Source organism: Microplitis demolitor, chromosome 4 (assembly GCF_026212275.2).
Source record: "Microplitis demolitor isolate Queensland-Clemson2020A chromosome 4, iyMicDemo2.1a, whole genome shotgun sequence".
In the NCBI taxonomy this organism is placed as follows: domain Eukaryota; kingdom Metazoa; phylum Arthropoda; class Insecta; order Hymenoptera; family Braconidae; genus Microplitis; species Microplitis demolitor.
The window spans coordinates 12,358,844-12,487,490 of NC_068548.1; the positions used below are offsets into that span (position 1 = coordinate 12,358,844).

The window sequence follows — 128,647 nt, forward strand, 5'->3', positions numbered from 1 at the left end:
TACATTGTTTTTTATTATTTATAACCTAAAATATAGATTTAAGTCTTACATAACCTGAAATATTTTTTCATTTCACATAACCTCAAATACATAATAAAGTATAGACATTTTTCTTAACCTAAAATATACATTTGGTTTTACATAACCTCAAATACATAATAAAGTATAGACATTTTTCTTAACCTAAAATATACATTTGGTTTTACATAACCCCAAATACATAATAAAGTATAGATATTTTTCTTAACCTAAAAATATACAGCTAGAGCAATCTTTTTTGAATGGATATGCAAAGCTATCAGGGATATCATCATGAAAAATATAATGATCCCGACACCTTTGATAGCCAATCAATTTTTCATTATTTTTTAATTCTTCTGGTAGTTTGTGCCAAACGAAATCAATCTGCTGAACTGCATTTTCAAGGATAAATGTATCATCAAAGCATGCGATGTCTCGATCATCCATACAAAGTAGATTCCCCAATTGATTGAAGATCTGAACTGACTTTTCGTATGTTGGTTGAATTCCATAGAAATGCCAGAACCATCTCTTGAACTCTTGGACATTTTGAAATGCGCATGAAGTATCCAATTTCTTCAAGTGATAAGCATAATATGGACATTGATATTTCAAGAAATCATTCTTTTGATAGAGTGAGAAAAATTCCATTTTTTCTAAATTAATAATTGGTACAGCAGCGTCAATTAGATCTTCAAGCCATTTCTTCTTTTGTTCACCTTGTACGTAAAAGTATCGTACATGTTTGACCATAATTTCAAGAATTTCTTTCAATAATTCATATGGTAGCAAACCAGCTAGCCATGATATTGAATGGTGATGCTTGTGGTGATCAACACTTTTCTGCATTACAGCAACATCAACTTGATCCAAAGGTGGTTCAAACAACCAATGTTCACATCGTGCAAGACCATATGTACCCACTTTATCATAAATATCAGTAGCACAAAGTTCTTTTATCACAAATCTGTCATCAGGCATCTCAAAACCCACAAAATCAATTATTAAGTCCATTATTATTGCGGTTTGTTAGCTTTAAACAATAACTTAGTTAATATAAATGTGATTTCATGACACGCTTGTTCGTAATCTTTGCGGTCTTTGAAGTTTAATAATATTTCCTTCCAATGAGACAATTGTAATTCGATTTCTTTCGTTCGAATTGCTAATTCTTTGTTTCTTTCTTCATTCGTTTTCCTAAAATAATAGGAATCTGGAAAAGCAGCAGCTTCGTCGTCAAAAATATCACTTTCGCTGCTTATATCCTCGAATTCGATTTGGGCATCGTGGTTACACTCATCAATGCATACATGAAGTCTATAAAAGTTAATAATTAAATATTTATAGTTAAATTAATTAAAAAATAATAATTTTTTTGTATTTTTTTTTTTTTTAATAATAATTCTTACATACTTTGAACCTTGAGGACCCATTTTTATGATTTTCTAAGTATACGTAATTGTAGTTTTTCCGTTTTTTGACTAATTTCAAATAGATTCTGTGCTAAATTTCTTTTTTCAGCACAGCCTGGACACGATACTTCTCGCGCACTTTCAATAATTTCAAGATTTTTAGCAAACGCAATTACATCATTGATAAATTTTCCAATATCCTCAGGAGGCACGTCACCAAATAACGATTCAATAATATCGTCGAGGTTATCGGTGTATGGCCGGTTATGTAAGAGAAAAATTCTTTCACTTTCACTGAATTTTTTATCCATTAGCACAAGCTGTTAACTAGAACGTTTATCGATGTAGACTGACTGCTGCGAGCTCGTGAGCTTAACGCTCAGCTCATTTCCCCTTCTCTAGCTCAAAAACAAGTTCAGACTTGTCGGATGACGTCATCATCTACGCAGTTAGAAATAGAACAAAGGAAAAAACCAGTTCAGACTTGTCGGATGACGTCATCTACTATGCAGTAGCCAAAAAAGAGGGGAGAGAAACTAAACCACTAGATGGCATGGCTTCTCGCAAGTGCTTGTACTACCCCGAGTTTGAATATATCAAACATTGATCAGAAAGTAAATTGGCCCCGTGATGACGCTCAAGGCTGATAGACTGAGAAAGTATCAGCCTTGAGCGCCATCATGGTGTCATTTTGTTTTCAAATTTTCCCATTAAAAATATACACACAAGGCGCCATCTATCACAACACGAGCTCAAAATGGCGGACACGAGCTCAAAAGGGTCCTAGATAAGCTCACAATGAGCTCAGACGGTAAAAACACTGCCAAATAATAACGCTAATTGGGACAGAACTCCCCTTGTCTATCTACTAACTACTTTCCAATTGAAACCGATTAAAACTGATTGAGAAAAATTCAATCAGATTCAATCGGAAAATAATAATTTATTTCTCGATTTTATCCCTATTGATCAATTTTTTATTTCTCCGTGTAGAATTTTCTACTTGATTTTAAACTATCTTCCTGATGAGCTAGATATAGCTAAAGTTCTTAGTAAAAATGAAACGAGGCACTGGCTAGCGTCTCGCTAGCGTCGCTAGAATCAATGCTAACGGTAGATAACAGACGAGGCGGCCCTCGTTTATTTTTAATAGGGGTATGCGTATTATCTATGAGATACGAGTAGTTTAACATTAGACAGTATAATAATTGTAAGCTTAATATAGTATATATCCTTTTTACTGTAGAATGTTCTACTGATTTTATCTTATAAACAGTGCACTTTAGCGATATCACGCTGTTTAGAAAATCTCATAGATTCTCATACATTCCCATAGAGATTTTATGAGAATGAATGAGTTCTATGAGAAGTGCTATATGGTTAAGTATAGGGCCTTATACATACAGCTATAAGAATCTCTCGGATTTTTTAGCAGGGAAGTATAATAAACAATTCTGTAGAGGACGAAATTTTCTAAAAGATGGGTGCTATGCATCTTTTTCGTAAGATGAGCCGTTTTTTTTTTCACTATTAACAAAATTATATGAAACAAGTAAAAAATAGACTTTCGGAGCAGATAGAATCGACATAGATCGAGTTAGAGCAATTTGTTTTATAGACTTTCAAATTCAACAAATTCTCTGCAAATTAAAACTGGTTTCAAAACGATAGCTTAAAATCTGGCTAAGTTATAGCAATTTAAAAAAAATGTTATTCAATTAACATACTTTTTAAATGGAAAAATTTGATACTCGAGAGAAAGTACTTTAAATTAAATTGAAGAGCTGAAATTAAAAATAAAAGGAAACATCAATAAAAAATTATATATATATTAAGATAGTTAAAAAAAAAAATTTTTTTTTTTTTTGGTATCCCAAAATTGACAGTCTACCTAAAAATAAAAATTTCGGTACCAATCCAAGCTCTTAATAATAATACTACAGTTTGCGTCAATCAATTTTTCTATTTTCTATTTAAATAACACGGGAAAAAAACTTTTTATTTTTTAGAATTTTCTAACTTACAAGCCAATCAACGAATTATTATGCACGATAGATATTTTTGTAGGATATTGAATGCTCTACAACAAAAGTCTCATCATTTTTTGATAAATCTAACTGTTCAAAAGTTGTTTGAGCTTAAAGTCAAATTTATAGAAAATTTTGAGATCTTCTTACTTTTCCGGCGAAACTATCAGTTTTATCAGAAAATCTCATAGAAACTTTTTTGTAGGTAATTTCATTTCTCAAAAATTATTATGAATAAAGTTTTTTAAAATTTCGCTTTTTTTTTCTAGTTATTTTCATTTCTATGTCAAGCTCTTAAAAAGTAGTTTTCTGATTGATTTTTTATAAATTCTAAAATAAATTTTTTGTATTTTAACTTATATTTTTTTAATAAATTTTTTTCGTGGGGGTCTTTAACGCAAGGATTTTCGTATGCTCCAACTAATAGAAAAAAAAGTTGCTTGAACCAAGAGAAAAATTTCTTAGGAGAAAAGATATATGTAGAGGAGAGGAAATTCACCAGTCCTAGGTAATAGCATTGGGAGTAGTTCGGTGCTCGCCACTAGATAGCGCCTACCACTTGTGAAGTGTCCCTGGTAAGAAACGTAGTTCAGACGTATTGTATTCCAGACTTGGAAGCAATTCTGACACGAGCACTCCTCTGTTCTTTGACAGAGTGACAAGTGCCATTTTTGGTGGTAATATAGTATATCCTATATTACTTCATGACATGAAATCTAATTGTTAATATAGATTCAACGTAGATTTTAATATATTTGATTTTTTAATTTTTTACCATTTAATAATATATAAAATTATTTTTTCCCGGGAATCGATAATTTTTGATTAATTTACAATCGAAACCTTCCGGTAATATCTGATTAAATCCGATTGAAACTAATTGAAAGTCAATCAGAAATTTCCGATTGACTTTTAATCAGTTTCAATCGGATTCAATCGGAAACTTCCGAATGATTCCGATTAAAACTGATTAAAAGTCAATCGGAAATTTCTGATTAACTTTCAATCAGAATCATTCGGAAGTTTCCGATTGAATCCGATTGAAACTGATTGAATGTCAATCAGAAATTTCCGATTAAATCTGATAGGACGTTTTCAATCAGTTTTAATCGGAGTTTTTAATCAGGGAATTCTTACGAAAAAAAGTGAGGGAACCTACATAGGTTATGTCATTTGAGAAATTAAGACCGAAATCTGGTGCAGTAAATTTTTTTATATTATGATAATTTTTAGGTCCCCGGAAATTTTTTTTTTATACCAGTGTAGTCCTCAATTATGTAAAATCACGCGTAATTACAACATTGATGCCTAAACCGGAATTACTTCCCACACGGTTCTCAATCCATAAAGTCGAACTTGACCCTCAAATACCTCACGTAGTATTTTTAGGTTCAAACTAGAATTTGTTTTTTGACTCGGGCATTTGAAAAATTTTTTTTTTGTTTTTTATATATGTAAGTATTTAAAAATTTTTTTTTCGAAAATCAAAGTGCGTGGTCTTGCAGAAAAATAAAATTCTCTACAGAAAAGCTCTTTAGTGTTTTTTTCTTCGTACAACTAACAGAATAAAAGTTATGAAGCTTGAAACAATAGTGAATTGACAAACTAAACGTAAAGATAATTTCCGGATTTCATTACGTGTACATGTTTATACGGTGAATCTATATTAGGGTGATTCAAAAAATAACAAATTTTTTTTTTCTCGTAAACAGATTCAAAAGTTTCATTTAGCTAAGAAAAGACGCCTGTGAAAATTAGAGCTCTTAATGTTAACATTAAGTGGTTCCGCATTGCACTTTTCTATTTTCCATAAGAATGGAAATCTCCCGGCAAACAGAGGTGGACTTAACCGTCCCGTTACATTAATTAATTAATTGTACATATATATATATATATACGGACCTACTCGTTCAAGAGATTATTGCGCTCGAATTACAAAGAATTTTGTATATATTCTTTTTCTTAAGAATAAACACAAAATTCTTGAGCGAGGTTTAAATATTTAAATTTTGGGATTAAATTTTCAGCATAGTTATGATTTCACAAATATAAACTATTGCTGCCACGAGAAAGAAAAAAATTTGAAATAAAAAATTCGAATTTCGATCATTTTTGATATTTTCAAAATTCGTGAGCGACCTCTTCATAATTTTTTATCCAGTTGATTTTTGGAGAGGCTTCTTAAAACGTCGTAAGCCAACAAATTTTCATAAGAGACTCGAAAAAAAAAATAGTCGGTTTTTTTGCGCCACCCTAATATGTATATATATATATATACATATTTTTATACCCAATTTAACACTCTACAAAAAAGGTGTCTTATAGTTTCTCGCTAAGTTGATTGGTTCAAAAGTTATTCGAGCTCAAAATTTAAGTTATAAAGAGTTTACATACACACACACGCGCGCACGCACACACACACGCACACACACACACGCACACACACACACACATACACACACTCGGACATCCTTCTGAAAATAGTCAGAATAGCTTCCTAGGGCCTCAAAACGTCAACACCTGATGAAAACTTGATTTTCGACAATTGAGGTGAAAACAATAACTTCCCGAATTTTTGAAAATTTACAATTTTCTTAGCGGGAAGTTCAAAATTATATTAAGATTAATTGATCATAAATAGAATAACTTAAAAAAAAAAGTAATAAATTTTATAGTACAAGTAGATATCTCATAAAAATACTTAATAATATTGACAATCATTCAAAAATTAAACTTTGAGCTGGAATAACTTTCGAACCAATAAACTTAGCGAGAAATCATTTGAGATCTTTTTTGTAGAGCGTTAAATTCTCTGTAAAAATATGTATGTTTCATTATTTTAGAATTAGCTGTCCCCAAGTTATAAGATTTTGAAGAACGAAAGAAATTTTACCCATGTTGTTTCCATAAGAAACTTTGGTTGGAATGCGGACTATCTTAGAGTTAATATTAAGAGCTTAAATTTTAAGGGAATTTTATTTTATCCATTTGGAAGCATTCGAGCCCCTGGGAGCAAAGAAATTCGAAAACATCCCTGCTAAGGACCACCCTTATATATATATATATATATATATATATATATATATATATTATTCACTAATTCAGAGTACGTTGAGGCTTGTAGAATGATGATATAGAAACAAATGACATTTTATTTACATTTTGTTGTTGGGTTTCGTCCGGAACGCGAATATTCCAATAAATAAGCAATTCGATTTTCGTGGGTATTCACGTTCTGCGTTATACCACTTATGTTTTTAGTACGTGATTGAATATTCATGTAATCACACTCTGATAGTCACAGGAAAATTGAAATATTTACAAAATATAATTACTAAGAGTGAAGTACAATTTATGTTTGTCATAAATCAATTGCCATGCATTTTTTTTTCTAATAATATTTCACTATTAGATTCTGGTAACACACTAATCAATCTAAGTGATTTAATATTATTTTTGTTTACTGTAAGTACACATTTATAATTAGCAACATCCAATTTAGTATTTATATTTTATCTGTGACTTCATATGAGATGCGAGTGTAATAAGTTAATTTTCTATCAACGCGATTTTCAGGACTTATCAGTAAGGCTTTTAAGTCGCGTTCTACGCTCTAATATTTTTTTAAATATCTTATCTACCTGTAAGTGGTAAAAAATTTAGTGAACGGTTGATTTTGGAGGGCAATCCTAAACAGTTCATTAAACGTAAAAATCATTTACCACGTTTTATATTAATTCTTACAGTGCATATATATTGGTTTTTGTAATTTTAGATAGCAACTGTTTTTATCTTGCATCGGTAGTATCTATAATACTAAAGTGATTATTTTCAATACTCGCTAAGATAACACAGGTAACTATTGTAGTATGAAAAAATTAAAATGAATTGACAGTTTTTACCAAGATAACATTTTAATTTTGTTCAGAAGAAGGGAATTGTACTAATTGCCTTGCAGAAATTCCCCGATAATACATGTGTTGCCGCATCACGGCTGCATTTTGTGAATAATCAAAAGCAGCTGAATCCCCTCCTAATGCAACTGTTGTGACGTATACAGTATATACTCCACCTGTACTACCATCAGGTTGATGAGTAACTTGCCTAAAAATTACTCGATTCTGTTTAACTTGTTTCGGATATCGTGTTTTTATATACTTTTTCTCAACCTCAGACATTTTGGAGAAATCTCCTAAATTCATATTGTCGTAAATTATAACAGTCTGCCCATCGAAGTATAAACAACATCAATGCTGGTTGCTTTGATGTCCACCAATGATTTGTAAATCATTGTTCGACCTTGATGGGTTAAGAGGATTCAAAATTGTGATTGAGAATTGAATAGAAAAACCTTTATCTTCAAGTAACAATAGAAATGAAGATATGGTGATATCATCCAAGTAATTGCCATTAGTCAAAATATCAACCATATATTCATAATCTGATCATCCCAAAACTATTTCACGATAGGATTCAATGAATTCTTCATCATATTCATGCATAGAAGAATTTCTAAATATTTTGGATTATTCCTGCTGTTGTTTTCATGACAATCGTTTTTGCTGTTGCTGCTCTTTTTGCTGTGGCTGCGACTGCTTTTGAGCTTTTCGCTCTAATTTGGCAGCACTTTTTTGAGCTTCATTATTTTTTGCTTCAATAGTAAATTGAGCTTCACGTATTTGCATACTCCGCTCTATTCTACTGTCAACAATCTCATCGATGAAAGCTTCGTAATAAAACCTCTCCAGCTTTTCTTTCATGTGAATATTCCAAAACACATTATCTTTCTCAATTAATTCAGCTTGTTTTAGACCTTTTGGTGTGTAAACAGCAAAATGACAAAATTGTTTGTCACAAACATGAAGCTGTCCTTGAATATTATAATACATTGAGTGAGTTGTATTAACCTGTCCAGGAAATTTCATTGATAATAAATTTTTTAAGTTTCTATTGCTGTTTAATGCTTCATCAACACTTGTTTCTTCGTTTTCTGAGATACTACAAACCACAACTATGGAATCATCTCCAATAGTCCCATCTGGTTTGGCATTTAAATAGAAGCATCTTTCATCATTAGACATAAAAATACCACAATGTGAAATTTTATTTTCAATTTCCAATTCCAAGTCTTTAAGAGCTTTTGCTCTAAGACTTATCATATATTCAAGTGTACTTTCAGGAAATACAAGTGGATTAATAATTTTTGTTACAACAGGTATACAAGATGATGTTTCTCCCATTCGGCAAATTTTACAAAACAGAAAAGAAGAAATCATATCTGTTTCGAAAGGGTGAGATTGGCCATAAATTATTTCATCCCTTGTTTTCATTTCAAGATTTAGACGATCGGTTTGTCGCTTACGAAGCTTTTCATGATGATCTTCTTTTCTTTGTTGATAAAGTCCCTGGTCGACATCAACTAAATCGGGTTGAGCTGCTTTAGGACCATAATCTCCATTAGCACCTTGAAAACGTCGTGGACGTTTATTTTTATTTTTGTTGAATTCACGACATTTTTTATTGCGAAGTCTTTGTAAGGTGTATTCTTTTTCTAATTTGATAATATTTTCAAGCACATAATTTTTACTATAAGTATAAGTTTAAGCCAAAGGCGTTCCTGAAATCTGATCAATAGCAGATACGTTTACTCTATCATGATATCCACTTCTGCTAAAATAGTTATTTCTTTTACCAGTAATGTACTTAGATACAAGTGCGAAGTATTGTTCTATAGGATTGTTATGTCCGACTATTATTTATTAATTATTTTGGTTGCGTGGATTAGGCGTTCGGACTAACCAATGCAATTTTCGGCCCAAATGTCTAGTTCAAGCCTTAATTTATTTAATTTTGGGATACGTTTCGATGCGGACTTTCTTTTATTTCTCTATTTTAACTAAACCAGAGTTATACCGACGGTAGATGGATATACAAATTTTTAATACTCAATACCTACGATTGGAAATTAACTGCGTCCTTATTTCCTCTTAAAATATTTGAGACTGATTGGAAAATTATCAAAGTTGGAGAAAGAAAGGCGGTCAGTTGAAACGGTCTTACCTTTGCACTGATGAGTAAATATATGTATGTATATGTTTTGTCCTTTCCTGGAGATATTACTAGCGATGTAGATCCGTGGATAGGCTGCTAACTCTCGATGGCTGCAGTCTCCGAATAAGGGATGAGGTGGTAAATTATTATTTAGCTTATGTTACGAATAATACGTCCAATGTTATTGTCACTTATGTCTTTTCTTTATTTTTAAATTCAAATTAAAGTTGATAATAAAGATTCCTTCATTTTTCTTTATAGAAAATAGAGATGATACTCTTTATGGGAATATCTTTATTCGTTTAATCATTAGTTAATTACACTCAAAATTTTTACACAAAGTTTACACTGCTTATTATCTTTGATATAAATTGAAGTTTTATAAATAAAAGAATGTTCACAAATTTTTAGTTACCACCTAACTTATCACTCACAACCAATAACACTTTTATTATTATTTATTATTTTTTTTTTTTATATATATTTTTTTTTTTCCTCTTTCGATACAGAAATTTTTATTTTATATTGAACTAAAGGAACAGTTCCTTTATTTTCCTTCGCAGGAAATAGATACAGTGCTCTTTAAAGGGAATTGGTTTTTTTTTTCTTCGAACATTTATTTAATATTTATTTTTGGTTATACTTGTTTCCGCGATGCGTGATTATTATTATTATTATTTTTTTTTTTATATATATATATGACTGTATAAATGTATACCTTGATATATTTTTTTCCTGTTATGATTTTCTTTCGCGATGCGATTTTTAATGATTTATTTTATGAATTTAATTGAATTATAAAAGCGACTTGATCGGTTTTATTTCTTTTTTTTTTATATATGAGAGATTTGAGGATACCGCTGTACCTAGTAATTGACTCTTTGCTGAGGGGTAACTCAGCTACAAACCGCAATGCAAACCGGTGCTCGGTAGAGTGATTTCCAACTTGAAAATTTTGAACACCACAACCATGGGGGTCCGAGTTTAGGGAAGGGAAAATTTTAAGTGAGTTGCATCTTGTGAGATGTCCGGTTGACGGAACTTAATTTAAGTCACTGCTAATTGTGCGCATTAGAGCAATCTTAGCTGACAGTAAGTGGGGACCGAAGAATAAGAGAATGAGAGACCGAAAGAAAGAAATCTGGTAAAATAGGTTTTGTCACACTCGATTGAACCCATCCTTGTTTCTCTCATGAGAAAATGGAATTGTATTCCTATGGAGAGTTCAATATGAATGACTGTAAGAAAGTCTGCGAAGTCGGACATAACAGGATTATTAGTACATTTATAAACTAATTGTCCAGCATTCAAGCTAAAAGTATCCATAACTTTTTCTACACCTGCAAGCATACCGTATTCCTCAATTTTTGGTATAAAATTTGGCTTTGAATGATCACATGGCCATTCTGAAGGACACTTTTCGTGATTACCAAAAACATGATAAGGGACAAGCTTAATAATTGTTTTTAATGCTTCAGTTTTTTGTTTAAACTGTTCGCATTCGTCTGTGCTCATTGACAGTTTGCTTAAATCAATATCTTTCGTTAGGCGACCTACTTGAGTACTAATAATTTTGCGCATTTTCATTCCACTAGCTTTAATTTTTTCTCGTATAGGTCCAACCCCCGATGTCTTTGTTGGTGTATTTTTAGAAGCTTTACGAATGTTTCTACCCAGCCTGCGGAACAAGTGGTTTGTACATTTGATCTTTTTTACAGTGATACCATAGTCACGATACGGATTAGCATCAAGAATAGCTTTGAATGAACTACTATCATCATCGGAAATCACTATTTTATAAATTAATCTATTTAACTTAATACTGCGGTTAAATATTATTTTAGTACCAGCAGCTGCCATACTTCCAGAGCTTAGATATCGACTATAGTTTTTATAGCATGGGTGTTTTGGAGGTATAAGGTTACGATTTTCATATAAAGTGCATACACCAAAATATTGGTTAAGCACTTCAACATCGATTAGTTTCTGTGTAGCTTGACCAATAACACCAACTACAGCACCAAGAGAATCGTACCTTCCTCCAGGATAGCTTCTCTTTCCATAAGCTCCATCTAAAATTACTCTAATAAAAGGAGTATCATCTGAGGTGACATCACCATTTTTTTAGCGATCTCTGCTTCTTTCGATGCATTTACCTTCATTTCAGCAGCAAGAGTAGCATCAATGGTAGATGTAAATTTTTCTCGGTATTTACTGTAAGTTTTGTGCGAAATATATGGTATATCAAATACTGCTAATGTACTTTGAAAAGCTGTAAATGTACTGCCAGTTCCTATGACTGCTAATACAGCAGTTTCATTGATACGAAAATCATTTTTAGGTTTTGGTGGGTTCGTATACACTTTACCAATGAGATTACATTCACGGCATTTGAAGTAGCACAAAACATTCAATCCTATATCTTGATAGTCAAACAAGTCTACGTTTTCCAGGCGTCTAGTACAATCAATGGCATGATTTTCGAGCTTACCGAATTTTTGCAACTCTTTTAAAAAGTAAGCTATATCAACTATTCGACGTCCAGAAATCGTAGAGGAAATATTTGTTTGACTATTAATAGGCACTGATTGATCTGAATTTCGAGCATTATTTTTTAAATCATTATCTGATGTTGAAAAACTTCCTTCTTGAGAAAGATTATTAAACTGTTCATTTCTATCTTGAGATAATGATTCAAAACTATTATGTTCAGAATTAAATGACATATCTAAACGAGCACGCATTTGACCATTACTAAAATGGTCAAACAAACTTTCATTGATATTGTCTAAATCCTGGTTATCTTCAGCTTGAAAAGGATCAAAGTATATGACATCATCACTGAAATCATGAAAATCATCACATGATAGATTTTCGATATCGTAAGTGTCTTGTGAAATATGACTAGACATTATTTCGTTTTTCGAACATACTGAAAAGCCTCTATGTTTGATAACATCTGAACTTCCAGTTTCAGATGTTGCAGGCTTACTTAAATTACAATTGCCTGGTTCCTCTAATATCTCGGAGGATATTCGACTGATACTACATTTCAAATCATTAGACTCAACAGATAGAAGGCTGTTACTTTTACTATTTCTTTCAATGACTTTAGTAGATCTTGTAAAATTATTATTAAACAGATGTTGATTTGTACTATGATTCAAATTACCAAGATCAGATATATCGAGCTTACTAGATTCTTGATTACTCCGTACCTCTGAATGCTCAGAGTAAACTTGGCAATTATCATGACCAAAGCAATTCAAATCAACCGGTGTGTTAATTATAATATTATTAAATATATTTTTATTATTACTTACGTTTCCTCCATGATTAGTACTTGCTGTCACTATCATTTCTTCTCAATGGGTCTCTTCTGTTACTTCAATGAGCGTTTCTTCTATCTCCATTTCTTCTGTTTTTTCTCGATTTTCTCCAACTTCATCCTTTGTTTCTTCTTCTTTTTTTTACATCTTCATCTATTTCTTCTTCTGCTTCATCTTCTTGTACTTCTTCTTCTACTTCAAATTTTTGGGCCGTCAAATCAGATGCATCACTATCACGTTTCTTTTTTCGTCTGTAAAAAATGGGAATTTCATGTGGACAAAGTGAAAATTGAAAAAAGTTAAACAAGTTTCTAAAAATATACAGCATACTTAGAAGTTACTAAACATTAATAATAGTACGTGATTCTGAAAAAAACTATTGTTTTACCTGATACACTAATAATTAATTACGTATAATACACCTTGTAATCTATTCTTAAACATCTGAGCTTTTATTTCAAGGATACGAAATTTTGAAAGAAAGTTAGAAATCAGAAACGCGCTTTAGTGAAAAAGCGGTGGTGGGACACGCCTCTTGCTGTTGTAGTTGCTCACCAGTATCTTTACATTACTCTTTCAGCTGAATCGGGCTTCTGATTGGTTAGTTTGTTGAAGCAAACACTTTTATAAAGAAATTAAAAATTTAACTTATTTTATAAAAAATTACATTGTTTGATGAGCGTCAATTGAAGTTAGCTTGAGGTTAATATATGTGGAGTGGACAGTAGTTAATGAATCTCATATTGGTGAAGACAAAAAATTGGAAAATTTGATGCTAAGGCTAAAGAGCAGATGGCAGACAGGAACTCTGATGGTGAAAGCCTTGCTGTCACAAGCAATAAAACACACTAGATGTTTAAGGCCTCGGTGTACCAAGCGAGACGAACTGAAATGCTAACGTACGATGCGAGTGGGTAAGTGATAAGGCATGTGTTAATCGCTAAGACATTTGGAGTTAACTTGATCAACCAAATAACAATTATAGTCTACTTCCCTTAGTACGAAACTTTGTGGCGAAAAATAGTCAAAGTCAAATACAAAAATTGAATAAAACAAAGAAAAATCTGGCGAATCTTCTAGTACAAAAAACTAGCAAAAAAAAGCTTTAATTTTTTTTTTTTGTTAACAAAAACGTTTTGCAAATAAATCCTCAGTCGACCTTAACGGATTACAGGAAACAGATTTTTCTCATGCAGTTACTTAAATTTACAAAATAAAATAATTCAATTTTTTCTGAAACGTTTGGTCACAAACTTTTTACGAAAATGTAAATTATTAATTATAAAAATAATTATTTAATTTAATCAACACCAAAAAATACTAGCCTCATAGCTGCTATTTGTACTGATGTGGTCTGCGCATATGGGTAGTGGGGAGAAGTTGCGCGCGTCGCCATGAGTTATTTAAAATTCCAAGCGCGTGAATTATTTTATTTCAGGCAATTATTTATTTTAATATTATAAATTCAATTAATTAATGAAAAATTTTTATTACAATTGACAAAATTTAAAATCTATAAAATAATATAAAATATCCGATAAAAATATTAAAAACTACGTTTTATCGATTTTTTTGTTGATAATATGATTTAAACTAAAAACCAAGTTCAATGACATTATATGATCAAAAGAAACCATAAAAAAGATGAGTTGGTATGATATCAGGCGCATTTTAGTACGTTATATTATGATTTATCCGGAAAAAATAACATAAAATGTTATTTTTTTAACTTTTCAACGCCGATATCTTTTGAACTAGTCAATCGATTTTGATAGTTGACGTGGCAATTGGCGGGTTTTATTGAATTCTAGAGCTGACTAAAATTTGAAATCGATTGCATGAGTCGTTTCACAAATATTTAGAAAAAACCGTTTTTTACCATTTCTTTCTCCCGCGATAACTCTCGAACGAATTATCTGATTTTGATGTTTGAGGTGGCAATCAACGCGTTTTATTGAGTACTGAAGCTGATTAGATTTTGAAGTCGATCGTATGAGTTGTTTCTGAGAAATCAATAAAAAACTAAAAAAAAAATTTTTTTTTTTTTCGTAATTCGCAAATATTTTCGAGTCTATTCGATCAAATGATCTGAAATTTAAAGGAAAGTTGAAAGCCAACAAGTTCTTTCGATTGCCACCTCAACCATCCGAATCGATTTATTAGTTCAAAAGTTACAAAGAGTTTACACACACACACACACACACACACACACACACACACACACACACACACACACACACACACACACACACACACACACACACACACACATACACTCGGACATCATTCTGAAAATAGTCAAAATAGCTTCCTAGGACCTCAAAACGTCGACATCTGATGAAAACTCGATTTTCGAAAATCGGGGTGAAAACAATAACTTCCCGAAATTTTTGAAAATCGTCGATTTTCTTAGCGGGAAGTTAAAAAAATGTAATCAAGACGATACGACAGAAATTCGTCTCGAAGAAAATGCTTTCGATTGGTCGTATCAACATTTGGTCGATTTTTTCGATCCAAAGCAGAGTTTGAAAAAGTCCATGTGTTCATAACATTAGTTAACAAAAAAAAAATTTCTCAGGACGAATCGACAGAAATTCGTCTCGAAGAGAATGCTGTCGATTGTTCGTTTCGGCATTTAATCGATTGTTATTATTTTTTCCTTGTTTTTCACCATAAAAAACTGAAATATTCCAGCTTATCGGGCGTCGAATGCGATTTGGCGGAGCGAGAGTGTGCGCACCAGGCAACCGACCGTGCAGGAGGGAGCGTTCCGAGTGCTCGCATAGATTTTCTGTTATATGTCGAAAAAGATTTGAGATAGGAATAAATATTATGTCCTATGATAATCATTTGCCAACAAAATGTTTATATGGACCATCTTCTCCAACTGAGAGACTATGCGCAATAATTCCCGCGCGGAGAGCAAAGATAGTGCGAATGAGTGATTGCAAGAAGGACCTTACGTTATTTGAGCCAGCTTTCGAGTTATTTGTCAGAATTAATTACTACATAAATTAAGTAACAAAAAAAAAAAAAAAATATATTATGATTGCAATGTAAATGCTATGAACTAACATATGTATCGATATTAAAGTCTTCGCGAGCCCATTATTGATTCGCCTGCTGTAGCGATTTAGATAATGAGAATGACGATGAAAATAAAATGTCGATTTAACACAAACATAATTGACACTTTCGAACTAATTTCTTGAAAAAAAAAAAAAAAAAAAATTCACTTAATAAATAAATAATGGCAATAATTGACGTTTCACTAACGTTCATCGACGACTGCTACAACGAAATCTATTAGCCTCGACAAAAGACGCAGTGAAAGAAATCTCAGTAGTTGCCATAACTAAAAAGAGACAACTATTTTAATTTAGTTAGTGTAACGAATTCAAATAGTTATTGTAACTATTTATTATTCAGATGACTTTAAAAAAATAGTTGAAGTAACTAAAATTATTTTGTTATTTATTTTTAGTTATCGCTATAATTAAAGTTTAGTAGTCACAACAAATACTAACTAGTTGAATCAAATATTATTTGGTACTCAATTTAACTAAAAAAAATCGTAGCAGTAATTATATACTTTTAACTATTTCGAAATAGTTGATTCAACGATTTTTTTTAAGTTGTATCCGTATATCACTATATTTTTGCTGTTGATGTAACAAGTTTCAGATAGTAGTGGTAAAACATTTTACATAGTTCTATCCAAGTATTTTTATTTAGTTGGTGTTACTAATTTAAATAGTTATGATAATTATTTATTGTTCAGATGCCTTAAAAAAAATAGTTGAAGTAGCTAAAATTAGTTTGTTATTTATTTTTAGTTATCGCTATAATAAAAGTTTAGTGGTTACAACACATACTAGTTAAATCAAATATTATTTGGTACTTAATCAAACTAAAATTGGGACTTAGAAAAAATTTCGGGGTTAAAATAATATATTATTTCGATATGATCTACATATAAATCGTTAAATTTGCGTTCGACAAGTATTATTATTATTTTTTTTTTTTTTTTTGAGCACCGAAATCTTTTCAGTCCCGAAACTTAAAATTTTTCTAAGTCTGAAAAGTCTAAATTGTTCTAAGTTTCTGAGCCCAAAATTTATAAGACAAAAAAATTTGGCCAAAATTTGTGTATGTCAGTCGATTTGGAGTTTCGTGACATGAACTTCTGTTTTATAATCAAAATATATTTTTTTTAGCGTGATATATGAATTTTTTTAAGTTCTGAAGGTTAATTTGTGAGCAAAAACAATGGTTGCCGTAACTAAATTAATTTTGTTGCTGTAACGAAGTGAGTACTTGTACGCTTAGCTTATAAGTTAAGTAACGTCTATGGCTACTCATCGGCCGTGTGGCGTACATCGTCGGTCTTGCGTGCGTAGGGCGCTAGGTTCGAATCCTTCTTAGGGCGACTGCGAAATAATTATTTAAGAAGCATAGGAAGGTTGTTCAAAATATAAGTTTAAGCGCGTGTGTCAGATAAATTTGACAAAAATATACATAAGCCATCTCCCATCACAAAAGAAAAAAAAAAAAAAATCATATAAAATGAAATAAACTTAAAAGCCTCGAAAAAAAAAAAAATAAATAAATAAATAACCTAACAAACCATTAAAATTAACATTGTAAACAAAAAATAATTTTTTTTTTCCTTAAAATCCACTAAATTTCCATGGAGACAACAACTAAGTTTTTTTTGTTAGATGAAATATAATTTCATCACACTGGTAAATAAAAATTAGTTGTTCTCATAACTACACATATATGGTTAGCCGTACTATCCTACTTTAATTACTGTAGCTAAATATTATTTGTGTAAGTGATTATGAAATAATGTTAATATTCACTATTATTTTATAGTTTTAGCAACTTTAAAAATTTCGTTATGTTTAGTAAAAAATCTCAGTTGATTTAACGATTAGGGTTTAGTTCTTTGAATGACTGCTTTAAATTAAATATAACTATTTTTAGTCAATTACATTAACAGTTAAAACGTTGAATTAACTACAAAATAGTAACTGCAACTAAATTTAATTGTTATATTAACTAAAATTGATTTGTTATCGTAACTAAGAAAATATATTTGTATCCGTATATCACTATTTTTTTGTAGTTGCAGTTACTGATTTTTTCTCTCAGTGCGAAAAGATCGTTTTTACGCGACTGCAAAAACAATCACATGTCAACAAATAACCTTCATCATCCATTATAAAAGTTTTTTAAATTTACATGCAAATACAAACAAATACCTATATGTATATATATATATATATATATATATATATATATATATATGTATATATATATATATATATATATATTGCTTATTAACTTCCCGCTAAGAAAATTGACGATTTTCAAAAATTTCGGGAAGTTATTGTTTTCACCCCGATTTTCGAACATCGAGTTTTCATCAGATGTCGACGTTTTGAGGTCCTAGGAAGCTATTCTGACTATTTTCAGAATGATGTCCGAGTGTGTGTATGTATGTCCGAGTGTGTGTATGTATGTCCGTGTGTGTGTGTGTGTATGTATGTCCGTGTGTGTGTGTGTGTGTGTGTGTGTGTGTGTGTGTGCGCGTATGTAAACTCTTTGTAACTTTTGAACTAATGAATCGATTTGAATGGTTGAGGTGGCAATCGAAAAAGCTTGTTGGCCATCAACTTTTTTGAAAATTTCGGATTATTTGATCGAATAGACTCGAAAATATTTGCGAATTACGAAAAAAAAAAAATTTTTTTTTTAGTTTTTTATTGATTTCTCAAAAACGACTTATAACATCGACTTCAAAATCTAATCAGCTTCAGTACTCAATAAAACGCGTCGATTGCCACCTCAAACATCAAAATCAGATAATTCTTTCGAGAGTTATCGCGAGAGAAAGAAATGATGAAAAACGGTTTTTTCTAAATATTTTCGAAACGACTGACGCGATCGATTTCAAATTTTACTCAGCTCTAGAATCCAATAAAACGCGCCGATTGCCACGTCAACTATCAAAATCGATTGATTAGTTCAAAAGATATCGGCGTTGAAATGTTAAAAAAATAACATTTTATGTTATTTTTTCCGGATAAATCATAATATAACGTAACAAAATGTGCCTGATATCATACCAACTCATCTTTTTTATGGTTTCTTTTGATCATATAATGTCATCGAACTTGGTTTTTAGTTTAAATCATATTATCAACAAAAAAATCGATAAAACGTAGTTTTTAATATTTTTATCGGATATTTTATAGTTTATTGTTTCTTACATGAGTCAAAATTTATTTAAATCTTGATTTTGATCCCCGACATTGATTTCTGCCTCAATACACTTATTTTACTGAACATAATCAGGAACTAAATTTTAAAAACCGCTTTATTGATGATTTTCGATTCTTAAATTTTCAAACTTCGGCATAACAGGTAACTTGTTAGAGCTTGAAAAGATCATAAAAAAACAATTGCATGTGATAGCATTTTCGAGCTCAAAGAGCTCGAAAATATATCTACACTAATGTTTTCGAGCTCTTTGAGGTCGAAAACAGCGGGAAGTTTTGGGGCTGGCCCGCAGGGTCAACCGACAGACCGATTTTTTAATTAAGTAAAGGCTTAATTTTTGTCTTGTTTAATTATTATCATTTATTATTATTATCCCCTAATAGCCACTTATCCCTACCTACTTACGCTTGCTGTCATCTAGCGGAACGATCGCTAATATACAGGTTAATATTTTTGTTGACAAATGTCATCAATAGTCATAACTTCGGTGGATTTAATTTTCAAACACGTTGATTGCCTTGATTAACTAATGAAATACATATGTAAAGTGCGAAAATTATTTATTAAATAAGTCTCTTGAACATGATGCTGTTTATTTTCTGGAAAAATTCTGTAAATAATTGAATTTCAAATTTTTTGACGTGCAGCCATAACCTTGCATTTGGTGCTTTAAATTTTTTAAATTTTCTGAATTTTTTCTTTTTTAATTTCGAGAAATAAAAAGTGTCACATCCTAGAAACTGATATTTTGAACATTTCCACAAAGTTTCATAATTTTCCATTCATTTAAATCGTCAAACAACGTGTTTGAAAAATTCAATTCTCAACCGGCAATTGACGAATATTCCACACTTTCTTCATTTCTAAAATAAATAAATTTGATAACTTTTAGAACTCTCTGGATATCTTTTAATTTTTGCAAGTAGTGTATTTCGATTTCGATATGTATTGAAATTACATTTTTACCCTAAACTATTATAAAAATTTATTATGTTTTATTGATAAAACTTGTTTGATGATTCGTCGAAAAAAAAAAAAAAAGACATATTTTTATTGAGGAAAAAATTAATCTTTTTTCAACAAACTGAATGTATCTGTATACTTATAATTTATTGTAGTTCATCGTTGTGTACCTGTATTAACAGCAGTTGTATCAAAACACATGGCTTTTATACGATTGGTAACGTTCCAATCATCAACGGTAGCTGCAATGGCCCTTTCTTAATTTATACCTGTTGCAACTTGAAGTTTTGGTACATTTAATATGTGATTTGTGTCAAATCCAGATAAAATTATTGGTAGGCGTTCAACTTTTTTTTTTAATACTACTAGAAATGTCAGGAAGTCATTTGCCATCCCAGTGAATTACAAGACATGGGGCAGTTCGTAAATGCTCTTTTAGATTTTGAGCAATCTGATTGCGTACTTTTATACGACTTTGGCGAATTAAACTGTAACTTAAATTATTATCATTTATATTAATTCCAACAGCAGATGAAAAAGCAGAAAAAATACGCATAGTATTTCTATTTGTAGTTTTAGTTCTATCAAGTACACCCGAGAAAAAATGTTTATATATAATCATACATAATTATAGATAACTATATATGATCATATATAATTATATATAATCTTGTATATATATATATATCCATATAGAATTATTTATAATTATATATGATGATATATGATTATATATAATACAATATTTAAACGGAGAAAGTCATATGTAGCGTCATATATAATTATATATGATTATATATAATACTATTCCGAGAAAATTTTCTTATATATAATCATATATAATTATATATAACCTTATACATATACCCATATTAAATTGTACCCGAGAAAAAATGTTTATATATAATCATACATAATTATATATAACTATACATGATCATATATAATTATATATAATCTTGTATATATATCCATATATAATTATATATGATTATATATGATCATACATAATACAACATTTAAACGGAGAAAGTCATATGTAGCTCCATATATATTATATATGATTATATATAATACTATTCCGAGAAATTTTTTTCATATAGAATCATATATAATTATATATAATCTTATATATATATATATCCATATATAATTGTATACAATCATTAGGGTGTTTAAAAAAAAAATAATTTTTTTTTTTCATGGTATTCAAAAATTAGAAGTACCCAGTTTTTCAATCGGTTGAATTTCATATAATTTTGTGAAATTATTCAATGTTTCCCAAAATTTTATGTAAGTTTTTTTAAATTTCACATCACAACAGAAAATCAAAAAATTTGAAGAAACTTAATAAAATTTTATATAATTATCATCGAGGCCGACAAAAATAAAATTTCATATAAGTTCATGGAGTTTTTTTACATTGTGTAAAAATTCATCACGAAAACTTATGAACTCGGTCTTTACCGGCATTTCACTCTAAATACATCAATTAAGCACATGACTTGAACTCTCGTGATGTGGGCCAGTGATCAACGTTCAGGGCTACCAGCCAAAAGGAGCCGTGTTCGAACCCAGCAGATGTTCCAGGATTTTTTCATCATTTACTGCTATCAATTCTTGTTTCTGAATTTGTAATGCGTTCGCGCGGTAATAACCAAATCAAAAATTGGTATTTAATTTTTTTTTTTTTTTCAAAAATATTTTTTAATTATATATAAATTGATTATATATAATCATATATGAAAAATGGCCAAATATAATTATATATAGTTATATATAATTATATACAGTTATATATAATTATATATGATTATATTTGACCATTTTTCATATATGATTATATATAATCGAGTTATATATAGTTATATATAATTTTATATGATTATATACAAAAAATTTTTCTCGGGCAGATACAACCACTGGAGTCATGATTTTACATTTTATAGGTTTTGGTTCTGAAGATAGCTCATAATTTAAATCTGAAGCCATGTCTTCGTAAGAGTCATTTGAAGAACTAGACATAGAACGTTGCAAAAGAGATTGCGACGAAAGTAAATCTAAAAAGTAGAAATTTTCAAAAACTAATTAAATAAAGGTATTCCCTGTGACATTAGGAAAAATATTACAAGTACGTTATAGCATTTATAACTCTTTATGACTTTTTCAATTGTTTCATGCACTTTAATTTTCTATCAAGTATGAAAAAAATACTACAACCCAAAAATTCAAGATTACTTTTTTTTTTTTTTAATCTTACCTAACTCGTCAACTTCATCAATATTTAACTGATTATTTATATTTTCTGTAGTAATTGAAGTTGATGTTAAATTTGAATTACATTGATTAACATTAAAAATGTTGATAACACCAGTTCTTAACTTTCCGCTAAGAAAATTGCAAATTTTCAAAAATTCAAGAAGTTATTGGTTTCAGTCCGATTTTCGAAAATTGAATTTCTAAGAGATCTTGACGTTTTGAGGTTCTAGGAAGCTATCCTGACTAATTTCACGATAATGTCCGAGTGTATGTATGTATGTATGTACGTACGTAGGTAAATATCTATAACTTTTGAACGGATGAACCGATTTTGATCATCAAGATGTTATTCAACGCGGCTTGCGAATATCTTGAAGCTGAAAAAAATTAAACTTTATCAGTACGGCTTGTTCAGAGATATTCCAAAAATAAACTTTTTTCAAAAATGTTTTTTTGAATAACTTTTTATGTTTTCAATGGATTGATTCCAAAATCAACTGGGCTCTGAAGCTTCATAAGCCGCGTCGAATGCCACCTCAAACATCAAAATCGGTTAATTCTTTCAAGAGAAACCGTTGTCGAAAGAATAAAAAAAAAAAATTTTTAGTATTTTGAAAATTTCTCAAAAACGACTCGATAAATCAATTCCAAAATCTGATCAGTTGTAGAACTCAATAAATTCAGGACTCAAAAATTTAAACGAATCACTACGCGATATGTCAAATAAGTTGTTCAACAATCTTTTGAAATTTTCTTCCTACGATTTTTGTGCCAAAGATTTTTTATATTTTTTGTGTTTCATTGTCTTTTGCCAAATTTGATATAAATTTTTAATTTTTGGAATAATATTTCTCTCAAAATTGGTTGGAATCATGAATTTATTCCAGATTTTAATAACTATTTTTGCTACCTCAGTAGCACTTTTGTGAATAGAGAGCTTTTTTGTGCAATGTTTATAAAAAAAAAAAAAACTCAAAACTTCATGAATTGTAGGTAAACTATTATTATTTATTGTTTGAGATTCGAATCCAACTAGATACATGTATTTTTTATGATTATTTTAAGAAGCCATTATTAAATTATAAGTTAGAAAGTAAAAAAGAATGTATGTATGATCAATGAATATGTAATTCAGAAGAGAATTAGCGGTAATTAGTGAATTACTGAAGAAAAAAAAAGTAATCCATGTAAGATGCGAGTCAAAGGTGTACAAACTTGCGAAGTGTATTCTAATGAGGATTCCACATATGTAATGTGATAGCGCTAATTGTAGATTCTGCATCACTTAAATTTGAATATTGAAGTGATTCGTCATTTCAATAAATAATAAAAGAATAATAGACTAATCAAATTTTATATTTAAAGATTAAGAACATGAAAATATGAATCTATTATGTGTTTATAAATTAAAAACGTATTCAAATGATTATAATACAGAAGCTTTAATGAATTATCAATAGAATAAAGTTACTAATTATAATAACTATTATGAAGATTATTATTATAATAAATTTCATAGTTATTAAATTAAGCTAAAAAAATGACTTTATTCATGTTTTAAATGGTTTCCATTGACAAAAAAGTAATATAAGTTGATATTAAAAATTCCACTGTACTCTTAACGCAGCTAGTGAAACTTTTTCTTCAAAGAATTTTTAAACTTAATCTTGTTTTTATTAATATTTTTAATTGAAATTTATATATAATAGCTCATAACTGTTGAGCTATTGATAACAGAACTAAGTCCTATGCAACAAATTTGTAAAGCTCAATGAGCTCTACACAATTGTCATTTGACTTTTTTCATCGAGTCAATAGTTAGCCCTCGAATACAATTAGAGATAAATTTTTATATAAATACACATTCAAGACTAATTACGTAATAACAATATTCGTCAGACAACTTTTTCGTGACAGACTTTTTTGTAGAGAATTTTATGCTCTGTAAGAATAAATTATGTTCTAAGTAGAAAAAAAAATCCTTCACAGGTTGCGGTGAAGAAAAGTGTAAAAAAATGATTTTTGTATGTTATTTCAATGGGAAAACTGGCAAGTGAATTAGCGACCTTTAAAAATGGTAGTTAAGGGCCTAAATTTGTGTTAATACCGTACGATGGACGGTGTGGCTCAATAAGTTATAGATGAAATTGAACGGAATATAGTATAGCGCCGGATAGCTCAACTGGTAGAGCACTCGGCGCGATACCGATATGGTCTGGGTTCGATTCCCAGTTCGGGCTGTCTACATTTTTCTCAATTTATCTATAAATTGTCTTATTGAGAAGGTTTGCATGTTTTGGGTTTCCACTATATTAAATTTGTATATATATATATATATATATATATATATATATATATATATATAAATTTTTTAACGAATGGTATTTTTGAACTCTTCTCAACTAATTATGATAGTTCATGACGAAATTCCTTTAAAAATCCACCATGAGGACAAATACAATAGTTAGATTTTTTAAAAAATCTACCTAAAAAGCCAAATTAAATCTATATTACTTTTCCAAACGACATATGCATTGGTTTAGTTGGAAAAATTTTTCCACGGTCCATTGACTCTTCGGAAAAAAAAAAAAAATTTAGAAATTTTTTGTCTCGTGGTATTTCTCATGTTTGCGCAATAACTGTAGTTCTTAAAAAATTTTGATGAAAATGCACCAAAACTAGAGATTTCAAGCTATAAAATGCTTATTTTTAAATCTCAATACGATTATTTTTCACAAAGTTATAGCTTTCCAAAAATCACTAAAAAATTTATAAAATTTTTCTGTTCCTTCAATTTTTTGCGTTAGTGTATTTCCCGGCAACCACTAAAGTTTCAGGGCTTAAGAGCAAGTAAAATTGAAATTTTGTTTTTTAACCTCTGTAATATAGATATTTAATGAGAATGCAGTAAATAAATAAATAAAAAAGGAATTAAAAAGAAAAAACTAGAAATATTAAATTATTTATTATTATTTAACCGCTAAAGATAGAATCATCTACATTTGTTTCATTGATTTTAACTTTATATTAAATAATGTAAAAAATACTTTTAAAAAGTGTCTAAGTTACACAAAAGTGAATGTCAAATTTAACACTCTTTAAGTGTTAAAAATAACATACGAGTCCATAGAAGTTGAAGGTTAAATCTTTGAGATTTTCAATACTCATATGTATTACTTTCAACCTACATGAGTGTAACTTTTTCTGCACAAACAACGTATGTTAAAACATTATATATAAATAAGTTTGCATTTTTCGCTAATTTGCAACGTTTCGAAAATCACCTAAGATTTATAATTTTTTCGATATCTTTTAATTTTCGTATTTAGTGCAGTTCACTCTTTCAGCAGCAATTGCAACTAATGGATTTCGAAAATTTTTTCTGTTTTTACAGCTATATTAAGTGATAATAAAATAGTTCATGGAATTCAGTAACAAATGATATCTGATTTATAACATTCATTGGAATTTAAGGGATATACGCTTGGCATTACAAATATTTGATTAATTAAAACAAATGTCTATCTAGTAAATATATTTTCTGAAATTCTTTGATATGTTTTTTCAGTATAAGTATAGGGGCATTTGTCTTTTGTGTGTTTTTCTCTTGTCTTTTTTGCACTACTTTTTTTTGCTAATGTTGTCTTTCGAATTGTGACTATTCAATAAACTAAATGCGCCTACTTTGAGGAACCATTCAATTGTAGGGTCATATACAGTAAGCATAACATACTTTTTTTTGACTTCTATTTTCATCTTACATCGAACATGTCTCACGGCTTACTCTGTCACTCATTTGGTTTCGTCTCCACCTAAAAAGGCCGATTTGTATACACAGTAACGAAAGACTGGATTGGTTAATAATACCAACCAATAAAGTGGTGTGTTACAAATTAGGATCACGTTGCACGTGCTTATATTGAGGTCTTGTATACGTTGCTCTGTCAGAACAGCTTTTAATAGTAAGTCCATTTGTATAATATGTTTTGTGATTTGATTTAATTTATGTGAAAATGTGTATTATTTCATGAATTAGCCATATCAAAGTGAAAAATATGTATTAGTTTTTTGATTACCCTCACATTAGAAAACACCAAATATTGTTGTATGTGACAGATGTTTTCATTATAAATTTTTTAAATTATTATCAACAGGAAAAATATAAATTTGAAGTGTCTATCTCCGATTTTTTTTTTCTAGTTTTACTCAATGTTATTCTGAGTGTCATGTGTGAATAGTTACCACAAAGTAATTGGATTTTTTGAATTTCATCTAATACAAAAAAGAAAGAAAAAACTCGTAGAACTGTCAATTAAATTTATGTTCAAAGGGTGTTGATAATAATATAGCTATTGACAAAATAATACTGGAAATATTTAAAAAGTTTTATTGAAACGCTTTTCGCATTCATGTGTGATTTTTTTGGTGTTATACGAAACATAATTTGGTTATAACTGTAGTTATTTTATTTTAGAAATCTAACATAATTTGAACTGACTTATGACTTATGACTATATGACTTAATAATTTCAATTTAATTTAATATAGATATGAATACATAATCATTATAGATATCAATACATAATTATTTAATTATTTTTTTTTTGTTTTTTGTTCTTACCAATAATTACAATATTTGGTTTTCTGTAGGGCCAAATAGAGCCGGATGAGTAACAAAACATTTACTTCAAATATTGTTGCTTAAACTTATTGGTCTTCTGGAATTGAGCGTAAAAACACAAATTTTTAATTTTTATCAAGAAATCGATTTATACACTAACGAAAAATGCCGAAGCCACCACCAAAACCAGAAGAAGATCCCGATCCAACTCCATACCTTTTTGTGTCTCTTGAGCAAAAGAGAATCGATCAGTCAAAACCTTATGATGCTAAAAAAGCTTGTTGGGTGCCAGATGAGAAAGAAGGGTATCTTCTTGGAGAAATTAAAGCTACTAAAGGCGATATTGTATCCGTTATACTACCGGGTGGTGAGGTATGTATATTTTTTAATTATTCACTATAAAAATCAATCAATGTCATCAAATTCATATAAAATCTCAATCAATTAGATTAATTTATTGTTCAGAGCAAATTCTTCCAAATTGAAAATTCTTCTAAAATTGCCTTATATAAAATAATTGCATTAAAGTTGAAATCGATGAGCAATTAGACTTTTGAAATTTATAAATGGAAAAAATGAGCCTCAAACATTTGAAAATATTTAACATATCCAAGTATTGGATACTAATGACAACCAATAATTACGGTTCATTTATTGCGTATTCCGAAAGATATAGTAAAAATGGAGATATTTCAATGAATACCACAAGATGCCCGGGTAAAAAAAGTTACATGTAATTATATCTAATTATATGCAATTCATATTTACATATATATAATCCACGTATAGAAATATATGTAATTACATGCAATTACATTTAATTATATCTGAAAAATGGCCTAATGTAATATGAAATTACATGTAAATATAAATAATGGTTTTTCATATATAATGATATATAAATTACATGTAATCATGTGTAATTACATGAAATTATATGCAATTGCATGTAATTACATGTAATAATCTTAGCGATGGATATACAATTGCATACAATTGCATATAATCACATATAATTGCATACAATTACATATAATAATTATATGTAATCATGCCATTTTACAAAAACTAATTGTATTGTTATGCAATAGATCAATAAAATTAATGTTCATTGAATCCCTTGCGGTTTTGCGGTAACGGTGCGGTAGATTTATGATGATTTTTTTTGAAAATTGACGGTCACAACTTAGTCTTCATCTAGAGTTTTGATAGTACACGGAGAAAAAAAAACAGTAACCATTACTGCGCAGAACAGTAATCCAGTCAATTGAATAAATATAAGTATAGTAAAATATGCTTTTAATATACCTAATATTTCGCCCAAACACGCTTATTGATTGGATCACTGTTCTACGCAGCAATCGTTACTGTTTTTTTTTCTCCGTGTAGTAAATTCGTGTGGTTCGTCCATTGTGGCACCGGCACTATGCAGTCAATATTGGATCATTATATCGTCGATTCATGATCTTGCTGCTATCCACTGTGCTGACTCGCGTATTTACATGATCGCGTAAGAATAAAAAGTATCTTGATAAAGATTCCAAAAAATAATTGAAGAAATTATGAGCCCGCGATGTTATGATTAATTATTATTTATATTCTTGGTCAGAAATATGATTGATCCTTACTCAAAAATTATATTATACATTTTAAAGATTTAACCTAATTATTTGTGCAAGGATAAAATATTATGCTATAGTTTTTCAAAATTGTTCTATATCTTGTTCGATTTTATTATTCTTGAATGGTTTCAGTTATTAGATTAATAAATACAGTCCATTTTCACTTTAAAAAAAACTTTTTTCAAAAAAATATCTCTCATATTCAAAATAAAAATTTTTGAAGCAAGTAAAATTTTTTTAATTTAAGCATAAAAATATGTTGACTTGACGAAAAAAAAAACCTATTTACGATGAAAATTTCTAGATAATTATTTACTTGGTGCAAGTGTTACGTTTTGAGAAATTACCCCAAATTAATTAAAAACAAAAATAATTTTTAATTATTTAATTTTATCCAGGTTTGGCCTCGTTAGAGTGTCTATGGACCCCTGGTGGGCCGTGGTCGTCGATTGTTTTATTAATTATGGTTTTTATTCTATTTTCGTGATTTTAAGTATTCTCGATGCCGGTTCCAATTCCATATTTTTATATTTATAGTAGCAGGTGAATGGTAGGAAACTTGAAAGAAACCCGAACTGCTGTTGAGCGCTCAGGGTTATAGAACAGGGTGGAACAGCTGATAAGCGCTCGCCCTTGGGTAGTAATAGGGCTATGGATAGGACATAGTGTAGGTGAAAATATTGGGGTGTCATTAATTATAATTTATTAATAATGGCTGGAGAGCAGAGGTTTGACCCGCGAGCCACGGTGATTCTCTTATCGTAACGGATTTCTGTTAGATTGCATAAAATTAATTTATTAAAAATAATTAATTTAATTTAATTTATAAAATATGACGGGAACGTAACACAAGAAGATTTTGATTTTCCGAATTGTTTACAGAAATTTTCTTGAATCAAACATTTTTTTCTTGATTCGAGTTAACTGTTTTTTCTATGTAGTTATAATTCGCAAAAACATCAGATAGTTTTGAAATACATTTAGAATCAATATTAATACCTAAAATTATTTTATGACATGAAAATATAAAACTGTTTTAATTTAAACATGTTTAAACACTGCTATGTTCATGAAGCATGGGTATTTTGTCAGACAAGTTTTTTAACTTCCCGCTAAGAAAATCGACGATTTTCGAAAATTTCGGGAAGTTATTGTTTTCACCCCGGTTTTTGAAAATCGAGTTTTCATCAGATGCCGACGTTTTGAGGTCCTAGGAAGCTATTCTGACTATTTTCAGAATGATGTCCGAGTGTGTGTATGTATGTGTGTGTGTGTGTGTGTGTGTGTGTGTGTGTGTGTGTGTGTGTGTGTGTGTGTGTGTGTGTGTGTGTATGTAAACTCTTTGTAACTTTTGAACTAATGAATCGATTTGGATGGTTGAGGTGGCAATCGAAAGAGCTTGTTGGCCTTCAACTTTTCTGAAAATTTCAGATTATTCAGACTCGAAAATATTGGCGAATTACGAAAAAAAAAAAAATTTTTTTTTTAGTTTTTTATTGATTTCTCAAAAACGACTTATACGATCGACTTCTAAATCTAATCAGCTCTAGTACTCAATGGAACGCGTCGATTGCCACCTCAAACATGAAAATCGGATAATTCGTTCGAGAGTTATCGCGGGAGAAAGAAATGGTGAAAAACGGTTTTTTCTAAATATTTTCGAAACGACTGACGCGATCGATTTCAAATTTTAATCAGCTCTAGAACTCAATAAAACGCGCCGATTGACACGTCAACTATCAAAATCGATTGATTAGTTCAAAAGATGTCGGCGTTGAAAAGTTAAAAAAATAACATTTTATGTTATTTTTTCCGGAAAAATCAGAATATAACGTACTAAAATGTGTCTGATATCATCCCAACTCATCTTTTTTATGGTTTCTTCCGATCATATAATGTCATCGAAGTTGGTTTTTAGTTTAAATCATATTATTAACAAAAAAATCGATAAAACGTAGTTTTTAATATTTTTATCGGATATTTCATATTTTATTGTTTTTTACATGAGTCAAAATTTATTTAAATCTTGATTTTGATCCCCGACATTGATTTCTGCCTATATATATATATATATATATATATATATATGGGGCATTCCAAGCCAAATCGGACGGTTTCGTAAATTAAAATTTTTAACTTTCATTTTTTGAAATTTTTTAGTACTCATCAAAAAACTCATCGTCCTGAATTCTGAGATTTTTTTTATCATTGTTTTGAAAGATATGGAATTAAAAAAAATCGCTCTTTTCATGGTTTTTTGCTTATAACTTTTTGAAAAATGGTTTAAATAAAAAACTCAAAGGATAAAAAAGTTTCGTTTTTCCATGTACTTTTAGAAAAAAAATACGAATTATGTTTTGAAAAAATTTTTCCGCGTTACCTTCGAGTTTTAAAACTTTAAAGTCGTTTTCTGAAAATAATGCATATTTGGATTTTCATGAAAATTTGTGACAACAAAGTTCTATCTATTCCACAAATTTTTAGGTTATTCCGGTCGTGGGACCTCCGTGGCTACTGTTTTTTTTTATTTTTGAAAGTCAAATTTTTTTCCCATCAAAAGTCAATAATTGCTATTTTCGTTATTATATATTATTTGTTACATCATTTTTCAGTATTTTCTCACAATTATACGCAATCAAAAGATTTTTCAGATAGCTCGTTAAATTTGTTTACTTCTTTCTATCAAATTTTGTTTGCTAAAAAATACGTTTTTAAAAGTTAAAAAATTTAACGAGCTATTTGAAAAATCTTTTGATTGCGTCGGAAGGTGAGAAAATACTGAAAAATGATGTAAAAAATAATATATAATGACAAAAATAGCAATTAGTGATTTTTAGTAGGAAAAAAATTTTTTAATGTTCAAAAATAAAAAAAAATAGTAACCACGGAAGTCCCACGACCGGAACCACCTAAAAAGTTGTGGAATAGTTGGCACAAATTTTCAGGAAAATCCGAATATGCATGATTTCCAGAAAACGACTTTGAAGTTTTAAAACTCGAAGATAACGCGAAAAAATTTTTCCAAAAAATAATTCGTATTTTCGTTCCAAAAGTACATAGAAAAATGAAACTTTTTTTTCCTCTGAGTCTTTATTTAAACCATTTTTCAAAAAGTTATAAACAAAAAACCATGAAAATAGCGATTTTTTTAATAATTCCATATCTTTTAAACCGATGATGAAAAAAATCCCAAAACTTAGGAGGATGAGTTTTTTGATGAGTACTAAAAATTATCAAAAAATGGAGGAAATTGAAAATTCAAACGTTTAAACGTTTAAAATAGATAAAATTGAACGGAATATAGTATAGTGCCGGATAGCTCAACTGGTAGAGCACTCGGCGTGATACCGACATAGTCTGGGTTCGATTCCCAGTTCGGGCTATCTATATTTTTCTCAATTTATCTATAAATTGTCTTATTGAGAAGGTTTGCATGTTTTAGGTTTCCACTATATTAAATTGGGTTTAACTTAAATTGGGTTTAAATTAACACCATTTTAATATAGTGGGAACCTAAAACATGCAAACCTTCTCAATAAGACAATTTATAGATAAATTGAGAAAAATATAGATAGCCCGAACTGGGAATCGAACCCAGACCATGTCGGTATCGCGCCGAGTGCTCTACCAGTTGAGCTATCCGGCACTATACTATATTCCATTCAATTTGATCTATAACTTATTGAGCCACACCGTCCATCGTACGGTATTAACACCAATTTAATATAGTGGAAACCTAAAACATGCAAACCTTCTCAATAAGAATTCGAAACGATTCGGCGTGGAATGCCCCATATATATATATATATATTAGGTTGTCCCAAAAAAAAAACACATATTTTCTTTTTTAACTCGTTATGAGCTCAAAAGTTACTTCATATTATAAAAAAGAACCATCCGGCCTTACCCGGAATGGAAAGGTAGATGCATAGATTCTTATGCATGTAAACACAATAAAGCTACAAAAGTGTAATTAATATTTATTTTGTAAGCTTTAACATGAATTTTAAGGAAATGGGTTATGCCTTATTATTTAGAAGTTATTAGAAGACTAAGCTGCAAAACTAAGTTTTTTTATTTTTTTTTTTTGAAATTTTCGATATCATCAAATTGTTAGAAAAGATGTTTCAAAAAATCAAGCATTACAGTGAAAATTAAAGCTAATCGTTCAAATTTTGAGATACTTTTTACAGAATTGAGCTATTATTTTCGATTCAAAAGTTATTTTAGAATATAGCCAGAAAATTCAATTTTATGAAAATCAGAAAAAATTTCTAACACCCACAACTTCTAAAGTAATTGACCGATTGGGCTCATCTTTGAACTTGATCAAGGTAATCGTCTAATAAATAAGTGTATAAAATTTCATTATGATCCGTTAAGAATTGTGGGCGCTATCGTGATGACAAGGCGCGTTATATTGGGTATATATATATATATACATACATATACAAACTTTTGAGTGGATGGTATTTTTTGACTCTACTAAATTCTGGCGTGGCAAAATTCTTTGATAATTCGATCATGAGACCCATTGCAATAGGCCGATTTTCAAAGAAATCTATCTGAAAAATCCTCAGCAAATTTCAGCCAGATATCTCTAAAATTAAGCTATCACAAAGGGGATCCCCTTTCCAATTTAAAATACACGTAAAAATTTTTCATTTTAGTTTTTCGTTATTAAGACTATGGAAAAATTTTTTTTTTTATTCCACACAGGATGAATTTTGTAGGAAATTAAATTCTCTACAAAAAAGTGCTGATGCATTATGTATGTCAAACGAATTGGGAAAAAGTTACGGGGCTTCAAAGACCTACAAAAATTTAGTTTTCTCAGTGTTAAATTATTTTTTATTTTTATTCTATCAAAAATTTTTTTTTTCAAATTTTGACAAGCATGGTCTTGTAGGAAATCTCATTTCCTACAAAAATTATCTGATATCATATATACGTCAAATGGATGAGAAAAAAGTTACAGGGATTTAAATGTCATCGAAAAATGTAGTTTTAAAAATATTTGTTTTTCGAACTTAAATGTCGTCGATAAGTGAGCTTCATTTTTCGTTGTCGTTTAAAGCCCTGTAACTTTTTCCTCATTCATTTGACGTATATATGGTATTTGATACTTTTTGTAGGAAATGAAATTTCCTACAAGACCAAGCTTGTCAAAATTCGGAAATAAAATTTTTTGATAGAATAAAAATAAAAAAAATTTAACACTGAGGAAACTAAATTTTTGTCGATCTTTGAAGCCCCGTAACTTTTTCCCAATTCGTTTGATATACTTAATGCATCTGCACTTTTTTGTAGAAAATTTTATTTCCTATAAATTCATACTTAGCGGATATAAAAAAAAAATTTTTCCATAGTCTTAATAACGAAAAACTAAAATGAAAAATTTTTACGTGTATTTTAAACGGGAAAGGGGACCTCCCTTTGTGATAGCTCAATTTTAAAGATATCTGGGTGAAATTTGGTGAGGGTTTTTTTTATAATGTAAAGTAACTTTTGAGCCCATAATAGGTTAAAAAAAAAATATTCGCTTGTTTTGGGACACCCTAATATATTATTATATATATTAGAGTAGCTCAAGAGAACCGACTATTTTTGTTTTTCGATCTCGCATGAAAATTTATTGGTTTACGATGTTTAAAGATGCCTCTCCAAAGATTAGCTCGATAAAAAATTTTCAAGAGCTCGCTCACGAATTTTGAAAATATAAAAAATGGTTGATATTCGAATTTTTAATTTCTAAATGTCTTCTTTCTCGTGGCAGCAATAGTTTATACTTGTAAATTGATGACTATGCTAAAAATTTCAGCCCAAAATTTAAATATTTAAACGGCACTCAAGAATTTCGAATATTAACTGATAATTCGTAACTAATAGTTTGAATTAGTTGTTGTATTTTTCATGACTTAATTATTGTAATTTCAGTAAAATATAACTTGCTCATAACCAAAAAATATACAGGACAGTCTGAAACAGTAAAATTTGGAGAGTTTTAAATAAGCGAAAAAATCTACAAATTGAATTAAAAAATAAAAAAGTATGTAAATAACTTATTATTTCTATTTCTCAGGTTATATTTTCGTTCACTGTGATGCTAATTGATCGTGAAAAAATCGAGAAGCTTTATTATTAATATTTAAGAGTCGCTCGAAAACGTTTAAAAGACAGCACTTGGAAACATTCAAAATTCTTGAGCGAGGTTTAAAAATTTAAATTTTGGTCTTAAATTTTAAACGTAGTCATGATTTCACATATATAAACTATTGCTGTCATGAGAAAGAAAAAAATTTGAAATAAAAAAGTCGAATTTCGATCATTTTTGATATTTTCAAAATTCGTGAGCAACCTCTTGAAAATTTTTTTATCGAGCTGATTTTTGGAGAATCTTCTTAAAACATCGTAAACCAACAAATTTTTATAAGAGACTCGAAAAAAAAGTACTCGGTTTTTTTGCGCCGCCCTAATATATATATATATATATATATATATATACATATATTAGGGTGCTTCGTTTCCGGCAAAAGTATTTTTTTTGTTGCTCATCAAGTAAAATATTGTTTTTTATGCTAAAACAAAAATTCCTGCCAAGTTTGAGCTCTTAATTCCAAACTTAAGTACTTTCTATTTGATTTCAAAGATATCGGCGCGGTTTCGGTCGTAAATTGTAAGGCATTTGGTGTTCTTCAGAAGTGCCCATAGTAACTTAGCTGTAATTCCAGCTGTTTCACTGATGTCCGCTGAGAAAGTCATTTTTCGTATCAAATTGACCTTTATTGGCTTGCAGACCGTAAACCAATGAATGCACACCAAAAATTTAAATGGAAATTTTATAGGAAATTTTTATTCCCTCCAAAAAAAGTTCTTTGAGTCAAGTCGTTAAAGTCCATAGTTTCCGAATTATAGGAGTTTTAATAATTTAAAAAATAAAGTAGCAATTGTCATTTTTTTTTTAATATTATATTTTTTAAATGATTAAAATTCCTATAACTCGGAAACTATGGACTTTAGCAACTTGACTCATAGGTTTTTTTTGGAGGGAATAAAATTTCCTACAAAATTTTCATTAAAATTTTTGGTGTGCATTCATTGGTTTACGGTCTGCAAGCCAATAAAGGTCAATTTGATACGAAAAATGACTTCCTCAGCGGACATCAGTGAAGCAGCTGGAATTACAGCTAAGTTTCTATGGGCACTTTTGAAGAACACCAAATGCCCTACAATTTGCGACCAATCCCACGTCGATATCATAAAACGCAGCTGAGTATTAGAAATTAAAAAAAAAAGTAATTTAATTTACGTGTATTTTAAATGGAAAATCTTTGAAATCAAATGGAAAGCAATTAGGATTGGAATTACGAGCTCAAACTTGGCAGAAATTTTTGTTTTAGCATAAAACACAATATTTTACTTGATGAGCAACAAAAAAAATACTTTTGCCGGAAACAAAGCACCCTAATATATATATATATATAGCTTTCTAGGATCTCAAAACCTCGACATTAATGTAAACTCGGTTTTCAAAAATCGAATTGAATCCAATAACTTCCCGAATTTTTGAAAATTTTGAATTTTTCCAGCGGAAAGTTAAAAAATGTTTACTATGGTCTAAATAAATTATTGATTATACTTTTATATGCTGAAATAAATTGTCTTAACATTAAAATAATAACTATCCTTTAATTTTTTAGAAAAGTAGTCTTTCAAAACTTTGAGGCTCGTTAAAAAAAAAATTTTAGTTATTATTATTTGTTTATCATTAACTGTTCTTTACTACCAATTCGTAAATCAAAAACCTTCACACCAAATAATATACTAAAAATAACGGGTTTTAATCAATTTACTAAAATTTAAAAAATCGGCGGTTTTTACACGTTTTTTAGCAGTACAATTATAATATATTTATAAATCTAAGTGTATTTAGAATCTAATACATACTTTTTTCTGTTATAAATAGACCAAGGACTTCAAAAAAGATCAACTATCTCAAGTCAATCCACCAAAGTATGAGAAAGCTGAGGATATGTCAAATTTAACATATCTTAATGATGCTTCTGTTTTACATAATTTGAAACAGCGTTATTATCATAAACTTATCTACGTAAGACTCAAAAAAACTGTATTTTAGCATGATATTTTGTGTTTTATTAATTTTACGTTTTGTCATTTTTTCTTCCCTGATAGAAGGATTTTTCAGCACTTAGAAAGATTTCTGAATATTTAAGAAATCATTTCTGAAACATTATTTTTTTTTATTTGACAAATATTTCTTACGATTAAAGGAATATCGAGAAATATATAATTATATATAAATGCTGAAAAATCTTTCTATCGGTGTTATTTTTTCTCTTTTCCATCAAAAATCTATTTATTAGGCCATGAATCTAAATACATGCCAATCCTCTTCTAAAAAGTTGATGACCGGATGTCGTATTGTTTTACGTCACTTTTGTGACTATTTTATTCGGTTATCGATTGGTCAACTGTGATAGTGGCGGGATTTTTGAAAAAATGAAGGCCAGCGAAGCGAGCATGTTATGGCTAGTACTTGTAAAAAGCAAAATAATCGTATTGCGATTAAAAATGATCAATGTATTATGAAATGTATAAATGTTTCAGTGATGACCATAGTTCAATGCTTATCGGCAAATGCTTTCCTTTTTAGATAACTTCTCTTATAGCAAGTTAACTCCGAATTCATAATCAACTGATTTATTAATACACTACCCAGCTTCTATTAAGAAATTAATAACCAATGTTTTTAAGATAACATTATTAATTTTGTTTTATTTAAAACCTTTGTAAATATTAAAAGTCGAAATTCATCATTAAGTTCTGAAACTTAAATGAACTTTATTTGTTGCAACTGTGGTCTTAAGAATCTTAATGCATGATGTATTGGTGTATAATTAAGTGAGCTTTGTGAAACATCCAGAATAATAATTCCATACTTTCAAGCTTGTTTGATTTTTTATGAAATAACATTGATAAAAGTAAAAGTCATTTTAATGCTGAATCCAAGAAAAGGAGTTTTACCACAAAAATGTAGCATATGTGCATAACCGGATTGCATGTACAATCTTTAAATGATTTAGTCAATTTTTAAATTTCTCCTACTCTTAAACTGAATCATTTTTTTTTTTGTTCAATGAATTTCCATTCCTGATTGGCGTAGATTCATTTTTTATATCAAGTGTGCAAATTCACACAAAAAAAAAAAAAGAAACAAAAAACAAATCATCATAATAATTAATCATTCAGAATATTAATTTCTATGTAAAAATAATGCTCTACCTATTTCTATATCTTGAATAGATTGCATGGAGCTTACTGATAAATTGAATTGTTGGTCATACATTATTTGCTGACACTGATAGAAGAATTTTCTAGCATTTAAAGATATCTCTTACTATTTAAGAAATAATTCCTCAAATAGTGAGAAATATTTGTCAAATATACAAAAATGGTTTCTGAGAAATGATTTCTTATATATTAAGAAATCTTTTTCAATGCTCAAAATTTTGTCTATCATTGTAGTGAACTACTCTAAACAGAAAATACGATTTGTGACGATTAAAAACAATTAAAAATTAAATCATCATTCATCGTCTTTAATACTCATAATCGTCATGGTTTTTCACATTTAATCGTCTATGATCGTCAAAAGACTAATTATTGCTATATGATTAAAAAAGATTAATGACGATTAAAATTTTGGATCATCGAAATCGTTTTTAATCTTCATGCGAAACGAGAAATTGTAATATTACTTTGCGATTAGGGACCATTTATGACGACTAGAAAGTTTTAATCGTCAGGAATCATCTTTAATCGTCAAATAATACTACAGTTTCTCGCCCCGCATGAAAGTTAAAAATGATTTATGACGATTAAATATTTAATCATCTTTAATATTCAATTGACAATTCATGACGATTTGAAACGATTAAAATATTTTTAATAGTAGTTTCTAATCAGAGATAATATTGTATAAAGATATGTTTAGTTACCTAATAATAAATTAATCTGAGAATAGATACTTTAATTACTGGTACGGCTTTTTTTGGACTACAGTCAATGAAAAAAAAAATATATTATACTTTAATTTTCTATAATAATGTAATTATATTTATTTCAGACATACTCTGGTCTCTTCTGTGTTGCGATCAATCCTTACAAACGATATCCTGTTTATACGGGACGATGCGCCAAATTATATCGTGGTAAAAGACGTAGTGAAGTGCCACCTCATATTTTTGCTATTTCTGATGGTGCCTATGTCAACATGTTAACAAGTAAGTTAATCCCTTAATTAATTTTTTGAAGTTCACAAACTGTAATACTTAGTTAATTATTATCAACAAATTATACAAATCAATAAATAAATAACGGTAAAATTATAGAGCAGGAAGAAAAGCAAAAAGTTGGAAAGTCGAAATATGGATGCCATTAGCATTCATGTTACATTAGAAATATTAAAGCAAATGAAAAGTTTATTGCATGTAGAGTAATGTGGGGCAGGTGTGCGCAGTGGGTAAGTATGCCCAGGCCCATGCATTTCAGTAAGATAAATAGGTTTGTGCACACTTACTCACAGGGCACACTTGACCCACACTTGACTTGTCCCACATGACTCGACGGCAATTTTTCATTGAAAATTTTGGTTTTTGTTATTTGAACAAATTTTTTTTTTTTTTTTTTCTATCGATTGTTAATTGAAATAAAAAAGTTACAAGTTAAAGTAAAGCTTTTTAACTTAATTTCAAAGTATATAAAATAGTTTGCATAAATATTACCGATATATACAAAACAAACCAATTCTTTGCGTTTTATCTAAAAACGCTATTTATCAAAGATACAAAATGCCGTAGGGTATTCCGATTTAACCAACTTTAACAACAAATGAATAAAAAAAAAAAAAAAAAAAAAAAAATTGAAAAATCGAAAAGTGCCCACCTTAAACGCTCACGCAATATTTTGAGAAGTCAATTTTTTTATATTGATTACTGAATCTCGTATTTATTTTGATGCTAATAAAAAGTTTCGTCTATTTAATTAACCCGAAATATTTCTTGACAGTACAATACTGGCAATTCTTATTTATATACCTACTTAGAGAGATATGAAATAACTTATAACAAAAATAAAAAATAAATAAAATAGATTAGAATTACCCACGTTTTTTTCATAGAAATTACCATGGTAAATATACAACTGTCAATAAAAAAAGTAAGAGAAGAAAAAGAAAACAGTTTCAATAGAAACGGTTGCAGTGTGTATTTGTTTAGATGTAAAAATGCCGGTTTTAACAAAAATGATTTATTATAGAAAAAAAAAAAATGAGAAAGACTACAATAGTAATTTTCGAAGATAATCTTATTTGCATAGTTCTGAAGATCATAACAAAAAAGTCGGTCTGTCGGTTGACCCTGCGGACCAGCCCCAAAACTTCCCGCTGTTTTCGAGCTCAAGGAAGTCGAAAATATTAATGTGACTATATTTTCGAGCTCTTCTAGCTCGAAAATCTTATTGCATGCGATTGTTTTTTTATGAGTTTTTCAAACTCTAACAAGTAACGCTTTATGCTAAAGTTTAAAAGATTAAGGATCGAAAATCATTAATGAACAAGCGGTTTTTAAATTTTAATTCCCGATTATGTTCAATAAACTAAATATATTGATGCAGAAATTAATGTCAGTGATCAAAATCAAGATTTGAATGAGTTTTGGCTTAGGTCAGAGCAATAATATATCAAATATCCGAGAAAATGATTAACAACTGTGTTTTTTCAATTTTTTCGTTGATAATTAGTTTAAACTAAAGAACAAGTTTGATGGCATTATATGATGATCAAAAGAGACCATAAAGAGGAAAAGTTTGTAAGATTTTAGACACATTTTAGTACAGTACATTTTGATTTATCTGGAAAAAATAATATAGAATGTTATTTTTTTAACTTTTCAACGCTGATATCTTTTGAACTAATTAACCAATTTTGACGTTTGAAGTGGAAATAGGCGCGTTTTATGGAATTCTAGAGCTGACTAGAATTTGAAAGCGATCGATTTTGCCGTCTTGAAGATATTTGAAAAAAACTGTTTTTTACCATTTCTTTCTCCAACGATATCTTTCGAACAAATTAACCGATTGAGATGATTAAGGCGGCATTCGGTGCGTTTTATTGAGTTCTAGAGCTGATTAAATTTTGAAGTCGATCGTTTAATTCGTTTCTGAGAAATCAATAAAAAACTAAAAGAAAATTTTTTTTTTTCGTAATTCGCCAATATTTTTGAGTCTACTTGATCAAATGATCTGAAATTTTTCAGGAAAGTTGACGACCAACAAACTCTTTCAATCGCCGCCTTAAACATCCAAATCGATTCATTAGTTAAAAAGTTATAAGCCATTCACACACATACACACACACACACACACACACACACACACACACACACACACACACACACACACACACACACACACGCACACACACACATACACACACACACATACACGCACATACAGACACTCGGACATCATTCTGAAAATAGTCAGAATAGCGTCCTAGGACCTCAAAATGTCGACATTTGATGAAAACTCGATTTTCGAAAATCGGGGTGAAAACAATAACTTCCCGAATTTTTGAAAATCATCGATTTTCTAAGCGGGAAGTTAAAAATCTAAGTGATTTCGTCAAGTCATTCTCGAGATATCCATTCCATGGACTTTTTTTGAAACACAGACTAACTGACATCCACAGTAAATTTTCGACTTTCCGCTAAGAAAATTAAAAATTAAAAAAAAAAACAAAAAGGCAAGTTATTGGTTTCGGTCCAATTTTCGAAAACCGAGTTTTGAACAGAACTCAACTTTTTAACGTCCTAGGTAGCTGTTCTGGCTATTCTCAAGAAATATCCGATTGAGAGTATGAGGAGAGAGGGGTACAAGGGGCCCCTAAAATCGGTGTTCAATTTAAGTGATTCAAAAATAAGGAACCCTTACAACGTGTTTAGGATTGTGATTGACTTTTAACTCGTCTAAATAAAAAAATTTTCTGAACTTAAATTTGAAATTAATGTTTTTTTTTTCAAAGCTTGAAAATAATCTGAAAGCTGAACCGAGACCATGTCAACTACGCACTGAGTGCTCTTTTAGTTGAGATATCCGAGGCTATGCCATACAGTAATGTTTTACACAAAACATTAAAATAATTAAGCGCGAAAAATGAATACTCTGAAAAATGTATTAATTAGGTTTTTTTCGATACCTGCACCGATAGTTTGAACTCCTGCACTGTTTAAGCGGGTTCGATACCGATTTTCGAAATAATACCGAAATTCTGAAATTTTTTTTATCAAAAAAGTTATAATAAAAAAGATCACTGTTATCCCGAATCAAAATTTGAAATGCGGATTTGCCCTTCATATTCTAAATTAGGTAATTGAGGCTGAAATCATAGTTATATGAGGGTATTGAGGGTAAAATCACATTCGAGCAATAAGACAAGCTAATGGCTTGAGATAAAATTTTTTTAAATGTTTGGTTTTGTTTTTTGGGTCTACGGGGCCGGGAAAATTTTTTTTCAGAAAAGTCATTTTATGGCTTGTTGAGGAAATTTATTCAGCTCCAATTTCCTTTTTTTATTTCCTTATACGACAATTTGCTGCTGAGATATCAGCCATCAAATGAAAAAGGATATTTTTGTCTTTGATTATCGATATCTCAGAAACCAATGATCGCACAGTAATTTCGATGACAACTTTAGAAACTTAAATAAATCCCCCCCACAAGCTACAGTTTGAATTTTAGAAAAAAACAAATTTTTTTCATCTATATGTAGTAAAAATGATAAATTAGGACAGTAGGTTTTGATACTATTAATTTTAATTTTACTGAATTAAGATTTGCAGTGTGACGGCAGGTTTAAATTTTACAGAAGTGTTTCTTTATTTGGACAAATTGACATGTACGTCTTTACAGTAGTCCCGATGGTCTTAGACTGACTTAACGACTAGGTACCAACAGTCCTTTCGGCATTTACCTACCTCGGCATTTTTCTCATTCTCTCTCTCGTTCTCACGCAACATACATTTTCACTTCGTCATACAATATTGCAATAACCGAGACTAGCCAAAACTGGCCACGTTTCATCATCTGGCAACAGCATGTTAGGTAGCCTTTGTTACCGCCTAATCCTTAAATTTACGACGCTCTAAAATCTTATATTTACTTAAACAACTACTTAAAATACTTGAGCTGGAAAAAACGGAGAAAATATTTACAACTAAATATTTTTCCGCTTCTACATTCGGCCATCCTGCGGCAACATCTGTCCTCAGATGTCGTCGATGGACTCTGACTCATCGTCGCTGTTGTCTTCTTCAGGTTCCATGGCCCAATACTTCATGTGATCTGCTGAAGTGGATGTATTCTGCGGCCCTTCATGTTCTCCGGCTTTCTCCACCACATAACGATCGTTCCTCAGAACTTTGGTTATGCGATATGGGCCTAAAAATTTACCCTTCAACTTTAATCCTGGACCAAATTGGGTTCGCTGGATAGCAACCAAATCCCCGATTTGATAGCTCCTTGCGACTTTCCGGTTCTTATTGAAGCTTCGTCGATTCTCCTCTTGAGTCTTTGTAATTTGGAATTTAGCTTCTTTGCGTAATTCCTCACGGTTTTCCACAAACTGAGTAGCCCATTCTTCTTCTAATAGTTCAGGTAAACGCAAATCATCTTTAAGCCTTATGTTTACACCAAACATTAGCTGGCTAGGCGCTTTACCTGTGCTACGACTCGGGGTCGCATTCGGGTAGCGTTGTACCAGGTCAACGTGTCGGTAACACTTTTCAGGTTTCGGTGACGTTGCTTTGTTAACAAAGGTACGATGGTTCGATTGATTCTCTCGACTTGACCGTTTCCTCGTGGCACTCCAGTGACTATCAATGAATGCTGAATTCCTTCTTCTTCACAATACCGCTTGAAATCATTGAATGTAAACGCTGTTCCTCTATCTGAAATAATTCTTCTTGGATTCCCAAAAATAGCTGATTGACATCAGAGTCGATTGAGTACGTCCGCCGTATTCGTTGACTTCGTTGGATATAGCCAAACAAATTTAGTAAACGCATCTACTACAACGAGAATGTGTTTATAATTCTTCTGAGTGTTGGTCATTGGGCCCACGTGGTCTATATGGTAGGTATCCATTGGGACGTCACCTTTGCTAATGGGATTAAGCAGTCCCTCCGGTTTACCGTGTTTCTTTTCAGCCAAAATGCAGGGAACACAACTTTCGACTACCTGCTCAACCTTCGGCCTCATCCCTTTAAACCAAAAGCCTTTTTTCACAATTTCTTCAGTTTTATTTACACCGAAATGTCCTTTATCGTGCACTAGTCTTATCACTTGAAACTGCATGCTTTTCGGCACCACAATTAACAGATTACCATCTACATTTTTATAAACTAAATTATTACGCACTACATACCCATTCATATCATCACTCTCTTGCTTACTTAGTACAATTTTTAAATCATCGTCTTTCTCTTGCGCACTTCTCACACGCATCAAAATTCCATCTTTATTCTCGCGTACAACTAAAACTTTCGCAATTGAATTCCTACTTAAAGCATCCACATGCATCATACTCGTACCAGGCCTATGTTGAATGTCGTAATTGAAATGTTCCAATAGTAAAGCCCATCTGGCTACACGTAAACACAACTTTTCTTTTTTCATTGTGGCTGTAAAAGCCTGACAATCTGTGATAATCTTAAAAGGTATCGCCCATAAATAAACCCTAAATTTTTCCAAGGCCTTTACTATTGCCAACACTTCGAGTTCGTAACTACAATATTTAGACTCGGCCTCGGTAGTTTTACCACTCGCATAATACACTGGATGGAATTTCCCATCGTTACAATCCTTTTGCATCAGAATCATACCATAACCCCAGCGTGAGGCATCAATGTGCAGTTCTGTCTCAGCTCCTACTTTATACAAATTTAAAACAGGCTTAGATACTAATGCGTCTTTCAATGTGTTAAATGCTTCTATCTTTCTTGCACCAAAGTGAAACAGAACGTCCTTCTTTAAAAAATCAGTCAAGGGTCTAGCAATAAAGGAGTACCTGGGTATGAATTTTCTAAAGTACCCTGTTAAGCCCAAAAAACTCTGTACTTTCTTAATCGTATTTGGGACCGGAAAATTACTTACAGCTAACGTTTTATGCTCTGAGGGTCTTACTGTACCTCCGGATACAATATGCCCCAGAAACAGTAGTCTTTACAAACTGACATTTTGACCATTTTATTTTCAACCCATGCTTAGCTTCAACTTCAAAAACCATCTTCATTCTTTCTAAAGCTTCTTCCAAGGTCTTTGCAATAATAATTAAGTCGTCTAGGTAAACGACCAATATTCCCGCACGTATTAAATCTCTAAAAATAGCATTTATGTATTGTTGAAAATATGTAGGGGCGAGAGGCATTCCAAATGGAAGTACTCGAAACTCATATTGCCCATCGGGCGTTACAAAAGCTGTAAATTTTTGACACTCTTCCACGACATCGACATGAAAAAACCCATTCTCCAAATCAGCAATTGTAAAATATGTACCCCCTGCTAGCCTATCTATTTGGTCTTCAATCAACGGCAAAGGCGATAGCGGTCTCAAAATAAGTTTATTTAATTTTCTGTAATCCACGCAAAGACGGGCTGATCCGTCTTTTTTCCGTACTAAAACAATCGGACTCGCATACTCTGAATTTGAAGGACGGATGATGCCTTCCTCCAACCATATGCTTATAATATCGTCAACTTCCCGACGTTCAGACGGAGTCTTCGCGGTCTAGAAACAACCGGTTCATCAGATTTTAAAACTATCCTGGCTTTTATTCCGGCATCTTTTGTTTTAACTGGCTTATAATTTAATATAATCTAACGAATCTCTTCCCGATAGCGTTCGTCCGTAATATGAGATAAGTCTACATCGTCAGCTTTATTAATAACATTAATCCGGTGAATGTAAGATTCGTCAGATTCATTTAATTCAAGATGATCGTCTTTATTAATCTTTAAAAATGTAACGTCACCGTGACGGACTCGGAGTTCAACTTGGTCTAGAAAATCAGTACCCAGGAGGATAGGATGTAAAAAATTCTTGTTTTATCTCGTTTTTCGGAAATTTTTTTTTCTTTGTCTCACATTTACTGAATAACTAACGCAAAAATGAAAGAAAATCCGAAAAAAAATTCATTTTTTCATTTTGGTAATGATTACACAAATTAAGGGACAAAACTTGTTCCTTTAATTGTTTTGTAAAACTTTGAGCAATTAGCCCGGAGAAACGGTTAAATGGATCAATCTGAAAATTTCCAGGGTTTTTGAGGGTTCATAAAGCTGTAAAATCATCTGGTAATATTAACTTTTCCATCAATATTTGCAAAGTAGCGATGTTGTCTAAAAAATCCGAAAATGGCCATTTTTGTCGGCTTTTTCAAATTGATATCAAAGATAAAAAAAATTTTTTCTTTTAATCGAAAATGGAACTTGTAGGGAATTTATTCAAGTTTCGCAAACTGCCTTTCAAATTACTATGCGACCATTAGTAGCTTGAATGTCGATAATCAAAGGCAAAAGAATCCTTTTTCATTTGAAGGCTGATATCTCAGCAGCAAATTGTCGTACATAGAAACAAAAAATGCAAATTGTAGCTGAATAAATTTCCTAAACGAGCCATAAATTGGTTTTTTCAAAAAAAATTTTCCCTGCCCCGTAGACCTAAAAAACAAAACTAAAAAGTTTAGAAAAATTTTGTCTCGACCTATTTCTTACGATTCCGCAAAAACCGTAGCTCAGAAAATTATTTGGCTGAAAATTCTTTAAACTAGAGATTTGGAGCTTCAATTTGCTTTTTTTGTTTTTTCGATACGATCATTTTTCATGAAAATACAGCCTTTCAAAAATCACTAAAAAATTTATAAAATTTTTGTGTTCCTTTAATTTTTTGGATAAGTGTGTATTAATGCATTTTCTATAACAGTCGTTAAACTAAACAAATAAAATTAGATTAAACATGTTACTTTTTGATGTTTGTTGTTTTTCCAGAAGTATATCTATATTAATTATCATTTTCTTATTTGACGGAAAACAATGAAACCTTATAGAAATATACCATAAATTTGAACGTTACTATATACAAATAATCTTGCATATATGTGCAAATATTATATTCCCGGCCGCATAAATTTAAAATTTATAAAAATCATGGTATGAATGCTCAGTTCTGATCAGACCCGAAAAATATCCTCTCTGATTATACATGATTATACACGATCATATATGGTTATATATAATTATGTAATATCATGCATTATTAGATCCAAAAAAAGGTCCTGATCAGATCTGAGTATTCATACATGATCATATGTGATCATATCTGATCATTTTTTTCCAGGTAAATGAAAATTAAGTCAACCTTTGACTACTAGTTAGCTTTTTGTAACCCTATCTAGATACTCCGTTAGAATTTAATTGTATTTGTTAAAACTGCAATAGAACCAATGAAAGCCTATTGGCTAATGTTTTCATGTAAACAATTTACTATGTGAAAAATTCGTACAGCTAAATATTAATGTATGTCAAATTCCTTTTATTATTTCAGACAGTGAAAATCAGTCCATGTTAATCACTGGTGAATCTGGTGCAGGTAAAACTGAAAATACTAAAAAAGTAATAGCTTACTTTGCCACTGTGGGTGCATCGACAAAGAAATCTGATGATGGAGACAAAAAAAAAGGTTCCCTAGAAGATCAAGTTGTTCAAACTAATCCTGTACTTGAAGCGTTTGGTAACGCCAAGACTGTCCGTAACGATAATTCATCTCGTTTTGTATGTCCGCACAGAATACCAATTTTTGATTAATACACAGAGAAAGTTTTCTTATGAAAATTTATGGGTAAAATTCCTATTAATATTACACAGCACAGAAATTGTCTTAAACTGCTATTAAGCTTTGATTATGTTATAGACTAATGTTTATTAATTCTGTTCAAAATTTGCTCAAGTATTGAATAGTTCTCAATTTATCGTAAGCAACACCGTAATGTTTCACAAAAACTATCTCTGAACGATATTTATTGAAAATGAATGATATCTTAATTTATTGTTCTGCTTATTTTTGAAGGGTAAATTTATTCGAATTCACTTTGGTCCATCTGGAAAATTAGCTGGTGCTGACATAGAAACTTGTAAGTTACGAAAACAATGTCATTGTTGGTAAAAAAAACTTATTAATTTAATTTTTCATAGATTTACTTGAAAAGGCTCGAGTCATTTCACAACAAGCTTTGGAGCGATCTTATCATATATTTTACCAGATGATGTCAGGGTCAGTGAAAGGGTTAAAAGGTAACGTTTTTTTTCTTCAGGTAGTATATTTTTATTCTTCATACTTAAATTAAGATTTTCAATGTTTCGGTGATTGATCAACCATATCAAAAAAAAAAAATAACAATATTTGTCACTACGGTAAGCGTAAATCATATGTGTTTTTAATATTTATTCAATAGACAGAAAATAATTTATTCCAAGGCAGCAGTAAATTACTGATTGAAAGCCATAAGACTTGAACATTAACAATCATACTTAAATAAAAACTCATTTCATAGAAATGTGCTGTCTCACGGATAACATCACTGACTACTACTTCGTATCTCAGGGAAAAACGACGATTCCTGGTGTAGATGATGGCGAGGAGTGTCAACTTACTGACGTAAGAACCGACGTACAATAGACGCTGAAAAGTTGACTTGATTTTACTTAATGAATTTGCCGTTGATTTTTTTAACTGGTTGACTTTTGACTGTATATCACCTTTTAAACAGGAAACTCGTAAAAATACGATCTGTGTTTGATTTGTCAATGTATAGTAAATTTTGTATTGAATTCAGTATTGTTTTCAATGATATCTACCCGATGTCAATTGACAGACATAAAATCTATTTGATTTTATTGTTTTTTATTAAAATGATCAATGCATGTTTTTTATTTTAATGTATTTTTTTAGAGGATAGTACAATAAAAAAATTTTAATAATCTCAAATAGAACATATAAATTGATGATTGATATGAATTCATCAATCTTTTTGCTTCAATATGGAAAAAAATGTGTTATCAAATTCGATGCACGGAAAGAATATGAAAATTTTTTTTCTTCTTATTCTAAACATCGTTATTTTCACAATAAACTTTTGTGATGAAAGGCGACACTTTCAAATTTAATTTTTTACGGTTTATATGCATTGAATCCACCTGACAGCATTTTAATGGTGACTATTTGGAACATTTACAATGGAACATCATAATTTAAAAATTTGTTCATAGTATACAGAAGTAGCATCATAATAATTATTTTATTTAAAAGTAAATATCAATATGTTTGTGCAAGAATAAATACTTCGTTAAAATTGCGATCTATGAGTGTTTTTTATATTCATAATTTTGAAACTGTATTTTTTTGTGATTAAATTTAAAACAACAACTTTTCGGAAAATTACGATGGTAAATCTCATAAATTATTTTTTAACTGCAAATATCAGTACCAAATGTATAAAAAAAAATCCTAAGAAAAATAACGTTGTTTTTAGTAACGATTTAACGCTTAACTTATGGCAATAATATTTTCTCCGTGTACGATTTAGAATTATGAAACCAATCTTAATGATAACATTCGTTTGATTATAGTGAATTCTATTCAGTCAGAGAAATTTTGAGTTACAGTAATTGAAACACTTTAAGTAAAAGTGTTTAATTGAGGTGCTTAGATGAAAAATGAACATTGCATGTTAACGGTTTAGTTGCTGTAACCATTTACATTTCTCTGAGTGTTAGTTTAAATAAACAAATATTATTTAAAATAATTATTATTAACTGGAACCTTGAACTAAAGCAATAAGGAGTATCACCAATGTTCTAATTGTGATGTTGTATGCATGTTTTTTTATTACCCATTCAGACATGTTGCTGTTGTCCAACAATATTCGAGACTATTATTTTGTGTCTCAAGGCAAGACCACTATTCCCGGCCTTGACGACGGGGAAGAACTGCTTGTTACCGACGTAAGTGCATGTTCTAAATCTGAGCTAAAATTTTTAAATAACTAACCGTTCTGATCTAATCAAAAAATATAAAGGCATTTTTCCGAACAATCATGATTTGCTATTAATATTTGTTTTCATGTGATTTACTAATTTTCGTTTTCCTTCGTTATTTTCAATTTAAATCAGTAATAGTGAAAGTATTTGTATTTTTACAAATGTTGAATTAATAAGTCGTAATAAAATCAGCTTTGTATTAGACGATTATATAATTGTTATCCGATAGATTCTTATAGCTGCATACATATATGTATAAGGCCTTGTACTTAACTATAGCACTTCTCATAGAACTCATTCATTCTTATAAAATCTCTATGGGAATTTATAAGAATCTATTGGATTCTATGAGAATTTCTAAGCAGGGTTATTAGTATAAAAAATTTGGAGGTGGAATTTCTTTGAGGAAAATTTAGTTAAAAATTAATTCGACATCTCTATAATTTTTTAACTATTAAAAGAGTATTCTTCTCTGAAAGTGTCAAATTGATGAAGTTTTTAAGGCTAAATCAAATGATAAAAAAAATATTTCTGTAATCTTTTTTATTGATATTTCGAGATTTTATAAAAAAAAATTTATATTCAAAGAAAGTGAAAAATTAGGAAGTTCTAAAGATTGATATACGGCAATTACACAAAAGTTATGTTGCCGTATCAATAAAAAAAATTGTTCCTAAAACTTTCGCGCTTGAGGTGAGCGAAAGTAAAAAATACTTTGTCGGAAATATATATTCTTTTTGTTCATTCAGTCCTAAAAATTGTGTTGAATTTTAGATTTTCAAATCAGAAAACCTCTTTAAAGTTACTTGTTATGCAAGAATTTTCCAGACGAGATTTCATGCTTTATAATTCTATTTAGTTGATGGAATTCTGAATAATATTTAACTTATAAATTATATAATAAATTTCATATCATTCGTCAATTTTCTATATGCGTTATTTTTTATTTATAGTTTGTATTTATTGATCTAATCTAACTCTTTTTTATAGAAGGATTAAATTTATATCAGCCTTAAATAAATATGTTTAAGTATAACATCAAATTAACTTCAATTTCTATTTTCGAGTTCGTTATTAACTAACTATGTTACTGAAAAAAAAAATGACTTACGAATAGTACAAAATTTTATGCTTACATCTGTCCTATTGTTTCATTTTGTATGCATTTATAATCACTTATAATTTCGTGCTTGATACTTTGGCTGATTATTAAAAGTGCTGGTTATAAAGTTAGTGAAAGCAATGTGATATGGGCATTTGCAGCTTTATTCATAAGTTTTTAAATGTCGTTTTCTTCCCATTAAAAATTGTCAATTTGAATTGATAATGTAAATGCGTGACCATTATAAAAAAAAGACAATAATGCAGAAATGTGCCTGTTATCCAACCGGATCGGTGATTACTGCTACATAAGCCAGGGTAAGACCAGAATTCCGAGAGTCAACGATGCATCAGACATGGAGGAAACGGATGTAAGTTCCTCCGTCATAAATTTCATTGCATATACATTTGTCAGATTTTTTTGAATTTCAATTATTCAAAGTAATTTTTTTTTTTTTTTTTATTTAAAAATTTGGTAAGAATATCGATGAATGTTTAGTAAAATCTAGATATCCTCTGTTTCCTGCTAAAAAGCTTCAAGCCGCTTGCAATGGGAAAGAAAAAGTACATAATACTTGGAAAATACTATTTTGCGCAATGAGGTCGTTATGTTGTCAAGTACTAACGAGAGCACAATTTGGCACAAGAATGAGGTGAAACCGCTCAAGTGAACGATCAGTGATTACACTAATTGCACATAGTATTCTTGCACGTATTCTTTATTACATACGTGGAATACAAATGTACTATTCTAGTGTTTACCCCACAGAATAACTAAAAAAGTTGTACATTTATAGATTTGTAAGAAAATATAACTTAAAAGATTCGACAATACTAATGTTTTTAATCACATTCTTTGATTAAACTATACCATTTATCATTAATTCTTAACCATTACCATATTGATCGGTAAAGAATGTTATCTGAAAAATATTCAGAATTTTATAATTTTAATTGTGATTACAGAATGGAACTTGAAATTTCTTCATTTATTACGAAGTAGAAAAATTAATTGCTAGTGAGGTTCCTTTAATTTGAACTATTGAGCTCTTTTTATATTAATACGATAGAAGAAAAAAAAATTCTCTGGTGCAGCTGATTTACAGTAAATTATCAAAATTTACCGCAAATTACAGTAGGTACCGTAAATTACGTTATCAATACCATACATTACGGTCGATATTGTTAGTTACAGCAATCCAAAAAATTAGGATACCGTACCCTAAAATACCGTTCCTTTCGACATTGTTGCATAAAATACTAGACTTTGCGGTATTTTATGTTTATTACCCCAAAGTTACGGTGCAAATTTAGTATTATATGGTATTATGTAGTACCGTGTCCTAAAGGTACGGTATTCTGTCATTTTGGAAAAATTACATCACGCTAAATCACGGTATTTTACAGTAATAGCGTGTTTTGCGACAAAACTCCTTGGTTTGCGATAAAATAACGTAATTTATCATTAACTATAATAGATGTCTGTAAGTAACCATAATTTGAATCCATTTGGATTTTTTTATGTCTACAGAAAAGGTCCTATAACATTTTACAAGTCTGATAGTAAAATGTGCAATGAATCAAACTTTGACCTTGAATAACTTTTGAAAAATAAAACTTATCGAAAAATAATAAGAGACATTTCTTGTAAAGCGTTCAATTTCCAATAATAATATCTATTGTTTTTCCAATATTTCCATTTGCTAATGCATGATAAAATTCCAAACTTAAAAAAAAATATTTTCTCATGTTAATCAAATGGGAAATAGAAAATCGCGATGAGGCACCCCTTAACATTTAAATTAAGAGCTGCCGTTTTAACAGGGTCATTTTTTCGGTATCCTGAACAATATTTTCAGAGTACTTTTTAAAAAAAAAATTAGTCGATTTTTTTGATACAGCCTAATATATATATATATATATATATGTATATATATATATATATATATATATATATAAATGAAGTTGTCTTTAAAGTGATGCATATGCATTGCGAAACACATGAAACTGTTTTCAAGGATATGTAGATATCCTTGAACTCTAATATGCATATATATATATATATATATATATATATATATATATATAGATATATATATATATATATATATTTATATATCTCTTACATTTTTTTTTTCAATCATGGTTTTCAGAGATGTGTTTCTTGACAAATAACATTTACGATTATTACAACGTATCTCAAGGAAAAATTACAATCCCCGGCATGGATGACGGCGAAGAATGTCAACTAACGGATGTAAGTCCCCTTAAAGTTCATTCATCCTTTATAGTCGTAAACTTTTACTGGATGATCCGTTATGTTCATTTTCATATTTCTGATTTTCCTCTAAAACTTTGTGTTTAGAATTGATATTATCTTAAATCATTTAATTACTCAAAATCGAAATAGAACCGGTACGGACTCGATATCTCGTGTGCAGGTCATCAAGAAAACTTATATCTGTAAGCATGCTATATCATGGCAAATCATTTATAATTTTGTTCATTCCAGATCCCTACTCTTCAGTTGTCTTCTGAAGTTCCATATGTCCCCAGCGCCATAAAAATAATTGTTTTTAAAAAATTTTTTCCAAGGGTATATCCAAAGAAGTCCAAAAATATAACATTTATCAATCCTTAAATTAGCAAATAATTAATTAAGAATTTTGTTTAAACAATAAATAAAGTTATTCTCTAGCTATACGATGTTCTGATTATAGTCTATCAAGCTGAATTTTTTAACTTTAGCGATAAAGTAATGCATCGAATTCTGATGTTTGACGACGTGAACATCGTAATTTATAGTATAAAGCTTAGGACTTTGTGTTATTTGTAGGTAGTATTCTATCTCGTATAAACTTTACAAAGTTACATACGAAAATCTATGATTTAAAGAGTAGCGTTTATTTTTGCTGAAGGAGCTTGAAAACATTATTGTGCATACATGTTCGAGCTCTTAGAGCTTGAAAAAATTATTTTATATATTGGTTTTACAAGTTCTTCGAGATCAAAAAAAAAAAAAATGTCTTGGCTAGAACTACAAACCGATTATAAGTTCTGGTAGAATAGTAGAACCATTTGGTGAATTAGATTATAAGGTATCCAGGGAAAATCAAGTAAATTGCTATTTTTTTAAATTCCTTTCTCCCATCACTATATTTCCTGAACGAATCAATCGATTAAAATGGCTCGTGTGACAGTCGGCACGTCTTATTGAGTTCCAAAGATGATTAGGATTTGGAATCGATCAATTCCGAAATTTCGAGGATATAAAAAAAAAAGTTTTTTATCGTTTCTTTTTTCTGCGATATCTCTTAAATGAATAAAACGGTTCGGATACACTGAAAAAGAAGTATAAGCCCCACTCTTATAAATTGTAGTGATATTGCAATACTTGGGATTGTGAATATTCTTATACAATATTTGAGTCTCAATGCAATATTTTTAAGCACTACACTGAAACTCGTTTAAGTCATACACTTAAACCGAGTTTAAGCGCTACCGCAAAACTCATATCAGCACTACACTCATCCCTACGCTACATCCCAAATCCAAAGAATGGTTATGGAAAGAAATATTGCTATAGATAAAAAAAATGACAATAAACCCATTTATTTAAGAATTAATAAATGATTAATGATAATTATATTATAAGTCACAGTGTATTAACCCTATTTGTGACAAGGTATATTAATATTCATATAGTTAGTTTGTAAAATCTGTAAAGATAAAATAATAATTTTAGTAATGCCGTTATTAAAACAAACGATTTAAAATGATTAGAAACAAAAAAATTTTTAATTCCTTTTAATGCTTTTGAATACTTTGAATACTTTTGAATCACCCTTCTTATGGGCACTTAACATTACAAATCGTTTCGAATCATTTCTTTTAATCAGGGTGATTATAAATCGTACAATTATGAATGATTTATCAGAATTTTTTGTTATACAATGAGATCGGGAGTCAAGTAAATGATCATACATAACTATGTATAGGTTAAAGGTATAATATAAACACGGAGAAAAAAGAAGCGAAATACGTGCTGAGTCTTAAGCGGGAACTTTTTTTACTATACTCTCTGGACTTGCGATAACATCATACGAAAAATACAAGTCACTCACTTAAACAGAGTATTGCGATAATACTTAAACTCTTTTATATCATATTCGCAATACTAATCCATTAAAAAAGTATATACCAATAGGACTTAAACTTTTTTTTCAGTGTAGTTTTTGCAACGATCGACACATCATGCTGAATTCGAGTGCTGGTTAAATTTTTAACTTATAGTCTAGTCAACAAGTGCCTTTTTGACGAAAACCTATTTAACCTCATCCAAAATTATGATTTTGGACTCATTCGATTCGTAATGGCATCTAGAAAGAATGTTCAAGTGGAAAATTAAGGCTCGCAAAAATTGTAAAAGTTATAAACAATTTAGTAAAAAAAAGAGGTTTGGTTTTTTGCAAATATTTCGAAAACTATTTGAGATATCCGAAATTTGAAAACAGATCCTTAAAGAGGAGGAAATTTCCTAAAAAATATTGATAAATAAAAAAAATTGGTTATTTTCAAAACACATGAATGAATAATAATCCGCCAAAAAAAATTTTACCCCGATTTTTCAATTAACTATGCTTTTGTTAATAAGTTAATTTTTACCTGTTGAAAGTTTACATAAAAACCATGATTATTTGTAAACTGAGAACCCAGAATTTTTTTTACTTCTTGGAGCTATTCTTGAAAAGGTTTAGAAAAGATCGCCGTAGGAAAAATTGAAAAATTTTAATTTTTCTCTTTTTTAGTAACAATCTGAGGCATTGAAAAATAAAAAACTTAAACAAAGAAATCAAGAAAATTTTTGTTTTTTACTTTTTTTATTATTTTGTTTTTTTTTTTTATCGCTAAAAGCTACATAACAATAATTTTTTTTTTAATTTTTACTTGCATTGTGTAAGTAATTGTTATAAACAAATGCATTGTTAATAAGATTTTTAAAATTTTTTTTGGAGAATAAAATGCTTAATGAAAATAATGATTTTAAAAAAAAATCGTTCCTCAAAAACATGTATTTGTGTAATTGAGCTTTCAACCGAAGCTCTAACTTAATTATACAATGAATTATGAATGGGAGTATTTAAATAAAAAAAATTCTTTAATATAATTTTCAGTAAAACTTATATTATAGTTGTTTTTAGTATTTTTTTTTTAGCATTTAAAAAAAATATTGCGTAAAAATTCATTGGTTTATAACAAATTGTTTTTTAAATAAACAAATAAAAAATGAATAAATTTTTTTTTGTAATAATATAAGAAAACATGATAAATTATGATTTTAAAAAAAAAAAATGGTTCCTTAATATTAATATTAAGAAACGAAAAAAAATTGTTAATTAGCAAAGGCGTTTTTTGCCATAAATACATTTTTTTAAGAAACAATTTTTTTCTTAAAAATCATTATTTCCATTAAGCATCTTATTCTCCAAAAAAATTTTTTTTAAATCTTATTAACAATGCATTTGTTTAGAACAATTACATAAACAATACAAGTAAAAATTTAAAAAAAAAATTATTGTTATGTAGCTTTTAGCGATAAAAAAAAAAAAAAAAACAAAATAATAAAAAAAGTAAAAAACAAAAATTTTCTTGATTTCTTTGTTTACGTTTTTTATTTTTCAATGCCTCAGATTGTTACTAAAAAAGAGAAAAATTAAAATTTTTCAATTTTTCCTACGGCGATCTTTTCTAAACCTTTTCAAGAATAGCTCCAAGAAGTAAAAAAAATTCTGGGTTTTCAGTTTACAAATAATCATGGTTTTTATGTAAACTTTCAACAGGTAAAAATTAACTTATTAACAAAAGCATAGTTAATTGAAAAATCGGGGTAAAATTTTTTTTGGCGGATTATTATTCATTCATGTGTTTTGAAAGTACCCAATTTTTTTTATTTATCAATATTTTTTAGGAAATTTCCTCCTCTTTAAGGATCTGTTTTCAAATTTCGGATATCTCAAATAGTTTTCGAAATATTTGCAAAAAACCAAAACCCTTTTTTTTTACTAAATTGTTTATAACTTTTACAATTTTTGCGAGCCTTAATTTTCCACTTGAACATTCTTTCTAGATGCCATTACGAATCGAATGAGTCCAAAATCATAATTTTGGATGAGGTTAAATAGGTTTTCGTCAAAAAGGCACTTGTTGACTAGACTATTAATCGGTTTTCCGGCTTTGAAGATGTTGGAAAAGACTCGTTTTTCACCATTTCTTTCGTCCGTGATATTTATCTGAACAAATTAACCGCTTAAGAAATGTTTTGCAGCAATCAATACAATTATTGCACTCTAAAGCCCATTAGATTCCAGAATTGGTTGATCGAGTTGATCTTGAAAATTAAAAAAAAAAAGAACTATAGTTTTATATAAAAAAAAAAAAAATAAAAGAATAGTTTCTTTTGTATCTCTTAATTATAAAGAATTAATCGGAGCTTAAATCGGATTCAATCAAATTCAATTTAAATTTCTAATTAGGGGTTTTTTACGGTTACGTAACAATTGATCCAAAGACATATGATCCGCGACATTTGATCCGATGACATTGGATCCGCACGACATTTGGTCCACACGACATTATATCTACGGGCAAATAATCCTTAAGACAATTCATCAAAAGATACCTCATACATGTAAATCAACAATCGACAAAATTTCTTAAATATATAAACCTATGCACTTGAAATAGTACGATGTTTTTTTTTCAGGGGTTTTGTGTGCGTGGACGTATAAAGTATATAAACCCATGCACTTGCAATAATACTGTACCATTTCAAAGAAAATCAGACGGTGATACCGAACCAAATCAGACTATTACTTGTTAGAAAATTTTCGTAATCTTACACACCATAATTGTCACTTGGATCAATTATCGTAAGGATAAATTGTCGGCAGATCAATTATCGACGGATCAAATGTCGCATGGATCAAATGTCGTGGATGTATTGTCACGGATTATTTGTCGTCATATCATCGGTCGCGTCACCATTTTTTACAATAAAAATTTCACATGACATTATATTTTCAAAATGCACTTAATTACTTTTCCATGATTGTGTTCTGCTCGTAGCAGTAGAAAGGATGGTAGGCAACAGTCATAACTTTATTAAATAACTTTAGTGAAAAATTTAGATTTTTTTTGTTTAACATCTCGGATACAAAAATCATTTGATTAATATTTTTTATCCCAATAGTTGGCCTCAATATTTTAAGGTCATACTCTTATTGAGTGCAATACTTATAATTAAAGATCATTATAGTTTATGAATTATTCGTAGTCAATATTATATTCATATGAAATAATCTATAATTTTAAAGCAAAGATCAGGAATATACCTGAAGATTCGAAATATCTTCAAAACAATAAGTCCAATTAAAATAATTTTCCAATCAATAAACCTGTCGAAACCTCTATTACCGAAACAAATAAGAATATCCAAACATTTTTCTGTCACTAGGATACTCATGAACCATCATTAATAGTAGTTTATCTATCGAGTGCGATCGTGTTTAAGACGCGAGGTGTGAAGATTGGTACCCGAGCCGAAGGCAAAGGTATCAACACACAAGCGTCTTAGACTCGATTGTACTAGACAAATACATTAGTTTTTGTAACAGATATTTGAAATTTACTACATTTAGTGCTTGTAAATGGCAGGTTATAAATCCACGTTGATTTATTTGGTAAGATTGTTTCAAGTATTTGTTGAAGATGACAGAGAAGTCGGTAAGTGTACGAATAATATGATAAATTTCGTCACAAGATGACTCGTTGCGTTACTTCAATACTTTTTGGTCATTTGCTATCGCACATGTACCAAAAAAATATTTTTTGATCCGTTGATGACGTCGCTATTAGAACGATTAGGTATCTTTTTTACTAGCTGTATCTTATCTAATATTTTTAGTTGCCGGTTATAGGCGCTAGACGTCGTAAATTTCAAGTGTCTGTCAGAAGAAAGTCCTTTTTATTGTACTTAACGATTTTTAGGCTCCAAGTTGTAACTCAAACCACTAACATATCCACAAATTTTCACAGTTTTTCTTTAATCCAACGAAGTTACAGTCTTAGCAGTGGCGAAGTTGACTATCAACGATTGTCATTACCAACAACTCACGTTGAAATGGGAATTCTGATATGTGATGTAATAGAAAATCATTCTTACAAATGATTTCGCTATCAATCATGCATAATGTTTGTTGTTATTTTAAGCAATATTTAGACTCCATTCAGTTAGCGAATGTAAAGTGTACGACAACGGTTAACATTAAATATAATCAGTAAATATTAATGAGTAATTGTAAAAATTTATCGGCTAAATAAAGGGAAGAAGCGGCCTTAACACCAGCTGAGACTTTGCTTTGCCTGTAAAATATATTTTGCTTTGAAAATATAATCACATATTTTTATTGAGATGTTTTTAGCTGTCGCAATAGCTTTAAAGTTATTCTTTTTAATCTAAACGATTTTATTGGTTATCTTAATTGTTACCTCATAATTGATTTTTTATACAGCAAGCATTTGACGTTCTTGGATTTACCCAAGAAGAGAAAGATAACATCTATAAAATTACGGCTTCTGTCATGCATATGGGTGGAATGAAATTTAAACAGCGAGGACGTGAAGAGCAAGCTGAAGCTGACGGTACTGAGGTTCGTAATTTAAGCTACTAGATGAGAAATTTCTTCCCGGGAAAAAAAGTTATATGTAATAAGATATAATCATATATAATTATATAAAATTATAGATAATTTTGTGTAATTATACATAAATGTATAGAATTACATACATAATTACATATAATTTTGTATATTATCCCTGACGGTTTTAAATCAGCCTGGAATCAGCCTGGAAACACCCTGGGAGTGAAAACACAGTGGAATCACGGTGGAATCACGGTGGATCCAGGGTGGTTACAGGGTGGGTTTGTGCCATTTTATCACCGTGTATACACGGTGGTTACATGGTGTTTCCACGATGGTAACACGGTGTACCCACCCTGATTCCACGGTGTATTCACCGAGATTCCACAGTGTATCCACGGTGATTACGGGGTGTACGTGGAATCACGGTGGGTACACCGTGTAATCATCGTGGAATCACGGTGAATACACCGTATAATCACCGTGAAATCACGGTGATAAAATGACAAAAAACCCACCGTGTAACCGCCGTGGATCCACCGTGATTCCATCGTGTTTCCGGGGTGTTTCCAGGGTGAATCGAAACCGCGAGGGATATATTGTAATTATATATGATTATATCTAATTACTTTAAACTTTTTATTTTTATTTATATATAAATATATATAATTATATAAATTTATATACAGTCTTATATAACAATACATAATGATATAAATCTTTCTAATTTCATTGTATATAAATACATATAATCATAGATATTTATACATTCGGTTGAAAAAGTTTCATAAAATTACATAAAATTTTGTACAATTGAGATCTAAAATATTTTATCAAATGGAAATTTCTGAGTGAATATCAAGCTGTGCGGGTGTGTGAATCATAATATTTTGTGGAATAGTTTAGATACGACCAAGCAACGTAAGACTATTCTTAAAAACTGCAAAATAATTTATAAAACAAAGTCCATAAAATTTTTTAATTTATTACCGCATTCATAAATGTTTTAAAGAAAAACTTTTCTTTAAATTGTTGGAAATAGACTTACAAGTTCCAAAGCGGGATGACAGCTAAAAAATTATCAAGTCATATCAAATACTACCAAGTTACTTGAAACGATTCGGTATCTTCCCTCAAGAAACTCTCACTTGGAGCAAAAGATACGGTCAAACGTAGTGGGCGGTAGACTTAGTCGCTTCACACGCTTGGCTATATCTAAATGCACGAATTAATTAATGTGACGGATCCTAAGTCTACCTCTGCCGACCAGAGGCCGTTTCCTTACCCTTTTGGGCATACTCGCGTAGCGAGGTGTCCCCATTTACCACCCAGACGTCACTCTTAGTCGAAAATCGACTAATGCGGACATTAACCGGAGGTATAATCAAAATTCCTCATTGCGCGTGGTGTCTAACCACAGCCACCACGAGCCCTACTTCTCTCGGGCCAAACACTGTTCCCATTTCAGGAAATAAAGAGACTTTGGTCACAGTGGGCTTGAAAAGGCTCCCGGTGGTACCAGACTCCCAGCTCTGGTCAACATGCTTGCGTAGGATTAGTGATGGGGCGCAAGTTCTTCCCATACCCTATGTAAAGGATTTTCTCCACTTGTTTCTTTCGAGGTCCCAACAAGCAATTATCCGCTTGTTCATTCCCTGATAGATTTTTTACTTTCCCGAGCTTGTCAACTCTAATTATTCAAGCCAAATCACCGTTAGGAAAATGCTCGGGGGTATTTAAACGCACGGAGTACTTGAGCCAAACGAATCTGGTTTAACGTCAGGAACCTTTTTTTACAGGATGTGTGTGTTTGTGTGAATAGAGTTTTATGCGCCCCTCAAAAAGGCTTGTTAAGAATTCGATTTCGTCTAAATTTTAGGTCAATCTATTTAATGAGTTTTTAGGCATAAAAAAAATTTTTTTTCCGTTGTTTGACTACACTCTTAATGATTTTCAGGAGGGTGAACGTGTAGCTAAACTTCTTGGTGTTGATTGCCAAGATCTATACAAAAATTTACTTAAGCCAAGAATCAAAGTTGGAAATGAGTTTGTCACCCAAGGTCGTAACAAAGACCAAGTTGCATACTCAGTTGGCGCCATGTCTAAAGCAATGTTCGACAGGGTGTTTAAGTGGCTGGTCAAAAAATGTAATGAAACTTTGGATACTAAACAAAAACGTCAACATTTTATCGGTGTGCTGGATATTGCTGGGTTCGAAATTTTTGATGTAAGTTTAAATTTTATGTTATTTCATTTTTACTTTCATCGACAGACATTTATTAACTGGAAACGGAATAGATGGAATAAGTTAGAAAAAAATCGTAATAGTTTAATAACTTTGAATATCATTTACGCAATATGAAACTTACATATATACTGGAATTCTCCGTTCGAAACAAACAATTTGTTTTGCTCCACATTAAAATTTTATTATTGATACATTAATAAAAATTCCTTAAAAACAGCATTACAAGTAAAGCTACAAGATTTCGTATTTTACAAGTTACAGAAATCATGTTTAAATAATGAAATATTCTTTTAAAATAATAATTTACGTTTTTATCGTATGTTCAAGAACTTACTCTTTTAAAGCAAAATAAGAACAATTTTATCAAAACAATGACTGTAAAAGTGGACACAAATAAATCAACTTGGATCATAGTTAAGATATTTCAAGGTCTTTTGAATAACACAAAATTCTCTAAAAATCGCGAGTAACAATACTTCGATAACGTAAAATATAGCTGCATTCCACGTAATAGCATCCATCACAAGTTTTTGATCAAAGCACTAATCACAAAAAATCTTTTAGTAGGCACTACATAAACTTGGCCAAGATTACGTACACAATACAATCCTGTTAAAATCTTACTCAAATATGACTATCATTACAGTAGTCGACGTCTTTACATCACTATGTATATTTGGTATGCTATACTAACAATTCGGATTATTATAATAGCAATCGATACGAATCGTTAAAACAGCAATACTAAGTATGGGGAATACAACCAAATAATATGGTTTTAAATCAACAAGAATTTTATTTATAATTAACGATAGTTAGTGCAAAAAATCTAGTATTGCCATTATTTGCACTAACCATACTTTAGATGACCATGATACCCACAGTTTTTTTCGGAGTATGCAAGATTTGTAGAAAAACTTGGTATTACGTCATACTTCAAGATTCGTACATAAATATTGTAGATATCTTACTTGAGGTGTATCAGTACAGTTTTTTAGGCATATCTAGCACCAGAAATCACTTACAGATACTAACGTATATCTTGCGCCAGATCTGATCAAGACCTTTTATATTACACTCTACCTTACTTCAGTCTCTGTCATTTTACCTACTCCATTGACACATGCTACCGGGACCCAGTATCATACATAAAATACGTTTTTTAGGTTTCTGATTTTCATAATTAATAAATTCTATCTGCAGTCAAATGCATTGAATATATCAATATGAGTTGATTTTTTATTCAACAACTAGTTTATAAATATGTAAAATCATATGCCAATTACTACACGGAAAGAAAATTCCACTAAAATATATGATGTTAACATCATAATCGTGGACTATACTTTCATTAGCGTCAATTTTTCAATGTCTTGTTTTAAAATTTTCTATGTAGGTTAAATTTTTACTAATTAACATCGTATCTTTTAACAAAGACTTTTAGGATTAATAATTATTTCAAAAATTATAATGTTATATAATGTCAAGATCATAAGAAGAATAAAATAATAATTACAATTCAAAAACTATATTTATTCTTATATTTATATTTCTATTTACTTTTGAATAAAATAAATATTACAGTACGGCCTCTGTTATAATACGATGAAAGTTATAAAAATTACGATGTTAGATCGTAATTTTTTGATAGTAACTACATCCTCCGTAAGAGGTACTCTCGTGACTTATGACTGTTTATTCAAATCATACATATAGATCTCAAAAATACTTTGGACCTGTAAGCCCTTCTGTAGCCAAATGTTCCAAGGTGTTGGACACGTTTCACTTAAAAGGACTCGGGTTTGAATTCAACTCTTGGACGATTATTATTTTATTCTTTTATTAAAAATTTCTCTTCAAATTTACTATGTTCACAGCGTAATTTCTACTAAAGAGCTTAAGACTGTATTATTTGTCCGGAGTATTATTTCTTAAATTAAATTTCCAACTCTACATCGTGAAAATTATTATTTTAAAGGTATGGTCCACCACTACAATAATCAATAGACTAATTACGATGTTAACATCATAAATTTTAGTGGAATTTTCTTTCTGTGTACGGCATTTGATATTTAGAAAATAAAGAAATATATGCTGAAATAACTGTTGCAGAATATCTTGAGCAACATATTTTCAATATTCATGTACATTTCTTGACATACATCATAACACAAAGTATTTTTACAAGTCTTGCACAAATGCAGTGGAGACCAGGTTCACGTCAGATATTAACAAGATTGTTTTACGGGATTGCCGTAAATAAAAAAAAAAGAGTCGTTTACTTCATAAGTTTTTTTAATTAGGAATATTAAATAATTGACAGTAAAAGGTTATAATTAAAATTAAAAGCAGAAATTTTAAGGTAATTGGTATTCTAATGTAAACAAAGAAATTTTTACGCATCAGTAAAAAAAAAAGTTTTTTTTTAAACTCAGCACCCCAAAACGTAGATGAGCACCCTCTCGCAATCTCCCGCCCCCCCCCCCCCACACACACACGCGCGCGCACACATAAGAAATTTTTCTTCAAACCTATTTCTGTATATCTAAATACGTAAAGTGATAATTTTGAAAAAAAATATTTTTTTTTAAAATATTAGTTTACACATCTAAAATTAAAGAAATATACAAACAAAATTTTTAAAGCTGAAAAAAAAACTATATGGAAAATATTCATAAAGAGTTAGTATTTTCGACAGTATTTCTTCAGAGTGTAACATTTCAGCAATGACCCGTTATTTCTAGGAATCGTTTTAATCTTTTAATTTTTTCAGAGTCTTGTATTTTTCTACATTAAATTCTTTTTGTAGCAATCAATTTGACATGATTTTTAAGTACATTTTTCTAAAATCTAACTATTGTATTTATCCTCATGGTCGATTTTTCAAGGAATTTTGTCACAATCTATCATAATTAGTTGAGTAGGGTTCAAAAATACCATTCGTTAAAAAATTTATATATGTATGCATGTATATATATATATATATATATATATACACATATATATATATATATACATATATATATATATATATATATATATATATATCTGTTGTGATCATTTATTCCAATGATTTGATAACCTTGAACATTTTGATAGAATCAAAAACTGTTGAAAATATGCTTTTCATTCACGTAACTCATGCATTTGCTATTAAAATCTAATTTCGTCAGTTGTATTTTATTGTGAACAAAATAACCTGTAAATTTCTCAGGTATTTTATATTTTAAAAGTCTTTTTTTTTATTATTATTTTTGATGTTTCAAACGTACCTGTACCGTCTATGATTATAACTCGTCTTGTTATACATTCTATTATGAATGTATATTTTCGTTTCTCGGCATATCAGTATACACAAACATTTAGCAGACTTCAAATGTTATGTCAATAACTCGTTCAATAGATATAGCCACGTTTACTCAAAGCTAGTTTGACAATCCGAGATTTTAGTAATACAGAATTAAATTAGTATTACTCGTACATGTATATATAAAAATATAAGTTTACTAACTATTTTAAATTGTAGATTAAGAATCTTGGATTGAAAAACTGACAGTCAAAAATTGGCTTCAGCCTTAGTAAAAATGGAAAAGTGTCGCCTTTGTTTTAAACTAAGCGCGAGCTACCGAAAAGTCATGGAGCTGAAATTTTCGATAAATTTACGCTTCATTCTGGCTGCCAGATGGTATTTTTATATTTCAAGATGTCACTATGAATTTAATGTTCAGACATGTTAAAAGAAATGCGATTTCATATGAATCGATCTTAAATTAATCCAAACTTATGCAGAATATTTCCTCAAATTTCGGATAAAGCAATAATAGTTGAATATTTATTATTTCTAATAAATTGAATAGATGAAACGTCTCCTGATAGAATCCTCCAATTATCATTTCTCATTACCTGGTGTAATAGTTCCAACAATTTTACAGTTTGGAATAAATCAATTGACCATTTCTCATGAAAGTAATCTTCTAATTTTTATTTCTTATATGAAATGAAAAAACATAAATGACTATCATTTGATATTATCGGATTAGATTTCAATTCTTGAAAGTAAAAAAAAAAGTAGAATTCGATTGCTAGTAATAATTAAGCTGGCACATGCGGGATGCCATATACGACCATTCGTCGCTAGAACAGCTTTTATAGTCATAAGAACTTATGGTTAAATAGCGCCAAACAACAATTATAACCGATATAATATTTTGTTTTTTCACTTCCTCCGAAAGTTCACTGTTCAAGAGCTGGATGGCGTCCCGTAAGTACTCGATTACTGGACATCTACTTTACCGTTTTCTTTATCGACTTAGGCCACAAAGAGAGCGGTAACGGTAACGGCTGTCATTGGCTCATATAATAAACCTTACTCTCGTTTTTGCAAACACGCGTTACAAATCGTGGCTATGCATCACAATATTGCAACTGACAGTAAATCGCCGCTCTGTGACCAAGTGACATAAACATCTATTATATATTTTTTTCTAGATAAATTCTAATATATAGATTGATAACATGATCTCATGGTGAAAATATTAGTTTTATGTTTTAACAATCTAATTTTTCTACTCATTGGCATTATGCTTTTATTCTTTAGCAAGTGTTTTGCTGTCACTTTGATTTGCTTCCACGTAAATGATGTTATCAAAAGTGAATTATTGAGTACATACTAACATTTTTCATTAGATTGACATCATAAATATCTCTTATAGATTTTGAAGTTGTATTTTCAGCTGAATTTTTAAAATTTAATAGTAGAACACAAGCAAGATTAATATTTCGATAACAATGCACCTTCTTTACGAAATTCGTTTAAGAAGAATTATTTTTAAAGTTCTAAAAAAAAGTAGGTTTTAGCTGAACTGCTTCTTTTGATTTTAAAGAACGAAAGTTAGATTTTTTTTTTTAAACTATTAAGTTGACAGACTATTCACATATTCGTCACCAATTTTAATTTGTATACATTTGCCGATATATTCATAGTACAATGGATTTGAACAACTGTGTATCAACTTCACGAATGAAAAACTTCAACAATTCTTCAATCATCACATGTTTGTGCTTGAACAAGAAGAGTATAAAAAAGAAGGCATCGTTTGGCAGTTCATAGATTTCGGAATGGACTTGTTAGCCTGTATTGAACTTATTGAGAAGGTAGTCATAATCTTCTTATTGAAAACCCGAAATTTAAGATATATTTCGACAATTATTATCTATTTCTTGCAAGTGTGTCAAGTCCCTCAATTTCTAATACACATATCTTTTTGACATTAATAAGCATGTTCTGTAATGTAAAATTCTCAAGAATGTAATCATTTATGATTGATTACTTATGGGATATTTAAATATCTTATACATTTACTTAAACCAACTCGAAGGATTCAATATATATCTTGAAACCAATATTATATTTATAAAAGGAAGATATTTGATGAATTTTTATTCACGGTTTTTCATTGTGCATTATTCGAAATAATAAAGTGAGTAAGGCAACATTGATATAATTTGTAAAGATGGAGTCTCAAATGCTGTATATATTTTCTATTTATAAAAAAGGTATTATTTAAAATTATTTTCTAGATGTACTGTTTGTGTTAACCGTTTGTACTGACTTTATGAATTTAACTCAGTCGATAATTGATATCATATCGACCTATCCTGATAAAATTCCTAACTCTATCTATAAACATTTTCACAAAAATATTTCAATCCATACAGTTGAAATAATCTCCTAAACAAGCATAAAAACAATTTTAATTGTCAACCGTATTATTCATCTTTTCCTCGTCACTTGTTATTGATGTAAGTATGTTGCATTCGATATTTTTTTGTCAAATTAGTCAACTTCATTTTACATTGAATGTATTTTTTCAAAAGCGAATAACATCAGAAATTTTCTTTGTTCTGGGGATATATTTGTCTATATATATATATATATATATATATATATATATATATATATATATATATATATATATATATATATATGTATATATATATATATATCTATATGTATCCATGAACACTTATTTATTTTTTACAAGTATCAGGATGGTTAAAGAAATGACGATTATTTCATTTTCCCTATTGCTCATCAAAAAAATTGGAAGTAGAATAAAGAAAAATTTTACTAAGTTTAAGCTCAAAAACTAAAAAGAAAAGTTTGAAAAGCCGTTTGGAAAATTTTTAAAATCTTAAAAATAAAAAATAAAAAAAAATAGAGTTCTTATTCGTCATCTGAAAATATATATCTTTAAAGGTTAATAAAGAATATCAAAAAAATATTTGCTTTTTCTGGGATTGGGAACAGTATACAGCAACAATTCCTGAGAATTGAGAATTCACATAAATTTTAAGTTTTATTACCAATCCGACTCAATCAATTCAATACTACTATTATTTCTAACAAATATATATATATATATATATATATATATATAATAAATTACTAACATTGTTTTAGTGGGCCAATAAACTTACAGTTGAATTACTAAATTAAATATCTATTTATTGTCAGATCATAAATATTCTATATGATTTCATAAGAATTTATAGAAAAATAACTGTAGTTATAGTAGCATGAGGATAGTACGGAATTACGGTGAAATTTACCGATAACGTAGAAGTTTTTCAAATACTTCGAACAAAATATATAATGGGCAATGCAATTTCGACAAAATAATAAATTAATTTTTATTTTAGAAATTGTCACGAGCTGTATTGTAACTGATTATGCTAAATCATAATATTTAGTAAAATATTCGTAAAATATAAAATAAAAGCAACAAATTAAACAAAAAAAATTTTAATTAAAAGAAAGCTGGAGAAAATATCTGGATAACGGCTGACCTTGCAGAGCAGCCCTTAAACTTCCCGCCGTTTTCAAGCTCTTTAAAGTGTTAAGATGCTATACATTAATAATTTTTTTTTTGGAAACAAAAGAATTCCTAAAATGGGTAACTAGTTTTAAAGCAAAGGAGTCAATTCTATTTGTCTATAAAACTAGCACTATCCACTCTGTGTAAGAGTCAATTTAAAAATTCTGTAGCTGGCGAAAAATAAAAACTTGTCTAGTTAGTTATTCAGTTTAGTATTTAATCGGTTATTTCTGAGATTTCTACTAATATGATTCAAATTTACTTATAATGTTAACACATGAAACATTATTTGCTAGAATATTACGATTGTTTATTATCATTATTTTTGAAAGTGAAAGTGGATTTTCACAGTTACTTCCATTTCATGATAAAATAAAAAATATTCATACTGATTTATTCAAAGGACATTGACTCCTTGACAATATATTGCCAAATTTATGACTTTCATGGCATTTGCTCAAACAGTTTAATAGCTTCGAACAACTCTGTATCAACTTCACGAACGAAAAACTACAGCAATTCTTCAACCATCACATGTTCGTTCTTGAGCAAGAAGAATATACGCGAGAAGGCATTGAATGGGCATTCATTGATTTTGGCATGGATCTTCTTGCGTGTATCGAGCTCATCGAAAAGGTACTAATCATATAAAAACCGCAAAACTGACCAATGCTAAACGTGGTCAGTCAGCTCAATGATTATGTGTGAGCAGCATCAACAGCCGGAATTGAGCAATTTACACTCGCTTTCAGTGATGGTCCAGGGTTTAATTTTTGTTTATGTAATCGCTCAATGACTTTGAAACCTATACATTTATCGTTTTTTTTATGCAATATATTTACGCCGTTAAATAGCTTATTCTTATATTATTAAGTTTGAAACGATTCATCTTCAAGGAAGAAATTGAAAAAATTGATTTTAAAGTAAATTGTGATATTTTCATATTACCGTTAGTCTGCGCACATTTGGTGCGTGAGAAGTATACTATTTCATTTGAAGTAAGTATTATTTCAAAATATAAGCAATAGAAGATGATTCCATAAGTGATCTTTATATAATTATAATAGGTTAATTCCTGATTAGAAATACAGTAAAGAAGGATTGAAAACGATTTAATTTTTAACACTTATTGATGATCTTTAATACTCGTAATGTTAACGATTTTTAACACTTAATGCATTTCAATCCTTAAATGAGTAAACATTACATTACAATTCATGAGTATTTTACAATTTCCGATTATGCGTGAAGATCCTAAAAGGATTCCTGAGCATTGAAACTGTTCGATATTCTTAAATACTCATTTATCGTAAAAAAATATAACAATTTCTGATCACGCTCGAGGATATAAAATGATTCCATTATTTGAAATGAAATAATACTCATAAATGGATTTTATCATTTTTAAATAAAAATTAGCTTCAAACATGAAAACGAGTATGTTTGTAGGATAGTTTAATAGTAGACATGGAATATTTTCTATATTTTATTCAATAAACGTAGAATTGAATAAGAAATTCTTACTTTTAATATGATAAAAGTAAAAAACTTATCAAATTTTATGAAATATTAAAAGGTTAATATTATTAGAACACGTAGTCTTACAACCCGTATGAAAAAAGTACGTATATATCCGGGCAAATTTGAATATATGTGGCATATATGAGACATGTACACAATTTTGCCTGGATGTATCCCGAAAATATACTTTTTTCGTACAGGAACACATTTGTATTATATTTAATTTACCAACAAATATACTTCCAAGTCTCTATTATCATCAGTAATTAATAATAGATACAGATTTTACGTTTTCTTTTACCTTTTTCATCCAATCCCTTAAATATCGTAGAAAAATTATTTAATCCGAACTCCAGACGATCGGATACCTAAACTTTTATCCGTAATGTTGCTAACATTTACACCCTTGTTATATGGATATCAACACTGATTCGATTCATGAGGTTTTGTAATTAACAACCCAATCCATTTTTGTTATATTCATGTATCTCAGTTTTGTGTTTCATTAGATTTTGAATAATTTGAAATTCAATACGTTAATACCAACCACCTTAACCAAAAGAAATTTCAGTTCAGATAAAATGCAACCGATATCATTCGAATTTTTTCAGTTGGCATTAATAAAAATTAATCAGCCGAAATCGTAAAGATAAAAAATAACTTTGACTTATTTTATTTGAAGACGATAAATTAAATAAATGTTACAGACTGTGACGTTTTTTTTGCTTTCCTCCCAGTAAATGTCATTAATTTTGGTACTTTAATTTCGTAACGATTCGAGATGAAACAGTTGATTGACGACAATCTTGCGTTCTTTTCATAATCCTGCACTCACAGTTCAACAGCTTTGAACAACTTTGCATCAATTTTACCAACGAGAAATTGCAACAGTTCTTCAATCATCATATGTTCATTCTTGAACAAGAAGAATATCAGCGTGAGGGTATTGAATGGACATTTATTGACTTTGGCATGGACCTTCAACAAACTATTGACTTAATTGAGAAGGTATTTGAAGAACTCTAGTATGAGTTCCTAACTGTAGCACAAACGGTCTGCCTACTTAGAACTCACAAAAAAAAGATCAACAATCTAAGCATGTCTGCTTTTGCAATAAAGTGTGACTCTATATCATTAGTAACTAACAATATTGCATCGAATCAGCAATGCGTTTGATGTTTTGTTATTTCATTACAATTTCCAATCTTCAAACGGGTTATTTCTTTCTATTATTTTAATGGTGAATATTTAGCATACTTTATAATTCCTGACTAAAAGAAACGATTCAAAATGATTTGCAATGTTAAATGCTCATAAGAAAAGCGATTTAAAAGTATTCAAAGTATTCAAAAGTATGAAAAAGTATTTAAAAATTTGTTTTCTAATCATTTTAAATCGTTTCTTTTAATAAGGGATATATCAAAAATTGGAAATTCCAGGTGATAACCAAATCGTCTATTATTTTATGAATTTGATTTTTTTATATCAGCCTGTATATCATTTACTTTTTTCGCTAATTATAACTATTCTTCGATTAATTAATTCATATCAACTGAATTAAATAAAAAGGAAATTCAGAAGTTTTCAACAAAGAGAAGATATGAAAAACTATTTTTTTTTTTTATTTATAATTATAATTTCTTTTTTAATTTATGTTATTAAAAAGCATGAAAAAGACGTTTTCCTTTAGCATTATGGTGTATCTATTGTTTATTCTTTCTCATATGAATTTGAATGTTATTTTGAATGTAATTTTGGATGAACTTCAGCTTCACAGCTTAGAACAACTTTGCATTATTTTGTGAATAAACAATGACTACCATATTTTAATCACTTCATCTTCATTCTTGAAGTAGAAGAATACCAAAGAGAGAGTTGCAGAATTTTATTGATTTTGGTATGGATTTACAACAGACTGTCAATCTCATCAGAAAGGTAAAATTATCAATAGTGGAATGTGGTTGAGCTGAACAAATATTTGCATTGAGCACACGCTTGCAAGATGATTTTTAATTGTAAATTATGCTTTTAGTACATTTAAACATTATTTATATGATATTTTCTTGTTAATTATAAAGTAAATCTTTTTAAAATTAGATTAAATTTAACAGTTTAGAATAAATTCTTTTTTTGTCTTCCACAGAACGAGAAAATAATATATAATCATTTTATTGGAATTTCTCAAAATTAATTTATCTATTTAATTTGATCTCACGTTAAAAGCTTTGTATTTAAAAAATGTATTACATCGAATGATTTACGTGAGCAAAATTGAACATATCATTTTTAATGTAGGCATAATATATAAGTATTTTAATTAATTAACAATTCTGTTTTGTTTTGATTTCGTAGCCTATGGGGATTCTTTCCATCCTTGAAGAAGAATCTATGTTCCCTAAAGCTACAGATAAGACATTTGAAGAAAAACTTAATAATAATCATCTTGGAAAAAGTCCAAACTTTTTAAAACCAAAACCACCTAAGCCCGGTCAACAGGCAGCTCATTTTGCTATTGGTCACTACGCTGGCAATGTAAGTTTTAATAATAATACTTAATTTCTAATCGATTTATTGTGCATGGAAAACGAATAAATTTTTAGGTTCCATACAATATTACTGGATGGCTAGAAAAGAACAAAGATCCTTTAAACGACACTGTAGTTGATCAATTCAAAAAGTCAACCAATAAACTTCTGGTGGAAATTTTTGCTGACCACCCAGGTCAGTCTGGTGATGGAGGAAAAGATGCGAAGGGTGGACGTGGTAAAAAAGGTGGTGGATTCTCTACTGTATCATCATCCTATAAGGAACAGCTTAATAATCTCATGACAACTCTAAGAGCAACCCAACCACACTTCGTTCGTTGTATTATTCCCAATGAAATGAAACAGCCGGGAGTTATTGATTCGCACCTTGTAATGCATCAGCTAACTTGTAATGGTGTGCTTGAAGGCATTCGTATTTGTCGCAAAGGATTTCCGAATAGAATGATGTATCCCGACTTTAAACTTCGGTAAATAATTGTTTTTATGAATATTTCTGTACCCATAGGGTACTCGCTGTTTCCCAAAGAAATTTTTTGTTTCACAGATGCCCGATAAATCGTTAGTTGATATATTGAAAAATAATTTTTTGGGGTCATTTAAGAGTTCCCAATTAATAAAGTTCCTCCCACTTAAGAAAGAATAAGCAGGGTACCAGGCCACACGATAATGGGATAGCCATAGTCACGTGATATTCATTAGTATATAGTTATGCATTTATTATAGACTAATGTCTTAAATTAATTTTCGTTCAATTCCATAGTTTTTCTTGTATTCATCCATTACATGTAACACTAACAAAAACGAACACATATCAATATTTGAGGTTTAGTCCATAAGACAAATCTATTAAGTCCCCACGTTTGAAAATTTGTAGTTAATAGAAGACCTCGATGACACCTACTCAAACATCAGTAATTGATTTATCTGCATGTAAACTACATGCAAGAATTCAACAAAACCTAAATCTTTTAAAGATTACAGTGCTCGTACATCCTTATATAACATGGGGTTTTTTAGCTTCTCGCATTATATTTTTTTTCTCTTCACCCAGGAAAAAATGCTCAAACATGACTATGCCTGTTCATGTATGATTAGGCCTGAAATTCGGCATGATCATGCCTGATAAATCAAATATAATCATGCCTGTTCATACATGATCATGTCTGAAGCGTTAAATACGTTCAGGCCTGATCATGCATGATCATGTTTGATCCAGCCTGATACATGGGATTGAATTTAAAAAACTTAGTTATAATTATATACAACTAATTTAGTTATAAATATGTATAGCTAATGTAGTTATAATTATATCTAACTTATATATAATTTTATATAACTATATATCAATAATCAATAAATTAGATATAAAATTTTGTTGAATAAGAATCTATCATGTATAAGATTTTTATTACTTGAAGTTCATACGAAACTTTCTTATCAAGTCAATCTCTTAGGTCAATGGGTAGCGGGTTATTCCTTTAAGAGCGAGGCCCACGGTTCAAATCCTGCACACGCCCAATTTGTTTTTTATTTCTTATTTTAATAGAAATAATTATATAGAATTATACATAAATAGTTATATATAGCTATACACAATTATATAGGGCCATTTTTTATCTGAAATTTTTTTACTCGGATGGGCATGAACAGGCATGAACATACCTGATCAGACATGAACAGGCCTGATTAGATCTGATCATACCCGGTGATTTTCCCTATCTGATCAGGCCTGAAGACTCATGTCTGATCAGGTCTGATCATTTTTTCCCGGGTAGTCTTAACAATCGTATTAGCAAATATTACTTATTTCTTATCGAGAACGATCCCTCAAGAAGAGATATTCATGGCAGTAAAAACAAAATTTTCTGATGTTATAAGTTAACTTTTTTAGTAGATTTTTCAAAAATATAGGAATTGGGTTCGTTCCTATAGTAGAATTTTTGAAAAATTTTGCCATAATCTGTTATAGATAAACCAGCAGGTTCCAAAACAAAAATTGGTTATGAAGCTTATATATATAGGTGGGGGGGGGGGCAAACGTGGTACTCCTAAAAAAATAGAACTCAAGCCGTAGAAACTATTAGTTATTTACACACTTTTCAAATTTTTCAACATAGACTAAACTTATGATTTGGAAAATTGTGAAAGAAAAATGAAAAGTGGAAAAATTCAAACATGCACTCCTCTAATACTCACGTTAAAATTTAAATGTAGCTTTAATTTATAAATTATTTTAGTGTCTTTATTTTATCAAGTAGATGTACAATTATAGAGAAAAAATTAATAATAATTGATAATATAATTATTAAAATTCATGAGGGAAAAAAAATAAAATATCAGACGTAAAAAATATCCTCCGATGTTTAAACAGGAAAATATCATTAAATGGGAAATATGAAACGGCCTCGAAAAAGTGTCATAAAATATGGCGCATTTACATGAGTATACCTACCAGACTGCTGTGCATACACAAAGCATGTCAGTGGTAGTAAGGTAAATGTCCCAATACCGGAACGACGAAGGGTATATGACTGATTTTTATCGTTTTAAAAATATTCAAATAAATTATAAACCAAAATAATTTATTACATCATATAGAATAGACATTTACCAATTTAAAGATAATCAAATAAGTTCATTTTTCTTAAATTTAATATAAAAAAAAAATTTTTTCTATGACACCCAAAAGACCCAATACCGGAACGCTGAAATAGCCTTGTCCCAATATGGGAATTCGGTTGTCCTAATACCGGAACAGTAAATAAAATAAGTTATTTTTTGCATTTATTCATGGTGAAAATATTAATAATTATTAAATAATATTAATGTAAAATGAGTATGAATGTAGCAGACATCAGAGAACTTTAAAATTATAAATAAATAAGATAAATAATTAAAAAAATAATATTAACAAAAAAAGCACTATTAATTTCAAAATTTTTTGAATTCGCATTTTTTTTAATTTTATATTATTAATTATTTACTCGATTTATTAATAATTTTAAATTTGTCTGATGTCTGCTATATCACATCCATAATGTAAAATATATTTAAAATTTAAAAATGATTGAATATTTAATGAAAATAAATATTTTGAACTAAAGAATAGAAACAGAATAAATCATTTGAGGTTATACTAGAAAAATAATTAAAAAAAAAAACTAAAAACTAAAATTTATTTTTTATGATTTAAATTAGAGTTTATCTATACTTAATCTATTTTTTATAACAATTGTACATACTGCATTAAATATTAGAGCTCCAGTAATAATTAATATTGTACTTGATTTAGCCAGTCAATAAAACTCACCGTTAATGTCTATCGATAACATTAATATGACTGACTGTTCCGGTACTGGGCACGGGTTCATTTTGGTGTACCAATAGACGAACATTAAAATTAATAAAATAATACTACTTTTTTCATATTTTTAATATGTTTTCTTGAATTTTACGTCATTCAAGATGCATATACAAAAAAAAAATTATTGAAAAGTAATTCTATGCATTTTCTATAAGCTTAAGACCATTGACTGATTTCTTAGCAAAACCATTAAGAGACATGAAAAAGTCATGAATTCGAGACTATTGCTCTAATTAACATTTTTTTTTCATATTTTAAATATTTTCTAAAATCTATTCTATATCTTATTTTTTAACTGAAAGATTAAGGTTTCAAATAATGAAAGTTTTATTTAGTTTCATCGCGTACGAGTTGAAATATAATATAATGATTATCAAATCGTTCCGGTATTGGGACATTTACCTTATGACTGCATATTTTGACCTTAAGATTAAATATCTGAAAAATTATCAAACTTACAGAAATATTTTAGACTTTTTTTTACTTAATTAACAATAACCGTGGGCCATTAAATTTTTAGCTTGGGCACAAAAGCAACTGGTGGCATATGGACTACCAATTGAATGAATTAATTTTCACTAAAATTGAAGAATAATGTTTTCGTGGTATCAATACTTCGCTAATGTATTAATTGTGTTTTTTTACATTTTCAGAAATACTTTGCTTATAGTTTAGTTGCTTTTAATAGATTTACAAACTCGATAATAGAAGATTTATCCTTACAGAACAAATTAGTAAAAAAATAATGGTAAAAGATTATTATTTTAGGTCCGAGACTGCGTGATTCGGAAATACTGATCAGAATATATAGATTTTTTTATATTAATGGAGAAAGATCAAAATTAGATGGTTTTTTTTTCCTCTTAATATAGTTACATGATTTTATCACCGGTGGCAATGACTCAAGAAACTGATCCAAAAAAAGCAGCACAAAAATGTTTTGATGACTGTGGTCTTGATCCAGACCTCTACAGAATCGGACATACAAAGGCTAGTCATGAATATTCGATTATTAATGAATGTTTATCAATTGAAATGGTTGTTTCCCTTGACTGATTATGTTCCTGCACTGAAAATATTTTTTCCAGTCAATATTTAAAATGCTATGATGTACCTATAGTAATGTCTTATTCTTTTATATCCAGCACGCACCTTCTAAGAATATGCTCATGGTTTAAGTTAGTCCCCGAGAAATATCATCACAAAATACATGAAATCATTTAATATCATTAAAAATCATAAGTTTTTGTGAAAAATTCCTTCATCGTATAGATAAAATATTTTTCTATCTCTTATAATTTAACAGGAATCGTAGACAATATTTTGGGCTTTGTATACATACATAAAAGCCAGTAGTGATCACAAATACTAATAAGTTACCTTTCTATTTGCATGTGACGTCTTGCTTTAGGTACAAGATATTAGCCCCACAAGCAGTTGACCAAGTAGGTGGAGACCCAAAAAAGGCTGGTGCAGCAATTTTGGAAGCTTCAGGACTTGATGCCGATCAATATCGTCTTGGACATACGAAGGCATGTCGTGCATAAGACTCAGACAATTTTATGCTTGACTATTAGCCAAAATATTGCTTTACAACTCACCTTGCATTATATTTATCTAAAAAGCATCACTCTTATTAATTTTTTTTTGAATAAAATTATTATCATTTAAATACAGAACATGAAACTGATAAAAAATAGTATGGATTCTAATTACGATGGTTAAATTAATTGAAAACACTTAAACAAAACCAGCAGACTTATTAGCTTTTAAAACAATCATTTCTAAATATACATTTATACATCCTTACACGAACATTGTTAACATTATTAGATATGTAGAATAATAAGCTACCCCAAAAAACGGGTTTATTCGATGTCATATTCATCTTTCCTTTCCAAGCACTGGCTTGGACTATATGTTATAAATCACGTTATATAGTAACAGACTATGGAATAAAATATAGCTGAACAAAATTGAAGCTATTCTCATCCTGCTCGCTAATTTTTATAAAGTCCTTATGTAAGATCTTATAAGATCTTGTACGTTCTTACAAAAAGTATACATGACGATATAAGTGTCTTTCAAGTTTCGTACATGAATTTTGTATGCTTGAATCAGGATCAATAAAATTTATGTAAAATACGTACAAGAACAAAATTATAATCATAAAAAATCTTATAAGAGATATATGAAAGTGTAGGATGCTTGTATCGTACATAAATCTGATATATCTAAGTTAGGGTTCAAAAATCCATACACAAATTAAACAAAAATAAAACATTTTTGTAAGATCGTATAAGAGACATGCAAATGTAAGATTCTTGTAATTATCTCATATCCGTTATGCACGCTTTGTTTAGAGTTCAATAATTAATGTCAAAGTCATACAAAAGTAATATAAGAATTACATAAAGTTCTGTAAGATTTTACGGAAGACCTCTGATGTTGTATGACTTTTATAAGAATCATACGCAAAACTTATACGCATGAAATATGTAATAATCATGCTAAAAGGTTATTTTAAACTGGAGGTCTTTCATATATCCTATTTGAAATTAATGCTAATGTTTTAGGTGCTAAACGTGTTGAAATTTCAATGGCAGATTAAACCGACTCAACATTGCAAACGTAAACTGGTCCTTCAAAGATTTAAATAATTAGTAACTTTTATTAAATCTAGTCAACAAACTGAAGACACAATAACACTTGCAGAAACTTTAAACGTAGATAGAACCTATTTAGACTTAAAATAAAGTAGTCCAATTATTCCAAGAGTATGTTATTGCTATTGAAAAATGTCTAGAAAAAAAAAATCCAAGAATAAAGATTCTTAGCAACTTTAAAAAAATTTAGAGAACTAATCATCCTGAGTATTTTTGTCTAAAATTTCCGCTTTATTTTTTTTTACAGTTGCAAAACATTTTCATTCATAGACTTCAAGCTTTTCGACAATACTTTTTAGCAGTAATATGTTCCCGAAATAATTTTCTTTTTTTCCTAAAGTCTAAATCGATTCTAGTCAAGTAAAAAAATTGTAGTTGCTACAACAGAAATTTTAGTAGCTGAGATTACTACTAGTTGGAGATAAGACGCCAGCTTCAACTTGGAATAACCGCAAACATACGTATAGTAACGCCAACTACAGTCAACAATGTTTTCTACAATATTCAGTCTTTAATACTATATACGTACTACGCTTTACTACACATTACAGTATTCGCTATTATAATGTTTTACTACAATATTGTCGTGGGAAGATCCCCAATTTTCTTTATGTGTTTGTGTTTTAGGCTCACTTGTGCCTTATTCACGTTTACGGTATGTTAAGTAGATTTGATATAAGTTTTGATAATTATTTAAGTCTGATGGAGATACTTACGTCTTCAACGATAATTAGGTTTAATGTACACTTTGAATATCGATTCGGTGGTATAATTCACTAATAAAAAACTTTTGAAAGAGTTTTTAATGAACCTATTTTATACATTGTGTAAATCATTCATTATGCATAATATGACTAAACTAAATACCTTCGATTGGGATTATATTTTATTGTAGTTATTAATCAATAGATACGTAAAACTCTGTGCATTTAATATTTTTTTGTGTGATTTTTTTCTTAATAGATACAAAATTCTTTGTGCGAAAGCTGTTAAAAACGGAATGGATCCGAAAAAAGCAACTGAACTCATCTTAGATACAATATCTCTTGAACGAGATCAGTTCCGATTGGGAACTACCAAGGTATAAACAACCTTGGCTTTGAAACACGCAAAAAATGACGAATCCTGTTTGATTTATTTCTTTATAACTTCAAAAAGATTTTTACTAAAAATTATAAACTTATACCGTTTCTTATGTTAAGAATATATATAATTTTAGCAGTACTAAAGTTCATATACTATAAATAATATTCATATAAAATAAGTTTTCCTAATCAAAATTTGTTTTTGCTAATAGTTGGTTTGGGATTAATTTTTTTATCTGCTATGGGAATCAAATTACTTTTTTTCAATGTACTTACCAATAATGAGTAATAATCAAATAGTTTATGAAATTGTCACGGTCATTGAAAATACCAGTTTTCGACAACCATAATTATACTTACAGTCTTTTCTAGCTTCAAAATTCATATTCCTTACAAAAAAGCTATTTGTCAAAAAGCCACACATATTTATATATATATATATATATATATATATATATATATATATATATATATATATATATAATTTCGGAAGCTTATACATTAAGTTATTTTTGGTTCGTTAAGCAAAGTAACTTACAACAATACTCGACAAGAAGTTTTCATAGAACTTTGATGTCAAAATCAAAACAAAATCTAGAAATGCAATGTTCAATCAAGCATTATAATATTTACTCAATTGGTAAAATATTACTTGCAATCATATAAACCTTCAAGAAAATGGTATACCCTTATAAGAATAATATTTCTTATATCCATCAAATATATATGAGAAATGTAAATATACTTTACGAAAATACAACTTATTTATAGGAAAAATATATATATTCTCAATGTACAACTTTTGGATGTTGAGTACGAAAGTTACGAATGTACAGAGACCGGGTCAGCTCACCTTCAACTTATAAAAAAGTGGCTCTACCTCGCGCCCACTTGCAACATGTTCACTTGTGGAAAAGTGCACCTGCTGAAAGTGGATGTGAGGTAGAGTCGCTTTTTTGCAAGTTGAAAGGAAGCTACTCGGCTTCCGTAGTTAAGGCCTCAATAATTTTATAATAACTGAGAGCAACACTGGGCAAGTTGTTGCTTGATTAAGATTTCTTAAATATGACGATATTTCATCTAGATGTCTTCTAGTAAAATCGAAGAGGAAGTAATAGTTAAGAAAAGAAAAAAAAGAACGTTTGAATTGCATTACTTCTCAATAAATTAGAGGCTTAACGCATCAAAAAAGATTTTTTTATTTTTTAATTTTAAAAACTTCTTTTATACAGAAGGCAGCAAAGTTTAGCTGTTTAGAAAAATCTTGAATTAAACCGGTATTTAATTAATTCACATTTGGGTTACGAACTGAAATAAAAAAAAAATTTCAACTGAAAAAAATTTACAGTTTTTCCGGCAAGATGGTAAATGTGTTTGTAAAACAGTTTCAATTAGAGTTTCGGTCTAAATTAAGCTTAAGTAGGCTTTATCTTAAATTGACATAAAACTGATTCATTATTTTTGTTATTTTAGAAATTGTTCGATTAATTGATGAAAATGTCTACTTTAAGTTATAGCTTTGTTTTAAATTATACTTCGTTTTTCAATTCTTTGAACAATTTTTTTTTTTTTTTTTTTTTTTTACTTTAGTTTGAATTTAATTATGATGGTTTAATAATGGTTTAATTCATGCTCGGTTAAACTAGATACTCCAATCACTTTATTTCTTTGCTACACGGAACGAAGAAAAAAACAGTAACCATTGCTATGTCGAGTGGAATAATTAAATAATTATATATATTTTAGACTTAAAGCTTACTGACAAATTCTCTCCTTATAACATAAAGCTTAGTTGGTATGTAAATAAAATAAAGAAAATAATAAATAAAGGCTTTTTCATGTAATTAGTGTGGAAACTGGTATTTTTCTACTTTATTCAGCAAAATTGTTTTTTTTTTGGAAGTCATATTTGACTATTTGAATAACTACCTGAGTGATTATTACTATACTAATAAGTACATTCTATGATATATCTATATTCCCATTAAAATTTTGAAACTAATCATTTCTATAGGTATTTTTCCGTGCTGGAGTGTTAGGTCAAATGGAGGAGCTACGTGATGAACGCCTTAGTAAAATTGTATCTTGGATGCAAGCTTATATGCGTGGTTATCTAGCACGCAAAGATTTCAAAAAGTTACAAGAACAGCGTCTTGCTCTTCAAGTTGTTCAACGTAATCTCCGTAGATATCTCAAACTTCGTACATGGCCTTGGTGGAAATTATGGCAAAAAATTAAGCCTTTGCTTAATGCGACTCGAATTGAAGATGAACTAGCGGTAAGCAATTAAAATACTTCTCTATTGTACCACATAATTAACATATCTAACAAGTCATGCGTTACACATTTAAAAGTTTGAAAAAACGAAATATACCGGTCTCAAACATTCATGTAGAATCAAAGTCCACTCTAAAACCAAGTATGTAATAAAAATTAACACACTTGCCAAATAACATTAAAACGTCATAAGCAATTTATAGATATTTAAAATACCGTGAAACGTGTTTGGGGCCATTCATAAAATACGTGACGCAAAGTTTTACCTTTTTAGATTCCCTACCTCTCCCCCTCACCTTTCACGCTATGCCACATTTTTTGCGATCCTACTGTCAATATTGCGTCACAAATGGTTTACCCCCTTTTCCATTATGACGGACATATATGCATAGGAATATTTATGTATTTACAAATATGAAACGAATGACTTTCTATCTATATGAGCTGCGAACGTCATAATTCTTTAAACTCCCTAACCCGCTTTGTCACATCTTGTCACAGTAAGCGACACCCTCTCCTTTCCCATAAGTGCGAACGTATTTTATGAATGACCCCTTGTAAGTGACTACAAAAAACTATAGTTTTACTTATAGCCTTAAACATGGAACATATTTAATATGTGTTAAAATAATACTCTTGTAACATACTTTGTTTTAGAGTGTAGTCGGTCAAAACTCTTAGATTATTACCCGAATCAAAATTAAAAAAGTAATTTTATACTCTAAATCGTACATGAGGTCAAGGAAGCTGAAATTATCATTTTAGAATATGATGATCTGTACTTCATTATTTTAAAATGATAAAATTAGCTACCAGACCCTAAATTTTTATGTTAAGAAAGATTATCATCGGATTGCTTGCGATAAGTGAAGAAAAAGACGGGAAGAAAGAACCATTAATTAAAAATGACAACCATGATAAAAAAATGTGAAATTTTTAAACTCAACAATTAATTGCTTAAACAATATACGATTTATTGCAAGATTAAAGATGCTAACGTCTCACTGTCTATTTATAACAATTAAGGGTATGGAAATCTTTGAGTTATTAGTATATTATTAATAGTAAATTTTTTTTTGTGAACAATAAATACAAGTGATGTACTGAAAAATCGAACTGCCGAAGAATTAAAAAAATAATCTGCTACTAGAACGTTTACGTTAGCTTGAAATCATTTTTTCTACTTCGAACGCAGCTTTTGTCGAAATGATTTTTTTATGCTAAAGAATTAGGCTAATTCGAAGTTACAATTAAAAAGTATGGTAGACCTTGGAGGATGAAAATATCATTTTACAATGTCCGGATCAAAAAAATAACTCAATTTTGGCGTAGTTTTTAAAATTGAAATTAAGCAAGCCTAGCAAGATAAAAGCAAGTCAAGTTCAATTTCCTTTTTTAATTATTGAAAAACACATTTTACGATATGAAAACTAATTTCGTTTTGACTTGCTTTTGACTCAGTTATCTTATTCAGTACCAATTGACGCCAACTCAAATTCAAGCCAAGTTTGACTTGGATTTGACTTAGTTGACTTAAATTTTTAAGTTAAAAAAGTCATGTTGAAATTAAAAAAAGTAAGTGAAGCCTAAATCAAGTTAACTAAGTCAAATGCAAATCAAATAAATTAATATCAAGTTATTTTTTTGACTCAGGTGATGATTCACTCCTTCATACGCTATTTTTAGGACATTAAGAACTTAAATCACATTTAGATTGTATAAACGCTTCCATACATCCGCAGCAATCAAATTAGTCTAAGCAATAGTAGAATGTGCGATGGTTTCGCGCTTACGATCGGTAATGATATTCTCTTATAGAGTTTTGTCAATTAACCTATTGTTTTTAATGTAATGAAATCAGCTGAAGCTCTAGCTTTAAAACGATAGTTTAGTTAATTTTGAACTTTATTCTCACTCAAATAATTAATAAAATACACTGCTATGATAAGCGAAACGGACTTAAAAATACAATAGAACTTATTGTAATCGTTCTTATTATACTAAAAACTTGAATGCATCTATTTCCGATATATAGTGATAAAAACTAGTATCCTATATATCTTGCAGCAAAGCGTATTATCAGGATGTTTATATGAATCCGCAACGACTTTTGTCGAGTATCTATACACTATTATACCTAGGGTTGTTACTGCCGGACTGTTAGGAGTTAACCCTTTTGGAACATGATATTTGTTGATCGAAAATCAAACGATTTTTATGCACATTCTTTTGTCTTAATATTAAAATTTGTCAGCAACACTATCATCACATATGTGTACCTTAGGGTGGCCCAAAAAAGCCGAGTACTTTTTTTTTCGAGTCATCTTATAAAAATTTGTTGGTTTAGGATGTTGTAAGGAGCCTCTCCAAAAATCAGCTCAATAAAAAATTTTCAAGAGGTCGCTCACGAATTTTGAAAATATCAAAAATGATCGAACTTTGAATTTTTTAGTTCAAATTTTTTCTTTCTCGTGGCAGCAATAGTTTATATTTGTAAAATCATGACCACGCTGAAAATTCAAGCCCAAAATTAAAATTTTTAAACCTCGCTCAAGAATATTGAATGTTTCCGAGTGCTGTCTTTTGGACGTTTTTGAGCGACCCTTAAATATTAATAATAAAGCTTTTCGATATTTTGACCGTCAATTTGCATAAGAATGAATGAAAATATAACCCGAGAAATAGAAATAATAAGTTTTTAGCATACTTTTTTATTTTTTAATTCAACTTTTAGGTTTTTCGCTTATTCAAAACTTACCAAATTTTATTGTTTAAGACTTTCCTGTATATTTTTGGTTATGCAAAAGTTATATTTGACTAAAATGACAATAATTAATTTATAAAAAAGACAAAAACTAATTCAAAGTATTAGTTATATATTATTAGTTAACATTCAACATTCTTGAGCACCGTTATAAATATTTAAATTTTGGGCTGAAATTTTCAGCATAGTCATGATTTCACAAATAGAAACTATTGCTGCTACGAGAAAGAAAAAATTTTTAAATAAAAAATCCGAATTTAGTCGGAGCGGCCTCTCGAAAATTTTTCATCGAGCTGATTTTTGAAGGGATTTCATAAAACATCGTAAGCCAACAAATTTTCATGCGAGATCGAAAAGAAAAAAAATAGTCGGTTTTTTTGGGCCATCCTAGTGTACATAGATCAAAAGTGCACATAAATACTCAGACTTGTTTTTCAGCCGCACATCTGCAATTCAGTTCACAAAAACAGTATTCTTTATTGAAATCAAATATATAACCATAAAGAAATAATACCAAAAAAAGTAAAGTAAATATTATTTGATGATTTCTGAATTTCTTAGGAAGTAGGTAAAATGATACTAAAGCCACCTCGAGCTATTTATATCAATTCATATGCTCTAAAATTAACCTTTACTAGTGTAACTATGAGATATAAATATTTATATAAGATTATATCATCTAATATTACGACCAAATTGTAGTGGGGTGATATTTTTACTAACTTACGGAGAAAGAAAAAGGGAAGCAACCTCGATCCGTTAGTTTTAGAGTGAAATGTTTAGGATTAAGTTAGTCGAGTATTAGTTATGAATAAGATTATGTTTCTACTATTACTTTGAAAATAAATCGAGTTAATGCAGAGTATATATTTATCCTAATCTCGTATCAGAATCAATTAAATTCAATTAATTTGTCATTAAGTTGTCATTTACATACGGAATTAAAAATTTTATCACAATATTAAACTCACATAACATTATGGATTCTGATAAAACAGAAGATTGTTTTATTGTTCCTCTTGAAATGAAGGATGATACGAAAATAATCAATACATATTTGCAGGAATTACAAGAAAGAGCTCGAGTAGCACAAGAAAATTTTGAACGTGAAGAAAAAATGCGGAAAGAGTTAGAAGTTCTTAATTCAAAACTCCTTTCTGAGAAAACTGATCTTCTTCGTCAACTAGATGGTGAAAAAGGTTCTTTAACTGAATATCAGGAAAGAGCAATAAAGCTTGCGGCACAGAAAATGGATTTAGAATCTCAACTGTTGGTATGTATAAATTTTTTTCTCTCAATAGCTTAGATAAAATCTTATTTTATGGGCATCTGTAGATGACTGATCCTCTAAGTGTTATATTTACTGAAACTCGTAGCTTGATACTACCCAGCTTAAAAAAAACAATAGATTCTTATAAGTGTATGAATGAAGCCCATAAGATCTCATAGAGATTATTTATTCTTATAGTCTTTGTAAGATTTTTTGAGAATCCATCGGACGTCATGAAATTTTTTTAGCAAAGTAATTTTTCAAATTCATTTTATATTAAAATGTTTTGAGGAGTCAATTCTAGCCCACGTATATCAAGCCACAAATGAAAGTCAATATTTGTCTCTTTACATCTGATATGAAAAATCCCTGTTCAACTGTATAATGTTTTTGAGATAATTTATTTTTTTGGTAAAATATTAAGTTTGGATAAGATACATCTCTAAAAACTGAAAATTTAGAGAAACGATGAAAAACTAACTTATACTCAACGTTTAAAATTGAGGTAAACAAAGCCTCATCTTTTTTAGTGGAAAGATAATAACGCTAACCAACATAAGAGAAAAAATCTGTCTAATGGTTGACCCTGCGAGCCAGCCCCAAAACTTCCGGCTGTTTTCAAGCTCCTTGAGCTCGAAAGCATTGTTGTGAATACATTTTCAAGCTCCTCAAGCTCAAAAACACTTAAGTACGCCATTGTTTTCGAAAAAAATGGTTTTTATCACTTTTTCTCCAACGATATCTCTCAAATGAATTGACCGATTGAGGTGGTTGAGGTGGCAATCGACACATTTATTGAGTTCTAAAGCTGATCAGATTTTGGAATTAATTTGTCTAGTCGTTTTTGAGAAATTTCAAAAAAACTAAAAAAAAAATTTTTTTGTAATTCTTTCGACAATTGTTTTTTTTGAACGAATTAACCGATTTTGATGGTTGACGTGGTTTTCGGTGCGGCTTATAAAGTTTTAGAGCTGATTAAATTTTTGGATCAATCCATCGAGCACATTAAAAGTTATCCAAGAAAATCATCTTTGAAAAAATTTTATTTTTGGAATATCTCCGAACGCAATGTACTGATTAAGCTTAATTTTCCACAGTGTGTAGAAATTCACAAGCCTCGTCGAATGCCACCTTAGAGATCGAAATCGATTCATCCGCTCAAAAGTTACAGATATTTACATACGTACTAATGTGCGTACATACACCTATACATACACTCGGACATCATCTTGAAATTAGTCAGAATAGCTTCCTAGAACCTTGAAACGTCAAGATCTGTTATAAATTCGATTTCTGAAATTCGGACCGAAACCAATAACTTCCCGAATTTTTGAAAATTTTCAATTTTCTTAGCGGGAAATTAAAAATCCATCACAATATTACAACATATCTAAATGGTTACATTGAATGAGATGATTAGTACGTTTCTTTTCTGAAATGTCCTAAAAATAATTATGTTAAGTTGAAGAATCCTCCAACCACCAATATGTTTTAAGCTATTACTATAGACAGGAAACTGTAAGTACACTATTAAAATTTTACAGAATTTATTAAAACTTAGGATTGCAAGAAAATATGATTCGTGCTATTTGAATTCTAACCAAAACGATAACAAAAAATTCAGATAACAAAATGATGAACTGTGAGATTTACCATACACTCGATTTCATTCTGTAATAACCGTTATTATTTTGAATTAAATCTTATCACAGTTCTTAAACAGGTTAATTAAAAATTTTATCGTGTTTGATCGACTAAATCGATAATTTCAATAATGTGATGATTTAAATTTAAATGCTGCAGGAAATTTTATCAAATAACAAAAATTCCAACTTTAGGATTTTTATCTCATTTATTTATAGATAAAGTATAATTGACAGACATGATATTCATAGATTCTCATTATAAAAATAGCTTTTGGAGTAGTTACAGAACTTTTTTCTTCTAAACTTCACATCTTTCGATCAGAGAGTACGAATTAATATCTACTCATTCCACATGAATTCCAAAATTTTAATACTACTCTAAAAAGTAAATCAGTAGCCGTCAAACACGGTAAGCTTTCTTTAAAGCAAGCGACCCGTACTAAAAAAAAAACTTATTACCTGATAACTTTGGACACTTATGAATTTCAGAATTATTATGGAGCAGGTACGAAAATATTTATAAAAACAACCCGAGAAAAAAGTTCTTATATGATCATATATAAACCATATAAAAGTGACTCATAAAATCATGTAAAGTGTTATAATGAAATTGGTCTTACGAAAACTTATATGACTTTATAAAATCTTATACAATCATATAAAATCCTACAATATCATATAAAGTCTTATATAATCATTCAAAGATATGTATATCCGGAAAAAAATGATTTGGTCTAATTACACATATAATAACATATATATGATTAGATCTAAAAATTGGCAGGATCTGATGACAAGTAATTATTTATAATCATTCATGAACGAATTAAAATAAAAAAAAAATATATCGGATCGGTTAACTGCTGTTTTGCTAAGGGGTCACCTTTCCAACTAATGTACTACCTTAATGCTGTTCAACTTTGAATCCTGTGCGCCCGTCGTCTGCTTCTCTAGTCTGTTTTACATTTATGAGTATTTACAGTCCATAGCATATTACTAGAATTAAATAATCAAATTGATACATCCTACATAAATAATGCACCAAATATGATCAAATTTCATCACATTTGTATTTTATATAAAATTATGTTTCTTTAAGATAACCTGCTTTTAAGACCATAGAAATTTATATATAAAAATCATGAAACTATCTAAACTTTTATATAATCATATATGATTTTATATAACCTTATTGAACTCTTTTGTAATAATACAAATTTATTTATAACTCTATATAAAATCACATAAATTTTTATTAATTATCGGAATTTTTATAAGAATTTTAGTCATATAAGATTTCATATGATCATACATGGTTATGTATAACCATTTAAAGCGTGCTCTTGTAATTTCATGATGTTATATCGAACTTAATATAAAGTTATATAGAATTTTATAAGATTATACGAATTATTATAAGAATTTTACAAGATCATATGAGTTTTTATATAATCATATATAACTGTAAATATGTTACAAAATTTGATCTAGTAATTTTGTAAACTCATATGTAACTTTATAAAAAATCACATCAATTTTTACAAAATCCTTATAAGAGAATATGAATCCCTACAAAAATTGTATAAGATTGTGTAAGCTTCCATATAATCATATATGATTTTTATATATTTCTTACAGATTATATATAAATCATATATGAACTTATGTGTTTATATATGGTTATATCAGAACTTTTTCCAGGGTTCATATAAAATTACATCAATTCTTATAAAATCCTTATAAAACTATATGGATTCTTGTAAGATTTTTATAAGATCATATGAACTGTTATATGATCATATATGTTTAAATATATATATAAGCAAATAAAATTTTATCTTGTAATTTGATAAAGTTATATATAACTTTGTATAAAATCATATCAATTTTTATAGAGCCCTCACAAGAGTATATAAATTCTTATAAGAATTTTATAAGATCATATAAGCTTTTATGTGATCATATATTATTTTTATATATTTCTTATATGATCATATATAAATTGTATATTAATATATATGTTTATTTATGATCATATAAAAACTTTTTTTCCCGAGGATTAACTATTCTTGGATTCAAATTTGAAACACGGTTCAATATTATAATTTGTTTACAAAAAGGATTTAAGTGATTTTTCAACGGGCGCCATAAAAATCATATTCGTTGCTGTTGGTTTACATGCTAAAGAATATTTTAAAATAAGTGCATACACTATAAATATTAGCTTGTTTAGTTGTTAATCATTATATTGAGTACGTCTCAATAAATATTTGGTGTTATTCAAAAGTGAGCTCAAGAAGCTCAAAAACATCATAGCCAATATATATTTAAGCTCTTTGAGCTCGGAAATAACTTCGAGTACTTTTATATATTTAAGTTCTTTGAGTTCGAAAAAAGTCAGGTTTTGTATTAATTTCCGAAAATTAAAGAGATTGAAAATAATCAATGAGGATCGTTTTCAAACCTTTTACTCACGATTATGCGTGATTGCTTTCTTGTTTTTCAACAGGATTTAATAGAGATGATCAAGATAAAGAGTAACGTGAACTTTAAATGAAACCAACAAGTTAATATATGAAACTTTCGGAAAAAAATTAAAAGCTATATGATTTTTCAAAAACTTTGTTGACAATATTATTTAAACTTACGAACTGATTTCTATAAATTATGTCGCAATCATTGAATTCTATAAAACAAATGGCTGGTATAATTTTTAGAACATACAATGAATTGTATAATGCGTTATCCGGGCAAAAGGAAGTAAGTTGTTATTTTTGAAATGTTTCATCACCGATATCGTTCAGCCTCTAAGGCCAGAAAGTATTTCGAATCTATCGGTTTTGCAATTGGGTGTAATTTCTTAAGTATAAATAGAACCAAATTGAAATTGCTTAACGCATTTTATTCACTATTCTCATGAGTTTCATGGGGCAGTTAGAAAGTTTTATCAAATTGACTTACAGTTTCTATTAGAGATTACTAAAAAATAAAAAATACTTTGCAGTCCCCATTCAACTTTCCATCGTTTCAGAAGATTTTAATTATTAATAATATAACTTTACTTGCCTTAGGATGTATCGGAGAGACTGCAGCAAGAAGAAGATACCCGAAATAATTTATTCCAGAATAAAAAAAAATTAGATCAAGAGATTTCAGGGTTGAAAAAAGATATTGAAGATCTCGAATTAGCAATTCAGAAATCTGAGCAAGACAAAGCTACTAAAGACCATCAGATTAGAAACTTGAATGATGAAATCGCTCATCAAGATGAACTTATCAATAAACTTAATAAAGAAAAGAAAAACCAAAGTGAAGTCAATCAAAAAACGGCTGAAGAACTTCAAGCAGCTGAAGATAAAGTAAATCACTTAAACAAAGTTAAAGTTAAGCTCGAACAAACTCTTGATGAATTGGAAGACACTTTAGAACGTGAAAAAAAACTTCGGTAAGATTCGAGTGAAACACTGTTGAAAGATGAACTAGTTGAGAATAATATTTAGCTATACAATAAAACGTACCCGTGAAAAAAAGTCTTTTTATGAAATTTTTATAGAATTTCTTTAATGAAATTTGATAAAACTGTACACAATAGTATATCAACGGATTGAGTAGAAAATGTTTTCAACAATGAGTGTTTGGCTCACGAGCCGTTTGGCGAATGTTGCCAATACATGACTGTCAAAAGCTCTCCCTACTCAATTTGGTATAAGAGTTGTTGCATCCTATTTTTTTAAATTACATTTACTCTTCCATCTTTTATTTCTGAGCAGTGTAGGTGTAAACTGATTGGTCTAAAAGTTTTTTCTCAAGGCCACAGCTGATCGATTTTTTAATTTGAAATTTTATTAATACTATTATTTCGGTATGACGTATTCAAACTCCAAAAACTCATAAGAGATAATTTACACATATTATTTTCTTTTTCATCTTTCAATTTTTTTTATAGACATGAAAATTTTTTAATAAATGTATAAATTTCACTTATTATGTATTGTAGCGCTGATGTTGAAAAAAGCAAAAGGAAAACAGAAGGAGATTTGAAACTAACACAAGAAGCTGTAGCCGATCTCGAACGCAATAAAAAAGAACTCGAGCAAACTATTCAGCGTAAAGATAAAGAATTATCCTCTCTTACTGCTAAGCTTGAAGATGAACAGTCTCTTGTTGGAAAACTTCAAAAACAAATTAAAGAATTACAAGCACGTATTGAAGAACTTGAAGAAGAAGTAGAAGCAGAACGACAAGCCCGTGCTAAGGCCGAAAAACAGAGAAGTGACTTGGCACGTGAACTTGAAGAATTAGGTGAACGTCTTGAAGAAGCTGGTGGCGCAACATCAGCACAAATTGAATTAAATAAAAAAAGAGAAGCTGAACTCAGCAAACTTCGAAGGGATCTAGAAGAGGCCAATATTCAACATGAATCTTCCCTTGCTAGTCTTCGGAAAAAGCATAATGACGCTGTTGCTGAAATGGGCGAACAAATCGATACTCTCAACAAACTAAAAGCAAGGTATTTATAATTGCTATTCGCTGTATAAAAATAAATGTTTTTATCAGCACTATTGATACAGTAAAAAAAAAATAACAGCTCTGTCTTCTGTGCTGTACAGTAATCACAGCTAAGTATACTTAGGTACACAAGAGAATACTTTCGTGTAGTTTCTATTCAAATAATTTATAAAAATCATCATCTAGTACAGGAGCTAGCTCTATTTTTTTTAGCGTGCAAACCAAGTACAATGATTACATTGATTATTCATAATATAATATCTATCAAAGTACATTAAGATTCATAAGAAAACGCATATTTCATTGGTAAAAGAGGACACAAATAAGTATAGAGACCGCTTTGAGCACTTTGATTCAGCTATTTAATGAGAAATCTTTCATTATATAAAGAATGTTTATAAACATTCATGAGTAGCATAAAAATATAGCACTTTTTTCAGTTCGTAAAATTTAAACTTCTCTTATAAATAATTCCCAATTTCCACATAAACTGAGAAGAACACATGAATTAGGTTGAATATTTTTGTTATCAAAAAATTGCAAACTGTGCGATTATCTTTGATTGCACACCTCAAGCACTTAGGATGTTTTATAGTCACTTAAAATCGACTGTGGTTACTAACTGTTCATTCACATGAAGGTGCATCTATAAACCATTTTACACCCATGAATAGTACAATAAGCATACTGTTTGGAAGTCGAAACTCTCAAAAACAATTCTGATGCTGTTTCAAATTGCTTTGTCACAATTATTACACGAAAAATTTATTTTTTATATTAATATCATATTTTCTATATGAATATCTCTACGTTGGCAAGATAACTTACGAACAACTCAACAATTCGACAATTATTCTTTTAATGAACCGAACATTACGTAGAATGGAACCTTATTGAATATCATTATTCACATCCATTTTATATACTCACAATAAGTATGCAAATACTAAGCTGCTGGCCGAGTCAAAAAACAAATTCTACTTTGGACCTCAAAAAATTCAATTCCTTTGATTTTTTATTTACCGGGTGAAAAATGATACAATATTGGCATTCTAAATCCTCAGTGAGAATTATGAGGTCTAAATGCAAATTCTTCATCGGTTTTGAATTTTAACGAAACTCTCAAAATCCTCAAAAAATAAATTATCGTTTTCTGGACTTAGAAAATTTTTGAGTTAAAAAAAAAAATGTGAGTACTTACAAAAATTTATGTGTCAAATAATATAATTTCATTAATTTATTATTATTATTATTATTATTATTATTATTATTATTATTATTATTATTATTATTATTATTATTATTATTATTATTATTATTATTATTATTTTTATTATTATTATTATTATTATTATTATTATTATTATTATTATTATTATTATTATTATTTTTATTATTATTATTATTATTATTATTATTATTATTATTATTATTATTATTATTATTATTATTATTATTATTATTATTATTATTATCATCTATATTATTAAGAGAATAAGGAAAATTTTGTTCCTGGCATATCTGTCTGATAGAATTGGTTAATGTTATTAAATTTGGTATCGTTAGAAAGGTTGTGACTTGAATTTGTGTCTTTTCATAGTTTCAACACTTTTTTATTATCAAACATTGAGAAAAATCGATTTATCTGTATCATTCGAATTACATTTAAATTACGTAAGAAACAATACGATCGTATTTATTTTCTTTAAATAAATTAATATTCTAATTATTCTATCATTAAATATATGACTGAATGTCACTGAATATATACTATATTATTTATATCGCGTTACTAATTTCAAAATGACAAAGTTTCAAATTTCCATTTGGTTTTAGGAAGCTTTTCAAAGCCAAAAAAGTGTGCATAGAAAAAAAAAGAATTCATTGACACAAAAAATCTTTACTCGCCGAAAGAAAATTTTTACTTACCCCAAGAAATTTTCCGCATTATGAATTAAAACCAAAAAGTTATTTAGAACTAAAAAAATTTTTTGGTGCAAGGAATCATTTCTTGACCAAAATAATTTTTTCTCGCCCCAAGAAAATTTTTGTATTGAATTTATGATGCATAAAATTTCTTGGTGCAAATAAAATTTTTTGAGGCAACAAATCGTTTTCTTCGGAGTATTTTATAAAATCAGTAGTGATATTTTACTGCAGGTTGCTCGTTGTTATTATTCGTTTATATATATTCCTGAGCAAATTTTTAATAGGTCTCAAAAAAAATTTTTTTTTAAACTTCCTAAATAATATAGAATACAATATCAAACATTTTGTCCTCAAAAATTTTTGTCTTTTGATTGAGAAAATGTATACTAAATTTTCTTTCGATTAACTATTTTCTCATAGTAACCATTATATTTTTTTTTAAATATATCTAAATAAAAATAAATATTCATTTTTATTTGTTATACTTTATAGAGGTTCCGTTAATTTTTCTGCAAATTTGTAATTAATTATTTATTTTTGGGTCAATTTTTTTGAAATTCTCGGTCTAAAGTATTTATTTCTTACGAGAAAAAAGTAAGGAAACCTACGTAGGTTACGTTATTTGAGAAATTGAGGCCTAAATCTGGAGCAGTAAATTTTTTTTATATTATGAGGTTTTTGAGGACCTCGAAAATTTTTTTTATACCAGTTTAGCCCTCTATTATGGAAAATCGTCCGTAATTACAACATTGAGGCCTAAACTGGAATTAATTTCCACACAGTTCTTAATCTCCAAAGTCCAACTTGTCCCTCAAATACCTCACGTAGTATTTTGAGGTTCGAACTGAAATTTGTTTTTTGACTCGGGTTATGTTTCAGGATAATTTTCCAAATTTTGATAAAGGCTTACACTGTAGAAAATTCGTGGAGTGAATGCGGATTAAATCCGGAGTGAGTGCTGAGTGAATGAATTTTCAATTATTCACTTCCCTCGGAGTGAAATTCACTCCAAAGGGGGAGTTTTCTCGGAGTAGATAATTTTTTATTAATTTAATTCCTCCGGAGAGGAGTTTTAAAAATAGAATAAATAAAATATAAGTCCACTAAATATAATCGAAGTAAAAACTCGCGTATTACATTACTGATCAGCTGATACGCACCCACATATTTGGGGACACACGCACACACACATGTGCGCACACCCGAACACACACACACCCATTTGCACACACTGGCACATGCGACACACATACCTGAACGCATTCATTTGTACATGTGCACACACGTATATATATATGCAGACACACGCACACATGCGCGCACACACATACACGCACACACTGTTCAACAGTTGAATATTATTTAATATAAATTCATTTTAATGTTAAAACTCCGGACCGGAGTGAATTGGGGGTGAAATAAAATCCGCGTCATTCCGCAATCACTCCGCTAAAAAAAAACTCCCAATTCACTCCGCATGCAGAGTGATTTTTTTTAAAACTCCGGAATCCCGAGAGGCGGAATGAATGCGGAGTGAATTCGGATTTAATTTCACTCCGAATTCACTCCGGATTTTTTACAGTGTAAAGTTCCATGATTGAGTACTGTTTTATGGTCGAAATTCCAATCTTCTATCTTAGACGGTTTTCGACCTCAAAATTCATCAAAACGTCAATAAAAATTAATTTATACTTTAATTTTATCCAAGAACTTAAAAATAAAGGGCGAATGAGAAATCTACTTCCATCTCGGATGTCGAATCGTCTTTTTCCTTTAATATATTTAAACGGAAACTTCTATTTCTATTGTGGATAAAGAACGTCAAAGCTGAAAAAATAAGCTGAATTTGTTTTTTTTTACTTTATAATTTAGGATAATTTTTCGAATTTCAATAAAGGTTTAAAGTTACATAATTGATTTTCGTGTTATGGTTGAAAATCTCTTGCTCTATTTTTGGCAGTTATTGGCCTCGAAATACATGAAAAATGTCAATAAAAAAAAAAACTTTTAATTCAATTTTATCAAAAAACTTCGAAATGAAGAAGGACCGAGAAATCTACTTCTATTTCGGATGCCTAATGGGCTTTTTCTATATTTTCAATTATTTTAATTTAGGTATCATTCTATTTCCTTCTGTTGTAACTCCGGAACATTACTAGCTATATTTATTTTTTATTTCTGTATATTGCATATAACTATAAAGCGAAGACCTATTACTTGGTAAAACGGGTTATGATTTGCATATGATTTTGACAGCACGCGTTGGCATATAAATTTCACTTCCGATCACATTGTCAACTTTTTTTTCTAGAGGTATTATTAGTATTTCCCCTTTCATACAAAGTATCGAGTCCAGAATAAGTAAAATCATATCTTTTCTGTTTGAAGTGTAATTTTTGTTTACATACAATGAGATATAGTTAGGGGAGAGTGGGGTCAATTGAACCAAAAATACTTTGACATTTTTTTTTATATGAATAAAAGCAAAAAGATATTTTTTTTTTGACGAAATTAAAATTCATTATATAGACTATCATTTCTCGTAAGCACATAACTTGACAAATGATAAAAATTTTCAATAAATACGAAATTGTACAACTGCATCAAATGGTTCAATCGTCCCCTTTGCGGGGGCAATTGAACCAAGAGTATTAGAACCACAAACGAATGACTTTAATGAATAATTTACTATTCATTACAGCTTAAAACTAAAATTACAACACTTCTAATAATATTTATTATTTTATATAACATTATATGTTAAAACAATCACTTTAAAAACTTCTGTCAATATAATTATTTTTTTTCTTGGTTAGTTTAGCTTGTTTTCACATTCTGTCAAGATGTGCGCGCATGTCTGATGCTCACAGTGTGATTCGTGTGGTTCAACCGTCCCCGAGAGTACTGGTTCAATTGACCCCATATGATTTTATTGAAATAATTAGTTTAAAAAAAAAAATATTCAAGAACTATTTTACTAGAAGCAAAGTTTGAAATTTATGACTAATACATGTAAGAAGCTATTACAAAAAAATTTTTAAGATTACATTTGAAAATTAAAAAATTATTAAACAATTTGTCAAGAGCTGAAAAACAAAGTTCAGATGCCTAAAAACACAAAAACTTGAATTTTTTAAAAGTAAATCATCATATTGGTTCAAAATTTTGGTCAGACTGAGGTTTAGTGTATTGAAATATAATTCCATGAGGACGACTTATTTTTATATTTTTTTCGATTTTTTAAGCTTACTGGTTCAATTGCCCCGTGGTTCAATTGACCCCACTCTCCCCTATACATAATTCGACATAAATTTGTACAATTACTTATATTAATACAGAAATTCAGACGTAATTATGAATATCTACGTATGGTCACATCCAATCATATAGAGTTAGGTCCAATCATTTTCCTTGGGACGGCTTTCATGGAATGAAAATCGGAAACTAATGAAAAAACGTCAAAGTGATTTATAGAGTTGTTCAAGAGATGTGTACACACGTACAGACCAACTGACATCTATGAGGAACGTCTTTCAATCAACTTTTATAATTCAAGTAAAAAATTTCATAACTATATCAGAATTGTTTATTGAAATGACCTCTTGTCATCGCTGTCCTTGTTTGATGTATTAGTTTCTTATAAAATTGGTTGAAATGATTTAGGTTGAGTAAGTAACAATCTTTCTCTCTCTCGATAACAGAGCACTGCCTCTTCGATTCTTGTTTGCAGCGTGCAATTTGACTTTGGAATTATTATCGACAATATGAGGAACCCCGGTAATGTTGAGTATGAAATAAATCAGGATTATTGAACGATGTATGTATAATTAGGGTGTCCCCCCTACCCAAAAAAAAAAATCATTTTTTTTAATGTTTTATGGGTTCAAAACATACTTTATATTATATATATAATCCGTATCGAATTTCAGCGAGATATCTAAAATTGAGCTATCACAAAGAGGGGGGGGGGTCCCCTTTCCCATTTAGAGATACGTGAAAATTTTTCAATTTAGTTTTTCATTATGAAGACTATGAAAATAATTTTTTTTCGAATTCCACCAAAAGTATTTCGTACGAAATTAAATCTTTTACAAACAAGTGCGGAAGCATTACGTGCGTCAACCGATCATGAAAAAAGTTACGGGGCTTCAAAGATTAACAAAAATTTAATTTCCTCACTGTTAAACTTTTTTTATTATTTTTCATATTTATTCTAACAAATTTTTTTTTTTTTTTTTTTTTTTTTCAAATTTTGACGAGCACGTTCTTATAGAAAATGTAATTCCCGGCAAAAAGTATCTGATATGTCATATACGTCAAATGTATAAGAAAAAAGTTACAGGGCTAAATGTCAACGAAAAGTAAACTTTAGTTGTCGTTGACATTTAAAGCCCTGAAACTTTGTTCTCATACATTTGATGTATGTATTATTTCAGATACTTTTTGTTGGGAATTCAATTTCCTATAAGAACGTCCTCGACGAAATTTGGAAAAAAAAAAAAAAAAAATTATTAAAATAAAAACGGAAAATAATAAAAGAAGTTTAACAGTGAGGAAATTACATTTTTGTTGATCTTTAAAGTCCCGTAACTTTTTTCATGTTCGGTTGACGCACATAATGCTTCCGCGCTTGTTTGTAAAAGATTGAATTTCCTACGAAGTACTTTAGGTTGAATTCGAAAAAAAAATTTTTTCATAGTCTTAATAACAAAAAACTAAAATGAAAAATTTTTACGTGTATTTTAAATGGGAAAGGGGACCCCCTTTTGTGATAGTTTAATTTTAGAGATATCTGGTTGAAATTTGGTGAGATTTTTTTATTATATAAAGTAACTTTTGAGCCCATAAGACGTTAAAAAAAGAAATTTTTTTTTTTTGAGACATCCTAACTTATTATCCATTCACGTTACATTGTTGCATTATAGAGTTACATCTATCATAAAGTTAGTTATATTTTTTATCTAAAATGGTAATGTTAGTGGATAATTCACCTATCCACCAGTTGATTCTGGTAAGAGAAATGCCTACATGTATCATCTAAGAAACCCTGAAAGTAAATGAACAGTTCAAATATTTATTATACTCTTATATTTAATATTTTATTATCATAGTCTGATAATTTATTTAAAATAATTTATCAAGTTGATTGAATTTTACAAGAATTAGCGGGCGCATAGTGAACAGATAAAAAAACTCTCAAATACTAAGTAAATATTTAGATAAAATTCACATGAAGTTAGGTATGATTTGAAGTTGAGCATCAGAAATCAATAAATTTAAGTAATCGATTTTTCGAATTTCCCGATTGAACTAATTATAATAAGAATAATTTCATTTATATTCAAGAACTATTAAAGAATATGCACGCGCTTTAAATTAAGAACTTAAAAAAATTCTAATTCCATTAGAAATTTATCTAGTAAGCTATGAGCTAAGGCATTTTATCACATCAATTCATATTCCACGAATAGAAGGTACGGAATGTTTAGATTATTTAATTTGAATTGGTTTTCCGTTAAATAGGGCGGAAAAAGGTCGCCATGACATCCATGCAGAGTTAAATACCGCACGTGCGGCAATTGACCAAGTTGCAAGAGAGAAGGTACTATTAAATTGCACGTTTATCATGTATTTGATATGTGCAATAAGTTGATAATGTCTTTCAAATGTGACTTCGTCTTTAACGTTATTATTTTCGTCTGCAAACTCAAATTTGTGTCTAATATTTTTATACATCTACGTAATTGATTCTTTGTATGTACCATTCCTTAATCCAAGTGTTCATTTTCTTTACTTTTAACAGGACTGAAAAAGAAAAAGTTCAATACTTTACAGAACTAAATGACCTTCGTGCATCGGTTGATCACTTAAGTAATGAAAAGGTAAATTTTCACGCTGACATATCACTGAGATATTAATATTTTTTAAATGCAATAAAATGATAATTGCTTATATTAATAAGGAATGTTTTATGTTTTAAAGTTTAATTATAGATATAATAGTGTATTGTATAGTGAGTGGGCTAGGGGAGTCTTTATTTGTGAACCACAATGTTCTTATCGTGAGTCGTAGATGCACACGCACGAGTGTTATCGTGCTTAGTGTGTACCAGAGATGAGAGCTAAGAACATTGTGTTTGACAGGTAATGACCTAGCCGATGTGCTATGCACTACACTTTCTTCAACAAATATCTGATTTTTGCGAAAATAATACTACACCTAACTTGGCTTTAAGTCTTCTATCAGATACAAAAATTTTTGTGATCAAACAATACTAGAGATGTATTTTCTAACAGCTTACGTGTTAAGCAATATTACGAGAGCGTGTACAATAGGGTGTGTTTACTATAAATTCGACTTTAAGCTCTAATTACTCTTCAACAGACGGATTTATCAAAAAATGATAAGAGACTTTTTTTGTAGAGCGTTTAATTCCCTACAAACATAAATCCTGAGCTCATTGCCGATTGTACAATGAGTCATTGCCGAGGTATAAAATTCCAAGCTTAAATTTTTTTTTTCCCATGTTATTTAAATGGAAAATAGAAAATTATGATTCGTGACCTCTAATTATCAATATTAAGAGCTTACATTTTTACAGAAACTTTATTTTGACACCCTCTGACAGAGTTCCACGACCATTCGATAAAAAACCTTAGTCGATTTTTTTGACACACCCTAATGTACAACGATATTCTCCATCTTTTTTTTTTCTCGTAACGTTTAGTAAAAAGAATTTTGCCAACTCATAAAATAATGAAGAATCATTCAAATAGCGAGTTGTGAAATTTAATGACATCTTCAACTAGACGGTTACTCGAGTACTCTGCAAAAATATGTGTTGCATATTGGCAAGTTACAGATGTTTTATTTCATTTTTTTTTAAATAATTTATTTTAAATAACTAGATATCATCAAGAATAATATTTCTATTACTTTTTGATTAATTTGTTTTTATATTGTTAATTTAGTTAAAGCATGTACGCTTTGTTTTATGTATTTGATTTGTGTGTATTCCTTTGATACTTGTATTATTGTACGAATTCATTTTTATCTTACATCAAGTTTTTATTTCGATTATGTGTATATAAATTAAGCACTTCTACTTGATATTTAGCTTGACTAGTTAATATTTATAAATGAGTATTGTTTATATTTTTCTTATTTTTTCTCACCGAAGCCATCTGAATTTTGAGCAAGTAGTAAATTGAAATAGCTACTTTTTGTTTCAAATAAATTATGTTCCTTCAATTAAATAAATTAAAAATTTTAGCTCAAAACTCCAATTTTTGAAGTGGAAGTTCAGACATCGTTAAAGTGACATCGAGTAGTTTTAATACAACGTATATATTGTTTTGACGCCAAGTATCTATGTATAAATATTTACATATAGTTTATTTAAAAATTTGAAGAGAAAAAAAAGCGTGATATGTTTTTAAAGTTTCGGTTTTAATTTGAAATGAAAAAAGAAGGCTCAAATTAAAAAAAAAAATCTATGTCTTATGAATTATTCATCTCACGAAATCGGAAAATAACTTACGGAAGTTTCTCTTAATAGATATTAAAAGATATTCTAATTGATATCAAATTAGAAATGCAAAATTATGTAAATAAATGACATTTTCATTTGAACAGATTAATTATTAAGTAAAGAATGAAGAGTTTCTTCAAGATTTACAGAAGATATTTGCATTGATTAATATTTAAAAAAATTGATGTTATTAAATTTTTTATTGAATGTGATTCATAAATAAAAAAAAAAGTGACACTGAATTGAAAACCAAAACATGTGAATAAGTTGTTGCACAAATACATTCATATATTCCATTGTAAAATTTAACAGTTTCCAGTAAAATAATAACTAATTTTTTTTTTTTAATTATTTAAATTTCTCTCAATTGAATTTTAAACATATTCGCTATAAAAACTGTTGTTCGACACGTATGATTCAAACGAGAAATCCGGTATACTTGTGTCAAAACTCGTCGTAGGTTATGTTACTCGTGAGAGAAAGATGTCTATGCTCGTTCTCGTTGAGAATGCGTCATAACCCAAAATTTGTGTCACCAATACAAGCATACCGCAAGCCCTGGTTTTAATCCTATGTATCGAAAATAGCTATTTCGTAATGTTTAACAAAAAGTTTACGATTTTTGTAAAATTTGTAATTAAACACAATATTTTGTACACAAAGTTGTGATGTAAAAATATTTGTGTTAATAGAAGTAATTTATTTTTAGCTCTGTTAATTGTTATATTAAAAATAGAATAACTTCTCTGACTATGACTTAACATTGAAAGAAAAAAAAAATGTAAAAGTAATATTTTTTTTAGTATTAGATACATCAAAATTACTGTATTAGTAACTGCATATTTAACTCAAAAATAATTTTTTTAATTGAAAAAAGTTAAAATTTAGTCACGCAATTTCTAAAAAAAAGATCAGTATATCCTGAATTAAACTAAGTTTTATTTGATTGAGAGAACAACATTTTGTCTGAAATCTTCAAATTTTTATACAAAAAATACATTAAAAATTGTCGATAGCATAATTTTCTGAAGAAGATAGTTCGATGTTTTTAATTAGTATTTTTTTTCTTAGTGTAGAGTTGAATATATCATGATTTGAAAGCTTAATTTAATTTCATTTTTGCAAGTGTGGCTCTTAATGATATTTGTTCAATATTGCTTATTTCAATTATTCATTAATTTCAAAGTCATTGAAAAACAATCATTTATATAAATCTCACATTTATTTTATTCACAGGCCGCTCAAGAAAAAATCGCTAAGCAGTTGCAACACCAATTGAATGAAGCACAAGGTAAATTAGAAGAACTCAATCGCACAGTAAACGACTTTGATGCCGCTAAAAAAAAATTATCGATCGAAAATAGTGATTTATTAAGACAACTTGAAGAAGCTGAATCACAAGTGAGCCAATTGTCGAAAATCAAAATTTCATTGACAACTCAACTTGAAGATACGAAAAGACTTGCTGATGAAGAAGGCCGTGAACGAGCAACTCTGCTTGGTAAATTCCGCAATCTTGAACATGATCTAGATAATATTCGTGAACAAGTTGAAGAAGAAGCAGAAGGAAAGGCCGATCTCCAAAGACAACTAAGTAAAGCTAATGCAGAAGCTCAACTCTGGCGAAGTAAATATGAATCAGAAGGAGTGGCAAGAGCTGAAGAACTTGAAGAAGCTAAACGAAAACTTCAGGCTCGATTAGCTGAAGCCGAGGAAACTATTGAGTCTCTTAATCAAAAAGTTATTGCACTAGAAAAAGTAAAGCAGCGTCTTGCAACTGAAGTTGAAGATTTACAGATCGAAGTCGACCGAGCTACGGCAATCGCTAATGCAGCTGAAAAGAAACAAAAAGCCTTCGACAAGATCATCGGAGAATGGAAACTTAAAGTCGATGATTTAGCAGCGGAACTTGATGCCAGCCAAAAAGAATGTCGCAATTACAGTACGGAACTTTTCCGACTTAAAGGTATTTGATAATTCTCTTATTTTACATTAAAATTTTAAGCTTCATTAGATTTTATAAATGAATAAATTAACCAGGTGCTTATGAAGAAAGTCAAGAACAGTTGGAAGCCGTTCGTCGAGAAAATAAAAATCTTGCTGACGAAGTCAAAGATTTACTTGATCAAATTGGTGAAGGAGGTCGAAATATTCACGAAGTCGAGAAAGCAAGAAAACGATTAGAAGCCGAAAAAGATGAACTGCAAGCGGCTTTAGAAGAAGCAGAAGCAGCTTTAGAACAAGAAGAAAATAAGGTTTTGCGTTCTCAGTTAGAGCTCAGTCAAGTAAGGCAAGAGATTGATCGTCGTATACAAGAAAAAGAAGAAGAATTCGAAAATACAAGAAAAAATCATCAGCGAGCTTTAGACTCTATGCAAGCCTCCCTTGAAGCTGAAGCCAAGGTAAATAATTATGAATACTAATATCCATCGTTTTATAATAAAATATTATAAAACTATGAAGTGAATGTTCTTGTAATATTAAATCCTGTGGATTTAATATTACAAAAGTAAAGTTTTTCACGAAAAGCGATGCAAAAGAAATGGTATGGCATCAGTAAATGAATTTTGTCTGATAATTTATGATTAGGTCGAATTTTCCAAATGTGATCAGCTTTCCAAATTGGTGAGGTTTAATCTATATTTTTGTTTACAATTATGCACGAACAGATATGGTAGTGCATAGATTATAATATAACAAGTTTATGACTAATTATCAATTAAATAGAATAACTCAAATCATGCTATTTATTCTAGTAATGTTAGGAATTATAGATGAATAATTTATATCGAAAAAAAACCAATCGAAAAAAAAAAATTTTAAAAAACAATTGACTTCGCAGTTCAGCCCTAGAACTTTCAATCTCTTCGAGCTCAAATGAATTTTTAATTTAGGTTTAATTGCATTTTTCACACTACAGCGAAAAGAGGGAGGAAACTCGGTGTTTCTGTAGTTTATGCTTATCTGCGGTGTTTCACAGTATTATCATTAAATATTTTTAACTTCCCGCTAAGAACATCGACGATTTTCAAAAATTTCGGGAAGTTATTGTTTTCACCCCGATTTTCGAAAATCGAGTTTTCATCAGATGTCGACGTTATGAGGTCCTAGGAAGCTATTCTGACTATTTTCAGAATAATGTTCGAGTGTGTGTATGTATGTGTGTGTGTGTGTGTGTGAGTGTGTGTGTATGTACGTAAACTCTTTGTAACTTTTGAACTAATGAATCGATTTGGATGGTTGAGGTGGCAATCGAAAGAGCTTGTTGGCCATCAACTTTTCTGAAAATTTCAGATTATTTGATCGAATAGACTCGAAAATATTTGCGAATTACGAAAAAAAAAAAAATTTTTTTTAGTTTTTTATTGATTTCTCAAAAACGACTTATACGATCGACTTCAAAATCTAACCAGCTCTAGTACTCAATAGAACGCGTCGATTGCCACCTCAAACATCAAAATCGGATAATTCGTTCGAGAGTTATCGCGGGAGAAAGAAATGGTGAAAAACGGTTTTTTCTAAATATTTTCGAAACGACTGACGCGATCGATTTCAAATTTTAATCAGCTCTAGAATTCAATAAAACGCGCCGATTGCCACGTCAACTATCAGAATCGATTGATTAGTTCAAAAGATATCGGCGTTGAAAAGTTAAAAAAATAACATTTTATGTTATTTTTTCCGGATAAATCATAATATAACGTACTAAAATGTGCCATATATCATACCAACTCATCTTTTTTATGGTTTCTTTTGATCATATAATGTCTTCGAACTTGGTTGTTAGTTTAAATCATATTATCAACAAAAAAATCGATAAAACGTAGTTTTTAATATTTTTATCGGATATTCCATATTTTATTGTTTCTTACATGAGTCAAAACTTATTTAAATCTTGATTTTGATCCCTGACATTGATTTCTGCCTCAATACACGTATTTTACTGAACATAATCAGGAACTAAATTTTAAAAACCGCTTCATTGATGATTTTCGATTCTTAAATTTTCAAACTTCAGCATAACAGGTAACTTGTTAGAGCTTTAAAAGATCGTAAAAAAACAATTGCTGTGATAGCATTTTCGAGCTCGAAGAGCTCGAAAATATATCTACACTAATGTTTTCGAGCTCTTTGAGGTAGAAAACAGCGGGAAGTTTTGGGGCTGGCCCGCAGGGTCAGCCGACGCCCAGATTTTTTTTCAACAGGATCTCGGGGTTTTTTATCGACAGCAGTTAATATTTATCGCTTTAAGAAACTGTCTACTGTATTTAATCGAATACCGAATGTCTTAAATGAACGTCAAAAAATTAAAAATTTTTTTTTATTATTAAACTAGGGGTAAATAGTATTGCGGGATTTAATTTTAAATATTGGAAAATTGACAACTCTCAAAGGTGCAACAGAATGTAAAAACTGCAACGTCACTTATTACGATGTAATGTGTTTCGTAAATAAATTTTTAATTAAATTTTAAAGGACAGAGATAATGAAAAAAGTGTTTTAAATGTCATTACACAAATGCTACAGTAATTAAATTATTTATTAATTTAATTTTTTGGAAAGAAATTGAGTTAATAAATAATAAAAACAAAAAAAAAAAAATAATTTCCATAACACAGAATGGTGGGAACATTTTAAATTGCAGTGGATGAAATTTTATAAAATTTCATAAAAAATTTTGCTCTCGGGATACTATAATTACCGTTGCGTATGTTAAGCCAGGTGACTCGCTTTTCATATCTGTTGATTTAAATATATACTGTTGTGTAACGCACATATATTTTTACACTGTTTTGAGCCTTTCAATCAGAGTTTTATTTCTCAGTGTAAATTATCGAAAATGGATACTTGTTAAAATTCTTATTAAAATAAAAATGGTGTTTTCAAGGGTAAGGCTGAAGCGTTGCGGATGAAGAAAAAACTTGAAGCAGACATCAATGAATTGGAAATCGCTTTGGATCATGCTAATAAAGCAAATGCAGAAGCCCAGAAAAATATAAAGAGATACCAACAGCAATTAAAAGACGTCCAAACAGCTTTAGAAGAGGAACAACGTGCTAGAGATGAAGCTCGAGAGCTCCTGGGAATTTCCGAGCGAAGAGCTAATGCACTTCAAAATGAATTGGAAGAAAGTCGCACACTTTTAGAACAAGCTGATCGTGGTCGTCGTCAAGCAGAACAAGAACTGGCTGATGCTCATGAGCAGCTTAACGACCTCAGTGCTCAAAATGCTTCAATTTCTGCTGCCAAAAGAAAGCTAGAAGCCGAACTTCAAACTCTCCACGTAAGTCAAAGTCTCAATTTATTAATTAGAATTCCATTAAGTGAAGTTATGAATACATATAAATACACAAATATGTATAAATATATATATTAGGGTGCTTCGTTTCCGGCGAAAGTATTTTTTTTATTTTGTTTGCTCATCAAGCGAAATATTGTTTTTTATGATACAACAAAAATTCCTGCCAAGTTTGAGCTCTTAATTCCAATCCTAAGTACTTTCCAGTTGATTTCCAAGATTTCCCGTTTAAAATACACGTAAATTAAATTACTTTTTTTATTTAACTTTCTAATACTCAGCTGCGTTTTATGATATCGACGCGGGTTTGGTCGCAAATTGTAGGGCATTTGCTGTTCTTCAAAAGTGTCCATAGTAACTTAGCTATAACTCCAGCTGTTTCACTTGTATCCGTTGCGGAAGCCATTTTTCCTCTGAAATTGACCTTTATTGGCTAGCAGAACGTAAACCAATGAAAGTACACTGAAAGTCTTAATAGGAATTTCGTAGGAAATTTTATTCTCTTGAAAAAAGTCCCATAAGTCAAGTCAATAAAGTCTATAGTTTCCGAGTTATAGGGATTTCAATAATTTAAAAAATGAAATATCAATTGTCATTTTTTTTTTAATATTATATTTTTCAAATTATCAAAATTACTATAACTCGGAAGCTACGAACTTTAGCGACTTGACTCATAGGACTTTTTTTGAAGGGAATAAAATTTCCTATAAAATTCCCATTAACATTTTTGGTGTGCTTTCATTGCTTTACGTTCTGAAAGCCGAGAAACATCAATTTCATAGGAAAAATGACTTCCGCAGCGGACACAAGTGAAACAGTAGAAATTACAGCTAAGTTACTACGGGCACTTATGAAGAACAACAAATGCCCTACAATTTGCGATCAAAAATGTGTTGATATCATAAAACGCAGCTGATTATTGGAAAGTTATAAAAAAAGTAATTTAATTTACGTGTATTTTAAATGGAAAATCTTGGAAATCAAATGGAAAGTACTTAAGATTGGAATTAAGAGCTCAAACTTGGTAGGAATTTTTGTTGTAGCATAAAAAACAATATTTCGCTTGATGAGTAACGAAAAAAATACTTTCGCCAGAAACGAAGCACTCTAATATATACGCATTCCAAACGGTCTATTCACATTCTATACAGTACATCTATTTGATTACTTTTCTTTACTCCCCTGCTTAAAAAATCCGATAGATTCTCATAAAAAAATTTTTATGAGAATGAATCGGTAAAGTGTCCCATCGAAAAATGATAGTTCATATTAGAACCTATGAGAATATTCAAACCCGAGCATAATCCGATAGAAACTTATCAAATCCTTCAACTTATGTCTCATTCATTCTTATATAAAATTTGTTGTACATGTTCACATTATTATCGGAATGATTAGGAATGCGTCGTACTTATACATTTCGTAAAAGAATCAATTGGAAATATAGACTTGTTTCTTCTTGTTGTAAAAGAATGAATGGGAAAATAGTTTCATTTTTTCACGTGAATTCGTAAGCGACATTCTTATGGGAATCTATGAGATAATAATTTGCAATGCGTCAATTTTTTATAACTTTAAATATAACTTATAACCAGAGTCTACTGTATATTATTTTTCAACTTCGGCAAAGAAAAAATCTTTAATTATTTTCCAACATGTGATGGGGCTCGAACTGATGACCCTTCGATTGAAGCTCTGAAAACAGTTCAAAGTCAAGTGCTTTAGCCCGCTCGGCCACCACATGCATTTGGAAATCGAAATTTATTCTTTTACTTAAAGCTATCCAGTACTATATATGGCCAAGACTAAGCTTAAAAAAATTATTTTTATTTATTATTGAAATTTTGATAATATGATGTTTTCTTTATTTTTTTTAATAGTTTTAAATTTATTTAATGCATTTTTTTTTAAGAAAGTTACTCAATTGTTTCTTTTCTTCTTTCATAATCTTGAAAAATGTCAGTTTTAAACTTTATTAAATTGATTAAATTACAAGAAAAAACAGATAAAATTCGACTCGAATATTCCTAAAATGTTTTCCGATAAAAAAAAAACACATGGTAGTTTTTAGTATTTTTTTTAGTATTTAAAAAAAATATAGGGTAAAAATTCATTTGTTTACAAGAAATTGTTTGTTCAATAAGCAAATGAAAAATTATTAAAAAATTATTTTTTATAAAACAAGAGAACATGATAAATCATGATGTAAAAAAAAAATAGTTCATTAATACTAATACTAAGCAACAAAAAAAAAATCGTTAATTAGCAAATGTGCTTTTTAGCAATAAAAAAATTTTTTTAAGGGACGATTTTTTTCTTAAAAATCATTATTTTCATCAAGCATCTTATTCTCAAAAAAATTTTTTTTTAAATCTTATTAACAATGCATTTGTTTATAATAATTATTTGAACGATGTCAGTAAAAATTTTTTTAAAATTATTGTTAAGTAGCTTCTAGCAATAAAAAAAACAAAATAATCAAAAAAATAAAATTCCTTGATTACTTTATTTACATTTTTAATTTTTCAATTCCTTAGATAGTAAATAAAAAAGTGAAAAATCGAAATTTTTTAATTTTTCCAACGGCGATTTTTTCTAAACCCTTTCAAGAACAGCTCTACGAAGTGAAAAAAATCCTGGATTCTTAGTTTAGAAATAATCAGGGTTTTTATATAAACTTTGAACGAGTAAAAATGAACTAAATAACAAAAGCATAGTTAATTGAAAAATTGAGGTAAAATTTTTTTTTCCGGTGGATTAGTATTAATCCATGTGTTTAGAAAGAACCAAATTTTTTTTATTTCTTAATATTTATATTTAATCGGTTAAAATAATTTTTTTCGATTATGCTATTGATTCTATTAATGCGCGTGCATGCGCTGCTACCCGTTTTTACTCCCATTTTCACCGCTAAATTAAAATTATAAATATTGTTGGGTACAGTTCGGGGAGACAGGACTTTTTTTGGAAATTTCCTGCTCTTTGAGGATCTTTTTACAGATTTTGGATATCGCAAATAGTTGTTGAACTATTTGTAAAAAAACAAACCACTTTTTTTTTTTTTTTTTTTTTACTAAATTGTTAATGACTTACAATTTTTGCCAGGCCCAAATTTCTATTTTAATTTTTTTTTATAGATGCTATTTCGAATCAAATCAGACCTCAATCATAATTTTCGGTGGTCTTGGACAGATTTTCGTCAAAAAGGCACTTGTTGACTAGACTAATATGTTTATATGCGTAAATACCGTAACTTACATGAGACAACAAGTCATTAAACATACAAACGGGAATATGATGAATTTTATTATATTCTCATAAAATTCAATTATTAATGACAGGATCATTTTCTCATGCGTTCTTATTAAAAAAGAAATTTTATTATTTTCTTTTAGAATCCAATTGTGACTGATAAAAATATTTTCGGATACGTTCTCATCCAAACGGGAAGTTTATAAATTTTATTATATTCTCATAGGATCTAATTATTAGTGACAGGATCATTTCCTCATACATTCTCATTAAAATAAAAATGTTGCTAATTTTTTTAATTTCTCATAGATTCCATTTGTTAGTGACTAAATCATTTCCTCATACATTCTCAACTGAATAGAAATTTTGTAAATTTTATTATTTTCTTATAGATCCCTATAAATCCCTTGAATATTTTATCCCATCCAACCTTATAAAAACTCATTTTTTATAAACATTTGTATTTTCCGATAGATTCTTATAAAGAATCCCTTATCAGAATCTATGAGAAAATAATTTTTTTAAATACCTCCTATACAATCTCATAAAATTCAGTAAGTTCTATGAGAAGAGGACTCCCGCTTCCCATAGAACTCATTGATTCTCATAAAATTCCTATGAGAATTTATAAGAAGCTATCGGATCTTATGAGATTTTTTAAGCAGGGTCATGATTAATATGTAATAGTTATTTATTTATTTATTTATTTATTCATTGTCCTAAAATACTAATGACATAATTTTTAACTTTTTAAAAAATTTTTTTTTTAAGACTAGGTGTATTGTTTATATATTAGACTGAACGATATTAGTACTACTGTTAAAAACATATTTTGATTGAATAAATTGCCAAAATAACAATTAAGAATTTGTATTCTTTTTTTAAGAACATATATTGAACATGGTTCAGATGATTTTTGTTAAATTTAAGCTATGTCATTTATGGATCTTTTTGGATTCGTAAATTTAAAGATCAATTTTTTATTTCTGGAAGAGTATTGTTTTGTGGACAATTTACAGTGCTTAAAATAAAATGATCAGAATATAATTCTGGAATCGGCAAAATCTATACTGAGCAGTGGTATTATTTTCTTTCAATGTAAAAATACTCAAGAAAACGATTATGCTAGAAATGTCGCGTGCTTAAAGGTAAAAGGGCTTATAGCTAAGGGTTAATAGTGATTTATGGTGAAAGGGTGTTTAAAAAACATTTTTTTTGCCATTCGGTTTGAAATTGTCTGAAACGTAAAAATCTGTGAAAAAAAAAAGTTGGTATCCTAAAGCTGAAAGGGCGTATCTCAAGACATACGCCCTTTCACCTTTAAGAAAAGTACTACTTAACGGTAAAAGGGTGCATAAAAAAAATTGTATTTTTTATACCAAATGTTAAATAATAGTTTCACAAGACAAGTTATACTAAAATAACAGCCTCATATACAAAGTTCGATATAAACAAATAGAAAATAAATCAATTACAAACAAATTATGTAAAAATTAAGTAATAAAAAAAATCACAATGACAGATAACATTCAAATATTTTGAAATTTCCCGCCAGTCGCCATACACGGAAAAATTGAAACCCGACTGGTTCCTGTGCAGCACACGACTCAGTCGACTACTCAGTCGTGTGCTGCACAGGAACCAGTCAGGTTTTAATTTTTCCGTGTACTGTACCAAAATGAGCCCGATATTTTTTTTAATTAAACATTATAATTTTATGATAATTGTTCATGTTTTTAAATTTTATAATAACTATTTCTTAAAATAAAAAGCGAGTGTTTGTTTAAACTACGAATATGTTCTTTTGTGAGCTGGCTGAAAAAAAATGATACGCCCTTTCACCTTTAGGTCTCCAAAATTTCGAATTCTTAAAAGTAAAAGGGCGTATAATTCAAGACATACGCCCTTTTACCTTTCAATTTTTTTTTTTTTGAATTTTAAGCGTAGAATGTGTCTACTACTCGATTGGCAATAGAAAAAACATATGCGCCTTTTTACCTTTGCAAAGGTAAAAGGGCGCATAAATTGTTATAAGCCCTTTTACCTTTAAGCACGCGATGTCATTAATATAACTATCGATACAATTATCAGTAACGATCAGAAAACTAATTTTTTGGTTATTATTAGTCTGATTTAGATGAACTTCTTAACGAAGCCAAAAATTCCGAAGAAAAAGCTAAAAAAGCAATGGTAGATGCTGCTCGACTCGCTGACGAACTTAGAGCAGAGCAAGATCATGCACAAACGCAAGAAAAATTACGTAAAGCATTAGAAGCTCAAATTAAAGAACTTCAAGTAAGGCTTGACGAAGCTGAGGCCAACGCCTTAAAAGGTGGTAAAAAGGCTATTCAAAAATTGGAACAACGAGTACGAGAATTAGAAAATGAATTAGATGGTGAACAAAGAAGACATGCAGACGCGCTAAAAAATTTGCGCAAGGCCGAACGTCGTATTAAAGAACTTAGTTTCCAGGTAATTTATGTTTTCAATATTAATTATTATCACTTTCCATGCAAGCCCAGTTTTACCACACCGGCTAGCAACCTGATAATGAGCTATAAACTAAGACGCGTCTATTTTTTATATTTGGATTTAAACTAATCATTAAATTTAAAATAATATCCTTTCTTATGATTAGGAGGTATGAAACAATTATATAGAATTGCATTGGAATTAATTTCTATAAATATAAACGTCACTAGTTAAAAAACCTGAATGAATCTCATTTCACCGTAATTTTTGGTGAATTACGGTAAGTTATAGTACTGTGCGGTTTCTCATGGTGGATCTATTTATGTTATCGTTTCTCATGGCGAAAAATAGAAAAATGCTGTGCTTGCTAAGCAGTACGGTATTTCGCGGTGAACTTTCGTATTGTAAATTTTCGGAAAATTAAATTTAAGTATGAACGCTGTAACATTAAGTTACATTAAAAGACGTTGGACTAATTCACTAAGTTGAATGTTGGAAAAAAAATTAATATGAAATGTAATCGGAAGGACGATGTTTTCAGAGTGATTCAATCAATTAACGTAACTATTGTGGTTTTTCTCTGTCTGTTTGAAAAACTATGGGTATCTGAACTCCAAATAGGAGTCCAAAATGTATTCCAATGGATTAAGCCACAAACGACGTAACCCAAAAAAAAGTTTGGAAAATCCAAAAGTGCACGCCCCATAACCCTTATTCAAAAATACAAAGTAATTTCTTATTTAAGTATCTTATCGAAGGAATTAGAATTAAATAATTAAACAACAAAAAAACAATGCTATTTGTTTTTTTATTATTATTATTATTATTATTATTATCATTATTATTATTATTATTATTATTATTATTATTATTATTATTATTATTATTATTATTTTCTTTTTTTTTATTATTACTTTTAGTTATTTGAATTTTAGGATTCAATCTTTCGCAGTATCGGCGTCCGATCGTAATCGTGGCACATCCACACGTACAGACATCCATACGTCCACAAACATTTTTTTTAAATGGAATATGATAATTACAGAATTTTTTTTAATGATAGTGTACTTATATTACCTTACAAATACAAAATAAATGCAACTGAAGCAATTGAAGTCTGCAAGTTGCTTGACTTTGACATGTTGAGAGTAATGCACTAACTTAAACGCTTCGCGTTATGAAGCGTGCAAAATTGGAAACGTAGATTTCTTTATTGCAAATAATTCTCTATGACATGAAGAACTAATTGCAGTAGAAAATTCAATACCCCTTATTTCATGGGTCACGACACTTGCAACGGAATCGATAGACACGTTTGATTCGATTATGGATTTTAACATGGATTCCAACATCTTTCATGAAGAACAAAATTTCAGATTACGTTGTACATTTTTCTTCATTATTAGGCGTCGGCTCAAGTTAGATTTGTTATCATCTGTGGCATTCTTATTTTTATAAATAAACTCGATAAAATACTAGAAACAAAGACAAATATAAGATTGACGACTGATTCGCTAAAATTGTCATTTTTATTTTCGGTTTTTTTCGGTTTCAGCAGTTAAATATAAAAGAAAAAAAAAATTTCATTTGGAACCTTTAGAAATTGTTTTATTTCTATTTACTAGTAATCGTTTGAATCATGTAAAAATGTCTTCGGATAATACTGTCAATTTGAGCAAACTTGTTGCTGCACATTATATAAACAATCATAATCGAGTTAGTACAAAATAAATTGAAAATTTTTTGAGAATATTTTTTATATGTCGATGAAACCACATAAATTATTGCCTAATAATTTCTTTTATAACTGTTCAGGAATAATATATAATAATATATAGATATCACAGATTTTAATAAATGATTCCATCCTCAAGTGATCTAAGTCCTCTATGGATATGACGATCTGACAATTTCGAAAAAATTAAAAGCAGATTTTTTTTTTTTTTTTTGAATTTTTAGCTCTTGATTATGATAGCTAGTTATTTTTGATGATTTTAGTTTTGAACTGCTGAATAGGTTTCGGTTTTAGTGTCTTGTCGTATACGATTTTTTACCAACTATTCTTATTTATATAATTCATCCTACATCCAGTTAACGTCAGGAAGCTAACATGTTTTAAAAATATTAAACTTACTTTATTGAAATTGAATTGAAAAGGATAAGAACAGTAGTAATTTTTGACGTCATTCCATAAATTAATGAATTAAATTTAATACAGGCTGATGAGGATAGGAAAAACCACGAACGTATGCAAGACCTCGTTGATAAACTACAACAAAAAATTAAAACATATAAAAGACAAATTGAGGAAGCAGAAGAAATCGCAGCTCTAAATCTCGCTAAGTTCCGAAAAGCACAACAAGAACTAGAAGAAGCCGAAGAACGAGCAGATCTAGCCGAGCAAGCTATCACTAAATTTCGTACTAAAGGACGTGGAGGAAGTGCAGCACGAGGATTGAGCCCAGCGGTAAGAAGTTACATTAAATATCTATTATTTTTCACTTTTTAAACTCATAATCTTTGAAAATAACTAATTTTTCCATAATAATCTTCGTTATTTGGTACGATATAAACTATTAGCACTTTTGAAAACTACCGTTCTTGAATGTGATATTTTTATTTTTGAAGGATTTTTCTTAAATATTTATAATTAAAAATTTTCAACTGTCGGAAAATCAAATACTACAATGTATTTTGTGCTGTGGAATAAAATAAGTCGAGCTTAGACGAGAATAAAGTTAGCTGACCGAACAAAAGAGAAACCAGACATTACATGATCAGATTCGTAAATCAAAGCGTTATAACGTGACTTGATTTGACATAGTGTTAGCCCAAAAAATATTCTTTACCCAAGATAATATAACTTAAGCTTGAACATTAAAATTGTTTTTTTTTTAAATGAGTTTCTCAATCTTAATAATAGAAAATTTTATACCAAGTACACAATTTCGCTACTGAAAATTAGTATTGTTTTTCGATGGAGCAATAATTTACTTGCGAAAATTTGTTTTTGTTACGCAATTTACTATTATATATATATATATATATATATATATATATATATATATATATATATATATATATATATATATATATATATATACCTTGACGATCAAAATCGGTTCATCCGTTCAAGAATTACAGAATGTTTACATACATACTTACGTACATACACACATACTTACACTCGGATATCATCTTGAAATTAGTCAGAATAGCTTCCTAGAACCTCAAAACGTCAAGATCTCTTAAAAGTTCGATTATCGAAAATCGGACCGAAACCAATAACTTCCTGAATTTTAAAAAATTTTCAATTTCCTTAGCGGGAAGTTAAAAAGTTCGTCGAGTCGAGTCTGTATGTCCAAACATTCTATGATAATTCACGTTGCAAATTGTAATTTTTTGTAGGAATTCGATTTAATGCACTCAGAAACGAAACTATTGGTGATAGACAAAAACAAATGGCATTTTTGTAGATCATTTAATGCTCTAAAATAATGCTTTTATGACTATCTCCGTACCACCAATAGTTTAGCCTCCAGACACTCTTAAAAATCAATTTTTTTAAAAATATACTTCTAATGAATGTAGAAACGAAACTATTGATGATATACAAAAAACTTACATGGTTATTTTGTAGATTATTCAATGTTCTAAAATAATTCCCTTGTGAATATCTTTGTACCAACAATAGTTTAAGAGCTAAACACTCTCAAATTAAAATTTGTTTTTAAAATTCATTTTCAATGTATTTATTACGGTGTGTCAACTTATGGCAACTTTTTTTTTCAACGGACTAACAGGTTCTATTCTTGCAGTAAGGTAAAGAAGATGACTGTTGAAATTAGAGCCCTAAATATTAATACTGACAAGTGTCTCATCACGATTTTCTATTTCCCATTTAAATAATATCGGGAAAACAAAATTTAAGTTTGGAATTTTGTATCTCGGTAATGGCATACTGTACAAATGAGCCCAGGTTACATTTTTTGTAGGGAATCAAACGCTCTACGAAAAAATTCCCTTATCATTTATTGATAAATGCATCTGTTCAAAAGTTATTGGAGCTTGGTCAAATTTATAGTAAATTTCAAGATCTCTTTACTTTTCCAGTGAAACTATCAAATTTAATATAAAATATTATACAATCTTTTTTGTAGATAATTTCATTTCTTACAGATTATCTGTGACAAAATTTTTTCTAATTCCACATAATTCTTTGGTTATTTCCATTTTAATTTCAAGCTCTTGAAATTGATCAGAACACTATTTTTTTTAACAATCAATTTCAATTTAAGTCTGTTTAGCTGTTAAACTATTGGTGGTATGAAGATATTCACGACGGCATTATTTTAAAACATTAGATGATCTACAAAATTGCTATGTAAGTTTTTTGTTTATCATCAATAGTTTCGTTTCTAACTTCAGTAAGAATATATTTTGAAAAAAATTGAACTTTAAGAGCGTCTAGAGGCTAATCAGAGATAGTCATAAAAGCATTATTTTAGAGCATTGAATGATCTACAAAATTGCAATTTATAGTTTTTATTTATCACCAATAATTTCGTTTGAAAGTGCATTAAAATCGAATTTCTACAAAAATTACAATTTGCAACGTGAATTATGATGGAGTTTTAGAACATACAGACTCAACTCAATACTTTTTTGTAGAGCATTTAGTCTAATATAAGAACGTCAACATGATATTTCAAAAAAAAAAATTTCTTGAGAAGATGCCGAAGCAAAAAATGAAAAAAGAAAGTTTTCCCATGTTATTCAAATAAAAAAAAAAACTAAAAGTTCGTTGAGAAACCTCTGAAAATTGAAATTAGATTACAATCCTCTTGGATTCCAATTGAGTTAGATTGAAATGAATCAGCTTCAAACGAAGATAATTTACAAATATAAAAATATTATGTACCTTTTGAATCCCATCAATTCCAATCAAGAGTGTTTAATCAGATGAAGTCAATATTATTCAATATATAATAGTAAAATTAATATATTTACTTTTGAGTGAAAGCCATTCAAAGTTTTTAATCGGATTTTATGAGTATTAATTGAAAATTTCCTATTGAATCGTATTAAACTCAAGTCTAATTTCTTAACCAGGGTAATTGTTATAAGAAAAGCTTGTCAATTTGAATAGCTGAGTGCATTTTAGATGGAGAAAATGGAAAAAGGATTATTATTTTCTTAATCTATCGCAGGTCTACAATAATAATAAGTAAGAAATAAAGCATTTTTGATTATCTTCTGATAGGTAATTAAAATCGTTAAGATTACTGGTTTAAAACAATAATCCGTAATTTAAATTTTGGGATTATTATTATAAATGTAATTTGTGTTTCAAATATTAGGATTATTCATTGGAAAAAAGTATTCCGTAATAAAAATATCGAGATTGTTAATTTGAAAAGAAAATATATGTAATCCCCCATTAATGTATTACTAAAAGTAAAGCATTATTTGCAACTTTAGCTTTTTACCAAAAAATTTAAAATTAATTTAAATAATTATATCAAGAACCAGAGAGTGAATAAAATTAATAGCTTTAAAAAGTGCTTTTCCTTCATCATTGTCCATTTTAAAAATTATCTTAGATCAATATACGATATAACATTTCCAGCTGGAAAAGCTGCGAAATTTCAAATGAATAAAGAGTGAATACGAGCTGATTGAGCTCTAAATTAGTACAAAATAGTATTTTTGAGCTCCATGATAAAAAATAGCAGGAAATTTCAAGGCTAGGACGCTGGATTTTTGAAATTTCTTGTTCTCATTTTTGTTAAAAGTTCCGATTTCTGTATCTAGTTATCGAAGATAAATTTTTGAAGAAAAAATTTTGAAACGAATAATAATTGTATAGGATGAAGATCATTAATATTTAATTCATTTTTTATTATTGGGGAGTCATTTTAAGAATATCATAGAATTCATCCCAATTATAATCATTTTATCGTGTTATAAAAGAAATGATTTTAGTTTCTATATTTATAGAATGTGTAAAAAAAATCAACCGTTAATTTATTTGGACAATAACATTTTTTCTCCATGAAAAAAAAAGATACATAATTAAATAAATTGAAAATTACTCATCGTCATTGCGATCAATATTTAAAAAAACAAAGTTCTGATGTTTGATTGTTATTTAAAGCTTATTGAATTCATAAAAAAAATAAAATCCAGTATTCGCATTCTTAAATGGTAGTTTCAATAGGTGCTTCGAATTAACTTACTATTTTTACGCGAAATAAAACTAAATAAAAAATATAATATGACCCATAGCCCCAGAAAGGTCGTAAACCAACTACTTCAGAGTAACCTGCTGCCTTGGTTCATGTAAGTTCGTGTGTCATCACATTCAATTAAAAATCATGTATATCCCATTAAAAGACACACAGAACACGTATAGTAGCTCATATTTTGCTCTTTATTAAATAGATCTTTTGAACTTGTATAGACACTTATATTCAGAAACTGTTCAACATATTTTGACCTAAGCTCAAGATATGTTTACAAACCTGTTTGAATAATCAAAGTATTATAAATCGATATATTCTATCTCTTCATTATTGACAACTTCATTTCTTAACTAACATTTATTAATATTTCACAAGATTACTGAGTATAATAATATTTTATCTAATATAATTTTTATGTTTTATTTGTTTAGCCATTTAGGTCATTAATGAAACCTCAACTTGATGGTTCTGCTTTCCCGCCTAGGTTCGATCTTCAACAAGACGGTGATTTTTGAATAAAGTCTTCACGATTTCACTGTTAAATGATGGGATGCCAAGTATTTCAACATTATTGAAAATATTCCTTGATATATGTGAACGAATGGTTAAGCACCTTAGAAAAAAAATTGTAAAAGATTATAGCAATTAATAGATTTAAAGTAAAATTTTAAATGATTCTGTTAGCATAACAAATATTTCAGCTATAAGTTTAGGTGCATCAGTTGTAATATCTATGATTGATTGACTCTGAGCTGTATCTAAGAGTGCTTTCCTATTATAACGCTTCGATTTATAAATAAAATATGTATTTATTAAAATAAATAAGCAATATCTGAGTTCTTGAATCTGATTTTAATCTCATCTAATTAAGTTCGTGAGCAATTCTAAACAACAATTAAATCCTTATTTTATACGATTGAAATGCTCTAATACTAGTTGTGAAGACGATAAAAGTACGTTATATAGAAAATTTATCAATTATAATAAACATGAAAAAAACATTGAGATTATTCGCTAAATAATTCAATTCAATCGATAATTTCGTAAATAAACTAACTGTTCTGGGAAGGTTTATTATAAGTACAAACTTGATTTGAAAAATTTTTGGAATAAGTTTAAAAGAAGTCTTTATTAAGAAGACATTGTACTCTGTATTACTCCAAGTTGTGGATTCCAGTTGTCACATACCATAATATCCATTAAAACATTGAAGGTTTCGACGAATGTTTGGTCATAAACAAGCAGAGAGTAAAAATTCGGTCGTTTGATAACATTTGTTGAAATCAGCCATCCTAACATCTTCACCACTCTTTAAAATACCTGATAGACAGTTTCTGCTGACTAGAATGAACCACGTGATTAAAAACCACCTTCAAATACATCTATAAAGCTGGCATCGTCATCTGGACAGAATCGCATTATTTGTTTTTATTAATTTAGTGCTTATTTAAAGCCAATTTAGTGCCAATTGTTATGTTCTGGCTCTAATTAAATTTGAATAAAAATTTTAGAAACATTTTTTTTTAAGTCTCGAATTATTTATTCGCCACAGTGGGCGAATAAACAGCTTGACACTTCTTAGAATCATAAATAATAATAATAAATTAATGAATCGTTACTTTGTTGGCGATATTGTTTTTTCACCGCCAACAATGTAACGGAAATCTCTTGCGATAAGAGAATCGCCGTGGCTCGCGGATAGTCTAAACAGATGACGACGCATGAGACCCGGGCCACGACGAGTCTCTCATAGGAAACCTGAGATGCATCATTAACATTTTTGATAATGTATAATACCAAGGAGTGACAGAATCAAGCCAGTCGATCACAAGATCTAGTAGAGCTAAGAACTCTACACAAACCCGCTGGCTTGATCCTGTCACTCGGACTTTAAGGCAAAATATATATCCGTATTTTATTAAAATACGCACTCCTTATTTTAAACTTTGGGCGCTGTTACCGGCAGCCTAATAATCACACCTGTTCTGGGCGCTGATACCGGCAGCCTAAGCACTTCCTTTCCGCATCCGAAATTCATGCCGAGAAGCCGAAGGTCAGGCAAAAAGGCCCAATTCCGCTGGATCATTCGAACGATCTACGAGGATTTCGGTCAATCAGTTCATCAGCGTCCCCGCCTAGAGATCGTTGCCGAGGAAGTCCTTCTCGATCAGGTGACGTTGGTCGTTCCAAAACCGGTTAACGAGTTACCAAGTTCGGGTATCGCGTTAAGTGAAGTTCATGACCCGTCGAGCTCGGTTCCATGCGTTTTAATCCCCGGGCGAAATGTCGCTGACAATATATTCCCAGACAAAATATCCCCAAGAGAAAATATTCCTGGACAAAATATCTCCAGACAAAATATCTCGATGACAAAATATTACTATGCAATAATCAATATTTTTTCAATTCATGTTCTGATAAGAAAATATTGAATACTTAAATATTCTCAGGTACCCAGAGAGGAAAGTACCACGGGCCCAGGCTTGGCCTAACTTTGTAAAACCTTGGGCCAGGCTTGTAAGCCAGTCTTGACCCAGTTCTGGTAAAAATCTGGAATGAAAATCTCGGGCCAAGTCTTGTTGCCAGACCTGGCCCAAGCTTTGTTTCCAGACCTGGCCCATACATCGAGGAAACGAATAAATTCAATAAAAAAATTTTTTTATTAATATTAACTTCGTAGAGTTCACGATCATTAACGTTTAAACTATCTAAGAGAAGTAAATGATGTTAATAAGCTTCGTTGAAAATTCTGCTGGGCTCTGGGCGCGAACTGGCATCCTTCTGATCGCTGGGTCCGGACGGTAGCTACTGGACAAACCTACTAATGTTGAACTGATACATTTATATGATCTACTTATTAAACGTTCAAGGCACTAGGTAGTCTTGGCCCGAGTCTGACTTGTCATTGGATGGCCAAGGCTAGGTCACCCAGTCTTGGCCCAAGCCTGGGTAATCATTGTAACAGCCAAGGCTAGGTTGCCCAGTCTCTGCCTAAGTCTGGCTTGCCATTAGATGGCCAAGGCTAGGTCACCCAGTCTTGGTCCAAGCCTGGGTAATCATTGTAACTGCCAGGACTGAGTATCCAATCTTGAGTCAAGCATGGGCCAATACAGGTGTGCCAAAGCTAGGTTCCCCCGTGCTTGGCCAAGTAGGGGCCCGTCGTTCAACTCTGGCAGCTTCTGCATAGGTAGTTTACAAAATGAAAGTCAAATAAACAACTTATTACAAGTACATAATATCATGATATTTTTATTATATTATGTAAGCTCAACATTATTAAAATATTTTTTTATTATTATTGTCATCAACATTTATACTTTCGAATTTATTCGAAAATAGACCAACATATATGCTTGTTATCGTGTTGTGCCCTTTTTTCATGGATTTTGTGTATGTTTCTCAGGAAATAAATCCATACGAATGTATGAAAAATACATATATATATATTTATGAGTTTTTTCAGAATATCTATGTGCAAACTACTATCAGCGTAAAAAATTAATTAATGATCAAGAGGATATTTTATCAAAAGTTCACCTTGTATTAGTAATATTTTGTCATCGAGATGTTTTGTCTGGAGATATTTTGTCCGGGGATATTTTGTCTTGGAAATATTTTGTCTTGGGGATATTTTGTCGCGAATATTTTGTCCGGGGATCAAAACGGCTGCTACCGTTGAGCTCTTGTGTTGTTGAGCCGTCGGGCTCTGGCGGTATTATTCAACAGCTGGAGTCACTTGCCCTTAAGGAGGAACCGGGCCTTCCAGGCTCGTCTTGTTCAGAGGAAGCATCAAGGGAGAACCCGGCCTTCTGGACCGGCATCAGTGAGGGTTGGCAGTTGGTTCCAGTGGACGTTCCATCCGTCCATCCACCTAGTAGAAGTATCCCGTTCCACTACCCTTGTTACGTGTATTATTCAGAGGCCTACTTCAATGCCACCGGCAGAGACGCGTACGCACCAGCGGAGGTGAAGAAGCTACGTAAGAAAGGGATTATTTGAGCCGACTCATGGGGCCCATAATCTCCACCATGGTGAGTCAAATTTTTTGCACAAAATAGAAGGTCAACAGCTGACGCACCTGGGGTCTATTGATATCCTAATGACGTCAACCTGGTCAAATTAAAAATATTCTGTTTGATTAACAGATAAGCCCGAATGTAACACTTTAATAAAATTTGACCCATTATTGGTCACTGTTGCTAATACTATGACTCCATCAATCCCAAATGACTTATGAAGTTATTTAATTAATTTAGCGATTCTGTCATAAGAGTGACTCCCTTGAAAGCGCTGACATGCGATTGCATAAGATTTGTGTTCCAACATATTTTTTTCTATCTATAAATTTAATTTTTTAATGTTAGGAAGGAAGTACACGGAAAAAAAGTATAGTTCCTTAAACGGTCTAAAGTATAGCAACTCCTAGATCGTTACCACAACGATAAGTATACTTATTAGGGTGGCGCAAAAAAACCGGCTATTTTTTTTTTCGAGACTCTTATGAAAATTTGTTGACTTACGATGTTTTATGAAGCCTCTCCAAAAATCGGCTCGATAAAAAATTTTTAAGAGGTCGCTCACGAATTTTGAAAATATCAAAAGGATCGAAATTCGAATTTATATTTTAAAATTTTTTCTTCCTCGTGGCAGCGATAGTTTATATTCGTAAAATCATAACTATGCTGAAAATTTGAGCCCAAGATTTAAATATTTGAACGGTGCTCAAGAATTTTGAACATTAGCTGATAATATGTTACTAATACTTTGAATTGGTTTTTGTATTTTTTTATAACTCAAATATTGTCATTTCATTAAAATATAAAATTTTTATAACCAAAATTATAGAAGACAGTCTTAAACAATAAAATTTGGTAAGATTTGAATAAGCCAAAAAACCTAAAAATTGAATTAAAAAATAAAAAAGTATGTAAACAACTGATTATTTCTACTTCTTGGGTTATATTTTCATTCATTGCCATGCACAATGATGCTAAAAAAATTGAGAAGCTTTGTTTTTAATATTTAAAGGTCGCTCGGAAACGTCCAAAAGACATTACTCGGAAACATTCAAAATTCTTGAGCGAGGTTTAAATATTTAAATTTTGAGCGTAGTCATGATTTCACAAATATAAACTATTGCTGCCACGAGGAAGAAAAAATTTTGAAATAAAAAATCCAAATTTCGATCATTTTTTATATTTTCAAAATTCGTGAGCGACCCCTTAAAAAGTTTTTATCGAGCTGATTTTTGGAGAGACTTCTTAAAACATCGTAAACCAACAAATTTTCATAAGAAACTCGAAAAAAAATAGTCAGTTTTTTGCGCCACCCTAATACTTATAGTAACAATACTATATTTTTTTATGAATTTTTTTACTATAAATTTATAAAATTAAAAAAAAAAAACAATAAAAAAAAATATGAAAGTTTTATAAATTATTTTATTAAATCACAGTTATTTATTAATCACTTATTTAGTAATGATAAAGATTTTTTAACGTGTGTGAGGTCAGATAGGGCACAGAACTATACGATTTAGCTCTCAGAACGATACGGTATAGGTTTCAGAGCTATCTACCGTATTGTTATCAGAACGATACAGTTGATCGTTCCAATAATAATCTAGTAGTTACCTTTTGCGTATTGTTACTGTAACTATACAGTATACTTCTCAGAACAATGTTTTTTTCTGTGTACGTTTGTCAAAACTAAAGAAATTAATGAGACTTCGATAAACATTAAGTTATTATATTATGATCAAAAAGGTATTATTTATGAATCTGAGAATCTCGAAAAGTAATATTATCCAGTGAATAGTTATCCCTAAAAACCGACTTTTGCTCGTTCAGATTTCAGCTGTGGCACATACATATTGAACCATACTAATCATTTTTTTCATAGATTGAATATTTTTTTTAAACGTTTTATCAATTCTACGTCCAACAGTTCGAGCTGACAAATTGCTTAATTGCCTTACTACCTTTTTCAATTTTGAAATCTATGTAAAATGAATAATATTAATTAACGATCGCTATAATTTTAGAGAAAAACGACGTTGATAGCAAAAGTAACTTAATCCATGAAATTTTTTTTGAAGATCATAATTATTTTGGATATAGCCGAAATTATGTTTAGCCAAGAAATTTCTCTTGATACAAGATAACTCGGTCTAAAAAAAAAATTTCTTGGTTTCAGACTTTTTCTCTTGAAACAAATTAACTTTTCTTTCTACGTAAAAAATACTAAAAATTGAAAATGTTAAATGATTAATTTCATTTTTAAGATAATAATGCAACATGATTTTTAGTTTTTTTATAAAGACTATTAATGTAGATGAAATAATCGTCAACTTTGTTTTTTTATCGATTGTTAAATTTTTCGAAGTTTAGTTTTTTAAAAATATTGATTCTCAGAAATTCACAATAAAATCAAAGTATGCATTGTTCAATAAATTATAATTTTAAATTTTATACCGTCAAAGATTTTTCTAAATGCAGGACAGTCGACAGTATTGAAGGGAGCTATAGTTTCTAGTATGTAGTTTATAACGTTTTCTTCAAAAATGGCCTCAGAAAAATTACAATAAGTATTTAATTGATCAGCGTCTTCATTTCTTTTTTTTCGCTTCTGACTTGCATATTCTTCATAAGAAGCATGACTTTTAGCATGGACTTTCTAAAAAATCTCACTCATAATTACTTAGAAAAATTTTCGAACCACTTGGACTAATATTGAGAAAATTTTCCCTCTTGCCTCTTTATGCCTGTTCTTTAAATTTCCCAAAAAAATAATTCAAAACTAATATATATAATTATTAATAGCTACAAAATTTTTATTAAAATTGTTGCTATTCTCAAAAAAAAATTTACGAGCAACGTGGAAAACTAAAAAATCTTCAAAATTCGAAAAATCATTACCACACCGAGAGAAATATTTGGAAATTTTAATCTAATTTGGAAAAAGAAAAATATTAAAAACTGTGAGAGTTGATATTAGTTTTTACGTGAAAATCACAATTTTATTAGTTATAAAAATTACTATAGCATAAAGGAAATTTTTATAGGCTTAAAAGTTCAAATTAATAAATATTTTCGATACATACAGTAGCCCTGAAAAATATTTTGACAAACACATTCATTTCATATATTAAGAGCAAAGAAAAAATACAAAACTCTGTAAGTTTCATTTTTGAATAATATTTCTGTATAACGTTGAATATCAATAAAAAATTTAACTTATAGATTTTTGTGTTTTTTGTTTGATTTTAATCAATCGAATAAGTATGTTCGTCAAAACATTTTTGTACGCTATGACATGTGTGAAGTGAGAGATCTGAAATTGTAAGTTTTTAATTGTAAATTGTAAACGAAAATATTTAATTTTTCACATTTAAAAATGTATAATATTTTAATTACCTGAATGTGGGCATTATAGTTTGACGGCGTTTGTAGGGGAGCGTGGGATCGTCCCGGTCAGCGGGTTGCCCCGGTCACCCAAATTTTGAAAATTCTATCATATAATAGATTTTGAATTTAATTTAATTTTATACTCTTATTAAATTAGAGGTAATTAATGAGCCCTAACGTTGAAAATTAATTACTTATCAATTATAATTAATAAATAAAAAATTGATCGAGTTTTGATATAAAAATCAAGGACATTATCATAAGGTTTTTTATATATTTTGGAAGAAGAAAAGAGCTTATAATTGATATGTATATAATCTACACACATTTCTTAATCCATTTTAATTTTTATAAAAGTATAATTTTCAATCCTTTTTTCTTAAATTCAGTTTATTTTCTCAGAAATTAGTTGGGGTCGTACCGATCAAAGTTATGGGGTCACAACGGTCAATTCATTCACTTGTTTTTTCGACTGACAATTCGTGTGTTTGTTTAATAAAAATATTAACCAATATCTTATTAAATTAGCAATGAATTAATTGAGGTAAGCTTTTTGAAAATTTAAGCTAAAAATTTTTTTGTTTATCAGGGGAATTTTCTGTTACAACATTGTAACATTTTTGTTATAATATTAATGAACAAATAAATAAAATATAGATGCCTCGTAAACGAGTACGGAAAACGGAAAGAAAAAGTTAAATGTTGTTAATTATTAATTTTACATTTTTTTCGTGACTTCTTAAGTTTTAGTTGACCAAATAAAATTTTAATGTGATGAAATTTCAGCAATACGACTTTAGATTCTTAATTTTTGATTTAAAATTAACAGCCCGTGAAAAATGAATCATACATGGCCATGTATGAAAAATGTCCAGACATGGCCATATATGACCATGTATGACAATATATGACCATACATGGCTATACGTGGCTTGATACGGCCATATATGACTATGTATAGAAATTTTAACTAAATTAAAAAAAAAAATTAATTTTTTTTTTAAGTTATTTTGGCGACGCAGAGATTATTAGATATGCAAATACTTGAATTCGTAATCGGAATGGAAATTTTTAATTCAGAGAAAAAACACTAGACTTATTAATAACCACACTCGCTTTAGCAGGATTCGAACCCGGGACCTTCCGTACGAGAGACCGTTGCTTTGACAACTAGGCTATGCGTCCGACAGTTACAACAAAATTGAGTTATGCTTCGTAAGGTTGAAAGAATATAATCACTTTCGAAAAAGCAAAATATAATCATCAATATGCTGTTAGTGATATCGAAAAAATTTCCTATGTTTTTAACACCACAACATCCTGTTTATAAGTGTTTGTAACAGTCGAAAAATTAATCATACATGGCCATGTATGGCCATACATGGTTTTGCATGACTGTATATGGCCATGCAAGACTGTTAATAGTAGGGGATTTTAATCTAGATGTTAGCAGTGATAAAAACCATTATGCTTATAAATTAGTAGAGGAATGTGCATTGTTTGGACTAAATCAGTTGGTTAAAGTGCCAACGAGATCAACGTTAACATCGGATACTATAATTGATCTCGTGTTCTTAAATTTTGATCTCTCAATTGAAGTGCTAACCACACCAAGAGTATCTGATCACAATATTATTGTTGTAAATACTCATCTCAATGTTGAACAGGAAAATAATTGGAAGTTGATTAAAAGGAGAAACATGGATAAATTTGATAGAGAGCTATTTTTTGATAGTTTTATTGAAAAATATAACGTAGGAAATAATGATGAAATAGATGTAGTTATTGAAAAATTTAATATGAGCGTTACATATGCTCTTGATGTGGTAGCGCCAAAAGTAACGAAAATTCTTAAACCGAAAATAAATGATAAAAAATGGATCACAATGGATTTGATAAAAAAAATGAAGGAAAGGGATCGTTTATTTTTTTTATCGAAAAACTCTGGTAGTAAAAAAGATATTGATGAATATAAAAGACTAAGAAATTTTATTGTTGATGAACTAAGAAAACGTAAAAGACAATACAATGATAATAAAATAGATGCAAATAAAAGTGATGGTAAAATTCTTTGGAAACAGTTAAAAGATCTGATAGGAAATAAAAGGGCTCAAACTTCAATTGATTGTATTGAAATTGATGGTCGAATTTTAAATGATAATTTAGTGATCTCCA

The 128,647-nt window shown here is 29.5% G+C and overlaps 1 protein-coding gene across 14 annotated transcripts; it reads left to right on the forward strand.

Annotated features, from left to right (window-relative positions):
- The first annotated feature begins 26,355 nt into the window (after positions 1–26,355).
- LOC103577568 (myosin heavy chain, muscle) lies at positions 26,356–119,902 on the forward strand. 14 transcript variants are annotated; one of them, XM_014442898.1, is made up of 26 exons: positions 26,551–26,598; positions 27,001–27,343; positions 36,560–36,703; positions 38,741–38,897; positions 47,273–47,499; positions 47,795–47,858; positions 47,920–48,018; positions 49,625–49,728; positions 59,436–59,573; positions 61,522–61,791; positions 71,049–71,219; positions 72,564–72,743; positions 72,812–73,224; positions 77,533–77,653; positions 81,887–82,150; positions 85,977–86,186; positions 90,901–91,274; positions 91,827–92,339; positions 100,071–100,149; positions 103,035–103,764; positions 103,839–104,200; positions 106,687–107,082; positions 112,477–112,821; positions 115,040–115,288; positions 119,110–119,163; positions 119,498–119,589. In XM_014442898.1, exons 2-25 carry the CDS (start codon positions 27,137–27,139, stop codon positions 119,143–119,145), a joined length of 5,853 nt encoding a protein of 1,950 aa, XP_014298384.1. In that variant the 5' UTR covers positions 26,551–26,598; positions 27,001–27,136; the 3' UTR covers positions 119,146–119,163; positions 119,498–119,589. The 14 variants fall into 14 exon arrangements, with proteins under 14 accessions (XP_014298332.1, XP_014298384.1, XP_053594205.1 ...); XM_014442846.2 differs by lacking the exons at positions 26,551–26,598; positions 119,110–119,163 and adding an exon at positions 26,356–26,455 and having other exon boundaries at positions 119,498–119,902; XM_053738230.1 differs by lacking the exons at positions 49,625–49,728; positions 71,049–71,219; positions 77,533–77,653; positions 119,110–119,163 and adding exons at positions 48,279–48,382; positions 66,796–66,966; positions 76,994–77,111 and having other exon boundaries at positions 119,498–119,902.
- Positions 119,903–128,647: the final 8,745 nt, after the last annotated feature.

Excerpts from the sequence above, each read along its gene's own strand:
- LOC103577568 (XM_014442846.2), top strand. The coding sequence starts at position 27,137 with ATGCCGAAGCCACCACCAAAACCAGAAGAAGATCCCGATCCAACTCCA. Across the intron at positions 36,704-38,740 it reads ATTATCATAAACTTATCTAC|ACATACTCTGGTCTCTTCTG; the intron begins GTAAGACTCAAA and ends TATTTATTTCAG. Across the intron at positions 71,220-72,563 it reads CTATTGACTTAATTGAGAAG|CCTATGGGGATTCTTTCCAT; the intron begins GTATTTGAAGAA and ends TTGATTTCGTAG.